The sequence below is a fragment of the Diceros bicornis genome, chromosome 7, assembly GCF_020826845.1.
Source record: "Diceros bicornis minor isolate mBicDic1 chromosome 7, mDicBic1.mat.cur, whole genome shotgun sequence".
Classification (NCBI taxonomy): Eukaryota; Metazoa; Chordata; class Mammalia; order Perissodactyla; family Rhinocerotidae; genus Diceros; species Diceros bicornis.
In genome coordinates, this window is record NC_080746.1 from 71,755,111 (window position 1) to 71,899,289 (window position 144,179).

Consider the following 144,179-nt stretch of genomic DNA (forward strand, 5'->3'; position numbering starts at 1 on the left):
AAGGAAATAATAAAGACTAGAGCAGAAATAAATGAAATAGATACTAAAAAGACAATAAAGAAGATCAGTGAAGCTAAAAGCTGGTTCTTTGAAAGGATAAACAAAATTAACAAACCTTTAGCTCAGCTCACCAAGAAAAAAAGAGAGAGGACTCAAATAAAATCAGAAATGAAACAGGAGATGTTACAACTGATACCACAAAAATATAGTGGATCATAAGAGACTACTATGAACAATTATACACCAACAAATTGGACAGCCTAGAAGAAATGGATAAATTCCTAGAAACATACAACCTACCAACACTGAATCATGATGAAATAGAAAATCTGAACAGATCAATTACTAGTAATGATATTGAATCAGTAATCAAAAACCTTCTAACAAACAAAAGTCCAGGACCAGGCAGTTTCACTGTGAATTCTACCAAACATTCAAAGAAGAATTAGTACCAATACTTCTCAAACACTTCCAAAAAATAGAAGAGGAGGGAACTCTTGCAAACTTATTTTATGAGACCAGAATTACCCTGATACCAAAATCAGACAAGGACACCACAAGAAAAGAAAATTACAGGCCAATATCCCTGATGAACATAGATGCAAAAGTCCTCAACAAAATGTTAGCAAACCAAATTCAACAATACAATAAAAGGATCATACACCTGATCAAATGGGATTTATTCCAGGGATGCAAGAATGGTTCAACATCTGCAAATTAGTCAACATGATACACCATATTAACAAAATGAAGGATAAAAATCATAGGATCTTTTCAATAGATGCAGAAAAAGCATTTGACAAAATTCAACATTCATTTAGCAGGTAAACATGGAATGTACCTCAACATAATAAAGGCCATATATGACAAGCTCACAGCTAACATTATACTCAACAGTGAAAAGCTGAAAGCTTTTCCTCTAAAATTAGGAACAAAACAAGAATGCTCACTCTCGCCACTTTTATTCAATATAGTATTGGAAGTCCTAGCCAGAGAAATTAGGCAAAACAAAACAAAACAAAACAAAAAGCCATCTGAATTGGAAAGAAGGAAATAAAACTCTCTATTTGCAGATGACATATTATATATAGAAAACCCTAAAGGCTTCATTAAAAAATTGTTAGACCTAATAAATGAATTCAGTAAAGTTGCAGGATACAAAATCAATACACAAAAATCGATTGTGTTTCTATACACTAATAATGGATTGTCAGAAAGAGAAATTAAAAAAACAATCTCTTTTACATCTCATCAAAAAGAATAAAATATCTAGGAATAAATTTAACCAAGGAGGTGAAAGATCTATATATTGAAAACTATAAGACATTAAGGAGGGCCAGCCCCATGGTGTAGTGGTTAAGTTTGGCATGCTCTGATTTGGCGTTCCGGGGTTTGTGGGTTCGGATTCCGGGTGCAGACCTACACCACTCGTCAGCCATGCTGTGGGGACAACCCACATACAAAACAGAGGAAGATTGGTATAGATGTCAGTTCAGGGCTACTCTTCCTCAAGCAAAAAGAGAGGAAGATTGGCAACAGATGTTAGCTCAGGGCAAATCTTCCTCACCAAAAAAAAAAACATTAATGAAAGAAATTGAAGACACAAACAAATGGAAAGGTATTCCATGCTCAAGGATTAGAAGAATCAATATTGTTAAAATGTACATACTACCCAAAGCAATCTACTGATTCAATGCAATCCTTATCAAAATTCCAATGGCATTTTTCACAGAAATAGAACAAATGATCCTAAAATTTGTATGGAACTTCAAAATCTCTGAATAGCCAAGCAATCTTGAGAAAGAAGAAAAAAGCTGGAGGTATCATGCTCCCTGATTTCAAACTATATTACAAAACTATAGTAATTAAAACAGTATGGTATTGGCATACAAAAAGACACATAGATTAAACTTATGCATATATGGTCAGTTAATTTATGACAAGAAGCCAAGAATATACAGTGGGGGAAAGGACAGTCTCTTCAATAAATAGTGTTGGGAAAACTGGACAGTCATATGCAAAAGAATGAAACTCAACCACTATCTTACACCACACACAAAAATTAACTCAAAATGGATTAAAGACTTGAATTTAAGACCTGAAACCATAAAACTCCTAGAAGAAAACATAGGCAGCAAGCTCCTGGATATAGATCTTTGCAATAATTTTTTTAGCCTGACACCAAAAGCAAAAGCAACAAAAGCAAAAATAAACTAGTGGACTACATCAAACTAAAAAGCTTCTGCACAGCAAAGGAAACCATCTACAAAATCAAAGGGCGACCCACCGAATGGGAGAAAATATTTGCAAATCATGTACCTGATAAGGGGCTACTATGCAAAATATATAAAGAATTCATACCATTCAATAGGCAAAAAACCAAATAATCTGATTAAAGATGGGCAGAAGATCTGAATAGACATTTTTCCAAAGAAGATGTACAGATGGCCAAGAAGTATATGAAAAGATGCTCAACATGATTAATAATCAGGGAAATACAAATCAAAACCTCAACGAGATATCACCTCACACCTGCTAGAATGGCTATTATCAAAAAGACAAGAGAGAAGTTTTGGCAAAGAAGTGGAGAAAAGGGAACCATTGTGCACTGTTGGTGGGAATGTAAATTAGTGCAGCCGCTGTAGAAAACAGTATGGAGGTTCCTCAAAAAACAGTATGGTAGTTAAAAATAGAACTACCATATGACCCAGCAATTCCACTTCTGGATATTTATCTGAAGGAAACGGAAATACTAACCCAAAAAGACACATGCACCCCTGTGTTCACTGCAACATTATTTACAATAGGCAAGATATGGAAACAACCAAAGTGTTCATTAATGGATGAATGGATAAAAAAAATTCTGGTATACACACACACACACACACACACACACACACACACACACACACACAATGGAATATTATTCAGCCATAAAATAGAGTGAAATCTTGCCATGTGCAACAACATGGATGGACCTCAAGGTTCATCCACTGACTTAGGACATTGTGCTAAGTGAAATAAGTCAGACAGAGCAAGACAAATACTGTATGATCTCTCTTATATGCGGAACCTAAAAAAAGCAAGCTCATAGATAGTGGAGAATAGAGAATGGATTGGTGGTTGCCAGAGGCAGGTGGGAGAAACAGGTGAAGGGGATCAAAAAGTAAAAAGAAAAGAAAAAAAGAATAAAGCTGCACTTAGTCTCTGGTCAGTCTGTCCCTTCTTTTGGCAGCTCTTCTTCTCCCTGAGGATTTTACATGATTGAGTTGATCTCGTTCACTCCTTTCTAATTCTTTTGAACTCTTTTGATCTTGTTAGTACTTTTCCTTTTACAACACCTTTCTCAACAACCCAGTAAGGTAAGCAAGGTACGTATTCTTATTCTCATTTTATAAGCCTGTTAAGTGGTTTGCCTAAGGTCACACTAGAGAGAGGCAGAGTCAAAATTAGCCAAGGTTATTGTCTCCAGATTCTGCACTCTCTACATTCCATTACAACTGGCATTCTAAAAGATCACCTCCCTCCTTTTTTTGCTATTTCTCTTTTTGCTTTTTAATTTGTCTTTTTCTTTTTCCCCCAAGTCTATTTATTGTACTGAATAATTACATGCAACAACAAGAGGCTTTCCTTAGTATCCATGCGTATCTTATCAAGAGATCTTGATAACCCAATTCAAGTGTTTCTTTAAATATTATTTGGAAATATAGTTCCTGACTGGTGAATTCTCAGGTTTTAGATGTTTGAAAAAGCTTTTCTAATGAATTCTTTGTATGACTAAATAATTGATTCAAGTCATTTAAAAAATATTACCTGAGATTCACCTGGCTTTCATTTTGGCAGGGTAAAATCAGAAATTAGTCTAATATGTTTTCCCTGCCCCCTTCTATGCCTCCACCCTTAGGAAGACAAGAATATAAATCAAAGCTTTCTTTGAACCAAGCCATATTGACCAGTTCAGAATATATTTATTCAGAGTTAAAATATATTCACCATTTAAATCTTAGACTTTGAATCTGATTTCTTCTTCTTTTTTTCTTTAAATCCAGAAGATATAACGTATGAATTTATTATTTATCATTATTATTAGCTTTTTGCAGGGAAAGATTCGCCCTGAGCTAACATCTGTTGCCAATCTTCCTCTTTTTTTCTTCTCCTCAAAGCCCCAGTGCATGGTTGTATATCCTAGTTGTAAGTCCTTCTAGTTCTTCTATGTGAGCCACTGCTGCAGCATGGCAACTGACAGATGAGTGGTGTGGTTCCGCAACCGGGAAACGAACCCAGGCTGCCGAAGTGGTGAGAGTACCAAACTTTTAACCACTAGGCAGTCAGGCCTGGCTCTGCTTTTTTTCCTTCTTTTATTATTAATATCATCTCTCTACGTAAAAAGTGTTTTAGATCAGGCTAAAATCCTCTTTTATTGCCTTCAACAATCTGGATCTGTCCCCTTCCACACAGGTAACTAGTGATATTACTGATTTTTAACTTTCCAAACTTTTTTCCTCTGCATTTATATACATATGTACATACATAGATATATACATACATACATTCCCATGGGAAACAAGGTCATTTTGTACAGTTGTCCCTCATTATTTGTGGTTTCACTTTCTGCAGTTTCAGTTACCCAACTAGCAAATTTCTAATGCTCTTCTTTTTTTTTTTTTTTCAGAATTTTATTTATTTATTTTTTCCCCCAAAGCCCCAGTAGATAGTTGTATGTCATAGTTGCACATCCTTCTAGTTGCTGTATGTGGGATGCGGCCTCAGCATGGCCGGAGAAGCCATGCCTTGGTGAGTACCCGGGATCCGAACTGAGGCCGCCAGCAGTGGAGCGCGCACACTTAACCGCTAAGCCACGGGGCCGGCCCTCTAATGCTCTTCTAAAAAGTGAAAATTTTTCAGGACAGGTCTGGTGGCATAATGATGAAGTTCGTGCGCTCTGCTTTGGTGGCCCAGGGTTTGCGGGTTCAGATTCCAGGCGTGGACGTACACGCTGCTTATCAAGCCATGCTGTGGCAGTGTCCCACATACAAAATGGAGGAAGATGGGCACAGATGTTAGCTCAGAGCCAATCTTCCTCAGCAAAAAGAGGAGGATTGGCAATGGATGTTCACTCACGGCCAATCTTCTTCACCAAAAAAAAAAAAAACCTCCACAAAACCAAAAGTCTTCCTGAAATGGACATGAAAGGAAACGAATTGCAAAATCTTTCCCATGCTCTGGCTCTTGTCCATTAACTTGTCCCCTGTTCAAGCTTAAAACAAATAAAATGCAAAATAATGTCCTCTTTAACATGGTTCTAAGCCAGAGATGTCCACATAGCAATTCATCCTGTTTACTTCTTTCCTCTTTGCCTGCGATAGGGAAACTCAAAGGAGCAAATAAAGCGCTACACTCCTAGTGCTGGAAAACCAAGTTGCCTCACTCCTATCAAATGACCAAACACCTCTAAAGCCCCCTCACTATTTAGTGAACCCCTTCTTTCACCAGCTCTGTTCTGGTCTTTGGACACTTGCTCTTCCTCCAGGGCAGCCTGTGGCAAATACACAGTAGTACTCAGTAGAAACAGAAACCCCAGTGAGGAACTTGAATTACTTCCTGCACCACTATTTATGGAGAGTCATGGAGGGGCCCTCCACCAACTCTTCGAACACTATGTTGTTCTCTGTGTCTGCTCCACCAAGCTCCTTGTTGTGGTTGTGACTTACTGGGAATGACAGAGAGAACCAGCAAGGTATGTGCCATGTCACCAGTCCCATCCTTGGCCCATGCTGACTGAGTAACCTTGTTTTGTATCACGTGACCACCTCACCACATATCCCATGGCCACAGCTAATTGAGTGAATTGAGTGAAGAACAACCAATACATAGGCTGGCCCACATACTGTACAGTGGGATGGCATGAAATGCTTTGCCTTAACTGAAGTAGGGGTTTGCTTACTAAAGACTGAACCTTACAAAAAATGTAGATGTATGAAAATTTTCAGTTTATATATTGTAAGCACTTTCTGTTATCCAGGATAGAAAAAACGGCTAGCTTTTGGGAGCAGACCCTCCCTGTGTTCTGGGAAGTATTATTTTTGCATGACTTTTTAGTTATATTGATATAAGTATCAACTTTTCTTGGGAAATTCAATGAAAATACCCAATACAGAGGATTTGTATTGAAAAACTGTGTCCTATTTAGAATAATAAATTGGTATAACTTTTAGCAGAACCATGTCCCTGAAAATCATATTAAAGAAATTTCCCCCTAGAGTGATGTCAGCATCATGGCAGAGTGAGCTTTCCCGTGAATTCTTCCCCCACAAGATACAACAAAAGCAACAGCCACAGACCAACAACGGAATCCCAGACAGTGAAAACCTAGAGTGGAGGGATCCACACTGCCGCACATCTGAGAGCGGAACGTGCTGGGCCCCCAGAGGAAGTGGGGAGAGGTAAGGAGAACTCCGCTCCCTCCCCATCAGATCAGCGATGCCGGTCCCCGCGGCTCCCAGAGAGGGGGGAGGGGCGGCCCTCGGCGGGAAACTGTAGCTCTTCGGGCTCTCTCAGCCAGTGGGAAACTCCCGCACAGAGGGCTCAGAGGAGCCACAGGGCTACCATCAACATCTGAGCACCCCAGAGAGCGGATAAAGAGGGGCAAACGAGAAGCCTCCCACGTCAGGGACCCAGAGGGCAAAAGAGAGAGCTCCCCCCTCCCCGCAACCCGGAGTCTGCAGCTTGACCAGACCTAGCGATCCGAGGCAGACCTGAACAAATTGGACTGGACCCGTGGATCGCAGTGGGGAAAAAACAAAACAAAACAAAACAAAACTGCGGATCGCAGCAGAAAAACTGGGGCAGAGCGCAGGGGGCTTAGACTACACAGCCCTTTACCACCAGACAGTGGCGGCAGGTGGAAATTGCAACCAGAGACTTCCAGGATGAGGAAAATCAAAACCAACACAGGAACCACAATGCAAAAATATATGAAATCACCAGACCAGAAACAAAATGACAAGCACCCAGAAATCAACCCCGAAGACACAGAAATCCATAAACTAAATGACAGAGATTTCAAAATAGCTACCATAAAAACACTCAACGAAATACGAGACAACACAGACAATTAAATGAGATTAGGAGTTTCTTCACAAAAGAGATTGAAATCATAAAGAAAAACCAATCAGTGCTGATGGAGATGAAGAACACAATGGAGGAGATAAAGGAGAATCTGGAATCTTTAAAGAACAGAGCTGACAATATGGAGGAAAGAATTAGTACTTTAGAGGATAGGAATACAGATATACTCCAGATGGAAGAAGAGAGAGAACTAAGACTAAAAAGAAATGAAGAAAGACTCCGAGAAATATCTGACTCTATTAGAAAATGTAACATAAGAATTATAGGTATTCCTGAGGGAGAGGAGAGGGAAAGAGGAACAGAGAGCCTATTCAAGGAAATAATTGCTGAAAATTTCCCAAATCTGGGGAAGGAGCAGGAAATACCAGTAAGCGAAGCCAACAGGACGCCTATATATATTAACAGACAAAGGCCTTCACCACGACACCTAGTGGTAAGGCTAGCCAGGGTCAACGACAAAGAAACAATATTAAGGGCAGCTAGACAAAAACAAAAAATAACGTACAAAGGAACTCCCATCAGGCTCTCAGCGGATTTCTCAACAGAAACTTTTCAGGCTAGAAAAGACTGGAATGATATATTCAAAATACTAAAAGACAAAAACTTTCAGCCAAGAATACTCTATCCAGCAAAAATATCCTTCAAATATGATGGAGAAATAGTAACTCTCCCAGATAAACAAAAGCTAAGGGAGTTCATGGCCACGAGACCCCCACTACAAGAAATACTCAAGAAGGCCCTCAGGCCTGAAAACAAGAAGAGAAAGGGAACACAAAGCTTGGAGTAAGGAGAAAAGTAGGTAGACAAAATCAGAGAAATAGTAGATCTTTACCGGAATAGGTTAGCAACCACTTAAATACTAAACTCAAAGATCAAAGGAAGAAATTCACCAAAAATAAATTTAACCTCATCACTGTAAACACACAGCCACAACACAAGATAGAATAAGGTATAACAAGAGCAACTTAGAAGGGGAAGAGGAAAGTGACTGAATTGACTTAGTATAAGGAAATAGGAGGCTATCAGATAATGGACTATCTCATACACAAGATTTTTTGCCCAAACCTCAAGGTAACCACTAAACAAATAATCAAATTAAAACCACATATGATAAACAAAGAGAAAACTAGAAGAATCATAAGAGAGAACAACCAAACTGAATTGGCAGTCCAAAACAAATGGGACAAGAAACAAAGGAAATGCAAAAGAACCAGAAAATAAGTGACAAAACAGCAACATTCAGCCCTCATATTTCAATAATTACCCTAAATGTAAATGGATTGAACTCTCCAATCAAAAGATACAGAGTGGCAGGATGGATTAAAAAGCAAGACCCAACAATATGCTGCCTTCAGGAAACACATCTTAGCACTAAAGACAAGCACAGACTCAGAGTGAAAGGATGGAAGACAATACTCCAAGCTAATGGCAAACAAAAGAAAGCAGGTGTTGCCATACTCATATCAGACAAAGTAGACTTCAAGATAAAACAGGTTAAGAAAGACAAAGAAGGGAAATATATAATGATAAAAGGGACACTCCATCAAGAAGACATATCACTTATAAATACATATGCACCCAACATAGGAGCACCAATGTACATAAAACAACTATTAACAAACCTAAAAGATTACAGCAATGGATAGATCATCCAGACAAAAAGTTAATAAAGAAATATTAGACTTAAATGAAAAACTGGACGAGATGGACCTAGTAGACATATACAGAGCACTCCACCCAAAAACAGCTGACTACACATTCTTCTCAAGCGCACATGGAACATTCTCTAGGATAGACCATATGTTGGGAAACAAAGCAAGCCTCAATAAATTTAAGAAGATTGAAATCATAACAAGCATCTTTTCAGACCATAAGGCTATGAAACTGGAAATGAACCAGGAAAAAAAAACTGGGAAAGTGACAAAAATGTGGAGATTAAACAACATGCTACTGAACAACCAATGGATCATTGATGAAATTAAAGGAGAAATCAAAAACTATCTGGAAACAAACGAAAATGATAACATGCCATATCAAACCATATGGGATGCAGCAAAAGCGGTCCTGAGAGGGAAACTCATAGCGATACAAGCCCACCTTAACAAACAAGAAAAAGCCCGAATAGGCAACCTTAAATTACACCTAACAGAACTAGAAAAAGAAGAAATTTCCCCCTAATCTGGAATTAGAATAGCCTATGCCTAAAAATCACTGTTTTGAAGAAATGGATGTGAGTTTGTCCAAGTAATTAAAAATAGGAAATTAGAGCTGGAGACAAACCACAATTACCCAAAACGAACTTGACTATTTGGTCGTAAGCCTATATGTAATATTGTTAAAAACAAAATGGTTCATATTTTGGAAAACGTACTACTCATTATTTTCAGAGGAATTTTCTGGTGAGAGCCTAAGGTAAGAAAGGGCAGCCCCAAGGGCAGGGGATAAAGAGAATGTGTGCTCCCACCTTCACCACCCTGGGAAAAGGTAAATTCTGGAACATAAAATGAGGACCCTGTGGGAAAGATAAAAGCAATTTTCCCTCCCTGAGCCTTGGAAATTTGATGAATGGACCTAAGGGAGGAGAAATTTGCTCAAGGGTACTCTAGCAGGAATTAGGCTGGCCCTCACATGGGGGTGAGATAAGGCAGTTTCCAAACACCGTGCTGAGGCAGACCAAGGCCAGCACTGGGATGAGGCGAGAGGGCACCCAGCGCGCAGCATTTGCAGGAGCTCCTCCCTCTCAGGGTGTACAAGGGCACAGCTGGCATCACAGACTGAGTACCTTCCGAAATTTTATGCCCTGGGCGCCTGGTTTGTCTTCACCCTAGTCTTGGCCCTGTGTGGCACTCTGAATTATCAGGGAATGAGCTGTGGCAAACAGAGTCTCATTCACAGGAGTTTAATTGCAGAATACTGAAAGATTCAGTAAGTTAAAGACGAGAGCAGAGGCTCAGAAGTCTGATCCCTGAGGGGATGTTGGATGCAGTATGCTGCTTTGGCATATTGATTACTTTGAGCTGAAGGCACTTGAGAAACAGCAGATGCAGGAAGGGCTCATTGACCTCCCCCTTTCTGCCTAAAAGCAGATCATAAAATTTCCCATGAGAAAGGTGCCCTATCTGTACCAGGAAGAGAAGTACATTCTTATCACCAGAGACTGGGAGTCAGTGCCAAAATGGATCTGTACAAACCAACCTACTAAAACAACCCTTATCTTCCATTAATTTCCCCCATGTATTTCTTGGTCAATTCCTCACAATTTACCACTCCTAGAAGTTTAAACTCTTTTCCTTTGTCTTGTCACTCCTCCACAAATTTATCATTCTTTGTTTTAAAAATAAGTATGTAAGCTCTCAGTTCTAAATGCTTCTTCAGGTCTTCAGTTTTCCTATGAAGGCTCCAAGTGTATGTAAAAATATTAAATATAATTTGTGTACTTTTCTTCTGTTAATCTGTCTTATGCCAGTTTAATTCTCAGCCCTGGTCACAGAATCTAACAGGGTAGAGGAAAAGTTTTTCCTCCCTAATGCAGACCATGAGTGTGTTGAAGAGAATAACTGGAAGTTTGAGTATACAGAAGCTGTGAGCTGGAGAAAAGATAAAGGGTAAGGAAGTCAATTGGTAGTAGGGAGAGAAACAGATGCAGAGAGTAGCAGATAGGCAGAAAGTAGTCGATCATGTCACACTAGAGAGAGAGTTCTTGAATTTCTCCTGCTGAGGACCCCAGAGCTGTTCTAGATTCTGCACGACCACCCAGTCCTAGGGGACCCAGCCCGGTTCTTGCCAATCATGAGTTCATTTTTTTGGAGCAAGCTGCAGAAAATGGCTCTGACTAACCTAAGCAGAAGAGAATTTACTCAAAAGGCATTAGGGATATAATCAAATTGACAGGAGGTGGGAAAGGCAGGCTTGAGAACTGGAGGGAACCAAGACAGCCCTGGAGACAATAGCAGTCTCTGTGGTAGGAATGGTCTGGTCAGGATGCTGTTATACAAGCAAAAGGGAAACTTGACCACCAATAGCTTCAATCTCTTTATCCCTGGGCTAGAGATTCAAATTCCGGGGAGGGAATATACAATGCCCTAGCTTGGGTCACAAGCCAAGTCCCAAATAATAGCTCTACTGAATTAATCAAAGTGAAAGAGGCAATGGGGGAAAAAAGGGAAATTGGGGTGCTAAGAAGGGGAAAAGATGAATATTGGGAAGCCAAACCAAGAACTGTCTGCTGCCCAACAACATGGCTTTTTGTCCTTTTTCTGAGTTCCCATAGGCCTTCCCACGTGCCTGAGATTCCTCTCTTTTTATTCCTGTGAGTAGCGTAACTGTTACTTCAACTGTTACTTTTCATCCCTTGCAATCAAAACAGCTGAGGCAGATTGCTGAGAAAAGGGTGCTGTTCTGCTTTCCTTGGTCTATCTCCTACAGAAATTATTAAAACCTCTCAAAAGGACTCCAACTTACCTCTTCAGGGAGTGTTTGGTTCTGTTGGATTTTCTTAACTTGTCTTTTCCATCAGCTTTCTCTTGGGACATTTTCAACACAGGAAGAGAAGAAGTCATAATGTTTAGTATTTCCTTTCTCAGTTAATGCTTTAACCTGGTGTGGCTCAGAAATCAGCTCACACAAGGGCAATACATGGGCCCTCACACTCCCTTGTTTTTTTTTTTAATTGTTGATATATAATTCACATGCCATAAAATTCACCCTTTTAAGGAATGCAATTCAGTGGTTGTTATATATTCACAAACTTGTGCAACTATCACCACTATATAATTCCAGAACATTTCATTAGTTACTGCCCATTCTCTCCTCCTCTCAACCCCTGACAACTACTAATATGTTTTCTGTCTCTATGAATTTGCTTATTCTGGACATTTCATATAATATGTAGCATTGTGTGTCGGGCTTCTTTCACTTAGTATAATGTTTTTCAGGTTCATCCATGCTGTAACAGGTATCACTACTTTATTTCTTTTTATGGCTGAATAATATGCCATTGTACGGATACATCACACTTTATCCATTCATAATTGATAGATATTTGGGTTGTTTCCACTTTTTGGCTTTTATAAATAATGCTGCTATGAACATCATGTGCAAGCTTTTATGTCAACAAGTGTTTTCAACTCTACTGGGTATATACCTAAGAGTGTAATTACTGGGTCTTATGGTAATTCTATGTATAACATTTTGAGAAGCTGACAAACTGTTTTCCAGAGTGGCTGCACCACCTGTAAGTATAAGGGCTCCACTCCACATCCTCAACACTTTTCATCATTTTTATTTTAATAGTGGGTGTGACATGGTATCTCATTGTGGTTTAGTTCTACATTTCCCTAACAGCTGATGATGTTGAGCATCTTTTCATGTGCTACTGGCCATTTGTGGAACTTCTTTGGAGAAATATCTATTCAAGTCCTTTGCTCATATTTCAGTTGGATTATCTTTTTATTGTTTGGTTGAAAGTGTCCTTATGTATTCTGGATACCAGTCTTTTATCCGATATATGATTTGCAAATATTTTCTCCCATTCTGTGGTTTGTTACTTCACTTTCCTGACATGAAGCACAAATGTTTTTAATTTTGGTGAAGTCCAATCTATTTTTTATTTGGTTGCTTGTGCTTTTTGTGGCATATCTAAGAAATCATTGGCTAATCCAAGCTAACAAAACCTTACCCTCATGCTTTCTTCTAAGAGTCTTATACTTTAAGCTCTTGTATTTAGGTCTTTGACTCATTTTTAGTTAATTTTTATATACGATGTGAGGTAGGGGGTCCAAATTCACTCTTTTGCATGTGGATATCTAGTTGTCCAAGCATCATTCGTTGAAAAGATTATTCTTTACCCCATCAAATTGTTTTGGGGCCCTTGTTGAAAATCAAATGACTGTAAATGAAAGGGTTTATTTCTGGACTCTCAATTTAATTCCATTAATCCATATTGCTATCTTTATGCCAGTCCCACACTGTCTTGATTACTGTAGCTTTGCAGTAAGTTTTGAAATCAAGAATTGTGTGTCTTCCGACTTTGGTCATTTTCAAGATTGTTTTTGCTATTCTGGGTACTTTGTCATTCTGTGTGAATTCTAGGATCAACTTGTCAATTTCTGCAGAAGAAAAGCTGCTGGGATTTTGATAAGGATTGCACTGAATCTGTAGATCAACTTGAAGAGTATTGCCATCTTAACAATATTAAGTTTTCCAATCTATGAACATGTCTTTGCATTTATTTAGGTCTTCTTTAACTTCTTTCAAAATTTTTAATAGTTAAAAAATTTTGTTTCTAAGCATTTTATTTCTTTGATGCTATTGAAAATGGAATTGTTCTCTTAATTTTATTTTCTGACTGCTCTTTGCTGGTGTACAGAAGTACAATTGATATTCGTAGATTGATCTCGTATTCTGCAACTTTGGTGAATTCATTCATTTCTTAGTTTTAATAGTTTTAATGGAGTCCTTAGGATTTTCTATACACAAGATTATGTCATATACAAGTAGAAGTAGTTTTACTTTTTCCTTTTCAATCAGGATGCCTTTTATTTCTACTTTTTTGCCTAATTGCCCTGACTATACTCTACAGCACAATGTTGAATAGAAGCGGCAAGAGCAAACAATGTTGAATAGAAGCGGCAAGAGCAAACATCCTTGTCTTGTGCCTGATCTTCAGGGAAAGCTTTAAATATTTCACCATTGAATATGATGTTAGTTGTGGTTTTTCACAGATGCCCTTTATCAGACTGAGGAAGTTTCTTTCTATTCTTAGTTTGTTGAATGTTTTTATCAGAAATATTGAGATGATCATATGGTTTTTTAACTTTATTCTATTAATGTGGTGTATTACATTGATTTTTTGTTAAATTTTTATTTATTTATTTATTTTTTCCCCCAAAGCCCCAGTAGATAGTTGTATGTCATAGCTGCACATCCTTCTAGTTGCTGCACGTGGGACGCGGCCTCAGCATGGCCGGAGAAGCGGTGCGTCAGTGCGCGCCTGGGATCCCAACCTGGGTGGCCAGTAGTGGAGCTCACGCACTTAACTGCTAAACCACGGGGCCGGCCCAACATTGATTTTTGTATGTCAAACCAACTTTGCATTCTTGGGATAAGTTCCACCTGGACATGGTGTAAAATTCTTTTCATTTGCTGCTGGTTTGCAAATGCACAAATATGCAGCTATTATTTTTCTGAGGATTTTTGTGACTATGTTCATGAAGGATGTCGGTCTGTAGTTTTGTTTTGTTTTTTTTTCTTGTGATGTCTTTGTCTGGTTTTGGTATTAGGGTAATACTAGCCTCATAGAATGAGTTGGGAAGTGGTCCCTCTTCTTCTATTTTTTTGAAGAGTTTGAGAAGGCCTTTAGTAATACAACTAAGGCCAAGAAAATAAAAGACTGCTTTGTGCTAATAACTCTATCCTTCTGGGCTATAAGAATACAAAATATTACGTACAAAGATAGACTCTTATGAACAAGGGACTAAATATTTAAAAGACAAAAATCAAGCCAAAAAGTTTTGTCCCAAATAAAGTTTAACCCTCCTAAAATGTCTAGGGATAATTTATTTAATCAATATTGCAAATTTATTTTTAGACTAATGATTATTGTGTTTGTGAAAATGGAAATATAGCATATTCTTTGAAAAGCATTAAAGCAACACAGCAACATATTAATAAGAAAGTAAAAAATAATCCAAATCCTATTACTCAGAAACAATCATCAGAAATATTTGGTGAGGGGCTGGCCCAGTGGCATAGTGGTTAAGCTCGCACGCTCCACTTTGGCAGCTCAGGATCCACAGGTTCGGGTCCCAGGTGCAGACCTATGCACCGCTTCTCAAGTCATGTTATGTATGGCAGGCATCCCACATATAAAGTAGAGGAAGATGGGGTTGGATGTTAGCCCAGGGTCGATCTTCCTCAGCAAAAAGAGGAGGAGTGGCAACAGATGTTAGCTCAGGAACTAATCTTTCTCACAAAAAAAAAAAAAGAAAAGAAATATTTGGTGAACACCATTTTGGACCATGTGCTCTATATCACAGCTATTTAAACGTACTCATTGTTTACCACCAAGCCTTTTACTTTACCTTCTCTATAATTAAATTTCATGGATATATGGGCGATATATACATTTGCATTGTAAGTAGTTTTGTTCTAGGACTCCTGGGTAATATGATTCAAGTTGCTTTATGCTTAGGAATGTAAATATGCCTCCTTATATGCAAACAAGTTGGGTGTGTAGTATTCTTGTCTTGCATTTTAACTTTCTAGATATTGCTTTGTTATCTTCTTGTTACTGGATACATACCCAGGTCCTTTACCCGCCACACAAGAGGGGCCAAATAAAACTAGAACGCCAGGCTTATGGCAAGGAAAGTGTTTTTATTTCGGGTGACGTCAGCCGGGAGATGAGAGCTCTCAAATTTGTCCTGTCTCTCCAAGAGATGGGAGGCAAGGGGTTTTAAAGGTTGTGAGGGAGAGCATGTGCTGGGGTTTTAGGTAAGGGAGGGGGAGCATGTGGACGTGCTGGCTGGCACCTTCCCACCAGCTTGCATTTGACCTTGAAGACTGAATTTCTTTCCCTTGACTGTCTGGACTTTTCTGGTTAGTTTTCATCTTCAGCCTGCATTTGGCCTTGTGAGGCTGAATCTTGATGTCTGGACCTTACTTCTTGGGAAGACAGCTCACTCATACACTAAGGAGGGACAGAAAGACCTGGTTAGTTTTAAACAACAGTTGATTATGCTGCATATGCACAGCTGCAGTTAGCAAAGCTTATCTCAAAATTTTTGCTCTCTTCTTCTAGCCCAGAAAAGATTTTTTAACCTCTTGCTTGGTTTCATTCTGGCATTGGATATTGCTGTGGAAGAGTCAGAAGATAATCTGATTTTCTTCTCTTATAGATGACCTTTTTTTCTGTGTGGATGCCTGAAGAACATTCTTTAGCCCTTGAAATTCAACTTAATTTGGTATGTTTCATCTCAGGTCAATTATTTCATATCACTTTCTTCTGGAACAAGATGGGCCCTTTAATTTGCAGAATTAGTTTCTTTTAATATTTTTTTTTCTGCTGCACTTTTTAAGCTTACTCTTTTACGGACAATAATTAATTTTATGTTGGATATTTGTCCTCTGCAGTGATTAACTTCTCTCTAATTGCTTTGACCTTTATTTTCTTCTCCTCTGCCACTGTAATGATTCAACAGGCTTTCTTTTGTGTTAGAAATCTCATTTCAGTTGTGTCCATTCTGTTTCTTGCCATTTCATAGTAATTTCTTAGATGGCAGTTGGCATTATTTAGGTCTTTGAATTGTTTTCTTAACTGCAATTTCGCTTTTCATTTCCTATTGGTGTTTTATCTCATGTTCAAGTTCTTGCTTTATTGAATTAATATTCTTATTAAATTTTCCTTAGGTGTGAAGTACACATGAATATTTTTATTCTGTTGCTTAGTACTGAATATGTGTAGTATTTAAATAGTTACAGATGTTTCTTCTTAAACATCCCACACTGCTCTAGACTTTCACCATTTGGGTATTTTGCAGGGAGGAGGAGAATGTGTAATGTGTGTCCCTATTTCTACCATGTTTTAATGCTATCAGGTAGGATGCTTCTGGCTGCAAATAACAGAATCTCTAACTAACAATGTTTTAAACAATAAAGACATTCTATTATCTCACATATCTAGTATCTAGAGGTAGTCAGTTCCAAGGTTGGTTTTGCAGTTTAACTATGCCATCAAGGATCTAGGCTATTCTCATCTTTCTGCTCTGCCATACCTCAAAATCACAAGATGGCTGCCACAGCTCCAAGATTCAAGTCCATACACACCAGCATCCCAGGCAGAAAGAAAGGGGAAGGGACTAAAAGGGCCTCATCATTTTTTAGCTCTTTTTTTCAGAAAGGAAAATCTTCCTCAGGACCTCTCTTCCTTCCACCCCCAACCGCTAAACAGATTTCTCCTTCCATCTTGCCAGAACTGGATCATATGCCTTCCTTAAATAAGTCATTGAGAAAGGAAAACTGGATTGTCATGATTGGTCTAAGACAGTGATTCTCAACTGAGGGTGATTTTCAGTGGACATTTGAGAATATCTGGAAACATTTTTAGTAGTCACAACTTCAAACCGAAATCAGGGTTCTATCTGGCAAGGACGAAGGGGAGAATACAGTTGAGTATAAGCACTCTCTATCTATACGCCATTGTCTAGTGGGAGGAAACCCATTTTCAGCTAGAACACTAATCAATAATTTATTTTTCTTATCAAAAGGATTGTTAAACTGTCCTTCCTTTGCCATACAAAGGACAAAACAGAACTCAGAGAGAATGTAGCAGTCTCAAATACATAGAGACAAATGCTTCAGAATCATGCAATCAGAGAAAGAGAAAAGCAATTGTGGTTTAACATGTGAAAAATACTTTTGCAGAGTATTAGAAGAATAAACCTACGAAAGATAATCAAAATAATCCTTAAAGTGAACTTTGTAAATAACTTTATGAATAAAAATAAAGGTTAAGTAAAACAGAGAATAAATTAGAAAAAAGGACATCTGTGGTAGACAGAATAATGAGTCCTCAAAGACACCCATGTTCTAATCCATGGAATCTGTGAATGTTACCTTACACACAAAAGAGTTTTTTAGATATGATTAAGTTAAATTGTCATGAGATGGGGAGATTATTCTTGGATTATCCTGGTAGGCCCAATGTAACCACAAAGTTTCTTATAAAAGGGAGGCAGAAGGGTCAGGGTCAGAATAAGAAATGTGACAATGGAAGCATAAGTTGAAGTGATGTGAAGAAGGGGCCATTAGCCAAGGAATGCAAGTGGCCTCTCAAAACCAGAAACAGCAAGGAAATGGATTCTCCCCTGGAGCCTCCAGAAGGAATATAGCCCTGCTGACACTCATTTTAGACTTGACCTCCAGAATAGTAGGATAATAAATTTGTGTTGTTTCAAGCCACTAGGTTTGTGGTAATTCGTTACAGCAGTAATAGAACATCCAAGTGCAGACTGACAGAGAATAAGAACAGCATGAGAGGGGCAGGCCCTGTGGCATAGTGGTTAAGTGTGCGCACTCTGCTGCTGGCAGCCCGGGTTCGGATCCTGGGTGCGCACTGATGCACTGCTTGTCAGGCCGTGCTGTGGCGGCATCCTATATAAAGTGGAGGAAGATGGGTATGGATGTTAGCCCAGGGCCAGTCTTCCTCAGCAAGAAGAGGAAGATTGGCAGGGATGTTAGCTCAGAGCTGATCTTTCTCACAAAAAAAAAAAAAAGAAGAAGAACAGCATGAGACACAGCAAACGACAATCTATAGGACTTGGACTATGCAAAGACAAGAGGAATCAAAACTGAATCAAGACAGAGGCTATACCTAGTTAAACACTAAGCAAGAGTTCTCATCATTTTTCGTTGTGAGGGGCGAACGGGGCATTTCTACAGGAATTCACTGTGTATTTGTTACGGTTTGATATATTTATTAGTCAAGGTTCCCCAGAAAAACAGAACCAATAGGAGATTTTATATACATGAGTGTGTGTACGTGTATTTTTTTTTTTAGCAATTGTCTCATGCAATGAGGCAGGCTGGTAAGTCTGAAATCTGTAGGGTAGGCTGGCAATTCAAATAAGAGTTGATATTGCAGTCTTAAGAATTCTGCAGGGCAGCAAGTTAGAAACTCAGGTAGGGTTTCTATCTTGCAGCCTTGAGGAGAATTCCTCCTTCTTCAGGAAACTTCAGTTTTTGCTCTTAATGCCTTGAACTGATTGAATGAGGCTCACACACATTATGGAGGGTAATCTGCTTTACTCACAGTCTACTGACTTAAATGTCAATCACATGTGAAAAATACTCTTACAGAACATATAGACTGGTGTTTGACCAAACAACTGGGCACCGTAGCCTAGCCAAGTTGACACATAAAATTAACCGTCACAATACACATATGTACATTTAAGTCTAATGTAGAATACATTCATTAATTACCAATTAGTAATTGATCTACTGTCTAGATCAAGATTCTTAACCTGGCATCCATGGACCTCTAGAGGGTCCCTCATCTTCAGGCTGGGGGAGAGAGTTCATGAAACTTTTCCAATTATATACAGCATTTTGAGTGGATGGATGTTCATGCATTTTTCTGGGGGAGAGTATCATAGCTTTCATCATATTCTCAGAAGAATCTAGAAGGGTCTGAGACTGGGCAAGAAAGTTCAGGAACCACTATAGAGAGACATCTAAACTGAGGGACTCATTTTTGACATTTGAAGGCCAGGTTCTGATGTCTGAACAAGCAGCGCATTTACAGACTGCTCTGGGAGTTACCCATTACACAAAAAGAAAGTCCTCACCAACTGTAAATAATAGATTAAATATACACCTTTGCTTTCCAACAAGGTTTTTCATATCTTACCCTGATATGATATTACAAGTGAGATGGAACAGTCCCATAGTTGAGTCCAAATGAGTTTTTCAGAAGCAAGATTTTGGTCATTATAATTTTATGGGCAAGCTGTTTAGTTAATACATGGCAGTGGAATGAGCAGCAGTGAGAAGCCTTCCAAAATCTTAGAAATGAGAAAGAACGCTGCCCTCTGAACCCTAAACTTATCAACTCTGCACATGAGAAGCCAGCAAAATGTCTCCTCAGCCCTCAGAACAGCTGTGTAGTGAAAGTCTATGAATCAATTAACAGAGGAAACTAGTATTTTAAAACAATTCAGACTATAAAGGGCTGTACAGGGGAATTTCTAGGGTGGTGGAAATATTCTGTATGATACTGTAGTTGTAGATAGATGGCTTGTGCATTTGTCAAACCCCATAGAATTATGCATCCCAAATAGTGAACTTTTCTGCATACAAATTTTAGAAATAGCAACCAGGATGTGCAGGGATCCCAGGATGGAATGCAGATGGTGACAACGAATCCAATTGTACTACAAATGTATGATATAACTTCACTGAAGGAAGCGGGGAAAACAGGAGCTGACCTAAGTAACTTTGGAAAACCAAGTTTTGACTGGATACTTGAAGGCTAAGGACAAAAAGAATCATATATAAGCACTCTAAATAAATTGGCATGAGTTAGCATTTCTGAAACTGCTTTACATGTATACTGGGGTAGAATAAATAATTAAATAAGTTATAGACAATAGGAACCAGATTTCTCACTGTCAGAGAATAAAGTTAAAAATTAATCAAGGAGAAAAGGCTAGAGTGAATCCTGTAGTACTGTAGTAGAGTTGGGGATAGCTGTATGAACTCAAGTTTATTTTAACATATATGCAGATAGATACAGAGATGAATATAAATATGTGTGTGTACATGGGTCAATAGCTATGTGCACACACACATAGACACGCAGAGATTTGCTAGCTCTGTTCACTGAGTGGGCCTAGAAGCAGTGGCACCTCAGTAGCAATGAGCACATCCAGCACCCAAACCTTGATTTCTAAATACAATTCTCCAATCAAAGGACACAGGCAGTAGCCTGAAAGAGCTCTCAAAGCTGGAAAAATGTGGCCAAAGCTGAAACAATTTGAGCAAGAAAATAATGATAGTATTCAATTATAACCCAAAGAATAAAGTAAATATCCATGAGCCCATACTGATATATATAAACAACTGAATAAATAAGTAAATAGATAAGAGTGGGAGAAAGAACAAATTTTCCTTACAGAATTCAAAACAATATTTGTGGCTCCTTCCCCCTCTGGGAGGTAGAGCTTAATTCCCCTCTCTTTGAGTGTGGGCTGGACTGTGATTTGCTTCCAAAGAACGGAGTATGGGAAAGAAAAATAGTAACTTTACAGTGGAGGATACTGGCAGGCACTACCTTAACCAAGTGGGTAAGGTTAACATCATCAGTGATAAATTGTGTTAATATTATATGCCCTCTGATAACATGTAAGGAAAAGGCACTTCACCTTTGTGGTAATTTTCCCAAAACTCATAACTCTGGTATAATCGTGAGAAAAGCCCAAAATGAAGGACATTCTACAAAATATCTGACCAGTACTCCTCAAAACTGTCAAAGTCATGAAAAACAAGGAGAGACTGAGAAACTGTCGAAGACCGGAGGGGATTAAGGAATTGTGACGACTAAATGCAATGTGGGATTCTGGGTTGAATCCTCGAATAGACAAAGGACGTTAGCGGAAAAACTGTTAAAATCTGAATAAAAAGTCCATGGTTAATGGTATTGTACCAATGTTAATATCTTAGTTTTGACAACTGTACTGTGATCATGTAAGATGTTAACATCAGGGGAAGCTGGGTGAAGGGTGTATAGGAACTCTTGATACTACCTGTGTAACTTTTTAGTAAATCTAAAATTATTCCAAACGTATAAGCAGGTTCAGAAAAGCAAATCTGACACAGTGTCTAGGATAATACAAGTGTTCTTCTGAGGGTCAGGAATACGTTCTCAGGCCTGAGCTAGCTGAAATATGCCTCAGGTCTGTCTCCTTTGGCTGGAATTCCCTGGGAATTCCAACAACTTTTGGATTGCTGATGTAGCCACAAGAGGCTGTGGTCCTGGGAAAAGGACTGCACTGAGGAGGACACACAACATACCACCACTAGAAAAATATATCCACTAATTATCAATCCAGCCACTGGCATTCAGGCCAACCTCAGAAAATTTAGTTATGAATCTCTCACTGAGAACCTGCTCATTCTAGGGTACAAAGTCTACTTTCTGGTCTAGCAAGTCTCAAATCCAGGCCCTACAATCCGATGGGCTCCCTCTCCAACTCCTGCACACTCCCAGCCCCACCCCTTTATTGAGGTTGTTGTTCCAGCCCATTAGGTCTCTTGGCAGCCAGCTCTCCCAGCAACACCTCCAGTAACACCATACTTGCTATTTCTGATACCTTGGCATCCCTTTTATTTTCTTGAATAATATGAATACTAGTTTCAAAAGTGAGCTTCCTGCAGCCTCCTTGATGCTTTTTGGGACGCCGCCACAGCATGGCTTGATGAGTGGTGTGTAGGTTTGTGCCCGGGATCTGAACCTGTGAACCCCAGGCAGCTGAAGCGGAGCGTGCAAACTTAACTGCTATGCCACCGGGCCGGCCCCCACCTTGATGTTTTTAAGTAAAAGTTGTGGCTGTATTTTGGAAAAATTAGGGCACAATACCAATGAAAAATGACTAGAATCCAGCCTTTACCAGGTTTTTACCATGTTGAAAGAAAATAACTTGATTTTCTCTCTCCTATATAACTAATTTTTCTGTAATCTCTGTGTACTTTCCTTGTGCTTTTCCTTATCATTCTATGGTTGAAGGCTTTTGTAACCTGAAATGCCACTTTTCTTTTCAGAGATGAAGAAAGAAATATTCATATCATTTGTATATCAAATATTAGGTCCTTCCCTTTTCTCACCTTTTATTGTTTCTAAAACTTTGCGTTGAAATTCAAGTTCTTCTGGCCAATATGACTCTAACTGGTAACCAATAATTTTTAGTTAACTACTGTACCTGAGAGTTTTTCTTTACCACTCAAAGTTCACCAAACCCTTGAAAACTACAATGAGTTAGTAAGGCAAGCAAAGGCATGCAGAGCATCTTCTTACGTATGCCAGAATGAAAACTAAGGTTGCTGAATATTTGTTTCCTCTTCATTTTTTCAAATTTTATTGCACATAATTTTTTTTTGATTACTGCAGTAAATAAACACTTGACTTTAAAGAAATAGATAGGGTAATTTTTGACTGACAGAATTTTTGTCTTGTTAACAGACAAGCCTGGACTTAGAAATGCCAGACTTCTGCATATTCCTCTCCCAGGATTGGGTAGAGAGTAGAAATTTCCTTCCCTTTACACTGTGGATGAGCAGTGAACCCCTCCTTTTTCTCCTCTGTGGGAGCTGACCCTTGTCAGGGTCTCAGGGCCTCACCTCAGTTTCCCCTTCCACTGTGGTCCCCATTTCTGTACTGTGCCCATGGTAGGAGAGGTGAGGGGGATAGCCAGCAAGAAAAAGAAGAAAAAGCCTAGCCTGCTGTTGCCATGGTATTTTTCCACACCATGTCCTTCTTCATCACCTCCTTCACCCCCTCCTAACTTTTACACTTCCATTTGGTTAAGAAAGGGTGACTGGACTGGGAATTTCCAAAGTGGAGATTTTATGAAGAGGAGTGAGAAAGGGCAAACTCATCCCAATTTATCTTCTGACTCTAATACTTGCACTGCTTGACAGACCACGTCTTCCTTTCTCATAGAACTTTCTTTCAGGTTCTTTGTTACTCTAATCTCTTGCCTCAGAGTTTACCCTCTGGCCAGTTCCTTAGCCCTAAAGTCTGTCCTTCTTGCTCCTCAACCATCTCACACCCTACTCTACTGCCATGCTGTTCTTGTACCAGTGCCAGTGTGCTGGGGAAAGCCCACTCTCACTGCCAGAGGGAAGAGAATGGCACCTCCAGGGAACAGTAGTGAGGGAAGATCTGCTTTTGGCACCTCAAGATGAAATTCTGTCGCTTACCTTGATAAACCTAAATAATATGCATATACTGCTATCTCTTGATTCATCTGTTTTGTTAATAAATTATCTATTAACTTCCTAGTCTTTCCACGTTTTCAATGCAATCATATATTTCCAAGTCAAGATGGCAAAGTTCTGGGGAGAAGATAAGCCTGGATGTTTAAATTTGGGAGTCGTCAGCATCCACGTGATATTTGATATACAGACTTGATGAAGGTGCCGGCTTCAATCCTTATATGAGATTTTAGTAAAGCTCAATTTCTTTTTCATTTCTGTATAAATATATATTTTAAAAAAATACATGTAATTATGGGGCCGGCCGGGTGGCGCAAGCGGTTAAGTGCATGCGCTCTGCTGTGGTGGCCCAGGGTTCGCAGGTTTGGATCCCAGGCGCACACCGATGCACTGCTTGTCAAGCCATGCTGTGGTGGCGTCCCATATAAAGTAGAGGAAGATGGGCACAGATGTTAGCTCAGGGCTGATCTTCCTCACAAAAAACAAAAAAAACCCCATGTAATTAGAAGCTCTCATGTTTTCTTCCCACACCTGCCTGGGGTGCTGAAGCCTTGCTCTGCAGAGCACTTTCAGGGATACAGAAATCCAATGGCTGAGTTCTATGAAATGCGCACTTTCAATATTTTACTATAAACTACCAAATTGCTTTTCAAAATGCAATGTACTATTTTACAAGCAGTTGATGAAGGAGTTCCTGTTTCTTCACATCCTTTCCTAAACTTCTCCTTATCAGACTTTATACCTGTCAGTCTGTGGGCTGACTTCTCCCCTCAGGGATCAGATTCCTGCTCTAAGTGGCTATCTCACTTGATGAGGAAGCCCTACTCTCACCTTAGCACTGACCTTTAAGGTCCCCGAGAATAAGATATAATTCCACAGAAGTAAAATAAAAGTTTCATGAGTGGGCCAATAATTAAATATGGATTTAATCATTTATTATTTTCTGATCCCTAGTAAATGTTGTAAACATAATTACACAATGTTAAGACATTGTCACCAGGAGTCCGTTAGATACTGTTACCTACCACCCAGCACATAAGTAGGCATTCAATAAATATTTGTTGAACAAACAGAAGGAAATGTCAGTACGTAATTATGTACAAATACAACTGGTGTCTCTCTTGATCCATCTCTTTTCTTTGCTTCCCAGACATGAGTTATCAAGTCTCGTCAGTTCTACTTCTAAGATATCTTTTCTGGCCCTGTCTTCCTCTGAATTCCCACTACCATTGGCCAAATTATGGCCATTAAATCTCCTATCTTCGTTTCCCATTCTCCCATCCCAAATCTTTTTCCTACCTTCCATCCAACCTCCCTATGGCGACTAGAGTTATCATTCTAAAGCTCAAATAAAATAACATCAGTCCTCTTTCATAAAAAATTTCAATAGTACATGTCATGCAAGGTTTTTCATAATATTTCTTCAATCTCTTTTTCCAACTTCATCTCTTACTACACCTCATCAAGCACTCCTGCCCTCTATCCCAAACTTGAGGAAAGTCAAGCTTTTTATCACATTTCAACTTGTTGGTTACTCTTCCCTGTTTATGTGACATTCTACATGCTCATCTTCTGGCTGGAAAATACTCATCTGACAATACCTTGCTCATTCTTCAGGATTTAAATATTAACTCCTCTGTGAAGTGTTTCTTGACTCCTGCAGGCAGTTGATCCTCTGTGCTCCCACAGAAGATTCTTTTGACTCATCTCATAGCACTTATATTTTATTGTGTTCATCTTTTTTGCCATCTTGACCAATGCTGTCCAGTAGAAATATAAACCACATGTAATGTTAACTTTTCTAGTAGCTATATTAAAACTAGTAAAAAGAAACAGATGAAAAGAGTTTTAATATTTTTATTTAACCCAAGATACCCCAAATATTGTCATTTCAACATGTAACTAATATAAAATTTATTAATTTTTAAATATTTTATTAAAATTTATTAATAAAAAATTTATTAATTTTTTTTGTACTAAGTCTTCAAAATCCTGTGTGTTTTTTATACTTACAGCACATTCCAATCTGGACTGGCCACATTTCAAGTGCTTAATAGCCACATGTGGTTAGTGGCTCCCATACTGGACAGCTAGTGTGAGCTTCAAAAGGAACCATATCTTGTTCACTTTTGTATTCCCAGGTGCCTGATTTGTAAGAATAAATGAATGTTAAATGAACAAATGAATAAACGAACAATGATAAAAATAGCTAGTGTTGATAGCTTAACATGTGCAAGGCACTGTGATAAGCCATATACATAACTGTTTATTCCTTTCCTTACCAGCAAATGGCTGGTTGGCATTCAATGGCTACTTAATAGTCATTAAGTAATTAGGTAGCTTGGGGAAGCCACTTAACTTTCTTATGATCTCATTTTACCTATTTGTGAAAGGAGAGAGGGGATGGGCAAAGTGACCCAAGACCAGTTCTAAAATAGCGTGGATATAAATAAATGTAGAGGAAGAACAGAAGTTTTAGGGAACAATGTTATGCAGCACAAGGGCACATGCTTTAGAATTAGACACACCCAGGTTAGAATTATCAACTCCACTACTCAGTTATATGCTCTTAGGCAATTTAACTAAGTTCTCCAATCTTCTACTTTCTCATCTGTAAAATGAAGACAGTAATACCTACCTTGTTGCAAGGTGTGGAAATAATATTCATAGTATTTGGCACATTAGTATATCTTTGAAAAATAGAAGATAGGCATTATTATTGGTTCTGGGAAGTCTTTCATTCTTTTTTTTTCCCCTTAAGATTTAATAATCTTAAAGGTAAGCTTTAGACAGAGCTTACCATGTGCCAGAAACTGTGTTAAGTGCTTTAAAATAATAACTCATTCAGTTTCATAGCACCCCTATGAGGTAGGTACTATTATTGTCATTTCCATTTTACCCCTGAGAAACTGAGGCACAACGGGTAAATAATTTGCCCAAAGTCACATAGAGAATAAGTGGTAGTGCTGGGATTCTACATCCAGGAGTTCTGTTCTAGAGTCAGGACTCTTAATCACTATTCTCAAGCCAACCATTGCCTAATTCATTAGAAAAAACCTGCAATTGGCTGCTCTAATCCAATCTTAATAGAGTGATTAAACAGCTTTGTTTATGGAGAAACTGTAATCTGTGCATGTTCTCTGCTCTGGAGAATAAGTGATTAGGGACTGAGTCAGAGTTTTATTTCCTTAAAGAGTCACACCTTAGTACATACTGACAATTTTTTTTACACATAGGCATGGTTTGCTGCCTGAGGTTTCCCAGTTAGGGGCCTTTGCAAATATTTCTGGGAGGAGGCCTTTCCCTAGAAGCTCAAGGATGTGCTGGTACTCATCTTAGAGACTTTAGTCACAGTTCTCAAAAAGCACCAACCAAAGAGCCAGAAATAGGAGAGTCAGAGTCTGTGGCTCACACCTTGGCCATGCTGTGATGTTAGAACACAGATGAGGCACAAGTGATTCTCATTCCTGGGCATCTGCAGCAGCTCCGTTCTGACTCATGTACACAAAAGGGTTAAATCCCTAAAAAAGCAAGAAAAAGAAAAAAAGGAAATTGGAAAAAGAAAAGAATAATCTCCAGGTCTCAGGGTTCTATTGATTATTACCACCCAGAAATGAGGTCCAAACAATGACAGTGCCACACACAAAAGAAGGGCAAAGTGATCATCTCATAGGATGTGGAAAGAAATTGGCCAGCAAGCATCATTTCACAATGATGCTTAAACAACAGACAACAGATGAGATTTACAGAAATGTTACAAATACTGTTCCTCTTCCTCCCAACACCTGTGAGCTAGGTAACACCAGGATACTTTTATCAATAAACAGGGTCTAGAGGAGAGAGTTGAGAATCTAGGGGAGGCAAAATTTTACCTCCACCCTCTCAGGGTTTTTCAGCTGGGCCTGAGAATTAAACTGATATAAGACAGATTAACAGGAGAAAAGTATACAAATTTGTGTTTTACATGATACAGGAGCTATCATAAGAAAAGACTCAGGGGCCAGCTCCATGGCTTAGCGGTTAAGTGCGCGTGCTCCACTACTGGCTGCCTGGGTTCGGATCCCGGGCGCACACCGACGCACTGCTTGTCCAGCCATGCTGAGGCAGCGTCCCACTTACAGCAACTAAAAGGATGTGCAACTATGACACACAACTATCTACTGGGGCTTTGGGGAGAAAAAGGGAAAAAAAGGAGGAGGATTGGCAATAGATGTTAGCTCAGGGCCGGTCTTCCTCAGCAAAAAGAGGAGGATTGGCATGGATGTCAGCTCAGGGCTGAGCTTCCTCACAAAAGAAAAAAAAAAAGAAAAGACTCAAAGAAATAGCAAAACCTACTGGCTTTTACATTAGGTTGAACAAAGAGAGGCAATTGTGGAAAAGTAACTAAACTATATGGGGAAGCTAAAGGAAGATAAGAATTATTTTAACAATTCTATTTATACAGGATTCTCTTGGCTTTGATTTCCCATGGAAGAATGTTTCTTTTCTCCTGGTATAGGGAGGGCATCTTTCACATGGGAGTTTTTACCTCCTGTTTTCAGGAAAAATAGAAGTTAGAATGCCCTCTTGCGTCTGCTGTTTTTTAAGTGCCTTTAGCTCAAAATAGTCCTTATGCCAAAGTGGTATATTTTGGGGTGGCGTATTTTGCCACCCTCCAAGAACCAGAAAGTCAACAGTCAGGACACAAGGAACGATTTAGAAGAACCAAGAACACAGCAGCTCCATCTTTGTTCCACTTAGATTAAAGCTGTTTAATAACCCAGGGTCAGACGACTCGCTTCCAGGTAAAAACTGAACTATTTCAGAGACCTCTGAAACACTCAGAGCAGATCCCGGGCATTAAGCTTTACTCTCCTTTCAGAGAGGAGGCAATAAAGCCACAGACACTGTGCGTCCATACTTGCTCAGACTGGCAACTGATGTACTAGTGGAAATGTCAGAAACTTGGCAGATTGTTTTGTTTTTTTAATAACAGGCTTTAAAAATACGTCTAAAGCAGACCACTTCTGGATGTCATAATTGAGTACAAAGCAAGGTAGAGATTACCAAATGAATTGCAGAGAATAATTGCCTTCACCAGAAATTTGGCTCTCTTGAGAAAAGTTATCTGAAACTCTACGCTATGAAAATGAGTATTTCTGTTGCATTCTATATAGCTGTGATGGGTTCTCCACCGCAACTTTTACAAAGAAAGTTGTGTTCCCTTTAGTTTTGTCAACACAAACATTTTTAATGTGAAATAGTTACTTTTAAATATTGACACTCTCGCTTGTTGTGAAATCTGTAAAGATAAAGCACAGTGAAAATAATGATTAATTTCATGAGTTTCATGAGGGACATATGTAAGATTCTGTGCTACTCACTGTGGGGAATACAAAGATGTACAGTCACGTGTCGCTTAATGATGGGCTTAGGTTCTGAGAAATGTGTCGTTAGGTGATTTCATCATTGTGCAAACATCACAGAGTGTACTGAAAGGGAACAAAATTTGCCAACCCCAAAAACTGTCTCTTTAACATGAGGATTATTTTAGTCTGATTATTATTATTACTATTTTTATTTATTTATTTATTTTTTGCTGAGGAAGATGCGCCCTGAGCTAACATCTTTTGCCAATCTTCCTTTTTTTTTTTTGCTTGAGGAAGATTAGCCCTGAGCTAACATGTGTGCCAATCTTTGTGGTTTTTTTTGCTTGAGGAAGAGTAGCCCTGAGCTAACATCTGTGCCAATCTTCCTCTATTTTGTATGTGGGTCGCTGCCACAGCATGGCTGACAAGTGGTGTAGGTCCACGCCCAGGATCTGAACCCTTGGACCCAGGCCACTGAAGCGGAGTGTGCTGAACTCAACCACTACGCCATGGGGCCAGCCCCCTAGGCTGATTATTTCTAAGAAACAAAAGACTTAGAAAATTTTTCTTTTTACCTCCCCCTTAACTGCCTAAAAGAATTCAGATAAAAAACCCATCTCAGGAAACAAGCTATCACCCTAGCATAATACAAACTATGTGGTAGGCAGGGAAGAATCTAAAAAAGCCTGTATGTTGGGCTTCCCTCTGTGGTCTTCTGTTTCTGTGTAGCTAAACACTTGTTTTCCAATGTTTGCTCCTTTTCACCTACCTGGGAATTACCTGCCTTTCTTTTTTTTTTTTTTTTTTTTTTTTTTTTTTTTTTTTTTTGTGAGGAGATCAGCCCTGAGCTAACATCCGCCAATTCTCCTCTTTTTTTTTTTTTTTTTTTTGCTGAGGAAGACGGCCCTGGGCTAACATCTGTGCCTATCTTCCTCCACTTTATATGGGACGCCGCCACAGCATGGCTTACCAAGCAGTGCGTCGGTGCGCGCCCGGGATCCGAACCAGCGAACCCCGGGCCGCCGCAGCGGAGCGCGCGCACTTAACCGCTTGCGCCACCGGGCCGGCCCCTACCTGCCTTTCTTTTGAAGTCCCTGACTATTCCCATGCCCAACATTTTCTTTTGTCGTTAGCTGAGGATGGTATTTAAGGTGATGGCTTCAGCTATTTTGGTGAGTTACTTGGTTTTCCTGGGTTTCTCTCATATATACACGTTATGAAGCTTTTGTTTGTTTTTCTCCTGTTAATCTGTCTCATGTCAATTTAATTCTTAGGCCAGCCAGAACTTAGAAGGGTAGAGGAAAATTTCTTCCTCCCCTACAGCACTTACACAAACCTAGATGGTATAGCATACTACACACCTAGGCTGTATGGTACTAATCTTATGGGACCACCATCGTATATGTGGTCTGTTGTTGACCAAAACATCATTATGAGTTACTTGACTGTATAAGAAAAGGCAAAATGACTTGATCTTGCTATAGAAGAGGTAAATGTGGCACAGTAGAAAGATTAGGGAGTTTGCCGTCAAATCGACCTAGATTTCAATCCCACTTCTGCCACCTAACAGCTATGTGACTTTGGGCAAGTTAGTTGTCTCATTAAGCCTCTCTTCTGTGAAATTCAGATGAATACTTGCATAAGACTGTTGTGAAGATAGTGAAGAACCTTATCAGAACTGTGTTCGGTAAGACATTGACAGAAAAATATATCACATGAGTTAGAAAATGATACATGCCATAAGAAAAGTATTTCCTTGGAACAGGAAGAGGTATTATTTGCATAAAAAAATTAATGCTTGACCTTATTTGTTTTCTGTTTTTAAAGAAGTTATGAAATTCTGAGGGATTCATAAATAGCTATAACTACATTATGTGCAGCATATGTGTTTTTGGTGTTCATTTCTATGTACTTTCTTAGTAATATACGGTATCTTCCTTTGGGCTGTAAACTATAATATTACATTTTGGCCTTGGTATAATTTACCTTCATTTACAGAACTGTGTTTCTACAGCAAGGATCAAAAGTACACACAGGTGTGTCATATTTGAATAAAATTACTATGCAGTTGATTCCAATATACAGTAGCCCAATTTTCAGGGCTATTGTTGAAGAAAGATGGGAAAAAGCATCTGAATGAATGATTACTTTTTTTGGTTTTACTACATTTTACACGTTAGATTCTGGGCAAAATCTTTCATTGCCTTTTATTAAGACTATTAATGACTCACTGTTTCTGGATGTATGAATTCTTTGAATTCACTTAAGAATGATGGTTCACTATGAGACATACAACAGGCCCTCCCTATCTTGGAGGGTACCATCTTGGAAACCGAACCGTTGTTTTAATTTTAAGCCCTCCTCCAGAAAGTACACTGTGGGGTCTCTGCTGGAATCACATGTTACATACACATTGACTTGAACCAAATGAGATGCCTTTATTCTCTTACTACTAAAGTTATTTTTGAAAATCATAATGTTCTCATTAAGTAATTACTTAACTTCATGTGTTTTCCTCAGAACTAAGTATTAATTTATGTTTTTGTATTTATATATAGCTATTTTAAAAAATCAAGATATTTGCACAAAAATTTTTAAAATTTGTAATGAAAGTATTCTCCAGAAATAATGCCTAATTGCATATGGTATGCTGATAAACCTCAGCAGTGGTTAACTTAGTTTTTGTCTTCTAAGATGTCCCTAAATCCCCTTGGTTGGGTTAGATCCTCTTTATATGTATACCCTCATCCTGCATTATACTGGCATTATCTGTTTATGTCTGTCTCCCTACTGCACCCTATGCTTTGTGGAAAATACTGTCTTATCTTTTTGTTCCTACTTCAGAGACAAGTACTGTAAACAAGGGCATTTATCTGAATTGAACAACTTAACAACTAAATGAGTAAATACGAATCTTGTAATCTTCAACGGTTTTGCCGCTGCCCTTTCACAGGCTTGAATTTGGCCCCGAGTTCCTGTTTGTTTTGGGGAGAATATTACTGACTCATTCCTAAGTGTTTCACCTAACCCTGGCTATTTCAGAATTCTGCCGCTGGATTGGGTTCTAGGCACACACAACTTGCCTAACCTAGCAGAATGCCTCATCCCTGAGGGTAAGCAGCTATGTTAACTGTGTTCTGTGCCCTCCTCCAGGAAGAACTACTTAGCGCTAGACTGTGAGCTCCTCCAGGGCAGAAGCCATGCTATTCAAATTAAAGTTTCCTGGGTTCAGAATTTAGGTTAGAAACAAAGTACGCAGCTCAGGAAACTTTGTCCTTTTCAACTGGTGCAGCACCATGGGTGTTTTTGGGCTACTAACAGGGCCAGGCATTGACACAAGCTCTAAATCCTCAAAGAAAAATCACTCTGAACCATCTTGGGTCATCTTTAAAGTATCAACCTGTGTGTGTTATTCACTGTGCCAGGAGCTTTCACTCAGTTTTAATCCTCACAATCCTTTTTTTTTTTCTTCCTATGGTTTGTAGTTTTTGAAAGATAGCTAAATCCTACTGAGATTGTTTTATACCATGGGAGTCACATGGAGCCTAAGATTATGGTAATGTTATTACAGTTATTCTCACAACCTTTTATTATTTTAAAAGTTGAGATATTATACAGTGTGTTGAGTGCACTAATATTAAGTGTACAGCTCGATTAATTTTTTACATATGTATACACTTCTGTAACTACCACCCGGATCAAGACACAGGGTTTCCACCTCCCGTTAGGTTCCCCTGTGTCCCTCCATCCCCCCCAGAGGTAACCATTATTCTAACTTCTGTCACCATTGGTAAGTTTTGCCCAGAGTCCTGCGGGGCTGGACCAGACGCTCGGCTCCCTCCCTAATGGGCATCTGGCGGAGGTTCCAGGGGTCCACGGAGCGACGACTCCATCCTCACTGACCTGAGCCAGCGCCACCATAAGGCGCTCCAGGGCCCACGCAGGCAGTACCGAGCACGCCACAATGGCTGCCCCGCGCTTTCCCAGCCGGCCTCGCCGCATCCTCCCCACCTTTCCAGCGGGCGCCCCTCCCGTGCGACAGGCAGCTGGGCGTGGCCCCGGGCGCACCCCGCCGGAACGCCAGCGGCCAGAGTGGGGGCGCTCCTGAACCCGGGATGTGGTGCGCGCCCCCATTGGCTGAACTTCCCTCCGCGGGCCGGCCGGCCGGCCGAGAGCCCACCTCCCGGGCCTCTCTCGGCGCCCCCATTGGCACTTCGCGTCCCACCCGCGCCTGCTCCCGCCCCCCTCCCGCCCGGATGGAAACGCGGTTGGGGGGTGGGAGGTCGAAGCCGGGAGGAGGGTGAGCGGTCCTCCTGGTGATGGGGGCACGAGACAGCCAATCAGGCCCCGACGTGGAAAAGAGGCGCCGCGCCAGCCAGTCACATCGCGAGGTCCAGGTCGGGGTCGGCTGACGCGAGCGCGGGCCGCAGCCAATGGGCGTGCCGCTGCTCGTCCGCTCTTCAGCGGCCGGTCGGGGGCGGTGGAAGAGCGAGTGGGGAGAGCGCGACGGCGGCGGAGCCATCGCTGGACGGCCCGGGGGAAAGCGAGGCCCCAGCCTCTGCGTCTAGGTGAGAGGCGGGGGGCGCGGGCCCCTCCTCGCCTGGCCCCGGGCGGCGGCTGCGGGAGCCGGGGCGGCGGGTCAGGCCGAGGAGTGGGGACACCCGCCGCCCCGCCCCAGCCCCACCCTCGGCCACCCAGAGCCGGGGGCGCCCTCTTCGGCCCGGACGGTGTCTGCGCGGCTCGGCCGGGCCGCCGCCCTCGGCAGGGCCGGGACCGCGAGTGGGGACGTCGAGAGGGGCCTGGTTTGCAGCCGCGGAGCCCGGGGGCGCCGCCTGGGGTGTGGAGGCCGCGTCGAGGTGGCGAAGGTGGGGCGAGGTGGTTAACGGCGGAGCGAGCTCGTGTGCCCGAGGGTGGCCGCCAGGGACGCCTGCGATGGCAGGATTCCGGGTCTGGGGAGGAAATAAGTGATGGGAAAAAGGCGATACTCAGATAAGGGTGCCCGGGGACAAAGTGCGGAGCCGGGGAGTGTGGTTGGCCTCTTGCAAGTAGGCATTGACGGGGGTGGGGGGAAATCAGCTGGGAGTGGAGGGACGAGAGGCTTGGGGTTTGAAGGTTAAGATCTCTGGACAAATGGGGACACGTGGAGCTGGAGTGAGAGGCACCTACTGAAAACGGCGGTGACCGAGAGGAGAAGGTTTCAGGTGAGGTGTGGATGGAGGCTGTTTGACTAGAAGGCGTTAGGTGGCCAGTTAGGAGCAAGTCTACGAAGAGCGAACGAGGTAGTTTTGTCTGTGATAGCCGAAGGGTGTGGACCTTTTATGAGTAAGTGGGCAAGAACAACTGTTCGTTTTGGCTGACACAGGAGAGCCGAATGTCCCAGGTAGGAGTCTGGCAGGTTCATAGGTTCATTCACTCGTGGTCCAGGGCCGAACAGATTTGTTAACTGACTACTGAGGCTGATCGTCGTCCCTCCCCACCCCTCCTACCACCCTCGGGATAGTTCATCTAATTGTTTTGCCTCAGCAGCAGACAGACGCACCCTCTCAGAAGTAATGACACAAGTATTGTTTGCTTTTGATTGGATGGCAGTGAGGAATCAGTTAATACTTTATATTAAAAAAAAAGTAGAATGTGTTGGCTGAAAGACAACATCGGAAGATACAGAAAATCGGCCCTGCAGGGGAGTTTCTCAACTTCCCTTGTTGGGCATGTGTAATGTAGCTTAAAAATGATGCAAGATTTCTGAGAGTAACACAAGTGAGAATTAACATATAAATACAATCCTGTTTTCTAGGCTCAACTATTTTGATGTAGTAGAGTTTATGTGTCGTGTTTGTTGGGAAATTTTTCAGCCTCGAGAAGAGTTTTGTAGCTAAATAGTTTCCAAGTTCTTTTCACTTAGAGGAAAGAAACACATAGTATGTGTGTTTCATTGCTACTGCCTTCTTGGAAGTTTTATTTATGGGGTGTGGGTAGAGGTTGGGCCAGAGAAGAAGGAATAGGAAAAAAAAGTGACCACCTGCCAAATTTCCAGTGGATTTAAATGGGAGGAGATATAGGCACAGAGGTATAATTTCTGCCTGAGGGTAGGATGAAAGGGTTGTGAAGAGTTAAGCACTTCTTGAGAAACATAAGATAGTATAGTGTCAAGGACAGAAACCAAAGAGGGCATTTGTTGTGTAGGATGTTTGCTTATTGACTAGATCAGCAAAGCATTATAGCGAATGGATCATTCTTTAGGATGTAGAAATAATTTTGTGGAAGTAATTTCTTGGCAATGCTATTTTCACTGATCACATTTTACCCTTAGTATAACAGAATACCTCAGTGCTGAGATGCTGAGGCTACTGGGAGCAGAGAAGTAATTCAAGTGGTCTGGAGTTAATCAGGGAAGGTTTCCTGGAAGAGGTGAGTTTTGAGTCATTTTTTGAGCGAGGAGTTGGGATATGGGTTATTGGAAGACGTGAGGATGAGGACATGCTATTAGCAACTGTGGACAAGAGTGACAAATTAAAAATTTGGAGAAATTGAAGATTTAAGAGTGTGGAAATCAACTAAGTCTGTTATTGTAGCTTAGTTAATAAATGATGGTTCTGCATGGTGGCTAGGAGAGAAGAATTATAATAGTTGGTGATGGATAGGAGATAGGTAGAAAGGAAAGAACACAGAAGTATTTTTTGATAGTTATGATAAGCGAATATGGTGAAAGTAAGTTGGGTTATTAAGAGGTAGATTTAGTCTTCAACCATATATAATAATCAGTGACATTTTCGAGTCCTGTACTAGATTATGTTGATGATAATAGCAAAATTTATTGGGTGCTACTTAGTGCAAGACAGTTTTGAGCTTTCCAAACATCATCTTCCTTTTTCATTATCCCTATTTTATAGGTGAGGGAACTGAGATTCAGAAAGATTTAATTTTCCCAGGGTCACCCGTCTAGTAAGTGGCAGGTCAGGACTGACACAGTCAATCAGTAAATGTTAAGAGAGCATCTGCTGCATAAGTGGCTCTGTGTGAAGTGCTGGAGATTCAAAGTTAACAAGCTAATCCAAAGATGAGGCCTGAGCCTTTTTTTTTTTTTTTTTAATTTCTGGTGCACATTTTTAATTTTCAAGAGTTCTTTTTTGTTATTTGAATGTTCCTATTCTATTGTATCCTGCTCTTGTTTTATTTTTATTTATTTATTTATTTTTATTTTTTTGATTGAAGTATTGAGCCATTTTTTTAGATTGTCAGGAGTTAACAGAAGAGAGCCAGTGAAGAAAAAGAAAAAGATTAGTTGGAGAGACTTTTGTAGACACTGAGGCATAAACTGTTAAGGGAAACTTCAAATAGAGTTTTAGGAAAGAGGAAGTGGTCAGCAGCAAAATAGGTAGCTGAGAGAACCAAGATTGAGAAGAACTCCTGAGTTAAGTAAGGAAAAAAGTAACATGAATTTACTCTCAAGAAAGTTAATCATGTTTAGTGGCAAGTGCTCTATACAAATTTAAAATTTGATATGATCACAGTTATGGTCAAATTCATAGGAAAGAGGTTGCTATGTCCCCTTGTAATAGTTTAGTCTTTGTCTTATGAGATCATGAGTGGTTTAAAAATGCTTGTACTTGTTGTGTTTTTCCAAGTTTTAAAAAACGAACATTGTTATTTTCATAATTACTGGAGAAAAATCCTTCAACTGAAGTGAGCTTATAGTGAGGGAATATGTGGGTGGGCTAGTCTGTACTATGTTTGGGGTAGGAGAAAAGATGGTCTTATTTCAGTACCTAATGTACATCAGCCACTTTGGTAGGCATGTACCCATCTTGGAAATGGCTGGATTTTTACTGGTGGAAACATCCTGAAACTGTCCTTCCTGAAAAATGGTATTTGCTTAATCTGAGGGATCAGGTTACTAAAGTACCCTGAATCGTGGAGATATGGTTTTGGCTCTCCTGAACATTGTTTTCTTAGAGTATAATAAATGAATTTAAGGTTACAAAAAACAAACCACTCATACAATTGAGTCGTTTTAATTATGTCTTTTAGCCTTACACCCTTCCCTCTTCCCACACATTGGTTCTATAGTTCCTCTCTTCAGTGGGTTTGTAATGGGCTAAGACAATATGAAAGTGCTGAATTTACATATACCTTATTTAACTTAAACACTTACGATTCGTCATTGTTTTCTGTTCCCAATTAAGAAGAAAAGAGACAAATTTCAAGAAAATAAGCTTTTCTTATCAAATAATTATTTCAAAGCAAACTAGTAGGATTTGCACTGGGATCATTTTAGATATATTCTAATCTCTAAAATGGAGATAGAGGAATCTTGTAAGTCAAGAATAGGACTTAGTTTTTAGTTTAATTTCATTTGGCCCAGAGGGATTGTGAGAGGAAACTTAATATTTCATCTAGGCACTATGCTATGTTCCTTAAATAAATTATCACATTTAATTCTCACACAGTTCTCTAGGTGGAGATCCCATTTTACAGATGAAGAGATTGAGGCTCAGAGAAGTTAGTAACTTTCCAGAGGTCAGAGAGCTAAGTGGCAGAGCTGAGATTCAAACCTTGCTTTGTCTAACTCCTCAACTCATGCATATGAGACAAATGGCACGAAGGACTTGTTTATATTAATACCTACAATTGAAAAAAATGCCACATAGCCTTAGGTATTTAGTGTTTGTTACCTTAGAAGATAGGACTCCTGCTTTGTGTGTTTGTGCCTTGTGACTTGGGCTCTTAAATGAGAGGACTTTAGTGCATTGTGGGTCCTGTGTAGGCTAGGTCTTATAGGGTGCATTATATTACATTTAGAGGTGTATGTTTTCTGTTTTAGTAATTTTTGAAATGAGGATGTATTTTACAGTGTCTGTATTTATTTCAAAGGGTTTATGAAATGGATACTATGTCTTACAGTCACATGTGTCTCAGAATTGAGAAAGTGTGGTACATGCGTGTAGTCTTTTTGTGTAACTGAGAAGTCGTGTGCATTTTCTTACATCTCCCCCTTTTACTTAGCCTATTACTTTCTTTTTTAGTATGGTATAATATAGAATTGAAGTATATATTAATAAGAAAATAGTTATTCTAACTTTAGCTAGTGAATATTATGGTATAGAAGAATATTTTGATGTAGAAAATTCACATGGCACTGTGAATCAGCAGATCTGAGTTTTGATTTTGGTTTTGCTGGCAACTTGATGTGTAACTTGAGGCAAGTCACTTCCCTCTCTGAGCCTTAGTTTCCTCATCTGTAAAGTGGAGTGGGGAGGGGAACTTTTAGGCCTGTCTAGCTTGAACTGTATTTCCTCTTTCTAATTAAAAACATGGATGTCCTATGGGGCCGGCCCGGTGGCGCAAGCGGTTAAGTGCGTGCGCTCCGCTGCGGCGGCCTGGGATTCGCTGGTTCGGATCCCGGGCGCGCACCGACGCACTGCTTGGCAAGCCGTGCTGTGGCGGCGTCCCATATAAAGTGGAGGAAGATGGGCACAGATGTTAGCCCAGGGCCGTCTTCCTCAGCAAAAAAAAGAGGAGGATTGGCGGATGTTAGCACAGGGCTGATCTCCTCACAAAAAACAAAAAACAAAAAAATGGATGTCCTAGATTCCTTTGTTAAAAATTATATTTATTGCTTTTTACTATTTTTTCTTTCTTTTGTCTCTCTGTCTTCCCTCCCTACCCCTTTTTTCCATGAATCCTTGAGGATACTGTCAGATTCTTAGTTTATTAGAGAAGGTGAATTATTTTTGATATCCTACATTTACCAAGACAGAATATCTGAGAAAGTAGGTACCTAATAAATAGTTAACGAATGAATAAATATTTTATCTGAGTTAATAAAAGAATCATTTAGATAAAATACCATCAAAAAGCTGTCGAAGTTTCCTTGAAAGGTAGTTCTGTGTAAAGAATGAAATGTGTTTAGTAAATTTATCTGCTCTCTACTGGGAAGATGTACAAAGAAGTAAACTACTGGATCTGTCCTTACGAAGTTCTCTGTTCTAGTAGGAGAGGCAAAGTTCTTTAAACTGTATTATGGAAAATTGCCAACATAAAAAATACAGTGATACACATATCACCAACTTTTTTAAGTTATCAACTTGTGCTCAATCTTGTTTGATCTGTACGTCTACCCACTTCCCGCCGTTTTTTATTTTGAAGCAAATCCTTAGACATTTTTACCAATTATTACCATTGTGAAAGAGAAAGCCACAGGCCCAAAATGGCGTCACTTGTGCTAAAGCCTATGATACTAAACCTAGATTTCATACCTATCCTAATTGCAGTTACCCAGAAATGTAATCTTACTCAGCCAATCTGGAATTTTCTAGTCAGTACCAATGAGGTAATCTGTCATGTGGGCCCTATGGGCCCTCTCTGTCCTCCTCAGAGGAAGACGAGGCAATCTGCGTGATAAAACCCTTTCTGGTCCATTCTCCCTAAAGAGAAGATCTCCTGGCTCAAAATAATCTTTTCTTTTGCTAATAACTTCCTTGCCCCACCCTCCTTCCTATAAAAACCTACCATTTTGTATAACTCCTCTGGGAGTATCTTTGCTTGCTAGATGAAATGCTGCCTAATTCATGAATAGTTGAATAAAGTCAATTAGATCTTCGAATTCACTTGGTGGAATTTTGTTTTTAACACCATGCAGCATGATAAGTGTCACAATAGACATGCTAATCTAAGTGAAGTGGAAATTTGTTCATATGAGTATTATTTTGATATTTGTATATTATACTGTCCTGGGCAAGAGAAATTAGATATAATAATCTATAGGGCAGGGATAATGTAATTGATGAGACTGAACATACATATATAAAACAAAGTAGCAACACGAGATCCTGTGCCAGAATTGGCCACAGAGATTCTAAGCAGGAAATGACATTTCTGAATGAAATGATTTAGGAGGTGAGATGAGGATGATCACATGGAGAAAGCATGCAGTTAGAAAAATCTAACTTCAGCTTCATAGGATAAATTATATCTAAATCTATATCTCTCTATCTTTTAGACCCCTTCCAGATGTAATTGACGTACTGTAGATCTTATATCAATACTTGAAAAAAGCCAGTTGCTGTATTACAAATTAGGACACACTACTTTGTGAATAGGACACGTTGTGTCCGTGGTGAATAATTTGACACATTCCATTAAAAAGGCTTATAAATATGTTAGTTCCACGTATATTAATGTGTCCATTTTGTCTAGAACGTTTGTGTGTGCCATAAGCTTTTAAGTATAAGTCATTTTGAGATTTTAAATGGTGGTATATGTGTGTTTGTTTATGTGTGTGTGTTTAACTGTTAAGCACTTGACAATTTTAAGATTACTTTGAAATATCTAGTTTACATCATTCTTGTCTTTGGAATTCTTGCCAAAAATATTGGCATAACATTCACATGAGAAATCCTTCTTGAATTTAAGGAATTCTTACCGTTATGTCTTATTATTTTGGAATATTGATTTAAATACTTTGAAGTATTAACTGAGAAATAAATCTTAAAATATATCCCATAATGCAGAGATTCTTAGTCAAAGGTCATGAACTTCTTTGAGCATCTCCTCAGAGCTTTGTGCCATCTCCTCAGAAAAATACACATACACACTTAGATTTTCATGTAATTTCAGGGGGTTAATGAGGCTCTCAGAACCCATTCATATATCCTTGGAGTTCTATGGATTCTAGTTTAATAACCCATTCTTTAATGTATAGGCAGAAAGCATACTGCTAAAATTCAACTCAAATTTATTTGTGTGTACTCCTCACCTTTTATAAACAAATGTTTTTCATTATTGAGTGACAAAATTATAAAACTTATTATGCAGATGCCTAATTAAAAAAATAGACCAATTCTTAATTAGATTCTTGGGGAAAAACAAACTGTAGCCAGTTTAATAAATATGTAGGAATGATTTTACCAAAGATTTTGGAATAAGTGTATGATACTTCATATAATGGCTGCTATCCATCCTGAATTAACAGAAAGTAGAATATATGACTTAAGAATGAATAAATGGGGCCGGCCCCGTGGCTTAGCGGTTAAGTGCGCGCGCTCCGCTGCTGGTGGCCCGGGTTCGGATCCTGGGCGCGCACTGACGCACTGCTTCTCTGGCCATGCTGAGGCCACGTCCCACATACAGCAACTAGAAGGATGTGCAGCTATGACATACAACTATCTACTGGGGCTTTGGGGGAAAAAAAAAAAAGAATGCATAAATGCCACTTTTTCAGAGGTAAAGGAAAAAACTTCTTTGACCTATCTTGCCCTGATATAGTTAAGATCTGTGGAGGGTTAACCTAAAAATAAAGAGCCAAAATGAGAGGCAGAGAGGCGTTTTTTGGGGATCAAAGGTTTGGCAATTTGGAGAGCACAGATTCAGGTAGAAACCCAAATAGTGTCCCAGTTACAGGAGGAGGGGCTCAGGGTTTTTGTGGGCAAAAGGGAGGAAGATGAGATAAGTTGCATTAAAGAAGAGTTCATTGGTGCCAGATGAGGTAAGGCTAAATTTGTACTTCAGTGGTTGGTTAGTAACTCGATCATCAGCAAAGTTCAGTTTCATCAGTTCTTACAAACAGTATCTTCTTGTCTTTACTGACTTCATAGAATATTGGCGGTTTGGTCCAGTTTGGAAGATAAAGAAAACAAGATGTGCAAGGCAATTCCTCAGAAATGGCTGCTCTCGCTCTATTTTAATATGGCTCCACTCATGTCATCTTTCACAAGAGGAAAAGATCTGTTAAAGTATTTTGAGGTTCACATTTGTGTTAAAATAACTCCTAGATGTGGGACAGGGGCTTACAAAAGTATATTGGGCTCATAAAGGATTGATTCTCAGTGGAGCCCTGTGATCATAAGTATTTATCATCCATCTAGTTTGAAGGATGGTCTTAATAAGTTTCTTAGAAATATGTGGTTTTAAAAACCTGTGAATTGCACCTAAAATGTAGTCATAATAATGATTGTTATCATAAGCAGAGCCCTCAGGAGATAGGAACAGGTGAATTAGCTGCTAATGGGACATTTGACTCTGCAGAGCAGTGCATAGGCTGTTAGAATATCAGTGAATATTAGGTGTATTGCTTTAAAGTGATAACCTGTGTGACCTGGTGGAGTTAATAATTTTCTGAGTATCTAATGTACCGCTAGGAAACAACTTATTCTACTGCACAGTAATAGACATACAGACTTTGAGAGCTAGAAGAGGATTTAACCATCAGTGATTTGGCCTCCCCTTCAATGAATTTTACAAATGATCAGAGTAGTTAATTGACTTGCCCATGGTCAGGTGTTGAGTGGCAGTCCCAACAGTGTAATTATTCATTACCTGATTTTTGATAAGTCTGTTGTGCTTATTTATTTTGGCTGTCTATTCTTTCTGGATCTCAGTTTCTGGAGAAGGAAGTATCTTAACGATAGAATTTTTAGCATTGTGACTTTGATTCTCAGTTGATAAATTGACTAAGAATTCCCTGAATTTTTATACTCTGATGTTTTTACTTTGCTATACGTGTTCTTACCCCATCTTTAGCACAATAACCCATGATTACAAAGCTCATTGGAGTAGGCTTCTTTGGAGCTTAAGTTCGTTTCACAGCTGGAAGCAGATACTAAGAATTCAAAAAGTCATCAAACACTTCTCTCATGTTTTCTGTACCTTTCTGGGCTGATCCCTGCCTGTCAGCATTTAGTTGCAAGCTGTGTCTATGAACCTTGCGAAGTTTTAAAGATAAACCAGGAAAAGGTTTTTTTAGAGGAGGTATTGTTATGGGATTTAGTGGATTTAAGACATTCCTGAAAGCTTCCCACTCAAAACTAGAGACTGGAGGGATCATTGACATCCAAGTTCAGATAAGTTATTATTACTTCCATGAGGGCCCTTATTCCAAATCCTTATGCCGCGTTTGGTTGGTGTCGACCTGGGGGCCAGGGAGAAGACCTGCCTCTATATTAGTGACCCCATAACCAGAGTAAGGACTGTTAGAACAGTGACCGTCAAGGTATTTTAACCATGGCCCTTTAGCTGGGTCATTCTTTAGTTCAGTAATTTCCACCTTCCAGTGGAATAATAACTTAATTGTTAAGGTACAAGCATTTTTTAGGGAGAGGGATTTTCTACAGCAATTGTTACAGAACCAGCTTCGTTTTGCCCACTGCACGAAATGCCAGTCACCAAGACAGACAAGTTTGCAGCAGAGAAAGGGTTTATTTACAAGGCAGTCAAGTGAGCAGACCAGAGAACAAATCTCAAATCCATCTCCCCGAAAATGGGGATTAGGGATATTTATGGGACAAATGGGGCAGGGTGGTCTGAAGTGTTGGGATAGATGATTAAGAAGTAGGAAAAGTGAAGTAATTGATGATCTGTGCAAGCGAAGTCAAGCTTCATGGCTCTTCATAGGACACATCTTCACAAAATGGTGGCATTAGCATAATCTGAGGGTGGAGTTTTCAGCCCCCTGATGTCAAAGGGTTACCCTTCTGTCATCTGCGCAGGCCAGTTGATGAGTCAGTGGTGAACTGGCCTGAACTGGAGAAGGAGTTGACTCTCAGTTCCTGAAAAACTTAAGTGCCTGTTACCATGGTGGCCCAAGTGCCAGAGATGTTTTCTATAGGGTGGGCTTTAGTAATGGTTATCTAACTACTTTTGCAAACAGACAACTAATTGAGTATAGTTAAAGCAAGTTGGAACCTGGTTTCCCAGTTAGGAATATGGATGGTTCCTAATTGAATCACAAAAAATATACTTAAAGTCTAGTCTAGTTAGAAAACTGTAGGCCTCAAATCCTGGTGATGCAATTGTGTAATACATTCTGCAGGTTCAGTAAAACAACTAAAACTAAAATGATAATAATGAAACTCATCTGATGGTAATTTTTAATTAAGAAGTAAGAATAATGATAATTGAAAACAATGACCAGCTAAAGACAACACAAATTCACTGACGCCGAGTGTCCCTCTCAAAAATTACAGAATTCCAGCTTTTGAGTGTGCACATATGGTAGGAGCTTTGCAGCATTGTGAGTTGCAGCCACCAGAGTTTCCAATTGTATACAGATTGAAGTCTTTGGTACATTCTACTAACATGCTCATTTTTGCAATCTTCATAACTGGCTTAGTAGTTTATTCATAAGCAGCCTTATGCACCAAGGGAAGGTCATGCTTTCTAAATCATTTGTATTTGTAGTCCATGGGAGGTTTGGCCCATTTTTGGACAATTACCTTAGAAAGTAGTGAGCTTTTCAGGAGCATTGTTTCCCTAGCAGTGTTGGGAAATTTCTGAAGGGCTGGGCTTAAGTAGAATTCAATGGGTTTCTTTACCTTAGGACATTTTGTAGTTTTTGATATGCTAATGTACTTTGTGGATGCTGGTTGGGGATAAAGTATAGTTTCCCAGACCCATTTACCATGATTTGGAAAATGCTGCCTTGGAGGACGGGAGCCTGTTTTTAGGTTCTGCCTTGAGAACAGGTTCAGAAGGTGCATAAGAAAGTGACTAGAGAAACAGAGAGGAAATAAAACAGGAACTTCAAAGCACTTTTCTGCTAAGTGTTGCAAGTCATTTGCTGTAATAATCAGATGAGTCTAAACTGCTTCTAAACGGAGTCTAAATTGCTTCTATGACCAGTGGAATACCTGATTCTACCAACTTGTTTTGAAAGATACTAATCTTCATGAATAGGCTTTGGTGGTTTTAAATTGGACTGCACAAGATACATAATTAGTAATCTGCCTGAGTCAATTTTTGGGTAAACTTGTATGTAGTCTACATGTAGTGTTCAGGGTAAACATGGTACATTTTCCTGTTAACATCAGTTTTACTGAGTAATTTGAAATATTTTTATATTAATCTTTAGATATATTATCATGTAAAATGCACAACTTAGATAAATTTTTAAGCAAAACAGGATACTTCAATTTCTTCGGTTGTGTTGGAAATGTTCAAGAAGCCCTGTCTTTGGTAGTATACTTAAAATATTATTTTACTTTTGTCTTTTGGAATATTATATTTCACTTTTCTGAGTCTGAAAGTATTAGGATAAAAATTTCATGTCTTAACATGAAAACATTTTTATTAAGGTAAAGAGATACTATAGCACAATAGTTTAATCTAAAAAAGAATCATGTGTGACTTATGGAAATTACTTTTTTTAATTGTTTTCTCCCAGAATGGAATTAAATACATGTTTTGGCAACAGTGGAATGGTTTGCTACCAAACGATTTGTTAACAGGACACAGCCCTTCTTCTGTAGGCTTTACAGTAGAGAAGTTACCCCACTGGTACAGACCTTGAGGACAGAAACAGAAACAAAGGAGAGGGATATTGCTGAAAAATTTTAAGTTTTCTTGCCAGCAGATAATTTTAATGCTGTAGAATTATTTCCTCTCTGATGGAGTAGAACTTGACTTTTTAAGATATTTTTGTGTTTGATTTTTACATATGAGGTTGATTTTTCTTAGTATCTAATACTTTGCAGGATGGTGAGGCCTTAAAGACATTTTAGCTCTTGCCAAAGTGCCATGCTTACGGAGCAACATCAGTGTACGGAATAGTTGTGTAGTGCCCTCAGAACTGATGAACCTGTTGAGATTCCTTACCACCAAGAAGTACCTTAGACATTGAGGAAAATAGGATACAGAGGGTTAAATATTGGTATATCAGTGTCTGTGTGGGCAAACAGAGTGGCCATTATGTCTCCTTCAATGAGTGCTTACAACAGGGTTGGACACTGGCATCTTTTATTGAAAAAAGAAATGTTAACCAAGATGCTACAGACATTCTTTTGTTTGTGGAAAAATGCCTTATAAGCCTTACTTTTTGAGAAAGGAATAAGGAACCCACTATTCTTACCAGCCTGACTACAGTGAATAGTTTGTACATTTTGAGCTTGCATTTTGGCCCTTTAGTTAGTTGTTGCTTACAGCTTACTTTCAGAGGAGGTTTTCTTTTATGTCGAGTCTTCGTCAAAACACTAAATAAATTCCAGAGTTACTCAAATATAGTAGAAAAGACACTACACCAGTGGTTCCCAGTATGCCTCCAGATGGCAGTCTATCAAAAATCCTAAAAGAAAGTATATACTTACCTACAAGGTGAGAGGCCTCTTCGTAGTCTAACTAAAATTAGTTGGCTTGCTTTTGGCTAGAAGTGTGTCAACTCCAAGTGGTAACTTATTAGTTACAAGTTCACAGTTAAATGAACATGGGAAAATGAAATTTTTTATTCAGTAAATGAGGTTATTTGGTGGGCAAAATATTTCAAAGTATGAGGCTCATGGGGCCATATTTTTTTAATTTTTGGGTGGCAGAAAAAAATGTAGTAAGGCACAACTCTTTGTTCTTCCCTAGCCACATGAAATAGGTCCCACATGGATTAAATGGTTGACAGTCTCAGGAATAATAAACGGTTACTTCATCATGCTCTTTGTGGCAGATTGTGTTTTCTAAAGATGATTGTACCAATATCTCCCATTGCACATATTCTTTCAGTGTGACCTTGACTCGGATCTCATCCCGAGGTGGGGTTTATGTTCTCTCTCCTTGAATTTGGGTGGCCTTGTGAATCACTTGTAACCAGTAGAATGTGACAGAAGTTATGCTGTGTGTGACTTTCACGGCAAGGTCAGAAAAGGTGAAAGAGCTTCTACCTAGCTCACTAGGATACTGGTCTTGAAGCCTTTAGCAGCTTTGTAAGCAGTCTAGCCTGAGATTGTCATGGTACAAGGAAGCTCAAACTACCTCACGTGGAGAGACCCTGGGAAGAGGATCTAAGATCAGGAGCTATAACTGTTCAGCTAAAGTTGTTTAGTTGAGCCCTTCCCAAATTCCTAATTTACAGATATTGTGAGAGAGAATAAAATGATTATTGTTGTTTTAAGACACTAAGTTTTAGAGTTATTTTGTTCTATAGCAATAGATAATCAGAACACTACTTTGCCTGAGTCGGCTATGATATACTGAGATTTGACAATGCAGGTGTACCATCGGGAATACACCCCAATGATTTATTCTGGGATCTGAACATTAGCCTTACTTTGATCTTTTACCTTTGGTTTATAAAACTTCTTTCTACCATCCCTTCCTGTTTCCCTTTGAAAAAGCCATTCCATCCTTAAATATTTAGTAACCTAAGTATTTTGGTAACTGAAACTGTCGTTTGTGTTGGAAAGTGTCCATGATATGTTTATTGTGGCATGAGAGCATATGCATCATCTTTAGAAGGCCTTTTGCTCTGTACCTGAGTTTTAGTTACTGTGATATTTGTCCTTCTGTTAGCTTCCTAGGGCTACGGTAACAAAGTACCACAAACTAGATGGCTTAAAACAACAGAAATTTATTGTCTCACAGTTTGGGAAGCTAGAGGTCTGAAATTCATGCTCCCTGTGAAACCTGTAAGGGAATCCTTACTTGCCTCTTCCTGGCTTTTTTGTTGGTAATTTTGGTGTTTCTTGGCTTGTAGCTGCGTAACTCCAGTCTCTGCTTTTGTTGTCACATGGAGTTCTCCCTGTGTATCTGTATCTTCACATGGCCCTCTTCTTATAAGGACGCCAGTGATAATTGGATTAGAGACCCACTTTGCTACAGTGTGACATCATTTGCCTTAACTAATTACATCTTCAGTGGTCCTATTTCCAAATAAGGTCACATGCTGAGGTTCTGAGGCTTAGGATTTCAACATATCTTTTTAGTGGGAACGTGCTCAGTTCATTTATAACAGGCCTCAAGGGAGATTGGTATAATTATGTTTTAACCATTGACATATTTTTACTTCAGATTAAATGTGAATGGGTTTTCTAATCAGTGCCCATGAAGTTCTGTTCTGTTCTATTCTGTTCCCCCTTCCCTCCAGCATACACACATAATATACATAAAATTTCATGTAATTTTATAAATTTTATAAAATTTCTTGAAATTTTAACTGTTTAGGTTCATTGACCCCCTTTGAGAATCTGATAAAGCAGTGTATTCTTCCCGTAGAAAAAATGTGCAGATGTATGCATGGGAGTACACACTTGCCACACACATGTACAAACACATTCACAACAATATTTTGTATGAAACTTTAACATGTTCTTGTACTCCCTCCCCTGCCCCGAAGCGTGTTCATGAACTTTTGTATTAGACGGTTATTAATTCCCATTGGTTAGGGATACCTAATCTCCATTTCTCTTTTAGGGGAAAAATAAACAAAAAGGAAAAAAGGAGGAAGCAGAGGTGTATATGTAGGATTCCCTGATGGTCATTGCAGCTCCCTGCAGCTTTCTGGAGAATTTTCATATTTATGTGATATTTACCATGTACTTAGTCTCTTTTCCCACCCCCATCTGCCACATATAACCTTTGGCTAAGTAAAATTGTAAATAACATTATACTTCTCTGTAGAGAAAATAATCTAGTTTCTTTTAGATCTATACACAGTATATAAACAGACCTTTATATCTTTTTTTTTAATATTTTGTTTATTACAGTAACATTGGTTTATAACATAGTATAAATTTCAGGTGTACATCATTATACTTCTGTTTCTGCATAGATTACATCATGTCCACCACCCAAATACTAATTACAACCCATCACCACACACATGTGCCGAATTATCCCTTTCACCCTCCTCCCTCCCCCCTTCCCCTCTGGTAACCACCAATCCAATCTCTGTCTCTATGTGTTTGTTTATTGTTGTTATTATCTACTACTTAATGAAGGAAATCATACGGTATTTGACATTCTCCCTCTGACTTATTTCACTTTGCGTAATACCCTCAGTGTCCATCCATGTTGTCACAAATGGCTGGATTTCATCGTTTCTTATGGCTGAGTAGTATTCCATTGTGTATATATACCATATCTTTATCCATTCGTCCCTTGATGGGCACTTAGGTTGCTTCCAAGTCTTGGCTATTGTGAATAACGCTGCAGTGAACACAAGGGTGCATTTATCTTTATGCGTTGATGTTTTCAAGTTCTTTGGATAAATACCCAGCAGTGGAATAGCTGGATCATATGGTAGTTCTATCCTTGATTTTTTGAGGAATCGCCATACTGTTTTCCATAGTGGCTGCACCAGTTTGCATTCCCACCAGCAGTGTATGAGAGCTCCCTTCTCTCCACATCCTCTCCAACACATGTTGTTTCCTGTCTTGTTAATTATAGCCATTCTGACGGACGTGAGGTGATATCTCATTGTAGTTTTGATTTGCATTTCCCTGATAGTTAATGATTTTGAACATCTTTTCATGTGTCTGTTGGCCATCTGTACATCTTCTTTGGAGAAATGACAGACCTTTATATCTTGCCACAGCATTGGGTTGGCTCTTCACCTTTTTAAATTCTGTTACTTTTTTATTATTGTATCAAGATTTTTTTGAACAGGATAGTGGGTCTAGGGTTTCTGAGGCTGTGACAGGATTATAGTCTGTGCTTTTCTTCAATTGTAGTGTTTTCTCTAAAATAATATTATCCAAGCCTCACCCCTGAACATCTTAATGGGCTTTCCTTTTAAAAATACAGATTTTTTTACACACCTTGAAAAAGGCTGTAGATATGTCTTCACTTTGCATTTGGCCTCTGGCATATCTATATTTCTGAAGGCTGGCATTGATTTGTTTGTTTGTTTGTTTTGTGAGGAAGATCAGCCCTGAGCTGACATCCATGCCAGTTCTCTTTTGCTGAGGAAGTCGGGCCCTGAGCTAACATCCGTGCCCATCTTCCTCCACTTTATATGGGACACTGCCACAGCATGGCCTGACAAGCAGTGCCTCGGTGCACGCGATCATGGGCCACCCGCAGCAGAGCACGTGCACCTAACCAATATGCCACAGGGCCGGCCCCCCATTTGTTTGTTTTTGAAGATAGTATATCAAACAACTATTTACTGTCCATTTTATAGTGATATGCACAGTAACTCTAGTAGTGGTGAAGTCATAGGCAATGAACTTTCAGACCATACTGCTTTGCTATTGATACCTTTCTCATTTGTAGTTCATTTTCTGAATGTGGAATATTATTTAGAACAGGAGTTGGCAAACTATGGCCTGCAAAAACTGTCTTCCTGTTTTTGTGAATCAAGTTTTATTAGAACACAGCCAAGCCTATTTGTTTACTTATTGTCCATGGCTGATTTTGTGCCCAAAATGGCAGAATTGAGTAGTTGCTGCTAAGATTGTATGGCCCACAAAGCTGAAAATATTTACTACCTTACCCTTTACAGAAACGTTTGCCAACTCTTGGTTTAGATTATTTTGGAATTAATTTTCCCCTTTTAGAGATATTTGAAGTTCTTTTTTTTCTTAGTTTTTCAGTCATGGAATCTAGGGGATGTTAACAGACCATTTAGCTCAACTTTCTCTCTGCTGCTTGAATTTCCTTCAGTATTCCTGCCCAGTGGTGCTCCAACTTAGAGGTGTAGGACAGTGAGGCAAAACAGCATTGGATTTGGCTGTGTTAAACAGAAGAATTGCCCCAATCAGTGACTCCCAATGAAAAGATAGATGACCTATCTTATTCCTTGTTCATTTGCTCTCCTCACTGTCTCCATTGCTAAGTTTTGACTTTGAGTTTGTTTATATGCTGAAGGCACGCAGGAACCAGTTTTTAATAGGAAGACAGCTAAATGCCCTACTCTAAGGTGTAGTTGTAGGTGGTGGAAATTTACGGAAAGCTGGATTGAATGGTTATACCTTAACTTGAGACTTTCATATTCAGTGCTTAGTTTCCCTAAATAAATTTGTAGCAGCTAAAACATGGAACTAAGAGTCCTTACAAATACTACCCTTTGTCAGTTTTTACTGTTTGTGTTCGATACATACTGGTGCAGAAAGAAACATACAGGTAGAGCGAGTCTAGACTTCCCTGCAAGACTGTATTTGGTAGTTCTATGTAGTTGACTGCTTGGTGAACGTGGTGAATGTAGAGGATCTCTCAGGAGATGGAGGAGAGGAGCATCTGATCCCAAGAGCAACAGTATCCTGAGGGGGGGACAAATTTCTCACATTCCATCAGGAAATCCAGCCTGTTAGAGTCCTGTTCATCAACAGTTTCGTAATTAAGTAATCATCTGGTTTTCAATCTAATAGATTTTCCGTCTATTAAAGAAACAGAATGAAAATTTAAGTAATAAGGATTAGCTGAAGAAAGATAATATCCTTTTTTCTTTTCACAATGCTAGTCTTTTATTTTCTCTTTAAGAAAGATTTGTCAAACTGCTTTTCTAATAACAGATGAAAATGAGTTTGTAAATTGTTAGAAGACAAAAGATAGTGGCGACTGGCTAATTAAGGGGAAAATTTGTGCTTTCAAATTTTTTTTGGTACCTTCTGATTTTTTCTATTTTACAAAAACAGTGGTTTTTAAAAGTATATAATACATATACATAGTATATAATTTAAAATTGTACAGAAGGATTTATAGTGAAAAGTAAATGCTCCTCATCTCTCTTCCCCAGTTATCCAGTTCTCCCTCCCAGAGGCAACCATCATTACCAATTTTTTGGCTTTTTAGTCAGAAATAATCTATATATTTATAAACATATGCGTACTTTTTTCCATTTCTTTTCCATAAAAGGTGGTATATCATCCACTATATTACATCTTGGCTTTCAGAATTTATCAGGAATGCTATTCCGTATCAATGTATGTTGAACCACTCTTCCTTCCTCCCTCCCTCCCTCCCTCCTTCCCTCCCCCCCTTCCCTCCCCTCCCCCCTGCTTCCCTCCCTTTCCTGAGCTAACATCTCTTGCCAATCTTCCTCTTTTTGCTTGAGGAAAATTGTCTCTGAGCTAACATCTGTGCCAAGTCTTCCTCAATTTTTATATATGGGATGCCGCCACAGCATCGCTTGATGAGCGGTGCGTAGGTCCACACCCAGGATCTGAACCAGCGAACCCCGGGCTGCTGAAGTAGAGCGCCCGAACTTAACGACTTCGCCCCTGGGCCAGCCCTGACTCATTCTTTTTTTAGATGCAAAGTATACCATTATAGGAGTATACCAAACTGGTATACTAGGGGTATACCCAGACCCAGGGGTCTGCTCAGTCCCCCTGTTGGTGGACATTTAGGCTTTTGGTCTTTTGCTCTCAGTGTTGCAGTGAGTACATCATTTTGCACACATGCAGCAATGTTGCAGGGTAAATTTTTAGAAATAGAATTGCAGGGTTAAAGGTAATAGGCATTTAAGATTTGATAGATATTCCCAGATTCCCCCCGCATAGAGGTTATACTAATTTATAGCCATACCAGCAATATAAGAGTCTCTGTTCCCTGTGTGTACTTTAATTATCAGTTTTTTTGGTCTTTGTAAGTCTCATAAGTGAAAAAATGAATCTTGTAGTTTTAATTTGCATTTTTCTGAATGAGTAAGGTTGAGCATCTTTACAGATGGTTTGCATCTTGACTTTCCATTTATATCTTTTGCCCATCTAATTAATTGTTGGTTTTTTTTTTTATTAGATTGCAGATGCTCTTTCTGTGTTAACAGGAATGGTCCCTTTCTCTTTGATATGATATACTTCCATTTCTGGCCAATGGTAGCATTTTGGAACATTGCAGGTTATGTTCGAGATCATCAGTATGTAATGTAAAGGTGTGTGTATGTGCATATGAAAGTGGGGGAATATTCTTGATATTTTCTTTGTTCCTTTTTATTTGTCTTAAGTAAAACGTATTATTAAATAGTCTTGGCACTCAGGAATGCAGAGCCTCTGTGGTGAGCTAGCAGTGGGACTGCGTCTAGCAGAGTCTTACTATTCAGAGTGTGGTTCCCAGCATCCCTTAGGAGCTTTTAGAAATGAAGACTCTCAGGCCCATGCCAGAGCTATTGAATCAGAATCTGTGTTTTAACTATGTCTGCAGGTCGCTTGTGTGCATATTAAAGTTAGGGAAGCACTGGTAGAGGGATTCATCTGGCCTAAAAGGTGGTAGCCTCCCAAAGAGGGTATACAGATTACCGTTTCTGGGGGGGTGGGGTCTCATGAACTTGCTTCTAAATTGGACTGGTAAAAATATTTGGGATGTGGGATTTTGTGCCTGGAGGAGCTGGAGCAGGGGTCTTTGGATATGGCTTTATTTGACACTATAACATTTCAATTCCATAGAGTTCCAGAGGGTCCAGAATTTATTAGGTTTGAAATAGAATTTCCAAGCAGAGGCTTTAGGTTTAGGGACAGGTTCTGGGGAGAGGGAACTGGTGAGAGCTAGGCAGACTGTGAGCAGTTCAGCCAAGAGGAATAGGGTTCAAGTCAGAGTTTAAGGCTCAGTGGGAAAACAGAGTGCAACTCAGAAACTGGGACAGAAACTCAGGATCTTGGTCTGGGCCGGGGATCCACGAGCTTTTTCTGTAAAGAGCCAGACAGAAAATATTTTAGACTGTGTGTGCCATAAAGTCTCTGTTTTGACTACTCAGTCCTGCTGTTGTAGTATAAAAGCAAGTATGGACAATTCTCAAGGCTGTGTGGCGGTATTCCAATAAAATTTTATTTATTAGGACAGGGAATAGGAGAGATTCAGCTGTGGGGCGATGGTTTGCTACCTTCTGGTCTAGACTTGTACTGTGAGAATAGGGAATAAAACTCTAGCTTTTTGAGCAGGTGGATGCTTCAGAAGCTTATCTACAGCATTTAGTAAGCAGATTTAAGGCAGCAGACTATTCTATACATTCAACATTACTGGTGAAATCAGGCCTCGTGAAGCTCTGCCAGGTCTTTTCTCAGTGCAGTGAGTGGATGGGGCCTTCAGGTTGAAGTTCTTCATTACCTGACCTGGACAGGTACTAGGTTCTAAAGGTTAGGTCTAAAGACTGTTTTTAACCCTGTTATGTTATTTCCTCCGTTTTACCTTGAAAATGGGCTGGGCATTGTTTCTCAAAGTTTGGTTGTCAGGCAACTTGCCTTAAATCAACTATGATTCTTAAATTTGGAGAGGGCTCCTGTAGAACTATTTAAAACTAATGATGATGAGGAGAAAAGTAACAGGTTTACTTTTAGCAAGTTTATTTTTAACAAGTAAAATAAAGAAAAAGTATATAAATATACCCTTTGCCCCACCCAGTAAAAAACTAAAAACTAAAACCGTAAAACTGATGGTGAGGTCTTGGAAGGGCATTAAAAAACAAAACAAAACAACTTTTAATGATGTAGGAAAGAGCACCTTAAAAATAAACTTTTTTGAAGTCTAATACTGAGAAGTTCATAAGTGCAGCTTAATCAGTGAATAATCATAAAGTGAACTCATCATGTAATCACACTTGAGTCAAGAAACAGAAAATATTAGAGCCCCAGAAGACCCACTGGGCCCCTTCCCTCCTCCCCAGCAGTAACCACTATCTTGACTTCAGATACCTAGATTAGTTTGCTTTTATTTGAATTTTATACAAATGGAATCACACTAGATTCCATTTGTATAAAATTCTGGGTTCTTTGGCTAAGATTTAAGAACTCTTTCAGCTTCATTGCTGTATAGAATTTTTCTGTTAGAATATGCCATTATTTATCCATTTTACTGTTGATGGGTATTTGAGTTTTTTCCGCTTAAGATGTTGCAAATAAAACTTGTTTGAATCTCCTTGTTCTTCGAGTCATTTAGTGTTCCTTAGTAAATATTGCCAAATTGTGTTCTAAGTAATTGTACCTATTTCCGCTGTACTAGTAGTGCTAAGAGAGCACCAGTTGTTCTACACCATCATCTACAAGTTTGAGAACCCCCAGGGTAGAGGGAGTCTGTGGGTATATTTCTCCTGATAAAGTGGCCCTGAGACTGTCGCCTGATTTCCTACCCTAGGAAGCATTTGAAGGCTTGTTAATCCTTTCAGCCAGTAAATAGGTATGGCTTGTCAGTTGTTTTGTCAAGCCTTCAAAGGTTTGTCTGCTTCTGCTAAAATCATTAATTTCTTTCTCAAAATTAAAAAATGAGTATATGTGCGTGTGAATATAGCAACATATAGTGCAGAAATAAAATAGCTATTAGTCTTAACTTTGGGTAATAAATTTTTTTTCCTTGTCTAAAAATTACACTCATAAGTAAATAATTCTTTCCAGAAAAAAGGACCATTAAAATTTTTTAGACTGAAATATTACAGATTGGATTTACTGCTAAGGGATCGTACCAAGAATCACTGCCAAAGAAGTTAGGGGAAAGTGAATAAGGAAATGTAATTATGTGCCCAGCCTTTTGTGTATTATTGCATTTAATCTTCACACAAAGGCTGTAAAGTGAAGGGAGGGGGTGGGTATGCTATCTGTATTTTAGAGGTGAGGAATCTACAGAACCGAATAGGTAAGTAAGCTCACCCCCAAGATAGATGGATGAGCCTGGATTCCAACCCAGCTCTGCTAGACTCAGAGCCCAAGGGTTCCCACTACATCATGGCATCAGGTTATCCAAAAGGCTTTTTTCTACACAGGGCTGACCTTATTTAGCAGGAGGCAGTTTATAGCAGGGCCTGATTTCATACAGTACTGAAAATGGCTTCACTAGAGATTTAGTTTCCTAATAACTCATGTAGGGGAGGAAAAACTTTTCTTTTACCCTCTTAGGTTCAGTGGCTGGTGCCTGCTAATTAAACTGACAAAAGACAAATTAACAGGAGAAAAGACATGCATATATATATTTTTTTCTTTTTTTCTTTTTTTTGTGAGGAAGATCAGCCCTGAGCTAACATCCATGCCAATCTTCCTCTTTTTTTGCTGAGGAAGACTGGCCCTGGGCTAAGATCCGTGCCCATCTTCCTCTACTTTATGTGGGACGCCGCCACAGCATGGCCTGACAAGTGGTGCATCGGTGCGCACCGGGAATCTGAACCTGGGCTGCCAGCAGTGGAGTGCGCGCACTTAACCGCTGCACCACGGGGCCAGCCCCTATATTTTCTTCTTAATGTGCAGGAGGTCTTCACAGAAAAGAAGTGAAAACCCAGAAAGGTAGTTAGACTTGAAAGCTTATATACCATATTAACAAAAGGGTGATAACTATGGAGAAATGACTAGACAAAGGGAAAGGTGTTTGAGCTTCTAGGGGCAGTAAATTGTGGGAAAGTAAAATATATGGGAAAACTAGTAGTAGATAAGGGTTATTTTGGTAAGGTTTGTTTGTGCAGACTCTTCTCACTGCCAACTTTCCATCTTCTTCATGGCCATAAAACTCCCCCTGAGAGTCCTCTTTATGGCAGCCCTCATTTCTCAGAAGTTTCTGCTTTGAATCAGATAATGGAAGCTACGAGAAGACTTCTTTCTGCATCTGTTGAATCTCAGTTACCTTCAGCTTAAAGTAACCCATTTGCCAAAGTGACATATTTTGGGGGTGCATATTCTGATCCCCTATACTCCCTCACACAAAACTCACTGTTTTTCAAAGGCAGTAAAGTCCAATACATATTTTCAAAGTTCAGTGATCCATAGGATTATCTTGGTATAGACATTTGTAGAAACATGTTTGAGTTTTGTTACTAATCTTAAGCAAGACCCCAGAGCTGCTTGTCTTCTATTTGTCTTGCCACTTCTGCTGCCCTGGCTTTTTTGTTTCTAATATTCCAATAAATGATTCTACGTAGCTAGGTAAGGTCTGTTAGTGGGTGGGGTAGAGTGGAGTTGGAAAGAAATCCACTAACCTTTGATAAGTGCTTATTTCTTAACCTGAGAATGATGTCTTTTTATTCAAACTGATTGCGGCAATAATTAAGTCCACCTTAGATGGTCTTGTGAGTCAAATTCTAAGTTTGACAGTAGACCTCTTGCATTCTTTCTCTTTGTTGGCTGCCTGTGGAAATGGCCCTCAGGGAAATGCTGGAGAGTCTAATTGCCTTTGAATTTTAATCGTTGAAGAATCTACCTGAGCCAGTTAATAGTCACATTTCTATAATGCTTTGCTATTTTGGCTGATCAACTTTTATTATGGAATGATGTGGAATTTTAAGGCTTCTTCAGCTAGAATTTGCCTGTTTTATATGTTAAAATTTTTTGTGGCGCACATTCTTGTCTGTTTCAGATATGCCAAGAATGCCCTGTAGTGAAGAGTGCTGTTCATTTCCTCCTTAGTGAATCATACCACTTTAGAAATGGTGAGGACCTTTGAGATCATCTGTTGGAACCTCTTCACTTTCTCTGAACTTTCTTCCAGTGCTGTGCACTCAGTCCTTATCCATGTGTTTTGGTGCCTTTACCTCACTGTAGGACAAGTAGAAACTTTTTATACCCTCTATAAATGTGGGATTTAGTTTGAAGATACTGGTTCAAATTTGGGTCTGCCCATATATGTGTACTGAGTGATCTTAGGGAAGAAAAATTTTTAAGGAGACCTGTGGGAAATTGTACCTAAAGTCATGAGAGAGTTTTTTGTGCTTAATAAATTTTTCCTTTTCCTTTCTTCCCTTTACTGCTTATTTTTCTCATCACTGGTGAGTCTTAAAACTTTGCTTCAAGCCCATGGAATTGCCTCTCCTTCCTTCCTCCCACCATACCCTCCTCGCCATATACTTGTTCAACATTTGTCTTTCTGCTTAGCAAGTGTCTGAAACAACTAGTTGACAGTACATTAAATTTTTTAATTAATTTGAGTTGTTTTTAGCTGTAATACAGGCAAAGGAATTCCCATTTCTTGGCACTGAAGAGCTGCCTTTTTTTTTTGTTTTGGTAGATTTTTGTAGTTTTCTGGTTATTATAATACCCCAGTCTCTAATTTTAATTGCTTTGTTTATTTAAAGAACTCTTAAAAAAAAAAGTTGAAAATGAGAGAGAGGATCTTGTGTAATCATTTATCTTTTTTTTTTAATTGTGGTAACATTGCTTTATAACAAATTTCAGGTGTACACCATTATACTTCTATATAATAATGTAATCATTTATCTTAACTAAGTTTCTAAAACTAATGAGACAAGATTATCTTTCTATTAATATTAGAACATTTATTATGAGAGTACACTTTATGTTACAAGGGTTCAGTTTATGTTGATTGGGTGAGTACTGTCCTAGAAGTTCTCTGTGGTTTCTCCATTTGTAGCCATTTCAGGCTCTTTTTGCCCCTGAGACCTGCATGTTCTCCTTTTACAGATAAGGAAACAGGTTCAGAGTAGATCTTAGGATCTCATGGCTTCAAAGTGGCAGAGTCTGGACTTGAAATCCTAGTAAGTGAATGTAACTTAATTTAAGTAGCTTTGTAATATGTTCTCTTAATGTAAATATAAGTGCATAGTTAAAACCCACTGGGGAAACCCACTCTAGCAAGAAAGCCTTAAAAGTAATTGTGGTATTTGGTACCCAGCATTTTGCTGGTCTTCGAAAAGATTTCTGCCTCTTTAACTTTCGAACCATACGATAAGGTATTTTTTGAAGAAAATACCCAGCTGCCGCTGGTGGGTGATATTTCCTAAGGCTGCTCAAGAACAGTGAAAATAAGTAGGACTCACGTGTCACAGCCCCTCCACCCAGCACAGGGGAATGATAAGGCTGCTGCTTTTCTCAGTATTGCAGTGCTGCGGCTGCTTTTCAGCAGATGAGAGGAGCTTTACCTGTCTTGCTGTGTAGTCGAATCACACAGTAGGAATCTAAACAGCATGCTCTGGAAAGATTGGCAGCATTCTTTTCCTAGCTTCTGCTTTTCCAGTAGCTTCTGGGCACACTGGCACGACTGTATGGAAGATGTGACAAGTCTGGACTTCCTTTAAAAGAATTCTCATTTGTACTGGCTTTGCCAGTAAGTTAGTAGGGTGAAGCGTATTGGTGGATGGGGGAATCAAGAATACCTAGAGATGGAGTTTAAAATACTTAGTGCTTGTAAAGTTGGTGGCGTTGTGATGAGGTGGGGGAGTTGTGGGAATTCTGTACTTTCTTCATGAAGAAAACCATGTAAGTCGTTATAGTAGGATAAAATCACATATAAATAGCTTTGAGCTAGTTACTGAAACTGATAAGCGGTTTTTCTGCAACTCTCTTAGAAAACAATCTTTATACTGTTAAGCTTGAGGAGAGAGAATTAAGTTTGGTAAAAAATTTCTACTATTTGGTGTTAACAGATTTGCTATTAAGGCTTTATAGGGAAGATGTCCTGGTAGATGAGGGAAGAAAGTATGTAGTTGTGCTTTTTTAGGATTGAGCCAGTCACATATTCAGGCTATATATAAATCCTCAATTATTAGAGGGAAAACTGTTTAATATCTTTTTGTCTTAAATGCATATGTGTACACCCATGGAAAACTTTCTGGTGCCTGGTATCTAGTAGATGCTTGATAAATATTTGTTGAAGAAATTTTTACATATAAGAAAGTGAAGCTCAGAGAATTAGATAACTTGTTCTAGGTCATGTTCTCAGGACACTGTTTAACATATATTTAGTATGTAGTTTTCGTAAATTCCTGTAAGATTTGTTAGGTGTATTGATACAGAATTATTCTTCATTTCTCCCCTATGAGGTTATTAACATTTTAACTTTAATGTTCTATAGTTTTAATTAGGTTTCTTGTTCACTGAAATCTTGAAATAGCCTTATTAGATCTGAAGCAGGTTATAATTGGAGTTAACCATATAATTTATTGTGCAAACTGGAACACTTTTGAGAAAGGGGGCCCTACTCAAAATTAAGCTGGGATAGCATGTATAAACCAGGCTTGTTTCAGGCAAACTACAATATACGATCACCTTCTGTTTTTTAAAGTAAACTTTTTATTGACATATACATTCAGAAAGTTCATAAATCCTAAGTGTACAGCTTGATGAATTTTTTAAAAATGAGCCATCCAGATCAAGAAATAGAACACTACCAGTATCCCAAAAGCCTCCTTCACACGCCCTACTGGTCACTACCTCTTCCTCCTCTGCAAGATAACCATTGTTCTGATTTTCTTTTTTTTTTTTGGTAAGAAAGGTTGGCCCTGAGCTACCGTCTGTTGCCGATCTTCCTCTTTTTGCTTGAGGAAGAATGTCCCTGAGCTAACATCTGTGCCAGTCTTCCTCTATTTTGTGTGTGGGATGCTGCCACAGCATGACTTGATGAGTTGTGAGTAGGTCCGTTCCGGGGATCCAAACCTGCGAACCCCAGGCTGCCGAAGCACAGCGTGCGAACTTAACCACTATGCCACTGGTCTGGCCCCCCACTGTTCTGACTTTTAACCATAGATGAGTTTTGCCTGTTTTTGAACTTTATATAAATGACGTCATATAGTATACGCTTTTTATATCTGGCCTCTTTGGCTCAATGTTCTTTTAGTGAGCCCCATCCTTGTTGTGTGTAGCAATGTTTCCTTCATTTTCATTGTTTTTTAATATTCCATTGTATGAATATACTACAATTTATATAAGATACGGTTGACAAACATTTGGGTTTTCTTAATTTTGGGCCAATAGGGATAGTACTGCTGTAAACATACTTGTTTATGAGTCTTTTGGTGAATATATGTACTCATTTCTGTTGGGTATATAATTAGGAGTGGAACTGCTAAGTCGTACGATATCTGTATGTTGAACTTCAGTAGGTAATACCACTTTTGCTAAGTGTTATACCAGTCTACTTCCTCCAGCAGTAGGTGAGAGTTCCAGTACTCTGTATCCTTACCAGTACTATGTATTGTCTGTCTTTCATTTTAGCCATTCTGGGGACAGTGTAGTGGGATCACATTGTGGTTTTAACTTGATAACTAATGTGTTGAGCCCGTTTTCACGTGATAATTGGCCGTTTGGATCTTCTTTTGTAATGCCATTTGGATATTCTTCTTTAGGCATCCTTATGTCATTCAAGCCTTTCCCATTTTTCTATTGGTTTATCTCTTCTTACTGATTTGTAGTTCTTTATATATTCTGGATAGTAATCAGTTGTCATTATACATACTACAAATATCTTTTACTCTGGTTTCCCTTTTGTCTATTGAACCTAAGGATGGTGAGTTGACATTTTATAAAGGTGTCTTCCAATCCAGGAATGTGGTAAATATCTCTCCATTTATTTAGATATTGTTTAATTTCTTTAAATGTTTTATAATTTTCATAATAGAGGTCTTATATGTCTTTTAAATTTATTTCTAATTTCTGGTGGTTTTCAGAAAAGTAATTTATTGAGGTGAAATTCACATAATATAAAATTAACCATTTTGAAGTGAAAAATTCAGTAGCATTTACTACATTCACAATGTTGTGCAACCATTGCCTGTATCTAGTTCTAAAACATTTCTATCTCTCCAAAGCAAAAATCCTCGTGCAGTTTCTCTTCACTGCCCACTCTCCCACTCCTCAGCTCCTGGCAACCACCAGTTTGCGTTCTGTCTCTAGGATTTATCTATTCTGGATAGTTCATATAAATGAGGTCATATAGTATGTGATCTTTTGTATCTGACTTCTTTCACTTAATGTGTTTTTGAGGTTCGTCCTCCACTGTAGTATGTGTCAGTACTTCATTCCTTTTTGTGGCTGAATAGTATTCCGTTGTATGTATATACCATAATTTGTTTATTCATTCATCTGTTGATGGACATTTAGGCTGTTTGTACTTAGGGCTGTTGTGAACAATGCTGCCATAAACATGTGTGTACATGTACTTGTTTTGAGTACCTGTTTGCAGTTCTTTTGGGGTATATACCTAGGAGTGGAATTGCAGGGTCCTATGATAATTCTGTGTTTAACTTGTTGAGGAACTGCCAAACTTGCCCACAACAGCTGAGCCATTTTATATTCCCACCAGCAATGTACACAGGTTCCAATTTCTCTACATTCTGATCAATATTTGCTATTTTTCATAATGTTTTGGTATTTTGGATGGTATTATTATAAGTAGTATAGTGGTTTTTTTTACTTCATTTTCTGTGTGTTGCTGGTGTACTGAAATGCATTTTTTCCCCCATATAAACCTTGTATCCAGTGACCTTCTTAAATTCACTTGGTAATTCTAATATTTGTGTATTTATTGGATTTTCTGTGTACATCTGAATTTCTGATTTCCAAATGCTTTCTTATTCTTTGGGTTTTTTTTTTTTCATAGTAGTTTGTCATTTTATGGATGCAGTATTCTTGCGAATGGCTTGGGAAGGTATTTGTTAGAATTTAAATTCTCTGTAAATTTTTCATTAGCTTAGTTTCCTTTGTGATTGTTTCTCTTGATTTTCATTTTGGTCCTTCTTGAAAATTTTGTAGGTACTCCTCAAATATCTGGTGATCCTTGGTTATCTATTCATATTTATGAAGAACTAGGAGGTTGGTTTTGGTAGCTGATATTGGCTTCCTCTCAGTTACTTGAGGTCTGTTTTTCCATAAGAGCTTTTCTCCAAATGGGTTTACTGATTGAGAACTCTGCATGAGTTTAAGGGCCAGCAGGAGCCAGATAGGCTGACGACCTAAAATTTATTCTGGGGCTCGAGTGCTATGAAGACTTTTTTCTTTTGGTTGTTTTGTTTCCTCTCTCCTGATCCCCTGCCTCCCCCACCTCCATTTGTGGATGTTTGGAGCAACCTCAGGCCCAGCCCTAGTTCTCTTTTGTCGCTAGCACCCATGCTGTATGCTCTTCTCAGCAGATCTGGATACTAAGCCTAGGAACCAAAGTTTATACAGGAAGTAAGACTGTCATGAGTGGCTCTGCTGTTCTGTGAGCAGTCCTTTCACAACCTTGATTTCCCTACGCTTTGATTCAGCTTCTTGATCGTGAGCTTGGTGTTTTCTATTTAGGGGGTTGGGACAGCTCTTGCCTCCTTATAGTCCTTTCCTATGCTTGTTGCTGGGGTTGTTATTTCTTCTGCTGTGGCTTCTCTATCAATTTAGTCTCATCTGGTTCTTCTAGAAATTCCTCCCTTCCTTCAGTTTTGCTTGTTAGTAGGTCTATTTCTTATTTTCAGATTATTATGAATTTTTTTTAATTATGAAAAATTTGGACATAAAACACATGTATCTACTCCCCAGCTTAAATAAAACATAATTGAAGCTCCTCAGTCTCTGATTGTATTGCGCTCCCTCTCATGCATCTATTAATATTATTATGTATATGCATTTCTAAACAATAAAGAGCATTGTTGTGAATGTGTTTGAGCTTTGAATAGTGACATACTACACGAATCCTTCTGTATCTTGCTTTTTTCCATTCATCATGGTTCTTTTGTTCCTTCTCTTAGTATATTATCTTTTCTGCTATTTCAGTGATATTTGGGTAGGGAGGATAAGTCAGCGGGTAGGGAGGATAAGTCAGCCCATGTATTTTTTATTATGTTTGTTTTTTTTTAAAGTGAGATTTAATTTAAGCAGTTTTGGGATATATTGTCACTACAGGCATGTGGGAGAAAGGACTTAGTGTTACCTGTTCTTGTTTCAGCTGGCGATGATAGGTGAATATGACACCTCACCATGTTATACAAGCTAGGCAATTGAGTCTTGCTGCTAACCTCTATTTGGTGTTATAAATCTTTTTGGAGACAGAGAAACACCATTCATTCGTGTTTAGGTTAACTGAGGTTTAAATGAAGATTTGGGTTCTTATTGCAGGAAGGAATTTTTAGAGGTCATTTAGTACAAACTGTACTAAAGAAACCCAGGCCCAGAGAAGGTGAGTGTCCTGTCTGAGGTGATCCGGGGGAAAACACAGGGATTAGAAGCCATTGCTTCAGTTCGTTGTTCTGTCCACGTTTCTACAGTGAACCAGATGTTAAAGTCCTCTTTCGTTAACATTCAGCTTTGATTTTTGCCTGTCCTTTATTTGAATACCAAAGAGATTTTTAGTATGTAAGAATGAATGTAGATCTTTGAACTGATGCTTATTTGCTGTGTTTTCCTTAGGATCAGAATGGTTTCAATCCCAGAATACTATGAAGGCAAGAATGTCCTCCTCACTGGAGCTACTGGTTTCTTAGGGAAGGTACTTTTGGAAAAGTTGCTGAGGTCTTGTCCTAAGGTGAATTCGGTGTACGTTTTGGTGAGGCAGAAAGCTGGACAGACACCCCAAGAGCGAGTAGAAGAAATCATTAGTGGCAAGGTAAGTGTGGAAAGTGATCATTTGGAGGAGAGAAAAAAGTGTGTGTTTGTGTGTATAATTATTGTAATCATCAACAGCTTAGTGTATTTCCTCAGTATCCAGAAAAGAATTAGTAAAACAAAAATCCTACAGGATGGCAATAAACTGGATATGACTTGTGATCAGTAGGAGAAAAAAAAGCTTTCCTCTATGATAGGCAAAATTGTATAACAAGTTCTAAATTGCCTTTAATATTTAGAATATTTGAGACAGGTAATTATTAGATATTTTAAATAGTCTTCAGAATAATAAGAGATAATTTCTAACTACCTACTATGCTGTAAGACGCTGCTTTGATAGCACTTAAAAGTTTGTAAGCACTGATTGCTCCCCACAGATGTATTAGGAGGTTGCAAAGTTACATATTCCCATTTTACAAATAAGACCATGATGACAGAGGGGTCATAGAATATAAGAATATGTCATACATTTTGAACGTTTAGAAAAATATTGCTAAGAAAAAATAGAAATGAACTGGAGTAAAATTATTTCACTATCATAAGCTTTTGAATTCTCTCAATGAATGAATTTCTTCAATGTTAATTGGTAGTAAGTTTAGTATAGTAGCTACGTAATTTTTTATTTATTAGGTAGGTATCTGGTATCTTTTAACCTTCTAGAGCAGCTATGACTTACATTTTTAAAAAAAACCAGAAACCTCTGAGTCACTGAGCAGTCAAATTGCTGAAAAGTGTCAAAAGGTATGATGATTGGGCCAGCCCGGTGGCACAGCAGTTAAGTGCACGTGCTCCACTTTGGCGGCCCAGGGTTCGCAGGTTTGGATCCCAGGTGCGGACCTACACACGGCTTGTCAAGCCATGCTGTGGCAGCGTCCCATATAAAGTAGAGGAAGATGGGCACGGATGTTAGCCCAGGGCCAATCTTCCTCGGCAAAAAGAGGAGGATTGGCATCGGATGTTAGCTCAGGGCTGATATTCCTCACACACACACACAAAAAGATATGATGATTATAGATTAATAGCCCTCTAGAATTAATAAATAGTTTTTTAGACATGATTTGTGTTCCAGTCTGTTTGATCTTTCAGTAGAAATCCATAAAGTAGTTAATAGTAACTAACATTTATTGAGTACTTACCTTGAGCCAGGCACTGTGTGCAAAGCACCTTATATGTATGTAATTATCACAACAGCTCTTTAAGGTAAGTACTGGTGTTATTCCCATTTTACAAGGTCATATAGTTAATGAGTGTTAGAGCCAATGTCTTTGAACTCTGGCAGTTGAACCCGGAGCTCATGCTCTGGCATGGGCAGATGCTGATAGATCTCATTTTACAAATATGGACAGTGAGTTGCAGAGGTTGTAATTTTATCTGAGGTTATGTAGCTGATAGATGTTGGAGATAACACAGATGACTTGATAACAAATCCCTGTTATCTTTCTACTTTGTAACATTACTTCCCCAATAGATAAGAAAGTAGGGAAAAGATGATGGAAGGCTTTGTGGTACAATGGGAAAAGTCATCTTTAGAGTGGGGTAGCTTACTAGTTGTAAGAGTTGTAGCTGGTACACGCTGAGTAAAAGTAGCTTAATTTCCCAAAGCTGATGGAAGTTGGTGCCCAAGTTGACAAAACTTAGAAGATGACAGAGAGCAGAAAAGAAAAGGGTGAAGGGCAGAGAATAAGAATAACAGAGGTAACACACAGCAGGAAGAGACAGATTATGGGTTAGGGCAATAATGGGAAGTATATCTCCCAGGAGTGAAAAATGTTATAACAGAACAATTATGAGAAAAAAGGGAAAAGATACACAATAAGACCTGTATAGAAGTTTGGGGGTGTTGAAATATAACTTTTTAATTGTCTTAACATCACAGTATTCTAATAAAATAAAATAACCAATATTCACTCTGTTGACTTATGATGAGTTAAGAAAAGGTTAAACTGTTTGCAGAATGTTTTCTTTACTTAGGTATCATGTTGTTTGAGAATGATTTCCATTCAAGTATAATTTTGGTTCAGAAAGATAAGCTTCACTTTTGTATGAAGCAGCCATGTTTTCCCTCTATAAGGAGGTAAATTTTAGACCCATAGAGTTTTAGCAGTGAAGTGTAAATTAATATTTTTCCTTTTAAAAATAGATTATTTGATACTAGTAATAGGGAGTTAAAGAATAAAAATAATAATTACCTTTGTCTCCACTGTTTACTTTATTAATTCAGTTTGTCCTCACATGAAAACTTTAAATAATTCTTACTTCAACTAGAAAAACTTCTTTTCTCTGAATTACTTTAAAAAAAAATCTTCTTTGAGAGCTACTCAGTGACAGTATAACTCACATAGCTACTTATACCTTAGTAACCTCCTTCCCACTGCCCCAAACTCGCATGCGCTTGTGTTTCTCTCTCCCGCCCTCCCTTCCACAAAGATAAATTGAGTCCTGCTATATACTGGGGGCTGTTCAAGTGACTAAAGATACAATAGTGAACAAAACCAAGTCCCAGCATTTGAGGAATTTACATTCTAGTTAGGGAGATAAGTTAACAAATACATAAGGTGTTAAATAGTGGTACGTGCTGTGAAGAAAAGTAAAGCAGACAAAGGGGATTGAAAGTGATGGAGATGCTCCTTTAGATACAGTGTTCAGAAAAGTTCTCTCTGAGGTGACATTTGGGCAGAGACCCGAATGAAGTGAGGAAGAATCCATGCTGGTATGTGAAGGAAGAGTGTAGAGTGTTCAAGGCAGAGGAAACAGCAGGGGCAGAGACCCTGAGGTGGGTACTGCTTGATAGGCTGAAAGAACATCAGGGCAAGCTGTGGTTTTTGTTTTACTGGGAGCTGTGTAAGGCGTGTAAAGTAAGTGTTAATTGCTAGGGTGTTCCCTACCAACACTCTCCCTCTCCCCAATGAGTTTTCTGCCTCCTGAAATACAATTAAAATTAGAAAAGTGTAGCTGGTAGTAATTTTAAACTCTTAGGTTAAAGAATTACCACAGGAACTTTCTACGTATTTATTTTTAACAGTAAGATATGAGTTAATAATTCAATATTTACCAACATAAAAAGTAGCTACATATTACCTGCACTTGAAGAATTTGAAAGTGTGGTAGGTACAGAGTTCATTTTCAGTTTTTTCCGAGAACTGAGGAGGTGGACTAAGCTATGTTCCATATCATTTTAAAATGAAAACTATTTGGTAGACTAGTATAAGGACATTTTTTAAAAATATGATATAATTTACAGCTTTTTTCCAAGTGACTTTTAATTATAACTCTTAAGCAAATTATTTGTTTTTGTTTTTTTAATTTAATTTTTTTTATTTATTTTGTGAGGAAGATCGGCCCTGAGCTAACATCTGCCAGTCCTCCTCTTTTTGCTGAGGAAGACTGGCCCTGGGCTGACATCTGTGCCCATCTTCCTCCACTTTATATGGGATGCCGCCACAGCATGGCTTGACAAGCGGTGCATCCGAACTGGCGAACCCTCGGCCACTGCAGTGGAGTGCACGCACTTAACCACTTGTGCCACCGGGCCGGCCCCGAGCAAATTATTTGAAATGGTAGATTGACTGCAGTGTATTGCAGAGTGATATCATTACCTTATGCTATACTTTTTCATGTCCGCCAAATAGGTTGAAAGATTGTTTATTTAAGGCAGTGATTCTCAAACTTTTCGTCTCTGAACCCCTTTACACTCTTAAAAATTACTGAGGACTTCAAAGAGGTTTTGTTTTTGTGAGGTTTTGTTTCAAATATCTTATTGATATTTGTCATAGTAGAAATTAAAACTGAGAAATTTTTAAAGTAAAAGAATATACAAGCACAGATTCCATTAGCCATCAGAGCAATGGTGTCATCACACACGTAACCTTTGGAAAACTCCTCTCTACACTTGTAAGAGAATGAAAGTAAAAAACGCAAATAATGTCTTAGTTTTAGTATGAAATAGTTTTGACCTCGTCAACTACCTAAAATAGTCTCAGGGACTCGTAGGATCCTTCAACCATACTTTGAGAACTGCTGCTATTTAAGAATGTGCAGTGTTGCTTAGATAGCCTTCTGGCACATTCTTATGGATGTACTTAATAGAGGCAAATGTTCATGCTTTAAGGAAAGAGTTGACTTTCACAGACATTCATAATTAATTTGAATCCAAGCTTGGCAGTAAAGATTCAGAGAATGAAGTTGGAGTCAGAAACAAAAGTGATTAGAAAGCTATGAGCTCAATTTTAGTACACATAAGGAATCTGACTCTCTAGGCATATCCCGAAAAGGAATTTCAATTATAACATTTAGTTTGGAATGAGAATGATGCTCATTTGAATATCTAAATTCTTATAGGTCTGTTGAAAAAAACCCAAATAGTAGCACACCCCTCTACACAGCAACCAATCAGACTTTTTACTTTGAATGAACTTCATATACAGTTATGCGTTGCTTAAGGATGGGGATACATTCTGAGAAATGTGTCGTTAGGTGATTTTGTCGTCGTGCAAACATCACAGAATGTACTTACACAAACCTAGATGGTATAGCCTACTGCCCACCTAGGCTATATGGTACTGACTTATGGGCCCACCGTTGTATATTCGGTCCATCATTGACCGAAACATAGTTATGTGGCGCATGACTGTACCTTTGTGATAGTTCTTCGGATTGAAACTAATTGTCGTATCACATTAGCTTTTCTTTGACATCGTGCAACAGATACTCTTCATCATGTTGCTTTTATTTTTAACTGTGGGATGTAGGATTCTTTTTCAGAAATTTAGAAATTATCCCTATACTTCTTGAGAAAGGGAGACATCGAGGGGGCTATAAGACTACAAGGCTTATTTTAAGTGAAAATGCGTGCATGTGTGTTTTGTTGCCATCTCTGCCCTTTGTTTACTCATGTTGGCATTTTATCATGAACCACTTGTAATTGGTATTCGTTAATCCCTCTCCCAACACCCTCTCTTCCCCTAGTGAGAGATTATTTATTCTTATTAAGTTTTTATTTTTCAGAAAACATTTATTGTGCCTACTCAGTGCTGGGAACTTGACTTGATGGAGGGTGTTGAATTTGGGGATAAATAAGATAGAGTCCCTGCCTTAATGGAGCCTGCAGTCTAGGGAGTTTTTAAGAGGGAGGAGGAAAGGAAGAGAGAGTGTAGAGGTGTGAAGAGAGATTGGATAGGAGCAGTTATTGAAGTTGATGTCTTGGTTGGAATTGAGGTCCTGAGTAAAATGTAAAAGATTTGGGCATCCCTTCTGGGGTCTCCAGGGCAGTGCTTCTAAAATTTTTCCTCTACACTAAGTCTAATTTGTAAAGAAAATGAATATCTTCTACTGAAAGCCTGAAATTTTGTTAAACTTTTGTTGTTTAGCTTAAAGGTATTTTTATATTTTTAAATATAAAAATACTTTGTTCCCAAATACTTGTCTAAATAAATATTTGACTAAAATACTCCATAAAATTTTGTCATTTTATCTTACACCTTTAATTCCCTCCTAGCACATCCTGCCGCTTAATCCTAGGGCCACCCATTCCCCATTATATATAGCATTGCTGGTGAATCAGTAAAGTGAGTCCTTTTTATGTCAAGTAGCGGTGAAAGTACACTTTAAATGAGTAAGAAACTTATAGGTAAAGCCTACTGTGGTTTTGAAACAGGAGTAAAGAGCATAGGCAAAGAGCATATACTATAGTGGAACATTGTCTTAAAGCAGGGTTTCTCAGCCTCAGCACTGTTCACATTTTGGGCAGAATAACTCTTTGTTATGGGGAGCTGTCCTGTGCATTGTAGGGATCACCAGCATTCCTGGCCTCTACCCACTAGATGCCAGCATCCTTCCCCTTCCCCTCCCAGTTGTGACAACCGCAAGTGTCTCCAGACATCACCAAATATTCCCTGGGGTCCAACTACTGGTTTACAGGAATGTCTCTGGGAAAAGAAAACTCCATTGGATGGTGAGGATTGAATTAAAGTAGCTGACCATGAAATAAATTCTGGAAAGAGAATAAAACATATTAAAGAGGGCATTAGTGAACTTATTAAAGTAGGAACTAATTGGGGTACCAGTGGGTTAAAAGCACTGGAAAAGATGGTGCTGAATAAAGAGATGGCACTAGAGAAGGGAAGAGTATCAAGTTTGAGATATAACTTGTGAAGCAGCATGATCATGTCTTGGTAGTAATGGTGGAGATGTCTGATATGAAGGGAAAGGTCATTGGCAATCTGAGAAAACAAAAAACGTGTGAATTCAAAGTATTAAAAGTTATTTTCTGGTCATCACTCAGGTTCCTTTTTCTCTGCTTGCCTCTTAAGTATTGATATTCTTCAGACTTCTGTCCTAGGCCTTGATCTTTTCTTACTAGGTCTAGTTAGGTGATTACTCAGCACCCTCTGTTTTATGTGAGATGAATGGTTGTATTTTAAATTAGATTTGGAAAAACCTTCATATGATCTGGACCTTGGCTGTTCATCAGTGCTGCTACCTGGGTGATCTACTCCCAGGGCTACCTGTGTGTGGTTAGTAAAATCTGTCAGTAGTCTGGCTCTCCCCTGAACTCCAGACCCACAGAGCCAGTTAACCTCTACTAGACCTGTCTTCTGGGGTGTCACATAGGCCCTTTATACTCAGCATTCACAGAACTGAACTCATATCTCCATAACTGTACTTCTTTCTCTTCCAGTGTTTTCCACTAATGAATTTATTTACTTAACAAATGTTTATCATGTCTGTACTGTGCCAGGCACTCTGCTGTCTAGGGCTTGTGTGCTGAGCAAAATAGATGTGGTCCCTGTCCTCATGGCGTGTACATTCCTTATCCCTCATATCTAGTCATTGGCCAAGTCTTACTGAATTATTTTTAATTTCCCAAACAAATTAATGCTCTCTCACTTCGGGTGGTTACACGTGCTACTTTCTCTGCCTGGAACACTATTCTACTTCATACTCTCAGGTCCTTCCTAAACTGGGTTAGTTGTTTATGCTATGCAGTCCCAAAGCACTGTAATATAAACCCTATTTTATTACTTATAACTCTGCGTTTTAATTGTCGGTTTACTTGTCTAGTTTTTCCTCTTAGACTCTAAATAGCTTGAGGCAAAGGTTGTTTCCTTGTTTTCTCAGTGTCTGGAAGGTGTCTGGCTCATCTGAAATGCTTAGTAAATATTTTATTAGTTAATATAAGAACATATTAATGTTGAAGTCACTAGCTAACAGTGGTGGAGGGAAAGACTGTTATATACTGAAAGTCATCTAGGAAGGTGAAGATTGAGAATCCTTGTTTAAACTGCAAATATAGACTTTTAATGAAGTGGAGAGTCAAATTGTAATAGAGCAGTGATCTAGAGGTAGCATCAATGTTTCTCTACAAAATCTGGGGTAAAAAATTTAAGTTGCAGTTGAATATAGCTTTACACTATAATCATCTTGGCATCTGATTCTCTAGTTAAATGTATTCCTTTGAGTATACTTAAGTATTAAATTTTCAAGTTAGAATCCTGTATATACACGTGTGATATTTCTCGTTTGTTCATATTCTAATCTGCATATTTGCTTACGAACTATTTTTTCCTTTAATGTGTTTACTTTTTTTTCCTCTTTTAAAAAATTTGTTCTAAGATTTTAGGTAGAATATGAATAATGGTATTTTATTCTAATCTACTGAAAGGGAATAAAACCAAAATAAAATGAAGTGATAAATTAAGGTCTGGATTTTAGAAATCTGAATGATCATTGTAAACATTGTCCTTATGTTTGTACTGCTTAACCGTATTCTGCTGGATAATATAATCTGATCAACAAAGCATGGACAATTCAAATTTAACTCTGCAAACTACCAGCTCTGTGTCCTCGGCAAGTTGCTTGAGGTCTCTGTGTCTTAGATTCCTTGTCTGTAAAATGGGGATAATAATGAAGGCCTCACAGGGTGTTTTCTATACAGAATGATAACAATTAAGAATAGCAACCTTAGGATTTGCATAGTTGAAGTTTTTAGAATAGTGATCCTTGGCAGGGAAAAGGGGATGATAATTGGTTTTAGAAAGTTGAAAAATACTGCCCTAAAATATTTTTTCCCCTTTGATAGCTCTTTGACAGATTGAGAGATGAAAATCCAGATTTTAGGGAGAAAATCGTAGCAATCAACAGTGAACTCACCCAGCCTAAACTGGCGCTTAGTGAAGAAGATAAAGAGATCATCATAGAGTCTACCAATATTATATTCCACTGTGCAGCTACAGTAAGGTTTAATGAAAATTTAAGGTAAGTAAAGCTATTTATATACTTGAACTTGAGCATAGTTAAAAAATCTAATTTGAATTCTATTTCATAGTCAAGTTGTTTTGAAAGTGATTTGAAACTGTTGTCCTATGTTAATTGTAGCTTTCCGTGTCCTACAAAATGTTAAAAGAATTTCCTTCCTCTTGGTATCAGTTTAAAAACATTGGATAGCTAGTGTATGTTTTTTTAAGAAGTTGCTGTGAATTTAAATATGGGACGGGGTAAGGCGAGAATTGGGAAGTGTGGAGAAGAAAGAGAAGCTGACCTTGGGAGGAGTGTTGTCTTAACAACTGATGGTGTTTGCGTCCTCTTCCCTGCACTCTTTCAGAGGCCTGGACCCCAGCAGCTTTATTTTTCTACTCCGTACATATCCATCTGAAAATTTTTAAAAATTAGCTCAGGTTTTATAGAATAAGGTAAAATGGCTTGTAAATTTGAGTCATAACTTTGTTTTTTGTAATTTTTATTTATTTATTTTTTTCCCCCAAAGCCCCAGTAGATAGTTGTATGTCATAGTTGCACATCCTTCTAGTTGCTGTATGTGGGACGTGGCCTCAGCATGGCCGGAGAAGCGGTGCGTCCGTGCGCGCCCGGGATCCGAACCCGGGCCGCCAGCAGTGGAGTGCGTGCACTTAGCCGCTAAGCCACGGGGCCAGCCCCCATAACTTTGTCTTTTGTTTTAAAACTTTGGTAGTAGTTTTAGGAGCAGGGTACATTGGACATAAGTTTAATTTAAAAAATCATTTGGACTGCCTTCAAGATGCCTGTTTCAAGAAAAAAAATAACCTTCTAGATGTTCACTATTTAAAAAAAAAATCTGACAAATATGCATTTCAAATAACTGCTTAATTCAGAGTATTCTTTTTGATTATATGTCCAAAATTACAGTTTTATAATGTTAATCTAATTGTATGGTTTTATGCCAATTAAAATTTCAGTTTCACAATTACTTGAAGTTCTTTTTCTTAAAATATTTTTAAATTAAATTCTGATTATAAAGAGTTTTAAAGATATTATCTTGGGCCGGCCCCGTGGCTTAGCGGTTAAGTGCACGCGCTCCACTGCTGGCGGCCCGGGTTTGGATCCCGGGCGCACACCGACGCACCGCTTCTCTGGCCATGCTGAGGCCGCGTCCCACATACAGCAACTAGAAGGATGTGCAACTATGACGTACAACTATCTACTGGGGCTTTGGGGGAAAAAAAATAAATAAAATTATTAGAAAAAAAAGATATTATCTTTAATATGAAGTATAAAGCTTAATCGACTTGGTACCATGTGACAGTTAAGTGCCAGTGCCTCACAATGTGTTTTGCCTATATCCCAGGTGAGGGCACTATAATAGTCCCTTACCTTTCTGTAATAGTGCTTTATAGTTTTCAGGGCATTTTCTCATTCATTATTTTTTATTCCATGGTAAACTTACCCACTGTAATATTATGGGCAAATCCATTTTTTACTTGGGGAAGCTGAGGCAGCACTGTGTAATGGAAAGGACATGAGCTTTGGAATTACATACCTTAGTTCTTATCTTGACTTTATCGTTTATTATCTAGTGGTAATAATTTATTTACTCTTTAGTTCTTTCTATGTAGCCATTATGTGTTCATGATTCAAAAGTAACAAAAGAATCTTACTGGAACTATGGTATAATCTCATTTTCATAAAATATGTGTATGCGTAGATGTGTATTTATATACATGTCTTTCATTATTTGCCAATCATTATCTTTGGATAGTGTGATTACGGGTAGGTTTTTAGTATGAAATAGTCTAACAGATTTTTTCCTCCATGGTTCTAGCTTTCATTATTTTTTTCATAACCAAAAGAGAGTTCACACAGCCTTGTGAAACTGTTTTCAAGGAAAAAAGTATATAGATACTGGATAATTTTGGTATAGTCCTCATTGGCTTAAAGGGGAAATTAGATCCTTTTAAAGGGAAAATTGATTTGTGAATAAGCAACATTAATTAGGGTGAAACTCATCAAAGTTACCTTTATGAGGAGGACCAAAGTACAGTACTTTCAGGGAACTTTCTCTTTCTGTTCCCCTTAGGGTAAGCAAGGCTACCATTAATGACAGGGAAATCTCTTCATTATTATCCTTTCTTCTTTTATTAGAGATACCATAGTGGAAGGGGTAGAGACGTGAACAAGAAAATTTATTGTTCTTTTCTTCCTTGTCAAGGCATGTATGTTTAATGATGTAATCCTAGTCATTACATTAAAATTATTGTTTTATATGAAGCAATTTTAAAAGATATTGATGTCTAAGTGGTGATATTGTAACATTAGATTTGGTCCAGATGTTCTAAAATACTGTAGCTTGGCTACAGTATAATAACTACTTACAAAACAATTACTCTTTATAATCACTTTTTAAATTAACCCACAAATAAAAAATGACACAAAGCCTTTACTGCCAGGGCAAAAAAATCCGTATTTTACTCCCGACATTATACCCAATATTTTAGGAGAAACCAAGATAATTGGCAAATAGATCCTATTTGCAAAGTCCATATAGTCTAATAGAGGAGATAGAATATGCTTAAATAACCGTAATGTAGGATGGAAAATAAGGAGTTACTGAAGAGCACACATTAAGTGCTGTGCGAGTTGAGAGGCGATAGAGCTCATTTATTTTCAGATATGGTGATTTATAAACCTTCAGGTGGGAAAAAAATGGATATCGAGATTAGGAGTTGTAAAGCAATACTGACGAAAGATAAGGGGAGAATGATTTTGAGGATAGTAAAGGGAGTTAGAGAGTTGATCCTGGCATCTGGTCTACCCTAGGTAGTAAAGAAAGTAAAGGTAGGACAGGGCTAATAGAGTGAGAGTAAAGAAGTGTCAAGAAACTAGAGACCATGATGAGGACAGAAAACAGGCTTAAGGGGAAGAGTGGAAGGATGGACAGATGGTGTGGTCTGGCGAAAATTCTTAGTGTGATATTTCAGAGATGGAGCAGTTTTGAGTATTACGGCCCAGGGTATGCATATGAGAGTAGGTGTTCAGAAAGGAGTGGAAGGGATAATACCCAGGAATCCTCACTTTTAGCAAGAGCCTTGGGGGTGATTTAAATTGCAGATGTTTGAGTCCTTTATTCTAAGATTGGTTAATTGGTCCCTAGACATCTGTGTCTGTATCTTCATTAAGTTAAGAAAAATTCAGTAATAGTGATGAGATCTCATCTAGGTAGTATTTTCTCAGCAGTGGGGAAGGAGGGAAAGAGTGATCAGAATGGCTTGGGGAATTTATTTAAAATGTAGTTTTCTAGGCCTCAATTCAGACATTAGAAAGTGTCTGAGGATAAGGTCCAGCAATCTACATTTTTAATAAGCTCCCAGCTATCTGTCATGCCAAGCGAGAGATCTCTGGTTTAAGGTTTTAGAAGTATTATCAACATAGACTGTGAACGCTCCAGGGTGTCTGCAGAAGACAAGTGAACGAGAAAATTTATTGGCAGTTCAAGTTGTTTGGCTTTTTTTTTTTAAGTGGTTTCTGTGTCTACATTAATGATGGACCATGATTTTAAAAATTTGTTCATTTTGCCCTTCCTCCCAAAAGCCAATGTTATCTAAGATGCATTTATGACTCTGTATAACCAAAACGTATTGAGAACATTATTTTTGTTTAGTACTAAATGCTTTCTGATCTAACTTGTCAGGGTCTCAACCTGAAGTTTAATGGAGTAGAGATTGGATGGTGGTAAAACAGAGTGAGGTTACTAGCCTGGCAGAGATACTAAGTTACTTACGTGCATACAAAATGCCTTCAGGTTTGGGCTCTTGGGTACAGATGGGCGGGTGGTGATGGAGGGATAGGAAAGACACAGGAGTATTTCCTCTCACAAGTTATTTCTTATTTTCGGTAACCCAGAAACTCTGTCACCATCCTCAGGAGCCTGTAACAGAATATCCTTTGTGTACTGCTCCCAAAACATTACTCTCCCTATCCCCATTGTTTTGCAAGTGCAAAAGAAAATAGCACATTGCCTTACAGTCTAGTGGACAGTATCCTCTCTGTGAAATGTCTTTTTTGCTGGATTTCCATTTGAACAGATTTTTTCCCTTTCACTTGAGATAAGGAAGAAAAAAGATACATTCATGATTGTAAGACCCCCCCCCACCCAATTATTTCATTAAAAAAAGTTCCTTCTACTGTGTTTTCATAGGCTCTCAGATACTATTAAATTAGAAGAAAAAAATAAGGCACAAGGGTTTTTCCTCTCATGAATTATTCTTGTTCCTGGTGACCCAGAACCAAGTGTCCCATCCTCAGGAACCTGTAATAGAATATTCTGTGTATACCTCTTCCAAAACAGTATCCCACTCCCATCCCCATTGTTTTACAAGTGTGATAGACTTCAAAGGACTGCTTTACAGTCCAGTGGCCCAGATTCTATCTGTGACATATCCTGGCCTTTTAAAAGAATAGTTGGGGGGCCGCCCCCGTGGCACAAGCGGTTAGGCGCACGCACTCCGCTGCGGCGGCCCGGGGTTCACCGGTTCAGATCCCGGGCGTGCACCAACGCACCGCTTGTTGGGCCATGCAGTGGCGGCGTCCCATATAAAGTAGATGAGCATGGACAGGGATGTTAGCCCAGGGCCAGTCTTCCTCAGCAAAAAAAAGAGGAGGATTGGCAGATGTTAGCTCAGGGCCCACCTTCCTCACAAAAAAAAAAAAAAAAAAGAATAGTTGGATTTTTTTATTTTTAAATACTGAAAATGTTAGAATTTTGGAAAGTACTCAAAACTATTTTTATTTTTTAAAAACATTTCCTTGTGGTCCATCTTTGAACATATATTGTTTTAAGTAAAATGTAAACATAGAATTTCTAATTTTATTTATAGAAACATCTATGTTTTTCATTATTTTTATAGTTATAATTTTCATGATGTGATGATATTTCATCATGTTGATATACCACAATTTATGTAATGTTCACTTAGTATAGCAAATTTAGGGAATTTTAATTTCTTTTTGTTTGAAAAATTAGTTTTTCCTCTGAGTTATAATTTCACTAGATTAACTAGATTAATAACTATCATTTCTATAATTCCTGGTACTTAGTCCTACTCTCTTTTGGATCAGTTGTAGCAGTTTATAGTGTCACCAACAGTGTATTACTTTGCCAGTTTTACCATAGTATTACTGGTTTGAGTATTTCAACTTTTTTTCCCCTCAAATAACGAGCTATAAACAAAAGTTGAATAGAAAGCAAAAAACTACCCATCATCTCATTATCTTAAATAATATTTATTGAATGCCTGTTTCGAGACTATGGTAGAAATAATGCTAAATACTTGCAAACTATTTATTTCATTTAATTTTATACAAATCCTAGTAGGTAGACTCCATTATTGTTCCCATTTACAGGAGAGGAACCTGAGGCCTGAGTGCTTGAGTGACTTTACAAGGTCACCTAATCCTAGCTGATAGGCCAAGTCAGGATTTGAACCCAGGTCTTAGTCTATCTTGTTCTTAATCTTGCTTCACTTCATAATATATGTATTTTTTAAATATTCTTACAGATTTTCCATGTTTTTATTGCTGTCATATAATTATTTTAATGGCTGTATTCTTGCATTGTGATAAAATGCCTCCTTTATTAAACCATCTTATTCACAGTGCATGTTTGGGCTCTCTCGACTTTTGCTATTACTAGATGATGCTTCACTGATTGTTTTTCTGCATATATACTTTTGCATTTGTGAAATTACTTCAAATAAATTTCAAGACGGGAATATATAAATCATCTTGGGGTCTTGCATGTGCCTCTTGTAACAAATGTACCAATTTTATTAGAATACCCCTTTGAATCTTGTAAGGTAATCTTATAAAGTTGTTTGAATTAATTGCTACAAAGAGGGAAAAAGCATTCTTACTTGATTATATGTTAATATAATTTAATGCTTCTGAGTTTTCTTTGACTGTTTTACTGTTAATGGTGACTCTGCCTTAGCACTTTAAAATTGTTTAACCCTTCTAGTTTCTTTTTTATGTTTTTGAGGGCACGACAACCAAGTTTATTAGCATGATCTTGCTTTCACTGCGTGTTTCTTTTTTTTGTGAGGAAGATCAGCCCTGAGCTAACATCCATGCTAATCCTCCTCTTTTTGCTGAGGAAGACCGGCTCTGAGCTAACATCTATTGCCAATCCTCCTCCTTTCTTTTTTTTCCCCCCCAAAGCCCCAGTAGATAGTTGTATGTCATAGTTGCACATCCTTCTAGTTGCTGTATGTGGGACGCGGCCTCAGCATGGCCAGAGAAGCGGTGCGTCGGTGCGCACCCGGGATCCGAACCCCGGGCCGCCAGTAGTGGAGCGCGCGCACTCAACCGCCAAGCCACAGGGCCGGCCCTCACTGCATGTTTCTAATTAAACATGTTATGAAGAAAAGCAACCCAATTCATATGAAGACAAAATATTCAGTTCAGTTCATTTTCAAATCATATTGTTAATAAGTTCTTTTTTATAATAATTACTTTATTTCTATAAGTAGTTGCGTTTCTGTATTCACAGAAAGGGGGGACAGGAAGGAAAGATTGTTATGACTGTTTTTCCAGAAGACCTGGGGAAGCCAGATTCCCATCAAGGTCATTGCCCCTGGTAAGCTTAGATAAAATATTCAGATAACCATCTTAATTTCTTCTTGGGGTACATCCATATCATGAAACTGTATACTTTTAAAAATCAAGATGCAAGAGAAGGCTAACATGACTTCAAAATGTATACATAAAAGCCAAAGACTGAAATTATTTGTGTTTATTTCTGGATAATATAAAATTTTTAATTTATACTTTTATTTTTTAAATTCTAATAAGTTTATTTTCTAATGAGAAAATCTTTCTTTTTAAACACAACTGGTAGAATGGGTGTACTTCATATTGAAATAAAATACACCAAATCACAGCTAAAGGATCAGTTGTAAAGAAACAAAAATCTCTCTCTCTCTGTCTGTCTGTCTCTCTAATGGAAATAAGATTTTTTTTTAGCAGGTGAAATGAATGACATAGCTTCTAAATTTCTCATTGTCGCTTTTTCTTTTACAGAGATGCTGTTCAGTTAAATGTGATTGCTACACGACAGCTTATTCTCCTTGCACAACAAATGAAGAATCTGGAAGTGTTCATGCATGTATCAACAGCATATGCCTACTGCAATCGAAAGCATATTGATGAAGTAGTCTATCCACCGCCTGTGGATCCCAAGAAGCTTATTGATTCTTTAGAGTATGTTTGTTGGAAATTTATATACATTTGCTTTGATCCCAAAACTTTGGATCCAAGTTTATCTATTTATATATATATATCTCTTGGTCTATTTCAGTTTCTCTCTCTCTGTCCACCTCTTTCCACCCACACATATATGTACATTTATCTCTTCCTTTTTTAACAAACCATTAGGTTACTATATTATGTTGTTTTTATTGTATAGATTTATATCTAAGTGACCGTTGGTGAGGTCAGTGTGGAACTTTCACTTTTGTCCAGGTGTGATGGTTGGATGAAGGCCTCTGAACAATTTATGCGTGATATTAGGACGTCTGTTTTCCAGGAAATCAATCCTAGCGACCAAGTAGCACCTGATACCTATGGAGACTAATGACTGCCTTCATTAGCAAAGTTCTAATTTATTAAATATTGTCCTTTTTATTTTGCCCAATGGAGTATATCTATGGAGGGGCCTTTAATTATAGAGAATCTGAGGAGTCATGGTCCTTTAACTGATACTCCTAGTGTTACTGCTTATCATCTTTCTGAGGACTAGGATCCTATTAGCAATTATTGCATGAGAAATGTTTGTGAGTATTTAATGGATAGGGAGTAAGTGAAGTATGCTTATCCCATGGCCAAGATTTCATTTGCCTCAGCCTGTCCTTTCCATTAAGTGAAACAAACAGAATCAGAGCAAAAACAAAAAAAGGGGTCTTTTTTTTTTACTTTTATAGACTATAATTGTAGAACCAGTATTTATCATATCATCACATGTGTGTTAACCTTCATATAATGTCCCTGTGAGCTTTTTCCTCCTTTATTTTCCATTTCCCCTCAGGTCTCCTTTCTTCCCAGAGATCCTATCCACTTGCAGCTCCTTCGTTACCATCCCATGCTTTCTCAGTTGAATTCTTTTCTTCCCAAGGGTGCTACAGAGTGTTTGTAGCTGTTCATAGCCCCTTCTCCAAGTTTTCTCCTAAAATAAGCACATAAGTCCTTTTTTTTAAGGCTTTTTTGCTAATCACTATGAGGAAGCAGATAGACTGTAAGAAAATTAGTAAATATGGGAGCTTATCAAAACATGGTAATTCCCTGGTTTCTGTTTTCTGACTCCATTTCTTAGCTGGTCCCAAATATCTACCTCATTTTCCTCACAGGTCAGTAGGCAGAAGTGTTTAACATCTCTGGGAAAAGTTGAGTATGGAAGTTAATGAAGCTTTTTACTTTTTCTGTTATTAGCAGTTGGTATATCTCAACATCTAAGTTGCTGAGAAAGAGGCTGTAACTTTCTAATTCTTTATCTCCTTTCTTTGCTTACAAAGAAATTTAGCTAACAGATAATTTAGCTAACAGATAGATTGGCTCTGTAAGCTCACTCCAGTGATAAGGCTTACTGGCTAAAGTCTGTCCTCGGTTTAGCTGGTTTTTTTTTTAATGTAGTAACTATCTCTTCCACTTTTCAAAACTCTTCTCCACTGTGGAATTTTTCCTTAGTTGAGTAGCAGCCTCCCTTCAATTTCGTTAATATTCTTTTCCTTTCCACACACAAAAGCTTCCACATACATAAGAAAATTTATCTTGGTAATCTTCATTTTATGCTTCCTCATCAGTTAGTATGGGTATCATTAAAGTGTGACAGTATAGTGAGTATGCAAGTATGCATACCATTATAGACAATAAGGAAGAGTATCTGAAAACAAGTACATAACATACTGGAATCAGAAATTTAGACTGAGAAAGACCATAGATATCACCTAGTGTATCACCCTCTGTTTACAGATTATCAGAGTAGACCCTTTCTTCAGAGACACTGAGAAAATTAGAGGAATTTTGTGACTTCATAGTAGGTTGCTAATTGAATTTTTATAGCACGGTTCAATTTATTTTTATTGTTTATCCTAGTATTTGTTAATCTCCCTAGTGAGAGCATATAATTTTCATTGCTTCATTGTAAATATTTAGATTACTAGACCTTTTATATTAATTGTAAATGGATGTTCATTGCAAATGTATATAATTAACATGTTGTGCTGTTAGGTGGTCCTATATAGATCTGTAATTCCTAATCTGAAACCCTTGGGGCAAGATATATTTTAGAATTTATTTGGACTTTAGAAAGGAATATAATCTATGTTCTGTGTAATAGAAATAACTTCACCTAGATCTGAGGTAGTGCCGCTGATCAAACATGTGAAGTATATGAATATTTACACTAAGCAGTATTTAAAAAAAGGCCATAAATCAGTTCAGATTAGCTTTTGCTATCTCCCATATGATTTATGAAAGAACTCTAGGTTTTCAGACTTTTTTGGATATAGAAATTGGATAAAAGAGATGTGGACTTGTAGTTGATATTTAATGAAAATAAGACTAACTTCCATATTTTTAGTAAAAGTTGTCAGATCATTTGAGTCAGAGGAACAGATATGTTTGAATGTGCAAAGTTAAGTGGTTTTTCATTTTATAGTAAAACATCTGAAAATCTTTTTCCATGCAATTTCTTTATTTACCAGGTGGATGGATGATGGCCTAGTAAATGATATCACACCAAAATTGATAGGAGACAGACCTAATACATACATTTACACAAAAGCATTGGCAGAATATGTTGTACAACAAGAAGGGGCAAAGCTGAATGTGGCGATTGTAAGACCATCGATTGTTGGTGCCAGTTGGAAAGAACCTTTTCCAGTAAGTTGTTAGAAATCTTTTTAAATAATTGAAATTGAAAATTTTAAGTCATAACTCTGTATAAAAAGAGTTGGCAGTTGTTTAAGAACTGTGGTACTATGGCAAAGCTGTTTTTCATTCATAGAAAGGACACTTTTATTTCTAGTGTAATGCTGCATGTATAGAAGAAATGCAAATCAACATTTAAAAAATCTTAATTGAAAATTAAAGCAAAGGCTCTGATGTTGTCTCAAGTCAAAGGAGACCATGCCTTATGAGTTTTCTTTTTGGTTGACAAGAGACCAGACTCTGACACATCAACATTTTTGGTTTTTAAAATTGTTTGCTGGTTAGCTTCCCTTGGCAGAGGTGAAGGGAATAGAGATGAGAATATTCAGGATCTTATTTCATTTGCTTTTTAGTACCAAAAAGAGGCAGGCCTTCCAAGAGATAGAATCCACCCTGTATAGATCACAGCTAAGAAAGATATCCGAGATTTCTATAATTTGCTGTAGAAAACCTGGGCATTATGGTATTTGTGAATCTCTGGAATAAGACAAAACATCGATATAAACTGACAGATAAATTGATTTAGGAAAAACTTAGGTCTCTATAATGGTAGTAAGTGATAGCATCTCTTTAGTTGCTTTGACAAGTATTCTATTTTCCTCTATTTTATTCAGTAATTTTGAGGAGGATTTATCATTTCCCCCTAATCTCAGGATATTGCATCAGTAAATAGCACAAGATCAAACTTGAACAGGCTTAATTTAGCAAAAATATGTGACAGGTATAAACTCCTTTTTATAAACTTCTCCTTGCAGAGAGTTAGTGGAAGAGTAGGTAACATCTTGAAAATGATTTTACTTAGCCATGTGCGATCCCAGTTCCTGGAAGACTGTTTCCACTTGGGACGAGCAGAAATATTCTGGCCTGAATCTAGTCTATTTTTTAGTTTTTAGAAGAAAACTGCCATGTATATATGTGGAGTTGTAGATTTCAAATGATAAATCTCTAGTTTCATAATATTTCTAAGCTCCCTTTTTTTAAATTTTTGGTATTAGGGATGGATTGATAACTTTAATGGACCAAGTGGTCTCTTTATTGCGGTAAGTAAACTTTTTGATTTATTTAATATTCTGTATATTTTTTCTGTTTTTTGAATATCTTTATATGTATGTATGTACTTTGGCTTATGTATCTTAAGGTGTTGTTTTTAATTTCAACAAAGGCAGGGAAAGGAATTCTTCGGACAATGCGTGCCTCCAACAATGCCCTTGCAGATCTTGTTCCTGTAGATGTAGTTGTCAACACAAGTCTTGCGGCAGCCTGGTATTCCGGAGTTAATAGGTATATGAGGTGACAATGTCGCTTGTTAAATATGTAGTAACTGAGAAGAAGAAACAGAGCTACTGACTGATGTTCATTAATCCCTCAGCCCTGATTTTCCCACACCAATGTATATGGGCATTATCACTTCCAACTGCAAGAGTTTTTTTTATCACATATGCTGTAGCACGTGGTTTCATCAGCAATAATTAAGCATTAATGTTAATTCTCATGTACTATATCTATACTTATAGGATGGGCAAGTTCATTAAGGGTTAAAAATGAAAAAAATAACACCTGCCCTCCCCCTGGATTTTTTTTTTAATCCAAACTAAAACAAGATATAAACTTGGCATACGTAAAGAGCTGAAATTCTCAGAGAATGACTTACATATATCAAACATGGCACACTAGAACAGCTTTAATCAACTCATAGGCCTCCTTTTAAAAGGGAGTAGTAGCATTTACAGGGAACACCTAAACTTTAAGCTTCTCAATTTTTTTTTCCTAATTTATAAACCGCCCTTATTTTGAAGTCAGTATTTATTATATCCTAAAAAAGGGAGGGATATGATTATAATGAATATATTGTTTCTGGTAAAAGAGAACTCGGTCCATAATTTTTTTCAATCAGAGCCTCTGAAAATGGGAAGGAGATTGGAAGAACTGAGATTGTTGTTGTTCTCCTTACATTTAAAAATAGACAGTCCTGCTAATACAAGGAGGAAAAATAGGAAAAGAAAAAAAAAAAATCTGTATTTTTTAATAAGTAATTTTTCTGGTAGGGGAGGGAAAACGGGTGGTTGTAAATAGTCATTCAGACACAAAAATTCATCTTTTAAGGATAATTTTTAAAATAATCAGTGTAGAAAAGGTACCCATCATCCTCATTTCTTTCTACTTGAATGTCATATATGATGTAGATTGGATAAGTTGGGCCTCTTTTTATGTTTCATTGCTTTGATCTTTGTTTTTGCAGACCAAGGAACATCATGGTGTATAATTGCACAACAGGCAGCACTAATCCTTTCCACTGGGGTGAAGTTGGTATGATTTTACCTGTGTTTTTGAATCTTAGAATATATCTTAAAAAACTTAAAACATTCACTGAGTTTTTTTGTTAGAGTAACCCATGAGGCATTAAGGCCACTGAGTTGCCAATTTAGTCTTATTTTAATTGCCATCTTAATATCTGCCAGTACTGCCTTGTGGTCCTTAATAATGTTTCACAAATTTAAAAATACCTGCTGTGTATTTCCTCCCCGTCCCACCCTTGTCTGACCCTTACTGTTTTTCTGCTGCCATCTGCGGCAACCCTCGTAGATACCATGGCCTGGAAACAGTGCTTTTTTCCCTCCCTCATGGCCCTCAGTCCTGCTATTGCCTATCCGGAGGCAATATCTCTTCAAACTTCAAGAGTTGGTTTATCGCAGGAGATAGCTAGTGGTCCCAAGAGTAATAAATGAAGGAGTTAGCAAGTAGGATACATGTTGCCAGAATATTTTGTGTTACATTTATTAATCTTTTTAAATTCACAAATTCATAGTAGGTAGTGTATATGCTATGTTACTTGTTCTAGAATAGGAATAATATAACTTAAAGCCTACTGAAATTGAATCATTTTTAAATTGTGGATTTATGTTTTCAAATTTAAAGTAAAATATATTTATGACATTGATTTAGTAATAGGTCTTATTTTAATTCTGATTGAACAATTTTTGTTACCCTTGCGAGCAATTTTGATTTTAAAGTAAATCTTTTGTTATTTGTCTTAGAAAAAGTGGCATTTTTTATTTCAGTTTAAAGATTGATTCTTAGAGCATATAAGAAAAAAAACTAGTATTTTAATTTTGTGTTAATTATTTAAATAGTATTCTTTTAGGAATTTTAAAACACTTTAAATAAGTTAGGTTTTTTGTAATCTTTCATTATGTTGTAAAGTTTAGTAAAAATCAAGTCAAGCATTATTTTTTAGTGAATATCTCAATATATGTTTCCATTAGAATATTAACATAAAAGATAATAGATTTGATTGTGTTGACATTTTATAACCTAAATCAATTACAGCAGCAGTTAATTTTGGGTTGTTTTAAGTTTGTTAATATATGTTCATTTGAGCAACTTAATTATTCATAAGCAAAGGATGATGATTTTCCTTTTCTTTTTTAAGTAAGTACAGTAATAAGAATCTGGAAAGAGGAACAGAAAGAAAGAAGCTATCGAGAGAGGTGAAATATAGAAAGTGACATTGTAAACTGACATAGGTAAAACATTAAAAGGATTTTTAGCAAAAATTCATTCATCTAATTAAAATTTGTAAATAGTGGCAGTTGTAAAACCACTTGAGTTCTAATACCCATATTCTCTTAGCTGCTATAGAGAGTAGAAAAGTTTGTTTTTTAAATGAGCGAACTTGGACATCTTTGGTAAAGTATTTTGCTTTGTGAAAACATGATTTTTTTTTTTCAAAACTTCATTACATGGTTATTATCAAAGCTGTTACACAACTTTTCTTCCTCAGAATACCATGTAATTTCCACTTTCAAGAGGAATCCTCTCGAACAGGCCTTCAGACGGCCCAATGTAAATCTAACCTCCAATCACCTTTTATATCATTACTGGATTGCTGTAAGCCATAAGGCCCCAGCATTCCTGTATGATATCTACCTCAGGATGACTGGAAGAAGCCCAAGGTAATGGTGACTAGCTCTGTCTTATCTGTTCCTCTGACTGTTGAACAACCCATGCTTACGCTAAAATGCATATTAACTCTGTATTTGTTTATGCTTGTGATAAGGCTTAATGGCCTTTTGTGAATGAGAAGACTCTTGAATTTAAGACTTTGTCAGAAAAACAAAGGTAGTGTTATAATTCACTCTAATTTATTCTAAAGTTTGGTGGATAAATTATTGTCATGTGCTGAATTCTAGGTCTAACTTTAGGTATTTTTTCTGAATAACAAATAACATTCAAAATGCTTTGACGCTTATTTTTCCTACAGGATATTATCTAAATCATTCCTTCAAGATGAATCCTTTAAACCAAGTACTCAGGCGCCCCAATCTTAAGTTGTATTCCAACAACTTATTGCTTCATTATTGGAAGGGTGTCACACATACAGTACCTGCATTATTGCTCGATCTTGCACTCAGGTTGACAGGTCAGAAACCGTGGTAAGAGGAATAGCAGTAAATACACTATGTATTGGTAAGGTGGTGGAAGCTTGCTGGAAAGACGGAACAGTCACTAGCATGAGCTTTACCTTTAGCATTTTACTAACCTGATTAATCACAATCACAATCAAGATGCTAGGACATTTCTTAGAAATTAGCATATTTGGGGAGGCTAGTGTGTGAATCTTACAGGGCCATTGATCCTCCCAAATCCCATAATATAGGAAATGTCCAGCATCAAGATTGTCATTGTTATTATAAGCTGAAATTGAGCCCTTCTCCTCTCCCCCTTAAAAATTTAGGGGTAGTTTTATAGGGGATTAAGGGTAAAAAATGTTTTTTTGCTTTAAGTAGGTTGTCCAGTTGTATATGAAAAAACATAAGATGCTTCTAGAAAATTAATTGCTTGAAATAGCTGCCCATTCAGCTTATAATATGGTAATTACAATTTTTGACTAATTTTCCAGGTTGAAAATGTCATAGTTTTATAAAAAGGTTAATAATAAATGCAAAACTTTGTATTTTCTTATAGTTGTTATAATAGCCTTTCTTTCTTCTTTCTTTTCTTTTTTATTGAAACCCCACATACTTAAGTAAAATCCTCCTACTGTCTTTACCACAATTATAGTGAAATGTACTATAAAAATATTTTTTTTTTAACTACATTGGCATTACAGTGGAGCCTTTGATTGGAGAGTTCAGGATTTGAGTATTTATGTATAAAGAAGATGCTGATTCCAGAACTTCCATCAACTGCTCAAAAAATAAAAGTGAGGTATCTGCCAGTTATAGTGTATCAGGATCTGAGTTACTTGTAGGGATTTTCTGTGGATTCAGTTGTCCATTATGTTTCAAACTCTATATGTTAAATATTGAAATATATGAGAAGTGTTGAATTGACCAACTTCAGAATGGATAAAGAAATACTCAATGGAAAAAGATCCAAAATATATCAAAATTATTTTCAGGTGTTTCTGAAATGATCTGCAAAGTGCAGTATTTGTCATTGGCAGCATTCTTTTGTGGCTAAAAAGTAAATGTAAATTTATGAGTGATGGCAAATGCATGCTTTCTTGATATTAATAAAGTTAGAGCAGAAAAGTCAAAACTAGGTCAAAGAAGTAAAACAGGTTAAATATGTCACAGTGCCTTAACACAGCGAAGGGGGCTTACTAAACTTAAAAAATGAGTGAATAGCCAAAATTTATTAAATAATTTATATTAGATGTTGCTACATAACAAGTCCTCTCAAACTTAGTGGCTTAAAACAGCAGCAGTCATTTTATTGTTTCTCTCAGGATCAGGAATTTGGGAAGGAATCAGCTGGGCAGTTTTGGCTTGGGGATCTTTTATTTGGTTGTGGTCAGATGGAGCTGAGGGGGGTGGGGCATGCAGTGGAACAGCTAGTATCACTGTCTCTTCATACAGTGTTAGGATCTCTTCATATAGTCTCTTTACGAGGACTAGTGGTAGCCTTAGGAGAATTGATTGCTCACATGATGATGGAAGGCTTCAAGAAGTATTTCAGCAGGCAGGGTGGAAGCTGCTACATGCATTTTCTGACCTACCTGTGGAAATCATGCAGTACTTATTTCTACCTCATTCTTTTAGTCACAAGCGAGTCATAAGTCCTCCGAGATTTAAGGAAAGGGGATGTAGAGAATGGTCAAAATCATGTTATAAATGAGCAAGTGAGATGAAAGGTATTGTTGTAGCCATTTTGGGAAAGTGCAGTCTGCTACAGTCAGCCTTCTGGCCACAACAATTCGTATTCTTCCCACATGGAAAATACACTTGCTTCTTCCTCCTAAGACCCCTCTGGCATCAGCTTGAAGCCAGTGTTTGGTCAGCTAAATCTCGTGCAATTGTGGATGAGGCTCTTTAAGAGTGGTTTTACGAGTGTAGTTCCTCAAGTGTTGGTCTGAAAACCTGTAAACTAAAGCAACAAGTTACCAACTTGCCATACGCCTAATACGTAATGGTGAGACAAAATTGTCTAAAATGACTTTAGAGAATCTTGTTCAAAAAGAGAGAAAATTGGAGGCACACAGCAATCACTGGTCCATAACAACTATATTCCAGCTGGGTATGTGTTGATGGTTTCTTAATTAGGGCTCAGTCTTACTCTCTGGGAATTCTCCATGGCTCTTAGCTCTGCTCTCTGAGTCATTTTCTTTTTCCAGAAAAAAAAACGGCCTGTGTTTGCAACTGAATAGCCTTCTTATCCTACTTCCTGCCCATAAAAGGTTGGGAGTCCCCAAGGCAGGGATTAGTAAACTTTTTCTGTAAAGGGCCATGTAATAAATATCTTAGGCTTTGCAGGCCATATGGTTTCTGTTGCACCTACTCAACTCTGCTGTTAAATATAGCTTTCACCTTGCAACTACTCAATTCTGCAGCGATAGACAATATGTAAATGAATAAGCATGATTGTGTTCCAATTAACCTTTATTTACAAAAACAGGTAGATTTGGCCCCTAGGCTCAGATTTGCTGACCCTTGATCCAGAAGCCTCTTCATTTTGTACTGTCTCTGTCCCTTTAAGTATAAACTGATAGGGTTCCTTTTAAAAGTGTGTGGGTTTCCTGTTTATCTTTTTAAAACAATCCACTTCATTAGACCAAAGCCATACCCACAGATCTCTTTGAGACATGCCCTTCTCTATCTTGGGTTCCTTATGAGGTTGCTATGGGACAGTATCCTTAGATCTTAGATCCTTGCTTCTTAAACAATAGGTTTCTATGAGACATTTCTTTTTTCTTTTCTTTTTTTTTTTTTTTGTGAAGAAGATCAGCCCTGAGCTAACATCCATGCCAATCCTCCTCTTTTTTTTTTGCTGAGGAAGACTGGCCCTGAGCTAACATCTATTGCCAGTCCTTCTCCTTTTTTTCCCTTTTTCTCCCTAAGGCCCCGGTAGACAGTTGTATGTCATAGTTGCACATCCTTCTGGTTGCTGTATGTGGGATGCCACCGAAATGCATTTATTTTTCTTTTTTGTAAGGAAGATCAGCCCTGAGCTAACATCCATGGTAATCCTCCTGTTTTTTTGCTAAGGAAGACTGGCCCTGGGCTAACATCTGTGCCCATCTTCCTCCACTTTATATGGGACGCCGCCACAGCATGGCTTGACAAACAGTGCCTTGGTGCGTGCCTGGGATCCAAACCCAGGCCGCCAGCAGCAGAGCACACGCACTTAACCGCTACACCATGGGGCCAGCCCCTCTATGAGACATTTCTTTAAGATCTGGAGCCTTTGTTGGAAAGAATCTGTGAGGTAGTACCTTCAATCTTTCTGAGGTCTTAACAAAGAATCTTACATCCGCATTCTGGATTTGATCTACGCTCAGAAGTCATTTCATAAAGAATTCCTGGCTGGCATTTTACATTTTCTCCAAATTCTACTCAGATAGTTCACTTTTTAAGATCATCTTTGTCCTCTTTGAGGAAATCTTCTTGGCTAGGTCATTGAGTTTATTAGGCATAGTTTCTGTTTTCCATGTTAACACAGATGACACTTGTTCTTCCAACTTCCAACAATATTTTCCTCACTTTCCTTTAAGTCCTCACCAATAGATTCCTTAAAGTCCTTTAAGGCTTCCACTAACATTCTTTTCTTGGTCCTTCCAGGTTTGACCAATGGTCCCCTCAAGGGCCTTCCAGATTCTGTCTACCACCTGATCCTAAAGCTAATACTACATGTCTTAGGTTTTTATTATAGCAGCCCCTCACTCCTAATACTAAGATCTGTTCCCCTTATCTGTGCTGCGTGGCGAATCACCTCAAACTTAGTATCTTAAAACAACAATCATTTTCTTTATCTCTCATGACTTCTGTGCATCAGGGATTCTAGAAGACTCTGGCTGGGTGGTTCTGATTCTGGGTCTTTCAAGTGGTTGCAGTCAGATAGGGACTGGAGCATGTACACTGTGGAAGGAGTGTTAAAGGAAAGGAAGGGTGCAGAGCAGCTGGGGTGGCTGCGCATCTTTTGCTGTTCATGTAGTCTCAGAGCCTCTCCATGTGGTCCCTCCACATGGCCTAGTTTGGGCTTCTTCTCAGCATGGCAGCCTCAGGGGTGTTGGACAGCATACATGGCGACTGAAGGCTTCAAGGGTGAGTATTCCACTGAGCAAGGCAGAGAGCTCCATCACCTTTTCTTGCCTACCCTTGGAAGTCACACAGTGTCATTTCCACCTCATTCTATTGTTTATAAATGACCTTCAGCTCTTGATGGGAAGATAGTCAAGATGATATTGTAGGTGAGCATGTAGGATGGGAGATTATTGCAGCCACTTTTGGAAATTGAAATCTGCTCCAAATAGGAAACATCAAATAAAGAATCTTATTACCTGAGGTTTGTCCTGTGCGAGGCTTCCTAAGTATCAAAGCAGAAGTGATCCTTGAACTCTGGGAGCTTCTAGGCTAAAGGCAGCAAGAGACATAAAGATTTTTTATTTAGGTAATTTTACAAATGTTAAATACAAAGTCATAATTTATATTATTTAATTTGTTCAGCTATTTATTGAGCAAGGGACTGGGCTTTATACCTTATATTGGGGCCTTAATATAGTGCCTACTTCTACATTAAATTAATGTTAATCATGTCATTCATGGTGTCCGTTTTACTATTTACATTATTCTGAGTGTCAGCAGATAAAAATCTGACTTGCTGTATGTCTTGACATAATTATAAAAAGTACAACTCAGATATGCATCATATGGATGCCTCGTTAATAGTCATTGGGGACAAGGATGCATGATATTATTGCATGTAGAAGCAATATAAATTATTCGCTCTAGCTCTTGAAATACAGTAGATTTTTCATCACTGTTAAAAATGGCGTTTAAAAAAATGGTTCAATAGTCTTGTATTTTGGTTATTTAGCTTAACTCTCTCTAGCTTAATTTCTCGGAACCTGATTTTTTTTTTTCTGGGTGGTTCTTAGCAGAGGACAATTTTGCCCCCCTTGTGAGACATTTGATGGTATTTGGAGACGTTTTTAGTTATCACAGCTGGGGGAGGAGTGCTACTGGCATCTAGTGGGTAGGGGCCAGGGATGCTGCCAAGCATCTTTCAGTGTACAAGACAGCCCCCACCACAAATAATTATCTGGCCCAAAATATCTATAGTGCTGAGGTTGAGAAACCCTGAGAGGACCATTAAGATCTTGCCCTACTCTAAAGGATTGTGATTGATTACTTTTTGTGGGTTGCCATAATAAATAAATACTCAGAACATACATGGCAGTGTAGCCCCAGGCATGTGCTCTTATGACATATTTAACCAAAGAGTGGTGGTGCAAAGTTTTAAGTTTCTTTTTAGCCTCCATAGTATTCAATCCAGTACTTTTATTGCTTGATAGATATTCTGTGAACTTCACTCATATTTGGCCTTTTAAATTTCTTTCACTGCCTCCGATTTTTTATTGCAATTATTTTGGAAGGCTGAATCAGTGATTGGTTTTAGGGTAATTCCATCACTTGAATGAATCTGAAGATAAAACTAGGTGAAAATTGTCAGTGAAAAAGGAGTTAGGAAGAAAAACTTTTTAATATGTATGTTGGAAAACCATGTTAACCAACTGTATGTATGTGTGATTCAAGTATGCTGGCTGTGACAGTAGATATTGATTTTCTTACAAATCTATTATATCTTGTTGATTTTTAGAAAAAACTGTCTATTCTCCTTTCTTATAGCAGCATGTCTTGGTTTTTTCCCCCCAAGTGTTTCCTATCTATATAAACTATTTCTGTCGAAATATAGCCTCTGATGCACGAAAATCTTTCTTGTGTTTAATGGAGGTTTTATGTTGAACTACAGTTTTTCTTTTCATAGTCCATATTGCCTCATTTTCTCTCAATATTTTGGATTCATGGTTTCTTTCTAAAAGTATTTGTATCATCAGAATTGCTTAGTTAATGTTACTGTTTTGATTCCCCGCCCCCGCCCCCCCCCATTTCTGATGTTCTGATTTTCTACTATTTCCCCCATTTCTAAAGCCCTTAATTTTGGGACTCTGTAAACTACATTTAATTTCTAATCCTTATTGTGGGAATATAAATAGAATTCTTTTTTAAGTATTTCTCCACAAATTATTTTTCTGTTTATCGGAGGTTAGGAAGTTTTGGTGTGTGTTTTGTTTCAAAAAGTTCTTTCTTCCTTTTTCCTGCTTATCCTAGGTAATTATTATTGTATAGATGTTACTGCTCGGATTGGTGTTATGATATCAATGACTTACAGTGAGCCATGCTATATAAAATGACAGATTTAAAGATTAAGGCCCTGCACCCTTTTAAAAAGAAACAAAAAAATATTGAACTCCCTTATTTCTATAAGGATGGAAATTGGTGATTTGGGGAGATAAGTGAATATCTTGAATATTTGTTTCACAAAGTTCAACGTGAGTCATTGATACCATGGCACATCCAGACAATCAAAAGTGATACCTATCAGTGTTAAAGAGAAAGTTATTTAAAATATATGGAGAGAGGGAGAGTAGACTAAATGGCAAACGAATATTTCTGTATACTTTGCTTCTCTGATGCTGAAGAGTTGAGATAATATAACAAAAGATGTTATGAGTTCACAGGAAATCTTAGTAAATGTAGCTGAACTAAAATGTGGTTTAAGGAACAAAAGGCAAGGGAATTCTGATTGAATCTATTTATTTGGCTAGTATTATATGTAGAAAATTTGATCCTAAACTGTTATATTTCCTTTGAAAATTAATTTCATATATCAGCAGAACTCTATTTAGGCAGTATTAAATTTATTTGCTACTGCTTAAAAATATATTTTTTTCCATTTTGGATTTATGAAATATTCTTTCAAGATGCAGAAATATTCTTATTGCCTGCTATTTTGGTACACTTGTTGAATTATGTATTACAATTTTACCGTTAATGTCTCAATATAGAAATTGATACCCTGGGTGGTGGTGAGATTTTTCCTAATCTATGCAATATATGAATTTGTCAATTTTTCTTATAATACAGGATGATGAAAACAATAACTCGTCTTCACAAAGCTATGGTGTTTCTTGAATATTTCACAAGTAATTCTTGGGTTTGGAATACTGACAATGTCAATATGTTAATGAATCAACTAAACCCCGAAGATAAAAAGGCAAGTGTTTTCTGTTTTATATTAGAAAATAAGTAGCATGCTAATTAGAGAACCATTAGCAACCTGAGAAATAATTGGTTATTTTCCACAACTGTTATGCAACAAGAAAGTCATTGATCTGTTTATAGTCTCTCATTAAAGCCTCAATCATAATTGTTGGTGGTGAAATAAAATTGCCTTACCTTAGAATTTATAATGTATTTGAGAGTGGCAGAGAGATTTTCAAAGTGTGGTTGAAATGTTCTCTTTTTCCTTTTAATGTCAGGTTCATAGCGAACTTAGACTTCTTTATGCATTTTTCCCTTGAACACTTCGGTTTTTTTGAGTTTTGAGGAAAATCTTCTCTCAGAAATAGTTTTTCATATACTCTTTTACTTTTTATCATTTGACATTCTGCCTTCTGTTAGATTGAAACTTAAAATTCGTGTGTGTTCTTTTTGAGGTTACCTTAGATATTTTAACGTGTATACCTAACAAAGTCTAAATTAAGCAATTTTGATAGCCTCTTCCTCAGTGATAGTTAGGACTTCAAAGTATTGTAGTTGTGAGTACCATCCCCGCTAACTTATATAGTTATACATGGCTTTAGTTCTCTATTTAAGCCTTATAAGTAGAAATGTTTATTTTATTCAGTTTTACTTAGATTTAACTATATATTTACCGTGTCTTTGCTATCAGATTTTCTCTTTAAGATCATTTTCTTTCTCCGTGAAATATATCCAGATAGCAGAATATGATTTAGTAGGGGGTCTGTTAGTTTTTGATTATCTAACATGTCTTTATTTCACCCTTGTTTCTGTAACATGATTTCAGCACATTAAAGATAACTCATTTTATATTCTGTCTTATGTTGTTGCTGTTGAAAAGTCAGTCTAATTTGCTGCTGCTTTACAGGTGATCTGTTATTCCTGGCTCCTTTTCAGAGTTTTCTTTATGTTTGGTGTTCTGTGGTTTTACTATGAATGTAGTTGTAATTTTTAAAAATTTATTGTTTTGGGCTTTCTGGATCTGAAGTTTGATGTCTTTTAGCAATTCAAGAAAATATTGCCTCTTCACCATTCTCTTATCTTCTTGGGAAATTTTAGTATATGTTATATCATTCTCTCCTCCAAGTCTTTCTTTTTTTTTTCCCTTTTTCTCCCCAAAGCCCCAGTAGATAGTTGTATGTCATAGTTGCACATCCTTCTGGTTGCTGTATGTGGGATGCCACCGCAGCGTGGCCGGACAAGTGGTGTGCCGGTGTTTTCCCGGGATCCGAACCCCGGGCTGCTAGTAGCAGAGCGTGCGCACTCAACCGCTAAGCCACGGGGCCGGTCTAGCTCCAGGTCTTTTAACTTTAATTTCATGTTTTGTATCTCTCTCTTTCTGGTCTGAAATCTAGATAATTTATTAAAGTTCTATGGCAGTATATCAGCTGTGTCTAAACCACCCAATTGAATTTTGGGTTTCAGTTATTATATTTTTATTTTTAGAAGTTCAGTTTATTTTTCAAATCTTACAGACATTTCTTTTAAACAATCTTTAGAATTTTTTTCTTCAAACATGTTAAATATAATTGTTTTAAATTCCATTTCTGCTAATTCAAACTACTAAAGGCTTTGCTACATCTGATTTACTATCTGTTGTTGAAGCTGGGTGTCACTTATGACACCTTGTTTCTTTGTTTTTTATTGTTGTTTGTTTCACTGTAAATTCACGTTCCTTGAAGATTTCTGTGGGAATTTTTTGAAGCCTAGATTGAAATTGCAGTTTTCCAGTGAAAATTTGCCTTTGTTTTTCACCAATAGCCTAGTAACTATTAGCATTAACCATCTAGGTGGCATTAACAAGCCAGGACCACTTGAAAATATCTGATTAGGTTTTTAGCATAACTCAGGTGAATACAGGCCTTAAATAGACTGTAGGGCTGGTTCATGATTATAATTTCCCAAAGGAGTTTTTTTTTTTCATCTTCCCAGGACCAGCTTCCTTTCCCTTCCTACTTTTTTTTTTTGGTGAGGAAGATCAGGCCTGAGCTAACATCTGTGCCAATCCTCCTCTTTTTGTTAAGGAAGACTGGCCCTGGGCTAACATCCCTGCCTATCTTCCTCCACTTTATGTGGGACGCCGCCACAGCATGGCTTGACAAGCGGTGAGTCAGTGCGCACCTGGGATCCAAACCCGGGCCGCCAGCAGCAGAGCACGTGCGCTTAACTGCTACGCCACGGGGCCGGCCCCTCTTCCTACTTCTTTAAAAAAGTTTTTTAATGATTTGTTTTATTTAACCCAATATATCCAAAATAATATATAACTTGAACAAAATTTTAAAAATAATTTAACATTTTAGAAGTATTTAAAGGATATTTTACTTTGTATTTTTCATACTGACCCTTTGAAACCCAGTGTGCATTTTGCACTCCACAGCATATCTCAGTTTAAACTAGCTACCTTTCAGGTGCCCAAGAGCTGCTTGTGGCTTGTGGCTACCATATTGGACAGTGCAGATCTAGTCCATTCTACTAGTTCTTCGTGACAAAAGTCCTCAAGTGTGCTGTTTCTCTGCCCACTTCTGTGTATGGTGGGTTTACTTCTTTTTCACCCTTGCTCTGAGGATACAAGTTTTTGGGTTCTTATCCTTTTGCAGGAGTATTCTATAATACTCCTTAACTTATGGGGCCATGGACTTTATATAACCAGTCTTATTCCCTGCCTGCAGCCTTCAAAGCAGAAGGTCTAAGTTACCAGGGTCCTGCAGATAATCTCAGGTTGAAAGATTTATGGCTTCTGCTAATTCCTTGCTTTCTCCTTCCCCCACACTCACCCCTGTATCCCAGTGTGCAACACAAACTGCTCAATGGATTATTAGAAAGTGAGCACCCAGGTGAAGAAATAGAACATTATTACCCGCAGAAGATCCCCTCATGGCCCCTCCCAATCACTACCTCCTCTCTCCTCCCAAAAGTAACTTGTCTTGAACTCTAACACTACATGTTAGTTTTACCCATTTTTGGCTTTACACAAATGGTATTATACAGTATTTTTTGTTCTTTTGTTGATAGACATTTGAGTTATTTCCAGTTTTGGGTTGTTGAGAACAATTCTTCTGTGAACCATGTGTACACATGCGTGTAGGATATATATCTAGAAATAGAATAGCTGAGTCAAAGAGTATTCATATGTTTAATATAGTAAATAATGCCAAACATTTTCTTAAGTGGTTATATCAATTTACATACCCAGTGGCAGTATATGAGAGTTCCTGTTAATCCACATCCTCCCCATTATTTGGCATTTTCATTTTTTTATTTTAGCCACATTAGTGGGTGTGTAATGGTGTCTCAATGTGATTTTAGTTGCATTTTGTACTACGTAAAAAGCTTCTGTAGAAACGGCAGAAAGTGTCAATAATCCTATTGAAAAATGGGCTAGAGAGATGAACAGTTTATAGAAAAATAAATGCAAATGATTCTTAACCATTTGAAAAGGTACTCAACCCCACTCATAAAAATGGAAATGCAAATTAAAACTAGACTGAGATATTTACTACTTATCAGATTTGTGAACGTGTAAACTTTGCCAACATACTCTGGTAAAGCCTTAGGCAAGTGGACCTTCTCATACATTGCTAGCAGAAATGTATATCTTTCTCCATCCTTTTATTTTCAACTTTTCTGTATTCTTACTTTCAGATATTTCTCTTATAAGTAGCACATCGAAAATTTTTTTTTCAGTCTGATGGTTTTTGACCCTTGATTGGAAGATTTAATCTATAATGTAATTCCTGATAATTTTGGATTTAAATCTGAATCTTAGTGCTTTCTATTTATCCCGTTTTAAGTTCTTTTTTCTTTTCTTTATTGCTTTCTTTGAGGTTATCTTTTACAATTTCGTATTTTCCCATCTGTATTAGGTACGTAGAAATATATTCTTTTTTAGTTGTTTTGGTAGGTTACTTTAGAGGTTACAGCATCCTTTTTTAATTTATCGTCTAATATAATATTGATACTTCTACCTTTTCCCAGACAATGCAAGGATTAACATCTGTCTGCTCTTGTTGTTAACGTATTTTGTGTGTGTGTGTGTGTGTGAGAGGAAGACTGGCCCTGAGCTAACATCTGTGCCCATCTTCCTCCACTTTATGTGGGATGCCGCCACAGCATGGCCTGACAAGTGGTGCCTCGGTGCGTGCCCGGGATCCGAACCCGGGCTGCCAGCAGCAGAGCTCCTGCACTTAACCGCTACGCCACGGAGCTGGCCCCTGTTGTCACATATTTTAATTCTGCGTATGTGTTATGTGCCGCACAACCATTACTCTTATTGCAGTCTATGCAGTAAGTATTCATATACATTTACCAGCATAATTGTCCTTTTATTATAAAGCTGTTCATTTCTTCCTCCATCTCCAGACTTCGATCTGGAATCATTTTCCTTCTACCTACAGAATACCCTTTAGTGTACTTCCTCTAGGGTGGATCTTCTGCTGGTATCAGATTTTCTCAGTTTTTTTCTTCTGGAAACATCTTTATTTTTCAAAGATATTTATACTGTTATAGAATTCTATATTAGCAGTTTTCTTTGAGCACTTGGAAGACAGATATCTTCTCATAGTCTTTTGGCTTCCCATTGCCTCTTGAGAATTCACCTGTCAGTCTAATAGTCATTCCTTTGGAGGTAATCTATATGGCCTTTTTCTGACATCTTTAAAATTTTTCTGTTTAACGTTCAACAGTTTTTCTATGATATCCCCAAATATGTGTGTCTGCATATGGTGTATGTGTGTTTTGAATCTGTGGCTTGATGTCTTATCATTTTTGGAAAATTTCTAGCCATTCTCTTCTCAGATGTTGCTTCTGTTCCATTCTTTTTCACTCTTCCTGTTGGAACCCAATTACAATTATGTAAGACCTTCTCATATCTTCTATCTTAAGTCGTCTCCATTTTATTTCAGTTACTTTAATGTTTTATTTATGGTAGCTTCTTTTTTGTCTAGAACTTGTTTTTTTCAGATAATTAATGGTATATAGTGAATAATCTATTTATCACAACAACAACAAAAACTCAGTGTATGGAGGAGCACAAAATAAGCCCTTTTATTTTGTCATGAAATAGCATTTTTGTAAGGCTTTCTTTTCTAGATTTATCTACCCTTTTCATCAAATGTCTTAGTTACTGTTATCTAAACTCCTAAGCAAGCTTTCATGATGTATTATTTCTCTTGATGTCAATACTATTCTCTAGGAAAATTAATCTGTGTGGTTTGCAGGATGTTTAAGAAGAGAGATACTGTAGACAGAAAGAAATTGGAAATAAATGTATCAATACATGTATAAATGAGGAATACATAGATCCATTTGGACAATGAGATTTTGCCTTTTTTCTTTTTAATGATGCAGGCTTCTTTCTCCTTACACTTTGTATACTCCTCTTTAAATGCTGACATGAGTTTTCAGATTTTCTCACATGTTTCTGTGTTTAACAGAAGGTAAGGAATAGAAATAAAAGAGCCTTTTTTGTGAATAGCAGTAAGACTTTAAAAGTTAATACTGTAAACATTTTATAATCGTGGCATTTGGAATTAGCCTTTAGAAAAAGTATGAATTTTTGACTAGTTGTGAAAAAAATTACTCAAGAAAGTAACCAATAACTATTTTGTTTTTGTAGACCTTTAATATTGATGTACGGCAGTTACATTGGGCAGAATATATAGAGAACTACTGCATGGGAACTAAGAAATATGTGTTGAATGAAGAAATGTCTGGCCTCCCTGCAGCTAGAAAACATCTCAACAAGTAAGTTTTACATGGGTTTGGTTTCATCTTGTCTTTTGGAATATTACACAGTTTTTTTTTGGTAAGCTGGTATACTAAGTGAAAGATCCTATGCTAATAATCTATTGTATCTAGGAAAAGTGCTTACCTTTGGACTGGAACTGTGGTAGATTGATTTAGCCTAAGATTGCTGAAACTTACTGTCGCCATCAGTTTCTGCTGTTCCTTAGCACTGTGTTCAGGTGGAATTTAGTTTTAAAAATCACTATCTTCCCTTATATTGCTACTGAAGAAGTAAAGATTAGAAGAAAATAAAAATGTATTTTAAACTTGAGGTAACTTATTTATTTAAAGTTTTTTTTACTTGAATACATCTTTGGAAGAGGGAAAGAGATATAATAATACATCATTCATCATGGAATTTTTTCTTTGTTTATAAAATAAAGTTATAATTATTCCCTTAGTCTCTTTATAAAAGTAATACATACTGATTGTTAAAAAAAAAAAAAACAACTCAGAAAATAGAGGAGGAAAAATCACTGTTAATCCATCATTCAGAGATGCGGTTAATTTTAATAGTAATCTCTTTTATTTGTAGTTTTTTTAATACAATTTTTATAACAGTTTTCAAGACTTGCACAATATTCTTCTCGTGCCTCCAAGTTTATGAGGCTTTGCCAGGCAGCTAGTTGTACAGCTGAGGAACTGAGGCTCTGGGAAGTTGTGTGTGCCTAGGTCGTGTTGTATTAAGTGCACAGCACACTGGAACACTGATCTTTGGACTCCTAATTCAAAGCTCTTTTGTCTACATCCATTGTTCATGGATATTGAAGTTAATGGAATTTATGTAATATTATTGCATATCTAAAGGTCTGTATTTGTTTCTAACACCATTAAACAATACCAAAAATGTTTTGAAACATGAGCAAGATAACGTGCATGTTACTCTTTGAGAGTGGGAGGGTCCTCCTGTTTAGAGCTAGTGCCATGTTTGATTCATGAGTGAGGACTTGTCCAGTTGACCTTTCATCATGTGGTTGTCAGCTATAACTGAAGGAGTAAGTTCACTTGGCTGACAACTTGAAAGCAGCTAAAGATGTCAAAAAAATGTTTATTTTGTCTGTAGGATGATGTATATAATGAATAAACCTTTTTAGATTATATAGGAAGCTTCGGAAGTGCAAAAGACATGTCTCTTACCTACAATATACTTGCTGCCTAGCATAGTCTGGGGTATGCAGGATGCTCAGTAATACTTGTTGAATGAATAAACTTGCATCCCTCATGTACTGTTATAAAAAAGCTTTGTGTTATTCATTGTTATTAGAGGTAAGTGATACATTGTTTGATGGACTGCTGTCTGGAGTATGCATAGTCAGGTTTGACTTTTGCTAATTTCTAACTTAAGGTAATATATATTTGAACTTTGATTAGATTCAAAACTGAGCATTAATTATCTGCTATCCAACAATATTTTATTCTAGAAAATATTGTCTAACACATCTCTTGATTTGCTTTCCAGGTTGAGGAACATACGTTACGGTTTCAATACTATCCTTGTGATCCTGATCTGGCGCATTTTTATTGCAAGATCACAAATGGCAAGAAACATCTGGTACTTTGTAGTTAGTCTGTGTTACAAGTTTCTGTCGTATTTCCGAGCATCCAGCACTATGAGATACTGAAGACAAGAATTTAGCATTAGAACATCTATGCATATGGTGGTCTAAATGCACAAAATGTAAAATGTACTTAAGTCATCTCACCTTTTGTCAAGACATTAAACCATCTTAGATTGGAGTGTGGAGTAATTATGGTACATTTTATGTAACGTTTTCATGTTTATGCTCATAAAAACCTAGTGAACACACTGTGGTATGCCAGCTCAAATCTGCAATAGCCGCCAAAACCTTGACTTAACATTTTGATCCCTTGGGAAGAGGAGTAGGGTGAGGGTAGGAGTGGGGAAATAGGAAAACTGACCAGTATAACTGTGCACTTCTGGAACATATTCATTAAAATATGCCTTAACATATAGTGAATTTCTAATTCTAATATTTAGTGCAATGGAAAGCATTTATTTGGACAGAAATACTAGCTAAGTTGGTAGATATTTGATTCTTCAGTGTTTGATTTTTTTCCATCAGTCGAAGTGGGTTTTAGTTTTGTAAAAATTACAGCCAAACTATTTTCACATCATCCTGTAAGTTATTGAGTGGTCTCACACATGAAAGACAATGTTCTCATTTTTCTTTCTCTACTTAGAGGTCTCATGCATATAATTTTTCTATAAACTATCAGTTGCTTTCATAATCAGAAGACTATATATTATTCTAAAGACCCTACTGAATCTAAATGAGTTTAAGAATCCATATCAACATATGCTGTGTGTTTTTTGAAGGAAAATTAAAGCAAATTCAGTAAGACTATTAGTATCAAAAAGAATAAGAATACATTTTTCTTGTCCACATTATGACCAAATAAAAATCAGTCCTATGAGATTTTGTTCATGTTTTGAAGCTGGAGGATTTCTTGAGACTTTGGCAAGTGGTGGGGGCGAGGGGGTGACGGGGAGAGAGTCACCATGCTTGTGCTCTCCTCCCTTTAGAAATTAGATAATAGGACTTTTAAAAGGCTTATACTGTCTTTCCAATGAAAACTGAAATTGCATTATTATGGAAGAATGTAATTGGAGGTAGTCATAACATTAAGAAAATGTTCTCATGTGTGTAAACACATTAATTTTTGACATTAAGAGCTGAGTTCCTTCAAGAAAAATAAAACAATGCATACAATAATGTGTATAAAATTAAATAAAGGACTTTATTTACATACCACATAAAGTAGCAAACTGTTGAATGAGTTTGAAGATATCATTTATTTTTTCTGCATGTGGTTTTAGCTTTAGAAAGAAATGCATTATAGAAACAAGTAATAGCAAGAAAATTAATGTATATTTTAATGATACATTATAATTCCCTTTAAACCTTAATAGTGATTAACTCTCCTTACTGTTTTAACATACATTTGGTTTAACGGATTGATCAACATCACATGTTGTAGTTTAGCTGATCCAAGTTGGTACTATATTTAAATCATCAACAATGTGTCTTGAATATGTTTAATGAGGTCAGTCACAATACAAAAAGTTTCATAGAACTTTACATCTTAATTTCCTTTGTCAATTTAAATGCAATGTATAGGAAGTTTATTTTATTATTGTGAAAAAACTAAATGTAGAGGAAATCACCTTCCTTGCAGGTGTGTAATTTTGAAAAGGAAAAATGCTTCCATGTTGAAGCCAGATTTTCTGTAGTAAAACTTTTAAACATTTTAAAAGAAATATGTATATAAATATATATATATATTCTTTGGAAGATACTGTGGTCTAGGACCATACCTTGTATAAGGTGTGAGAGACTATGACAGTGTCTAAAAATGGAATAAATGATTGATGCCTTTGATTTAAAGTGGCCCACGTAATTAACTATACATGCTCTATACATTGAGTGCTCCATCTCTCCAAATACATTTCCGTTCTGTGTTGAAAACATGCTAACGTTTGTATGATTTTTACACATCTGCCAAATATACTTAGAATCAGATGAATTGTCTTTGTATCTTACAGAAGAATCAGGTACAACATCAACAGGCATGTGAAGTACATGGGGTTATTTGTCTTCTGAACTATGTCATTGTTCTTATAATCTAACTTAAAGAAATGCTAACTACGAAGGCCCTGAGGCCACTGCATTAATTTGTGTGTGTTTAGAATTCTGTTGTCAGAAGAAAGCTAATGAATAAATTAATATGTCATTGTGGAATTTAGAGTTCTAAAATTGGTGTAAAGAGTATATAGATTGTTAATTCCCACCAACTAGACTTTAAGCTTAACTCAAACTTAAAAGATTTTGGAAACCATTTCTGTTTATGTCTTTTGATAGACATGGTTTTTAGTTCTGTTTCACTATGTTTTCTACACAAACTTAATTTTTAACAGGGTAGCCTATTAAACGTAAATTTAATATTTCATTTAACTCATTTGATAAAGCTATATTGTAAAACATTTGGTTTTTTCCCCCATTCACTCCTGATTCTTATAATTCCAGCATATGTATTTGTCAATTGTGACGTCACTGTGACTGTATTTAAATTTGACGTGGCAACATTATTGCTGTGTCCTAACACTCAACACAGAGAAGCATGGCAATACATTCTTTGACTTAAGGATGGTATAAAACAAACACTCTTTGAATCTGTGTAATAAAGCTTTGAAGCAGGGAGGAAAAAATCTTATTTCTCCCCTTTTTTGTGTGTTTGTCTGTAGGAACTGGTTCAGGGTTGTTTGCTTTTTGTTTTAAATGTAAATTGATAATCTTTTATAAGAAGTAAATAGAAGCATTATTGGGTGCCTTTTTTGTAAAACAAAAAGTAATAAATGAATCCCTATATTTCCATTATAGTATTTATTGTATTTTTACAATAATTATACTGAAAATCACCAATGAGATAATGTGGTTAGGATTACGGAAGCAGTCCTCACTTATACTTCTTACCTTTTTTAAGGTGTACTCATTACTTCTTGTATCCTAATGTTATTCTGAATTTCTTACACAGTATCGTAGGGGAAGCATATAGGCAGGATGAACACTTTTTGTTGGAAGTATTATTTTTATTTATTAGCTGGAATGAGGTGGTTTTTCTGTTTTCTAAAAACAGTACCAGGAGACTGCCAGGGTGTCATTAGGCTCCAGCTACTCTCTTCCACATTAAATGATATCATATTAATTTATAGATACATTTCTAGTCATTTATCTGTTGAGTAAGCGTAGGAATCATGCATTAGTGATAGAGATTAACTATAAAAAATGAGGGAATATCAGGCTGCAGTACAGGTGAGTGTAAGCGGCCTTCCCAGCCTGCTCTTCTAGGCTGCCTCCAAGCCCTGACTTGAAACCATTGGCACTCACTTGCTCTATTTTGAGAAAAACTCTCTAAGCTTTTGCATGAGAAACTAGAGAAAAGAATGTATGCTGCATAACTTGATATAGAAATGAGTTAACAGTCTCGGTGATAAATATGAAATATTTTCTTATTAAATTCATATTTTTATCTTAAAGCATTTTCTAGTCATAGAATAAATTTGCCTTTTTTTGGTGGTACCCTCTTAGCATACATCTCTGCTACCAGATTCCTAAACAAGTCATCCTTGCCACTTGAGCATAGTTGTGCAAAATTGTTAAAGAATTCCTTTGATTTTTCTTTATTAAAGAAAAATTTGAGTAACATTGTTTGATGTGCTCATTTGCAAGTTGATTGCTCTAAAATACATTTACATAGAAAAACGTAAAGTGATAAGTATGAGTTTATATCTTTACTGTTAGGCCTGAACTCAGAGGAATAAGGCTATAATTGTTTTTTTTTTTTTTTTGTCCAGATCACAGATAATACCTGTAATTTTATACAAGAAAAAGAGAGGCGGTGGAGATTTTTCTGAATTCATGAAAATATACCAACATTCCTAGTTATTCTCTTGAAAATATTTACCTTCAGATTCTCTTCTAGATGTTTTAGTTTTCATGTCACAGCCTTAGGGGGTTGAATTAGATGTTCTCCTGAGATGCTTTGGAGGCAGAATTCCTTTATTTTCTGCTGTTGTACAGAAAACCTAATTCTCTCTCTTGCTTGAATCTGTGGAGAACTTCCCTTCAGTTTTTGTGAACAAGGTATAACTAGAAAGTGTTAGGTTTGAACCATATAAAAATCCTAATATTTGATAGTCTTTGACCTACAAAGATAATTTCAGGGGCCAGCCTAGTAGTGTAGTGGTTAAGTTTGCACGCTCTGCTTCCGTGGCCCTGGGTTCACAGGGTCGGATCCCAGGCGCAGATCTATGCACCGCGCTTATCAAGCCGTGCTGTGGCAGCGTCCCATATAAAGTAGAGGAAGATGAGCACAGATGTTACCCCAGGGCCAATCTTCCTCAAGAAAAAAGAGGAGGATTGGCAACAGATAGTAGCTCAGCGTTAATCTTACTCAAAAAAATAAAATTAAAAAAAATGATAATTTCAAATGACTCAACCCAGTATTAGAGCTGCTTTTTTGGTTTTATTTTTTAACAAAGACCTGAACCTACACACACAGATGAATGTAGTTTTATTTAAAATAGTTGTCCTGGGGGATTGTGTATTTATTTCATCAGTATTTAATTGTTTGACGTTTAATACCTAATTTTATGCTTTATATTATATCCTTCACGGGTTCCTGTTATTTCTCCCAACTTGGCTGTTGGTTTCTTGAGAGGAAAACCCACCTTGTCCCTTTTACATTGTAGAAAAAGCATAGCAAACATTTCTTGAGCACTTACCATGTGCCAGACACTACCCTAAGCATTTTAGGGTGTATTAACCCATTTATGCCTGACAGCAGCCCTTTGAGGGGGGCACTTCTGTCACCCCTGTTTTATAGGTTGGTGACTGCAGCGTGTGACATTGATAACTTACCCCAGGATACACTGCTAGTGGCAGAGCCAAGGTTTGAACTCAAGTAGTCAAGCTCCAAAGCCCACTACACTTGTCCACCACACTGTACTGTCTTTCACGCTGGGAACACAAATGTTTCTGAACTATTCAGAGACATTCTCTGACATGCTGTGGTACTAAAATGTCTTTATTGGCTCCTTTATTTCTAAAACCCAGCATTCATCCATTCAACATATATTGAGTACCTATTATGCGTTAGGTGCTGTTTTATATTGCAATGATCTGTTTGTCTGAATCAGTCACCACACTTGAAGCTTTTCAGTGGTTCAGACTTGAATATGACGCACTGCCTACCACCTTTAGGATTTTATAACTTAATATAGGTAAGTAAACATAATTTTAATAGAACATATAAAAAAAGTACTAAGAACAGTGAGGAGTGATTTACTGCTTAGTGTTTCAGGGACAAGCTCATACCACATGACATTTGAGTTGTGATTTTAAGTCTGATTGGAAGAAGTACTGGGATAGGGAGGCATTCCAGGCATAGAGAAGAGCTTGTGTAAAGGCTGGGAAGTGTAGGGAGCAGTGGAAATTGTTTTGATGCTAAGATGACTAAGGAAACATGAGGCTGGGGAGGCAATTGGGGGCCCACTGAGGGCCTTTGCCTGCTCAGAATGCACTGTAGGCTGCAGAATGACTGGTCAAAAACTCAAGCACTCAAGGTTTTCCTAGCCAAAGCACACCCAATTCTTATTAAATATGAATAGATTTTGGACGTTAAAACTGACCTATTCCATTTCTTTTCCAAATGGAATTAAGAGAAAAAAGTCTACTGGTATTTTCACTAAGTCTTTGAGAAGACAAACCACACCAGTGTTTAAACAACTGGTTTCTTTTGCTTTTCAGTTTTCTATAATTCTCAAATTGTGATTCCTTAGACCAACAGCATCAGCAACTGCATCACCTGAGAACTCAATAGAAATGCAACTTTCAATCCCATCCCGCACGTGCTGAATCAGAAACGGAGGTGAGGCCCAGCCGTGTGTTTGAACAAGCCCTGCAGGAGACAGTCATGCACACTGCAGTTGGAGAACCGCTTGTCTCTGTAGTCAGTCTTCATGAGATACCAACAAGGTCCAAGTAGAGTGCATTCCTAGGATCTGGGACAAGGTCTGGAAAGTCCCTCTTGAAACTAAACAATATATAAAACATGATACAAAACGCAATATATAGAAAAAGATCTGGCCTGGCAGGAGTAATGCCAAAAATGTTCAAGAAGTTAGCCTTATGTGGTGGAGTTGTAAGTGATCGAGCCTTTTGTCCCTTATTCTTTAATATTTTCTGCAGTGAGCCTCAGCTTTTTTTAAACCAAAGCAAAGTTTTTGTTTGGTTTTTGATGCACAGATGAGGGTGCATGAGATCTGGAAAAATAGCATAGAAATGTGTCTTCTATAACGAGTCAAGGTCCATTCATTCTGGATTTTTAACTCTAGATCTTGAAATGGCATTTTTATCTCCTGCTTAGGGAACAACAAATTACTAGGCTGAGATAGCCCTGGAAATTGTCTAGGTCTTTGTTATGTTTTTGGTGTACTTGGTAAATACATTTATTTCTATGCTTACTAGTTTCTTACTCAGTCTTTCTCTGGTGGCCTTGCCAACTACAAGTGTTTATCTTGTCTGTGCAGCCAAGTAATCACGGTCCTCCCGCTAGTGTAGTTTCCCAATGTATTTTCCATTATAATGCTCATTTTCTGTGAGTTGATGGAGAATCAGCTCCCACAGAGTCTGCTCAACTCTTGGTAGTCTGAAAAGGTATTTCTGTCCTTAAAGCTGAGTTCTAGAGCCCGTGCTATGGGAACCTCTCCTGACTACCATAGCATGGTACAGGCAGATTTTAGAGGACATCTGAAATGATCAGGCTTCTTTTGCCTTAACCTCTACGAAAACAGAACCTACCCCATTAGAGTGAAAATACCTGTTTATTTTGTTTCCTCCATTCAATTGTGAGCTCTCCCATGGGGGAGGGCCTGTTTTTTTAAGGTACCTCACACATGGGAATTACTCAATAAATGTTTCCACTTAACTGATAACATGAAATTTGTCCTTCCTTCTGTCAGTCACAGGATTGTTAAGCTTCCTGCTCATATACAAGATTTTGCAATCAAGAGGACTTGGCCGAAAGGGATGGAAAAGTTGTTTACACAAATAACCCTTTTTTCCTCCTCACCTAGAGATGCTAACAAAACAGACCATGCAGATGCCCCAAATTAGAAACTCCACGTTTTACCAAGTCTTTTATTCAGCAAGCACTGATTAGCTGTTTGTTATCCCTAGTGTAAAATCATGCCAAATGCTATATCCTAAATTCTTAGCAGATCATAGTCCAAGTGCTAACTTTGATGCCTGTACTACCTCCAGAGTTTTTCTTTATGAAGACATTTATTTATCCAAGAAATGTAGTTGTCTAGATTGAAACTTGATTCCTGGTGTGTGGTGATTCTTAGTAGTGTGTGCTTTAGATTAGAAAAACTCTGGGTAAGCTTTATGAATCTGCTTAGCTGAGTCATGCTAAAGTGGGTGGGAGAGGGTGGGCTGTACGTGTAACATCTGACAGCACAGTAGAATGGCCTAATGGAACACGTTGACCTGGCTACATCCTCTGTCTTCTCCCTCGGTATTCCAGAGTGCATCTTGTAGACCTGGGTCAATTTTTGAGCTTTTTTTCCTGTGATATAAGAGGCAGCACTCAGTGCATTATAAGAACTGCCCATCTTGCTCTCACATCCACTTCAACTCTCGATTCCCTCACTGTATAATTTCAGTATTGTTTTAAGTCATAGCATGTTATAAGCACTCTCCTACCTCGCTTGTATTGTCAGATGCACTTTACCTGCAAGTACATTGCACTCTGTTAGCATAACACACCATCAAATTCTAGGTCATCACACAGCAAATGGACAGTTTCTTGAAGAAATGTCAGTATGGGGGTCCTGGAATGTCCAGAGATCTTCCTTGGCACTAGGCAGACATATTAGCATAATCTTAAAAAGATACACAAAACTGTCCCCTAGGAGGAAAATGGAGGAGCCCCTTGTGTCCAAAAGGAAATCTTTTATTTTTCCCTCTTAATGCAGAAAAACAAATGCAAGGGGGAAATGTTGACTTCGAGTCATTTTGAAACTCCAGCTCTGGAACTTTTTCACAAAGCCCAGGTATGTGGTATAAACTTAGCCTCATCTGTTTGAGAGTCACTACTGCTTGTTTGCCTACCCTGGTCCCTTTGCTAGTCGGCCTTTTGTCACATAGTTCCTTGATTGATCCTCTGTCTGCTCTTGCCTTCCCCAGCTCCCATTTGAAAGCTCCCTTTCCAGCTGCAATAGCCCTTCCAGGGTCATCTGACCCTCTTCTGGGGAATTGGACTGATTTTTCTTCTGGGATACTGGATTCCTATAAGATCCACACACACGAAGGATCTGCTGCTTTTGGAAATAACTAAGCAGTTAAAGATTAGACAGTGTCAAAAGGGGTTCTTACAGGCATTGACTATCCATTGCTAACTTGCTAACTGACTCCAATTTTATCACTGAGCCTTGTGTATGTACAGACTCTTTTTCCTTTTATTTGCCAGTTAATTCAGCAAATAAAAGTTGTTAGCAGAGAAAGAATATGGGAAAGAAGCTTCCCCTGAAATATAAATAATATTTAAAAAGTAGTCAGGAAGGATTTGTCAAGCATTATGCTTATTTAATTCTTACTTAAGTTGCGTGATTTCTTGTATAAGCTCACAATTCTTTGCAGTGTTTTCTAGAGTTTTTGAAGAATCAGGTCATAGTTAATAAAGCCCAAACTGAAAATCCCATCTCTCCCTGGATGATGCAGATCCCTTTGCAACCTACAAACCACTACAAGCCCCAGAGTTCATTTCACCTAACCCCCAAACCGGGGCCTCCCATACCAGGCCAGTGATCACAATTACAAGGGTAACTTAAACATAGAGGTTCCCAGGATACCCACCCCACCCCTGCTCAGAGTTTTTGATTAGTTAGGTTTAGGAAGAAGCCTAGGGATCTGAATTTTTAAAATTCTCTCCCAACTGATTCTAATGATCCAGGTTTGCTTTGCCCTTCTTCCCCTAGACCAGTGGTGTGCAGCAGGATTGTCTGAGGAGCTCCATAAGCAGAGAAATGCCTGGGCCCCACCCAGGGGCCTTTTAATCACAGACACCTGGGATGGAGACCTGGCATATGTATTTATAACAAGCCTTGTGGGTGATTGACATACTCAAGCACAGCCCAAACCTTTTCAAGAAGTTTCTTGCCACTTTTGGAAAAAGATTCCAGAATTTTTTCCAAATAAGACAAAAGCAGATGACAGAAACATGCAAAATTGCAATTCTTTAGCACTTCAGTAAATTCCACTGCCATTTCAGTACAAATGTTCTGATCGTTTTTGTAAATGAATACTCCATATCTGCATCTCTAACATACTATTCTGTGGTAACTGTAGAGCTCAAGTACCCGGTCACTTCTAAAATTTAAAAAAATACTATAACAAAACTCTTCCATAAGGACAGAGCAGAGAGGCAGAATTGTATAGTGGAAAGAGCATTAGTTTTGCTGTGAGACTAGGTATGAATCGACTGCCACTTAGCAGCTGTGTGACCGTGAGTGAGTCATTTAACCTCTCGACCTCAGTTTCCACACCTGTAAAATACCTACCTGGGAGGGTGGTTGTAAGGATTAAATGATATAATGAATATAAAGTGTGTGGTATATAGTAAATGTGCAGTAACTCTTCCCTCAAAATAAGCAAAATCCCAAACCATGGAATGAATTATGTTAGAATTACATTAATGTGACCTAATTTATATTCTCCAATTTTACACTATGATTTTCCCATTTCTGATATTTCTATCACATTTTCTTTTTTTTGTCATTAAGGAATACAAATTCTGAACATTGTGAATAAAAATATAAAAAGTCAGTTCTCTTTTCCCCTTGCAATGTTGTTATTATCACTTTAATGGAGCACTCTCTCCACTGTGGCTTTTCTGCAATGAACAGTTCTTCCCCACTGGGATAGAATGAGGATTCTTCAGAATGTCCCCACCCAAGAGCAAAATTCCCACTTATTTATTTCACTCGCGGGCAGAAGAATTCTTTTAAAATGGCCAGTTCCCGCATCATCCATCTCCACAGATTTTTTGTTAGCCACACCTTGAGTCAACTCATCTTCATTGTCTACGCCAGTGATCTGTAGTCAGCTAGTGGTCAAGCAAACAAGATTTTGTCTTCTCTGTGGAGCTGAGAGATTTATAGCATGTGACCTGGGCCCCATTTGTGTTCCAAGAACATTTCAGGAGTTCCCATCCTCTTGCTTGTATTTAAAAGAGAGAAACCTGAAATGCAAAACTGTCAGTTTTTGTAATTGTTTATATAACTTGGCTCCTAGAGCATTTCACATTCCATTAGCCCTGTAACCCTCAATACTGAAAAAAATTAAAGGGACAAGATAATCAGTGGCCTGTAATTAGGAAGAGCCTTAAACTGTCCAGAAACAAACTCCCATTTAACTGAAACAGAAGGGAAATCATCCCACCCTCACAAAGATATGTTTAAAATCTTCCTATTTGAGCAAGGCTCCTTCCTCAGAATCAGAAATCTTCAGAAGAATCTCACTTACAACTAGAAATTGCAGAGTACACGTGTTTGGAAATTGTTAAATCACAGGTTCTTAACTCTAGATTTGGGTCTTTGCTGCTCCAGGCATTCCATACAGCTTTCTTACCCTTTCTCGTTTTCAATGGAAAATGTACAGTGTTTCCAAATTGAGTTGCCAGGTTTTTTTTGCTAGGCTTAAATTATTATTTTTTTCCATTGCTGTTTAAGCCAACACATTCACAAAATAAATCTAGTTACCTTTTACATTTTTCCTTGGGTAGAACTTTCTAGTTGTTTCACTTGAGTTGAATTTCTAATTCTGATTCACAGTCCTCACTTTGGAGGTTCCCCCTTCCCCCTAAGAGAAGGATTCCTGTGTTGAATGCTCTTCCTTTGCCCCTGCAGACCAACTCTCTTCTGCACATTGCTCTTTGCCACAGCAAGCTGACCTTTGTGGGTGACACATTGGGTTCCCTTGCCCTCTGGCTTCCAGTTGGACTTAGCCAATAAGAGGCACTGGCGGGGAGTAGAGGACAGGAGGAAAGGACGGAGGTATTTATTTCTCAGTCACTCCTTCTGGGCTCTGGTTTGGCAGTGGTTGTGTTCCTCTACTAAATGCCACTACTTCTCTAGGTAGCCTCCCTTTCACACCTCCACATTTCTGAGTTCCAATAGTCGCCTCTTCTCCTTGCCTGCTGCTCTCCACTATTGCTGGTGCCTGTGCTTCACCATCCCTTGTTGGCTGCCTTAACCCTGCTCATGTTTCTGTAGATAATTCCTTCCTTAAACTCGATGACTTTTCTCAGTGTGCAATCTCTTTCCTGTCTGGACTTGGATACAGGTCCTTGTCTGCTGGTACCTTCCGCTGGTAGGGTTCAGGACCTCAAATGTGAAATAAAGCCTACTGACTGGTCCGGGAAAAAATGGTCACTGCGTTTCTCTCTTTCAAGTTGGCTGCTACTCTCCTTGTCAGTGCCTGACGTGGGCACACCATCATTACATGGAATCATCCCTGCTGTTCCACATATATCCCTATAGAGCAGATGCTAGGTTCACAGATTTGGTCAACCCACCAAATGCAGAAGGCAAGTTCTTTGCCTGAAAAAACTCTTTCCACTCTTTCTACCCAGTCTACCCAGTCTCTTTATCTTTACATCTCACCCCCCAATACAGACTCACACACACACACACACACGGTTCTGTTGTGTGTCAGACAGTAAAGTTGTACCTTAATATGGTGCCCTTCATCCATTCCCTAAGATCAACTCAGCTCTGGAAGAGAATGTTCAAGGCTGTTCAAAATGGAAATTATTTCTTATACCTGCACCCCTTTTTCTCATTCCCCCCCAAATTCTCTTGCTATATCCCATCAGTAAAGACCCCGTCATCCACCTAGGTAAGCTAGAAACGGGAATCATTCTTGACTCTTACCTCTCCGTATACCAAATATTGCATCAGTCACCAAATCTTTTCCATTCTATTCCCTTAACATTGGGAATATGTTAACTTCCTTCCATCTTCATTGCTACCACTGTGGTCCAGAGACCAACATTTCTCTTGCCTGGATTATGATGACATCTTTCTAACTGATTTCTGTGCTTCTAGTCTGGTTCATCTCCAATGCATGCTCTTTCAGCAGCCAGAATGATCTTTCTAAATCACAAATCTGATTATGTTAGCCCCCATACTTGAAACCCAATTTGTGCATTGCCCCCAGGATCAAGTCCGTATGTACTAACACAACTTCTAAGGCTCATTATGATCTGGACAGCAGCTTCTCATCTCACATTTTCCTTACTCCTCATGCCTCAACCACTTGCTGTTCTACCACATTTCTTACCTCTCTCTTGCCATGATCACGATGTCCCTCTACCTGCAAAATTCTGTCAGCCCTCACCCATCTTTCACATTTCAGTTTAGACCTCAAGCCTGTATCAGGAAAATCCACAAACTTTCAACTGACAATATCCACAAACCCAGGTTGCAGCTAATTTTTCTTATGGAAGAAGTCTGGAGAGGCTCTCTGGGCATGACAAGCATGAGTTCCCCTCTGATGATCCCAAATCTATACCTTCAGCTCAGACACCTCTGCTGAGCTTCAGATCCATGTTTCCAGAGTCTACCTGTCACCCTCTAGGATTCACAGACCCGTTCCTGAGCTCCTTCCGGTTAGAAATTCTAGAGCCCACTGGACTCATCTTTTGAAATAGCAGGAAGTTGTGAGGTCTAGACTTGTCATGGAGCCTCACTGGGGTAAAGAGGGGACGGGTCGCCTGGAAGACTCCAGCAGGCAGGAAGGGCATTGATCCCATATATCTGTCCATCTGACCATCTCCCCATGTGTTTACCCACAAATGTTCCCTGTGCCAGGCTTTTGGTCAGGTGCTGGGAAGATAACTGTGGCTCTATCACATCTGTCCTCAAGGAACTCAGAGCCAGTGAGGGTGACATCATGGAGAGCACAGCAGCCCTCAGTGTGGCTCAGGCAGATAATTGAACCCACAGCAAAAGGATCTCAGTCAGTTATTCCCACTGCTTTGAGCCCAAAAGCCAGTGTCAGAGGCATTGAGAAGTCAGCCATGGGGGAAAGTACCAGCCATGAAGCCATGAGCAGGGCTGGGATGGTAATAGCTGTCAAAGGATGAGTCCAGGCCTGGGCCCAGATGTGTGGGGTGGACACAGGAGAGCTAAGCCATGGGCTCTATGGGAGTCTTGGTCCAAACCACTGGGCACAGGATGCAGCCGAGCTTTGAGGGACTGGGGAAGGTGCAGTGAATCGAGAAATGAGGGGTAAGGAAGCAGAGACTGGACTGATGTAGGAGTGGAATGTGATGAGGGACACCAATTCTGTGACAGGTGAGAGGGGCACAGATTCAGACTGTGGAAGGAGAAGGTCAACTTCCTCCTGGGGTGGGAGGGTACTGTTTCTAAATGTTCTTCCTCAGATGGGCTTCCGTATTGATTCTTTACTCTCTCCCTTGTGCCCCTGTTGCCTTCTCCTTGACCCAGGGCTGACTTAGGAGGAGGCTAAATTAAGCAGTTGATGGGGGGGCTTGCCCAACAGGACCTTCAAAGAAAGAAAGTCTCAGTGAGTGAGAAAGAGGAATATCAGCCCTGAAATGGGCACCTGCCTTAGAGGTTCTCATTTGGCTGACGGTGACCCTCAGCTGAGGGCTCTGGCCAACAGGGGAGGCTAACAAAGCAATGACTGGGCCTGCCAATGAAGGGAGTTGCCTCAGACCTGCCAGGGGCTGCAGCCATTGTTTCTCAGGACTCAGCTGTTTGGGGGTAGCTTGGCAAGGCCCAAACTCTTCTATAGTACTCTTCAACGGAAATATTTTCTCTGGGTGCTACAGAGACACAGCTCCCATATCTGAAACATACCTACTTATGCAACCTTCTCACCTGGGCAGATCCCGTCAGGTTGTGAGGAAAGAGGCCTTCGGAATCTCTGATGCCCTCCAGGAAATATGGCAAAATGTGTTACCTGACAGTGGCCTAAGAAGGCAGACCAGAAGAAGGCCTGAGGAGGCCTTTTGGAAACTTCAACAGTAATAATATTCCTGGGCAATTGTAGGCCTTTCATCAAAGCCCTGGCACTTGCTGAATATATGGCATGAAAAAGGCAGCTTAAGGTTTCACAACATACTTTTTGGAGAAAAGTGAAAGGAAAAACAGAGGATTAACGTGGCTGCTCAGGCTGTTGTTTTTCTGCTGGAGCTAGTTCTCTTGCACCTAGGTTGCAGGGAAAAATAAAACCAAAACAAAACACAACTCTTCTGAGCCTCCCTGGTGGGCCGCTTTGCCCACTCCCTATTGTGGTCATTTAGTGGCTTCTCCACTCTCCACAAGTTCCTACATCAGTCCAGATTGCTTCCCTCAAATAACAGAGACCCTCGGGCACGAACTCTTCTACTTACAGACTCACCTCTCAGTGCTGCCACCCTTCCCTCTGTCTCAGGAGCTGCATCCCCCACCCATTCAAGGCCAGCCCCCACCCCCCACCATCCTCGGATACCCTTTTCCCCTTGACTGTTCCAGATGCCTGTGTATCAATGATTCTTTCTAACCTCTTGCTCTCCCTGCTTCCTTCGCTTTTCCCTAGCCCCTTCTCAAATGTACCCCATCGAGAGACAGGCACTCCCTCCACTGGCTCCTCCTCACACTAATGCCTTCTTATTTCTCTCCTGTCACCTCCAATCTTGAAAGAGTAGTCTACTTTGCTATGTCAACTCCTTCGCTTGCCAACCACGCTTCAGCACATTGCACTCTGGCTGGTCACATCCAATGGATAATTGTCAGGAAGTCTTTATCTCGTTTGACCTCTCTGTACCAGCTGGCAGTGTTAACCACTCCATTCTTCCTGACTCTCTCCCCTCCCTTGGCTTTCCCTAACACAATCGTGTCCTAGGTTTTCCCAGTCTCATTTATTGACGTTGCTTGTTTTTTGCCTTCTCTTTACATAAGCTCTGTCCTCAGCATTCTTCTCTCCTTCAGAGGCTCTCTGGCAGTGACCCATCTACAAGCGTGAGTTCCCCTCTGATGATCCCTAATCTGTCTCCTCAGCTCAGACACCTCTGCTGAGCTTCAGATCCATATTTCCAGAGTCTGCCTGTCACCCCTCTACGATATACATAGACACTTTCAAAAAACAACTGGTCATCTTCCCAACTTCCAATTCTCCCTTCCCTTGTGTTATCTGTCTTAATCAATGGCTTCAATACCAGAAACCTGGTATTGTCAATGTCAATGTCAATTGTCAAACCTAGTATTAGTCAGTGGCCAGAAACCTGAGAGTTGTCCTTGCCCCTATACTTGTGAACTTGTCTCCGTCCTTCCCTCTCTTCTCCCCCCACCCCTCACCTCCTTCTCCTTTACCACTACTTAACTCTGGTCCTCATTACCTCTTACCCCAGTCACTCCAACATCCTCCCCAGTGGATCCGCTTCCTCTTCTCTGGCACTCCTCAAATTCATTCTATGTAACCAGAATAATTTTTCCAAAGCACACAGCTGATCATCTCTCTCCTGTGCTAGACACCTTCAGTGGCTCCCCACTGCCTTAAGATAAAGCACAGTCTCCTCAATATGGTCTATAAAACCATCCTTGATCTGGCTCCTGTTGACGCCTCTGCAACTTTGCTCATGCTGTTCTTTCTGTCTGGAATGTCGTCCCTGTACTTTAAGTTTCCCTGCTCATTAAGTCTCCATTCAGATGTTGCTTCTCCAAGACACACTTGTCTGATATACATGCCCCTTCTCTATTTTTGCAACTATGATAGCTTTTGTCTGCCCAAAAGAGTGTTCTAGCTGAGCCTAGAATGGGAGTCAGAATTGGTGGACTGGGCACCCTCTTGGATTCTTTTTGCATGGGCTGATATGCATGAGGGTAGTTTTGAGGAAAGCGTTGAGTGTGGGGTTGGAAGACTGAGTGAAAAAGATGGGCGATAGGAGGATATTGGGGCTGTTCATAGGAGGCGTTTATTCTCTGCCAAACCCCTTGAAATGTTTGTGAGTCCTGGTGGAGAGGTGAGTCACGAGACTCTGGGCTCAAGTAATACTACTTCAGGGTCCCCAGATGACAAAGTCCAATGCAAATATGAGGAGAGGCCATTTTCTCTTCCTTGGCATGGAAGCTGGCACCCGGTATCACTCTGGCACCCTGAGGCCTAGGGGTTTGGGGGGCATCCTTGGCAGCCAGCCCTACCATGTACAGCTGCACATGGGCACCTGGACAAAGGGTTGGGAGTGGGGCTCAAGTCTACCCAAAGCGAGGAAGAACTTTCTCTACTTTGCACTGAGGCTTGATGGTTTTGTGGCAGCACTATTGGAATAGCCATGGCTTTTTCAGAAAGGGCGCTATCATTTCTGGCTGTCTAGAGGCTCCTTCATGCAGCTGTGAGAACAGAGGACATCGACAAGGGAGAACCAGAGCAAGCTGTAGGGTGGCAGTCAAATGTTGGTTAAATCGATGGATTGGTTCATGATTATATGTCAAATACTCCTTGGGAACTTCAAGAAATAGTAGAGGGGCACTTTGCAGGGAATTAAAGCCTCAGAGTAAGTTGTTTGAATTAATGGGCTCCCATTTGTATCACAAGCTGCTGAGGACAGGGGACATTGAATTTATATTTTCAGTCTCCCCATAAGTAGACCCCAAAATCTGAGGATTGGGACTATTCTTACTCCGTTTTTGCTCCCTGGGACTAAGCACAGTGTCTGGACATAACAGATGATAAATAGATGGGTGAACGGATGGGTGGATGAAAGAAAAGACTATTCTGTTGATTCCTTGCTCCAAGTCCAAGGGATTTGGGGAGGCCACAGCAGCCCTGCACAGGACAATCCCAGCAGCAATTAATCTCTCTTGTTTCTTCATGCAGGATAATAGCCCTCTGACAGTGAGAGACTTGGCCCTCACCCAGGAAGATGCAAAGAAAAACAACCAGAGGTGGATCTGGCTTGTACAATGGCTCTGGTGGCTGTGAATTTTGGGCCTTTATGCTGCCCTGAGGAGAGAGAAGTGACTCTATGAGGTGCTGCTGCCAAAGGCACAGGCTTCTCTTCCGCCACAAAAAGGCCACTAAATCAATATACTCTTGGGTAGCCAAGGTGCCAGCCCAAAGCAAGGAATTGGCAGAGGCAGCTTTGGGCAGCCCTGGAAGATAATACCCTGCCCAAACTCTAGCCCCCTTCCTGCTTCCATTCCACAGGTCTCCTGGACCCCTTTCTGAATTAGTGAGGGCCTGGAGGGTAGTGGGCTTGGAGCCCTCGCATCGTCCCATGCGTGCAGGGAACCCACTGCAGCCTCCTGCAGACCTCATCCTGCCAGGTTGCTGAAAGAGGATGCCTGTCTTCATCGCCTGGGGGTTACCTGACCTTGGGTCCCTTTCAAGAAACCACCACTTCCTTATGACTGAGAGGAACAGGCTGGTGTAGGGGAGAGAGCAAAGGCCTTTAGAGTAGCCAGATCTAGGTTCAAGGCCTGGCTCTGCTACTTGGCACCTTAGGCAACTCACTTACTGTCTCTGAGCCTTAGTTTCTCACCTGTAAAATGAGTCACTGTGAATATGAAATGTGATCACGTAACATACCAGGACAGTGCCTGATTCAAAGGAGCTTGCTTAAAAAATGCTAGCTCTTATAATCATTAACAGGCAAGCCTGGCAGAGCAAGTTCTTTAGTCCCCTTCTGGGATGAAGACCATCATACAGTCTCAGAGCAAACATTCCGACAATCCAGTGGTGCCACCTTTACTTAATCTTAACATACAAGAGCAACGTGGAACAAGGGTTTGCTTTCACTGAGCTGGAGTACCACGTCTTGGAAGTGAATTTGATTTGGCAAATGTTTTTTAAGTGCCTGTTTATGTCCACACCTAGTCTGGAGTTTCAAAGGGAGGATGGCATCATTCTGGGGCCAGGGACAGGACAACTGGGACTCTGAACAAGAGCCCTGAGGGGAGGGGTGGGGAGCACAGCTGTGCACTGTGTGAGCGCAGCCACCACAGCTTCTCCCTCCAGAGCCCTGCAGGGACACCAGCTGGGTTTTAGAAACAGTGGGAGCCATTTCTCTGCAGATGGGAACGAATTTGGTGACTCTGGGTCGTCTGCAAGAGGGCCCAAGGCCCATAGTCCAGCCATGAGGCCCTTCTCACCTTGGCCCTACTTTATCTTTCCACTGACACCTCACACCCACACTGCCCCTTCCCCACCCAGACTACCAGCCGTTCCAGGCAGGACAATTCTTTGTTATAGACGACTGTCCTGCACATTTCTGGACATTCAACTTCACTGGCCTCCACTCACCAAATGCCTACAGCACGCGCCCTGTTACCACTCATTTCCAAATTCCCCTCCACCTTTTGCAAATGCACCCGGCGCTCTTTGCGCTTGCTTGTTCGTTTTCTGGGAATGTCCTTCCCAACCCCCACTTCTGCAGCGAGTGAAGTCCTCCTTCATGAAAACCCAGCTCAAAGGTCACTTCTCCGGAAGCTCCTCCTAATTCCCCGCAGGCCAAGTCACAGACGCTGCCGCTCCCTCTGACCGGATAGGCATCTCCACTCTTGGACGGGATGTTTTGGGGTCGATTTCCTTCCTTACACCGGCCCTCCTGAAGGGCTGGACCGTGTCTTAAAGCTTTTTTGAATTCCTCACGGTCCTAGCATCAAGCTTGAGATGCAAAATATGCTTTGCCCAGGGGGTGCTCAGGGAAGCGACCAGTCTTCCTGGGCAGGGCAGCGCTGTGCTTCAGGGGACCTGGCGGGACCGCAGCTTGGCTTCCACTGCCACCTGGCGGCAACCCAGTGCTCGGCTTTGAGGCAATGGAAAGAGAGGCTGGGCCCGAGGCCAGCATGCCTGAGCCCTGGGCTCCTGAGACCTGGTTATGGCGGCCGGCGCTCCCGGCACGCGCCAGGGTATTACAGCAGCCATCATGGGTATCATCACCTTGACAACCACTGTTTATGCAGCTATTTACAGTTTAAAGAGCTTTTATTTCATACTCACTATTTCACCCAAACCACATTGCATGCAATCTTGTGAAGTCTGCAGAGCAACAATGATTATTTTTATTTTATAGGTGAGGAAAGGGAGATGATAATATCAGCAACCCAACGACCTGGCATCAGCTATTACTACAAAAATAACACCACCTCTTCTTCCACCTCCGGTCTCTCCCTTTCCTAATTGTTGAGTGCTTAATATGTGCCTAAGGGATTTACATATGTCACATAACAGACTCTCACCCAAAATGTCAACAATATTATTTGAATACCTAATGAATATAAAAATTATTAATGAGATATTGTACATTCTTTTATTCATACTAAGTCTTTGAAAGCTGGTGTGTCGGTTACACTTACAGCACATCTCAGTTTGGACCAGCCGTACTTCAAGTGCTCAACAGCCATGTGTGGCTAGTGGCTGCCATATTGGATGGTGTGGTTCTAAAGAAAGGAATTTGGGCATTGAAGAAGGCCATGCTAACTGGAAGTCTCCAACCAGCTTGTTAGCCTTAGCCCACCATCAATGTCTAGACCATTTGTAAGAGGAAGCCGGGGATTGGAGGCAGAGAACTGGGGAGTGGGGCTTTCTTTGGAAAGAGTTGTTGGAGTGCTGTATGATTTCCTTCCCCTGCCCATGGAGGAGAGGAGGGTAGTCCCTTTCCCCCAATTTGAGCCAAGTAAGGGAAGCTTCTGTACAGTGCGGAAGCTGATGCCTGACTAGTGCGTGGAGAAGCCAAGGAGCGAGCCTGGCTGAAGTTGACTCTGATGTCAGAGAGAGGTTTGCAGAGTGAATAAGGTGGGTTGTGCTTATGGCAGGGCGAGGGGCATGTTCTCCATGGGACATTAGCCACCTTGAAGGAGCCAGCCCAGAGGACCTCATGCCTGTGCAGAGAGGCACATTCCATCCATGGAATGCCCCAAAGGAGCAGGGGCTGAAGGACCAGTTGTGAGCAACTAGCCAGAGTTTACTTCACTCACAGCACAGGATGGTGAAATGGGAGAGCCACAGTGAAGGGATTTTTTGAGAAACCCATAAAAGTACTCGATAAAAGAAAGAGCCAGTACTTTGGCACTTGCCCCGCAGAGGGTCCTGAAGCTGTATTACAACATTATCTATGAAGGGCCTTGCCGTTCTCCTCAAATCTCCTGCTCCTTCCTGCATGTGACCTGGGAGAGGGCCCAAAATGGCACCTTGAACTAGTTGAAGGCAATGGAACAAGGAAGAGGGAGGAAACTGACCATGACCTTCTTTTCCTTCTGTGGCTTCTCTAGTAATGGCAGACGTTATATAGGGGCTAGGGCAGGCAAGACCTGAATTCTTAGAGAAGGACACAGGACTAGCAGCCTTAGCTGGGCCCTGCCCTGCCTTTTCACAAGGCTTTCATTTGGTGACAATCTGTTATCCCATGAATGTTTGCTGAACACTCAACAATGTTGCTATTATCACTATACTAGCCTTTATTTTTGGATTAACATTTATTATAATGAATAACTGTTGATAACACTATCAGCTATGATTAACTATGAGGTTAATGTTGGGAGCTTTATAACACAGGTAGATTAATCAGAGATCTCTGTAGTAAGCACAATAAATCCAGATCAAACTAGCAAAAGTGAAAAAAAGTAATGAAGTGGATCATGTAAGTGAGAAATTTGGACGTGATTGACCTCAGAAACAGATTAATCCAGAAACTGAGACAATATTATTAGGTCTTTCTTCATCTTTTAGATTTCTTTTTTTTTCTGCTTCTCTTTGTATAAGGACTACAGACTCTCTTACTATAAATGGCTTCTTCTGCTGAGCAAGGGAAGATGGCTGTCCATTGCTCCAAACTTGCATCTTTCCAACATTGTGACCCAAAGGCAAGATAGCACCTTTCTCACTGGTTTCTGCAGGAATGTTCCTAGGACTCTGGTCTGACCAAATCCGGTGCCCACCCTTGGGGTTGAGGATTAGGGGAAGACAAGGTATGACAATTGACCATATCCAAAACACAAGGATGGGGGGCAGGTTCTTTTGAGAATATGAGGATGCTCTTGTCGGAAGTGAGATGGAGAAGCATGATGAGAAGATAAAACTACGTTTACCAGTGTCCACTCTAGGGCATAAGTGCAAAGTGCTGTGAGAGCATAGAAGAGGGTGTGACCAACATTTCTTCCGTAAGGAATTCTCAACAATCTTTGTTAAACACCTCACTCAAGTCCAGATACATTATGTATATTTAATTTACCTAATAATCCTCAGTTGGGTGTCTTCTATTTGCCCCTCCAGATCTGCTCTCCACCCTTCTCCATCCTGCCCTGTGCCCAGGAGGCTGACTCATATGGACTACATCAACGACCTCTTTGCCCTGCAGTTGGATTTCCAGTTGAGGTTGGTGAATGGACACAAGACAAGAGAAGGATGAGTTGGGATATTTATTCTCCAAGTTCCCTTAATGCAAGATTACTCAGGCTGGCCAGGTCCCTCCACTAGAGGTGATGTGGCTCTGCACACAGTCGCCTAGTCTCCAGGTTTGCACTCTCACCCCCCTCCCTTCAGGCTCAGGGTGGGTAAAATCCCCACTGGACTAGCCCAGGGCACTGTACTATTCCTTGTGGTTTTCCTACACCCTGCTCATCTTTGTATATAGTCCCTTTATTAAACTTTCTTTTAAAGTCGTCTTAATTTGAGTACACTGTTTGTTACCTGCCAAGACCCTGACTGACGTAAAACCAGTCTGCGAAGCAAATGAAAATTAGTTGGCTGTGATTGTCATTGAATGGCGTTGACTCCTTGTGGTCTCTTCTTTCTTTTCTAAGTGGTCACAGACCATTCTCTTTACTTGTTCCTTCTAGACTCTTGTAGAGAGTTATTGTCAAGCTTGGCAGCCTCTAGTTTTTGGAACACCCTTTTAAAAAACATCACCACATTTGCTGGTCTCAGTTCTTTAATATCCTCCACTATCCTCTGAAGTGCTCTAGAGGTTTGGCCATTTCATCCTTTCAGTATTTCAGTCAGAATAACCCAGTTATGGGTAACAAACAATCTCCAACACTCAATGGCTTAAGATAAAAACAGGTTTATCTCACATTCCTGCTACATCTCCATCATGGGTTGGCAGAGGGCTCTGCTCATGGCCAACACACAGGGACCCAAAATGATGGAGCTTCCACAACTCAAATGGTGCCGGTCATTGTGCCAAAGGGAAAGAGAGTTCTGCAGAGTCTTGTGTGGACAATTAAATGTTTGGCCTGAAAGTGACACCACACTTGTCACAAGGCTCCATCCCTCCACAAGGGGGCCTGGAAGGTAGTCTACTGAGTGCCTGGGAGGTGCCTCTTATCTTTCTAACTAGGGTATAAGCTCTCTTGGGACAGAGTCATTTTTGTACCTCTTCTTTCTAGAATATGTCTGGACCCAGATCATGCTCAGTAATTACCCACTTGAGGGGCGGCTTGTCTTACCACGATTTTAAGAGTGAGTGACATTTGACAGCGGGAAGGTGTGCTGGGTGTTATGTTTAGCCAGCAGTTGCTAAGGTTTTGGTGTGTGTGTCTATGTGTGTGTTTTAATGTCAGTGGTAAATACTAGTTCTTCCAATAGTAAAATCTCATACAAAAGGTAAAAAGCATAATATAGAAGGGAAAATGTATCTTCTAAATGTATCAGTTCTACTATTAGGTTTATTTTGAAGTAAATATACAATTTGGTTTGGAACCAGCACAATGCCTGGCCCATGTTAGGCTAAATATTTCTTGAATGAATGAGTGAGTATCGTCCTGCTTATTCACTTAGCCTCATATATCGGCTTTCTCTCATGTTGCCAGCAACAGAGAACATATGCTCACTTATGCATAGTGTAACACGGAGGAACTGAGCTACATGCAAGATAATGCCCATAAAGTGAAATAATGAGGGTTGTTATTGAAACACAAGAACACTAGAATCTAGGCTAGAGGGACTTTTATTGTAAAAGAGGGAAAGGAGTGGGTGGGGGACCACATAGGCGGTACCTACTGCTTGCTGGCCACTGCTGACCTCACCTATGAAACCTCAAATCTCCCTGGCTTCACCAGCCTGAGAGTGTAAAATACAATTGAATTAACATTGAATTTCACATTTTGATTGCTGTGAGTCCCATCTGCTCATGAAGGCATTCCAAGTGGTCTCAAAGTCACCCCCAGGTATTTCTGCTTACCTGTGCTCAGGCCGAGTCCACTGCTTTTCCACTCCTTGATGCAGGTTGGTGCCCGCAAACCCTCCTGTCCCTGCTAATAGTGCCCTTGGTTTAATATACGGCTCTGTCAGGTGCAGTTATCTGTCCTCTCTTGGTGGTCCCCTAAGTGCTCAGTGGGGTCAGGTGTGGTTATGAACGCCCCCCTCCACAACTTGGAGTTATGTTGGGTCACCTGGCTCCTGAAGCAGTATACAGGCCTTCCAGGACAGAGTGTCCTCAGCTTCTGACTCTGTTCTCCCCCACTCCTCACCCTCACCCCATTCCTCACCCCCAAGCCAACTCATTCCCCCCTTCCCTACCCCCTACCACATCTTACCCTCCATCTCCCACCCCTAGTTGGGGATGGCTCAAAACTGGCCCCTCAAACTGAGCCAGGGATCTGTCAGCCTTTTCTTCTTCCACCTTGGTCCCCCTCTCTCCCTTTGTCTGGCCAGGGGCCTCTGTACCCCACCCACTCTCTCATCCTCTCAGGATTGTCCACTCCAGCAGATGATGCTTGGGTAGTGTTAGCTAATTTCACTTGCTAAGTACCAGCCGTGGACCCTCCCAAGAAATCCTGTTCACTTTCAATATTCCGTTTAACCCCGCAAATTAAGGGGTCGTTATACCAAGAGATCACTAACTTTGCCCAAGGTCACACAAGCAGTGAATGGTAGAGGCACGATTTAAGTCCTTGCCTGCCTTTGCGCTCTTTCCCCTAACAGCACACACTGCCATCCTGTTAAGATGAAAATCAAATGCAGAAATTAGCTGTTTCAAGTCAAAATTCTTTAGCTCCCTTTCTCACCCCAAATTTGTTCTTCTCTGTGCATTCCTTATCTCAGTAAATGGCGCCACCACCCACTCAGCATGCTCACACTGGAAATCAGGAGATCATTCTCACTCCCGCTCAGCAGGTCCTGTCAGCGCTGCTTAACAATGTGTCTCAGATCCATCCAGCCACCACATTGCCGCTGCCCTCACATTGGTCCAAACGACTGTTACCTCTCTCCTGGTCTACCGCTAAGGGCCTCCTAACTGCTCTCCTGGCTTCCAGGCTTAGCCCACCTAATTCTCTGTAAGCAAATCCCCCGTTATTGGGGCTCCTACGTCATGCTGGCCTCTCTTGTGTTTGTTGACCCCATTTCAAAATACGTGAGTGTTTCTCCCCGAGCCACCCTGCGCTCACTGACTTCTTCTACTGGACCCTGAGGACCTCTTCCTTTCTGGATCTGAACAGCCGGACCCAAGTTCCCCACTGTGGAACTGGGGACAGAAGCCTGAAGATATTCAGCTGTAGGCAAAGAAGGAAACGTCGCTGGTCTAAGCACAAGGCTGAATATTCCAGTGCAAACTTCCAGAGTGAGTGATTTTTTTCCTTCTTTTCAAGAGATTAATTTAAAAGAGGTCAAGTCCTGCTCTGGGGAGAAGACGAGGGGCAGGGACAGGTGGAACACTGTGGGAAAATCCCCTGTGGACGTGCCCCTTTCTATGGCTCAACACGCTCAGTAGCTCCCAGAATGTAAGATAGGGGATCTTGGTGCCCTGAGGGGTGCAGGGGTTGAGAAGGAGAACCTTTGGCCTGTCCAAGGCAGGGCTGGATGGAACCAACTTGTAATTGTCACTGAGCTGGGGCAGCTGTGAAATGCATTTGTGAGGTTGTTTGATTAATGTCTTTCTCCCTAACTAGGCTCTCTGAGGACAAGACAGCTCTGGTTTTTGCTGTTTGACTCAGCAGTGGCAGACACATGGTAGGTGCTCAACCCATACCTGTTGAAAGAATGAAGGAACAAATTATATATATATGTGTATGTGGGTGTGTATATTTACCAACATACATGCAACATGTATATACACACACACACACATATATATGCATATATAGATACGCACAAGATTGAGGCTTCAGTTGGTCAATGTCCACACTTGTTATTCAAATGTAACATTAGCTGGAGGAATTTTGCTGAAGTACAGAAAGGGCTTTAAAAGGTGATAAAAGCTCTGTGTGCTATGATAAGAAGTCTTTGCTTCTTTTATCCTGGCTGGGAGATGCTTCAAAGCCCTCATTTTCCAAGGGGCTGGGCATGTGCTCCAACCCACTGGTTCAGAATCTTTTTTGGGGAGTGTATGTGATCTAAATGTATCATCACTTTGATTTAGTTTTTTGTCAAAATATTTGGTTTAAAATTTCAAACTACCTTAGAATAAGCCGGTATGGTATTTTTGTGTTTAACAAAAGAGGAGAGAGGTTAAAAATGGTAGAAAAATACTGTTCTAAAGTGAGAAAACCAGCAGGTACCACCATGAAGAGCTTGTCATATATATTTTTATCATCATTTAAAAAATCTCTGATTGGAGATAGATAGTGTTGGTTAGGGGGCCAATTCTTTCTAAGATAAATAAAGAGGATTTTGAAGGGATGTAACTGTCTCCTTCAACTGTGGAGATTAGGATTAGATTGTAGATTAGCCAGGACTGCGTGAAGTACACAGCCTTACTGCCAGCAGAACCAAGACAGGTGAGGCCGGTGAAATGTGGCACCCAGTGATAAAGGAGCCCTGGAGAGAGCTGATTTAGAGCAGAGGAGAGTGGAGGAAAGAAATAAGAGTAGAGTGGAGTAGAATACACTTGTAGTCCTGTAGTTTCCCATAGAAACTGCAGGAAAGAGACAGTAGATCAGAGACAAAAGGTTTATATGATGAAAATAAATCTACTGTGGTTGTTTGGGTGTTAGAAACATCACACTCCAAAACAAATAGATCTGGCTTAGTCCTTTATCTGCCAGAATTAATGAGAAAAGCAAAGTCTATCATTGCATGTGCCTGTTTGTGTGCAAGTGTGTGCACATATGTGGGCCTACATGCACACTTTTTCTGCCTTCCCCAGGCAAGAGCCTGGGGCTTATGGGTATCCCCAAAAGAAGGCTCTTTGCGGGTGGGTGCAGCTCTTGGTGCTCCTTGCCCATGTCCTGTTGGATCCATTCAGAAGCAGTGGACCCCATGCATGTTATAACAAGCTCAGACACACAGATCTTTGCTAAGATTCCTAAGCCCTGGTTCCTGGTGCCCAGTGTCCTTAGCCATCTGGTTGAAGTCTCTAGTCATCTAGAAATCTCCAGCCCCCTCTTCTTCTAGTTATAGTACCCAATTCTCTCAGTTTCAGGGAAGAAGCATGTTACTGGCCAATTAGAGTACTATGCCTCATGGCGCAGTAATTGACAAGTATTCTGTGGGAAAGCCAATGAGACTTTTTTTTTTTTTTTTGAGACAGCCGCTGGGGGAACATTACATGGATCCGACAGTGAAGTCAACAGAGAGAGAGAAATGCAATGTTGAGGAATGGATAGAAATAGTCCTCATGATATATTTTAGATTACTGGATCAAGCCATACCTGAAGTTAGTTACCCATGCACTTTTTAATAACAAACCAGTAAATTACCCAACTTCCTTCATCTTTTTTTCCCCCACTTAAGCCTGTTTGGCTGTGTTTTCTGTCGTTTGCAACAGAAGGAATCCTAACAGATACTGAGTCCTGCTCCTCCTGGGGGACTTTAAGCGAGGCAAAGGTCATGGCCATTTAGGAATCTAGCATCTTCCCTCTATCCTCCAAGTCTCGAAGAATGTAATTCTTCTCTGGTTTGGGTGTTTTCCCTCTTTCTGGCCCTTGGAATACTTTCCACTCCGGAATAATCCAGCTCTCCCTTCTATATGACTAGGCCCTTGAAAACAAAAGCCTATTAATTCTACCACGAGGAAAAAGCTACTTAGATCGCTTGGACACAAATGCTTGGCTGTTTTTACAGAAATGGGGGAGGGAAAATTTACCTTTTCATTTGCCTACAGCTAGGGGAATAAGCTAGAGTAAATATCTCAATAAATTACCTGCTAGTGAACTTTAAAGGTGTAATGCTAAATTCTGGTAATAGAGCACCTGACCACCGACTCACTTTCAGGCATGTTCGAAACACCATAAGGACAAGAGGGCAGAACAAGACAGAAGGCACCTGACCCGGCCCTTCCTGACCAGAGAACTCTTGCCAACTGCCATTGGAGAGGCTGGGAAGCCAGGGCAGACTGCAAATTCAAATGCCTCCAGGGGCCAGCTGGGTAACAAAAGGAGTGAACTGGGGGAGGATGGAGGAGCACAGGGAGTAGTGGGCACTACTGTGAGCAGGAGAGGATGGTTCGATAAAGGGGCAGTGGCTACTTGGCTCAGACTATTGTTGACATGTGGGAAAAGGGGCACAGTGTGGCTCCCACTTAATAGAAGCCCTAAATTTTGCAAGTTCTAAATATTGACAGTCAATTAAAAGAACAAAAAATAGTCCCGTTGAGCCAAACAAAACACACAAGCAGGCCAGAACCATCTTTCTCCATTCCTTTGTTTAAGTCCAAGATAAACAGTCCCTCTCATACATCGTGTTCATCAGAAACCAGATTCCCAAACCTCACAAGCTACTAGACCAGTGCCTGGCTTGGACCACCATGGGTGATGGGTGTCTGGGTTGATCTGTTCCCCCTTTCCAGGCACTGGACCTGGCTCTCCTTTGGGGACTTCTCTCTCTCTATGGACATGTGGTTTGGCTAGGGCTGACTCAGCCTCTGAATCCAAGCCTCAGCCCACAGCCCTGGCCTGGTGGGAGACTTCATCCTCCAACCACAGTGGATGGCAAGGTAAGGGAGTATGTGCATCAAGCCATGCCAATGACACTTTTCTTGGATTTTTTTTTTTGCAAAAATTATTGGGAAAGAGAAGCTCTCTTTCGTCTGGGGTTGCTAGCTACAAGGATTATGAATCTGGAGGGTTCGGGTGCCATCAATGGGAGAAGGCCTGGAAAAAAACTACACTATCACCAAGGAAAGCAGGAAATGGTGAGGGTGAGGTAGGAAAGAGAGATAGACAGGGACCAAATTTGAGCCCCTGATTCCAGCTAAGCCTGAAGCCATGTCTACATCTGAACTTTTGATTAGGTTAGCAAATTTTCTCCTTTTCCTAAGGCAGTTTTAGTTTGGATTCTCTCACTAGTAACCAATATAAGCTTGTCAAATATATACTGTGTTACTAACTACCTGATAGCACCTCCGACGTAATTGAAGCCTGGGAGCCCAGAGCCTTGATTGGGCTGGGAGGTGGGGACAACTGCGAATCTGATATTGAGGCCGTAGGGAGACAGGCCAGAGGAAGAAACAGAGCTGGCAGATCCATCCTTCTAGCAGGGGTTGGTGTCAAATGTGTGCTGGGGAAGCATCCCACGTTCAGTCTGTTTTGCTGTAACACGTGTGTGTTTGTGAGTGATTTTAACATAAATTAGCTCAAATGTGGTTGATAAATGGTGGAACGAAGTCAGGGCCACGTGGAAGTTGCATTGGTTCATATGGGATGCTCCCAGGCTGTCAGAAGATGAAGGCACAGCACAGGAACACAGCTGACTACAGCAAGCTGAGGAGGGGGCAGTGTGGTCCATAGTTCTCACTTACCTTGTGTCTCCCTGTCACCTTAGCTGAGCCATGATCCCCGTCTTAGGAATGCTTCCTCCTCAGTGCTCCCTGAGCCTGTGCATCGTTTCCTCATCTCCGTGACTCACAAGACTATAGCTTCTCTTACATTGCCTTCCATTAAATTACTTTTATTTTCTTTTTCAGTCAATGTCCTTTGTTTTCTGCAGAATTTTTTATTTCTTGGGAGCTAAGCATTCTTTTTAAACTCTGCTGGCATTTTTAAGATCGTTATTGCTTTTGTTAGTGCTCTAGTTGCAGAGTTGCATAAGTTTTGACTGTCTGCCTCAATCCTATTTTCGCCATAAGTCTTATTATTTTTAGTTTGCAATTTTGCAGAAAGTGTGCTTTTCTCCTCTCCCCCAGGAACACATGTATCTCGTTATTGCAGAAACACCTGCAGTTTTTTTAAAAAAGCAGAATGATAGATAGCCACATATGTACTGGCCCTGGACGTTGCTTCAGTTCTCATTCATTTCCTTGCTTTTATACTGTATCATCAAAGTTCAACTTGTCTTCTTATCATTTTTTAATTTAGTATTGAAATATAAAAAGACTTGTACTGATTCTTGGGTCTAATAGGCTGAACCCAAAGCTTTTCTGGATCCCTGAGTCCGATTTTCAAACCTGGGAGACCTAGCTCTGCCCCTCAGCATTCAGGAGAGGCCTTTAAGAAAACCATGTACACCAACAACGCAGCATAAGCAGACGCTACACATTGTAAAGGACGAAGGATGCAGGCAGCTGGAAAATTGTGCTACAAAAATAAACCCCTGGTTTCTACAAACTGGGCAACTCTCATTAGCCCTGGGAAGCTCGTTTTCATGGTTAAGTAGTTAAGCTGCTGATTAAAGGCACAAGACCGTTTAAACACCTGCTTATCCTTTCATTTTCTTTTTATTTTAAACTTGGGCCAGGAGATGGCGCTCTTGAATATAAATTGGCAGAGGATCCCTCAGAGTCAGAGCAAGAACGAATTCAGCACCTGCAAAGACTTCCGTCTTAAACTGAGAAAATGACTTGGACTTTCCGAGGGAGAGAGGAATGCAATTTTAAAACCAGCTAGAGGCTGAGTGGCTGAGAACATAATAACACCACCTGTCTTTTTTTCATTTGGAGTTCAAAATCCAATTGATGCTGATTAGCCGTAGTGGCAGGTACAGCCCCAATGCTGTGATGTTAAACCAGGAAGTAATAATATTTTGAAGTAAAAAAAGAAGGCATTTGAGGAGGAACGAGTTTTAGAGCTTACTATATTAGAATAAAGACAGCTTGGTACACGGGAGTGTGGTAGACCTGGATTTAAATCTTGTACACAAATGCCACATACAATGGCTTACACCTGTTCCAGACATGCCTTTGCACGTTATCAGAGGCCTTCAAAGCCATTATACCTAGGACTAAATAACCCAGGAGACTTGGGAGCTAAAGAATTTATGTATCTTCAAATACTGCTTTTTAGGCAGCTTCCACCTGTATCTGAAGAGTTAGTTCTAGAATGTGTCGGTTTGAGGCCTGAATTACATTGAGATGTGGGTCCAAGAGAGTGATATCCTAAAGTAGAACCATCGCAACACCACTGATGGCTTGCCGTGTGCCAAGGGTCTTGTGCCAGGTGCTCTGAATGTGATATCTGTTTCAGTTCTTACTATGACATCAAAAGATAGTACTCCTATTATTCTCATTTTACAGGTGAGGAAACAGAGGCTTAACAAGGCTAAATAACTTACCCAAGTTTAAACAGGTACCAATATTACAGCTAGCAAATTATTCAGCTGGTTCCAGAATCCACACTAATTACTATGCTGTTAACATCTCCCCAGAGTTGCTACTGTCTCTTTTCTACTTAAAATCTTCTGAGGGCTTTCACCGCCCACAGGACAGAAGCCACATCCCTCTGCCTGACCCTCAAGATCTTTCACAAATCAGTTTCAAGCAAGAACAGATTAGAGAAACAGCAGTGATATTACCTAAGGCCATGTGTAAGGCAGCGACCACCGACTCCTATCACTGAATTGTTTTCAAGCATGCACCCACAAACGTGAGTATTTATTCATAAATTATTTACAGGTTTTCTTGTCAATTCATGCATTAAATATTATTAAACCTTAATTTATTTCTAATTTTAAAGAAATTCTAGATAATGTCTAATATTTCCTTCCTGTACTCCAGGGGAAGGTCTTGTCCAACCTTGCTGTGCATACCCCGTGCACACTTTGGAAACCACTGGCTGAGGTGAGGTTGGCTGGGCCTGGCCCTCTGCTCTGAGACAGAAGTTCTCTCTTGTCAATGTTGAGGAGAGCTTGGGCCGTGAGAGCCATTGGGGCTGGCATGCTTGTGCTGAACCATCAGCCTAAACTTTCCCTGAAATTTTATAGCCTTGACTCTCCCTGACGGGACTCTGAGCTCCTGGGAGGGGGCGGGGGGAAAGGAGGATGGGGAATGATCACCCTTTATTAAATTTGTATCCTTATTAAGGATACTTATCCTTAAGCTAGAATGCTTGTCCTCGTTCTAGCAAAGTGGTTAAGGACATGGGCTCTCCAATCAGGTGCCTGGGTTAGAAACCTTCCTCTGCCACTGTCACTGTGACCTTGAGGAAATGGCTCAGACTCACCAAGCTTCAGGGGCCTCATCTGTACAATGGGGAAAATGGTCACCAGTCAGCATTGTCCTGAGGATTAATTGGGTGCCGCGTGTAAGGCAGTTGGTTGGCACACGGCCTTGCCCTTAATAAACAGGTTAGCTGGGCTGTTGTTATCCCAGTTCCTGGCCCAGAGCAGACGTTCAACAAGTGCTGGTTGAATCAATAACTGACAGAACTATCATTAAGGATAGCAAACCATCTCTCTACAGAGTCGCAATCCTGGCGCCCAGAAGGGGCCAACAGAAACATCTACTCTCTTAGAGACAGGGGTCTAAACTGGTCCATGCCTACTGGGAGTGAGGTTCCCTTTGACATAAGCTCCAGACTTTCCTTGACCCCAGCATTTCTTCCATCTTGGAAGTTTTGTTTATACGGCTTTTCCTTTGATGGTCCTGGGGGCAGCATCTTCTGCTGCTCTTGCTTAATTGCCTCCTAAAAATCCAAAGAAAGCAGATAATTGTTCCGGGAGAAAATACTACTGGGCTTTGATTCCTACAGCCGGCATTACAGCAGGGTCAGCATTTCTTACCAAGTCCCCAAAACACGCATTGCACAAGCACTCTATTCCTTGGGTCATTATTTTGAAATGTTTGTTAAGAAATATTCTTTCTGGGCCGGCCCTGTGGCTTAGCAGTTAAGTGTGCGCGCTCCGCTACTGGCGGCCTGGGTTTGGATCCCAGGCGCGCACCGACGCACCGCTTGTCCGGCCATGCTGAGGCCGCATCCCACATACAGCAACTAGAAGGACGTGCAACTATGAAATACAACTATCTACTGGGGCTTTGGGGGAAAAAAAGGAGGAGGATTGGCAATAGATGTTAGCACAGAGCCGGTCTTCCTCAGCAAAAAAAAAAGAGGAGGATTAGCATGGATGTTAGCTCAGGGCTGATCTTCCTCACAAAAAAAAAAAAAAGAAAAGAAATGTGCTTTCTTTTTCACAGTCAGAAGCTTCACCCCCCAAGTGTGTGTCTCTCCTTGGTTTGCTTCGGTCTGTCTTAGTGGGACTAAGTCTGGGTTCACTGATGTTGAGCTCAGGTCAATTTTTAACTAAGCGCTGCTCCTGAGTGGAGGCAGATTCTGGTTGTGGAGATGCTGACAGTGGGAAAAGCACAAGGCATTTGAAAATCTGAGATGAATTAAAGGATCATCACAACAAAGAACAAATATAGGTGAACTTAGTTATTTTACCGAAAATGTAGATTAAGGTTACTTTAAATTCAGTTTTTCTTATTCTTTGGGAAGTTCAAAAGTTATTGTCCATCATTCCCAAAATGAGAAAAAGAGAATGGCTGCTTTCTTGGAGTTGCACTTATTGGGCCCTCGTTTTCTGTAACAGATTCAAGTACTACCTTCCCCCCTGAGCTGTCTCCTCAGTAATCTGAAGGTGCTGGGGTGTTAGCTTACACAGAAAATCTGGGGTTGGGGTTCTGGGGCTCATCTACATGAAGCAGATGGTGTGTTTCAAGGGCAAGAAAGAAATAGAGGCTTAGAGATTAAGGTCCTCGAAATGGAAGGAGACTGGTCAAAGCAGCAAAGATGAGCCTGTACGTATTGACTGATACTGTCCAGGAGCCCAGTTGGGGTGGGGAGAAGGCATTGACAACAGCAGCATAAAAGGGTACAATTTCCAAATTAAGAAACAAAAAAGTAACATTAGAAAACAGTATGATGGTTCCTCAAAAGAATAAACAGAATCGCCATTTGATCCAGCAATTCTGTTTCTGGGTTTATGCCCCAAAGAATTGAAAGCAGGAATTTGAACACACATTTGTGCGCCAGTGCTGACAGCAGCATTATTCACAATAGCCAAAAGGAGGAAGCAACCCAAACATCCACTGATGGATAACTGGGTAAACAAAACGTGGTCTATACATGCAACAGAATACTAGTCAGGCTTTAAAAGGAAGGAAATTCTGACACGTACTACAACATGGATGAGGATATTATCCTTGAGGATAATAAGTGAAATCAGCCAGTCACAAAAGAACAAATACCGTATGAATGGTTCCACTTATATAAGGTACTTGGAATAGTCAAATTCATAGAGACAGAAAGTAGGTAGTGGTTGCCAGGGGCTGGGAGCAGAAGGGAATGGGGAGTTATCGTTTAATGGGTGTAAAGTTTCAATTTTACAAGATGAAAAGAGTTCTGGAGATGGATGGTGGTGATGGTTGCACAACAATGTTAACGTACTTAATGCCTCTGCATTACACACTTAAAAATGGCTAAAATAATAAATTTCATGTTTTATATATTTTACCACAATTTATTTATTTAATTTATTTAATTTATTATTTTTTTTGGGGGGGGGAAGATCAGCCCTGAGCTAACATCCATGCTAATCCTCCTCTTTTTGCTGAGGAAGACCAGCTCTGAGCTAACATCTATTGCCAATCCTCCTCCCCTTCTTTTTTTCTCCCCAAAGCCCCAGTAGACAGCTTTACGTCACAGTTGCACATCCCTCTAGTTGCTGTATGTGGGACGCGGCCCCAGCATGGCGGGAGAAGCGGTGCATCGGTGCGCACCCGGGATCCGAACCTGGGCCGCACTTAACCGCTAAGCCTCGGGGCTGGCCCCTTACCGCAATTGAAAAAAGAAGTATCATCCACCTAAGGGTAGATCCCAGGGTAAGTGCCTTGCTCAAGACGTGTGTCCTAAGGTGGGAAAGGCTATTCGGATGCACCTCATGGGTTTTCTACAGACAACAAGGTGGTCTGAGAGTCAGAACTTCTTGGAAGGTTGTGGGACAGTGGGCAGGCTGAGCTCTCAGCTTGGGAGCCTGGGCGGTGTGTGGGGTTGCTGCCACCTCTGGGGGGATGCTGGCTTCCCCTGTGCCCCCGAGATGATGGCTCAGCCGCATATTCTTCCTCTTTAGTTCTCTCCGCCTCAGAGGAGGACGGTGTTGACTCTTCAGGGCTGAAGAGGAGGACTCGGGGGAAGCCGAGCCCTCCTGAACTGCAGCAGAAGAGAAATCGGCTGCTCGCGTGAGTTTACTCAGAGACCGGGAAGTGACGGGATCAGTGTTAGTGTGGGGAAAGTCACACTTGGGCAGAGGAGGGAGACTGAGGCCTTCTTCAGCTGCAGGCTGAGGTGAGTGGGCCAGTCGGAGAAGGCCAGGCGGTGTTCACAGAGTCAGTGTACTAGTTTTGATGTTATTTAATCACACTGCTGTGTGCCAAGCTATCCAATTTCACATATAAACCTCATGCCCTCCTCATAATAACTACAAGTAGTCAGTACTATTAATATCCCATAGTAAGTAAGTAGCAGAGTCAGGATCCGGGCCCAAATCTGCCTGTTCTCCTCCATTCCATGTCTTCTCAGCAGCCCACCCGAAGCCCACAGAGAAGGTTGACGTTCCCAGAGGCATATGGCTGAGCTAGGCTGCCTGACAACCTGGGGTGGGGACACCTTGCTCTGAGAGCCAGCCTGTGAGAAATCCTCTCTGGTCCACATTTCACAAACGCAGTGGCTCTTTTCAGAGTTGCTGAGAGAGACGCCTTGGACCCTGCCCTGAGGCCTCACTGTGGCCCTCCACTACCATGGAAAGAGTGGCAATCCCGCTGCCCAGGGCTGGGCTGGCTTTTCCCTGGGCATCTCTTCTGTGTTGCTTAACTATGGTAAAAGAGATAAGTGGGAGGATCTTTGATCTACTTTAGAGAACCCCCTGTTTCCAAGGACACCCCTGACATACATGAGGTCTTTGTTCATCACAAACCTGATCTTTTCTTTGAAGCAGGACCCTTAAGACTTGTGCTAGGAAACGGGTTCAGGTTTATTGTAGTTGACTGCTGATGTTTGCTCAAAGGTGTATTTTTATTTTGACGTTACCTGGAATTGTGTATTTGTGTGTGTGTGTTGGACTGGGATTGGGAAGCATGAGAATGCAGGTGAGCAGAGGTGGGAGGAGGCCTCAGGCCCCTCACCCATGGAGGAGACGGCAGCCCTGCAGGTGTGTGGAAGGAACTCCCTACTACCCCCTCCTCACTCACTAACACCAATCCTGTGAGCAGAAAACATCTCTGTTCTCCCTTCAAGGGCCTTCCTAAACAAGGTAGACTCAACCATTCCTCAACCCTCAAGTCTGCTGCAGTATCCGAGCCAGACAATGTGATACGACAGAAGAACAATGAACTGGGGTTTGAATCCAGCTTTGCTGCGGAGTGATCTTGGGGATGTTGCTCAATCTCTCTAAGCCTCAGTGCTCTGAACTGAATCCTGAAAGGGCACAGTGTCTGGACTATAACAGGCGCTTAATGAGTGTTTGAGAAATCAAATACAGCGTATACAGCCTGTTTATCATAAGGCACTGCTAACATTCACAGAAATGTCTATGCAGCATTCGTCTGCATGTCATCCTGGTCTGAAAGAAGAGAAAAGAGAAACTTTTTGGTTGGTCTGGAAGACTTCTAGTTAGTAGAAAATCCAGTGACTTAGGCTTTATGAGGCTTCAGAGAGACGCCAAAAGTTGGCTTAGCAAGGTGGGGACGCTGGCGTCAGGTCATGCATCCATGTATCACTTCTTGGTCTAGGCTTTGTGTCGGGCCCCTGGAAGGGTGGAAGTGGATGAGGAAGGCTCTCTCCCTCAAGGGTCTCACAGTCTGGGGTGGAAGAGGGGAGAAAGAGAGAGAATTAACCTAGTGTGATTAGGGCTGTAACAGGGGGATAGTAGAGAGTTGCAAAGAGCTTCGCTGATTTTTCTGGAATCTTCTTAGAGGAGATGACATTTGAGTTGAGGCTTAAAGGGTGGCTAGGTGTTTTCCAGACAGATAAGTGTAATTAAAAAACATTTCAGGCAAAGTAAACATGTACAAAGGCACGGAGGCATATTTGAGAGCTTTTCCTCAATTTTATGTGGCTGGAATGTTGAGTGGAATGATCGTGGTCAGGGGCTGAAAACTGCTAACATTTATAGAGCACTTACCTTGTGCTAGGCATTGTGCCGAGGGCACATCACGTGCATTATCTAATTGAATCCCCTCGGGACTATTATCATCCTCATTTTACAGAGGAGAAAACTGAAACCTAGAAAAGTTAAGTACTGTGCTTGCGATCACACAGCTAGAAGATGGAAGAAACAGGAGTCAAACCTGGATCTAACTGACTCCCACTCCAGAGCTCACAAGATGGGCTCAGCCTCGCTCACGAAGAGCCCTGACTGATGTGCTCCGAGGTTTGGATCCTCTTGGGCAGGGGTATCAACCTCCATTGTAGTATGGGTGTGACCCATGGCTCCCAGGCCATGCAGCTGAGGGAGTTGAGATTGGCTTGAGGACAAGAGGTACCAGTCACACTTGCGCCCTGCAGGAGCCACCGGAGCCCTCTCACCAGTTGCGCATATGCAGTCCTCGCACTGCTGCTGTGGGTGCCTTGCTTATCGGGATGTCATGGGAACAATGAGTGGGAGGGCATGGATGAGATCTCAGCTTTTACTTTGCTTATATTGTAGCACAGTCGCCTTAGGATTCAGCATGAGTCCTTTGGGACGAAGACAATCTACGGAACAGACCCCGTGCTGTGCTCAGACCTCTGCTCACCTCTCCCACTGGCTCACTGTCTCTGAACCAAACTTGTGCTCTTCCCCTCGAGGGTGGATTCCTCCCCAGAAGCTCCTGGGCTCCTCAAGCACATAGGTTCTTAGTAGACAGTCCCCTCTAGGTCTCATCATATCTAGCTCGCAGAGTAACCACAGCTTGGCTGCAAGCCAGGCCTCTCCAGACATGTTTTTCTTTATGTCCAGGTATGCCCTCTGAGAAGTGGGTTCATTTCTCACATTGATGCATTTTCATCAGCTTTATTGTGAAGACCAATTACATGCTTTATTGTATAAATCATCTTAAGGCCACACATTCTCAACAGGGGCAATATCACTGCAAGGGGGTGAAAATTGGTTCTTGGTTATGTGTTTTATGAATAAAGCACAGACATACCTATAAACAAATAGACAGTATATGTGTGGTAATAAAATTTCATGGACAGAATTAGGGGAAAAAAGGTCTAAAAGGCTGCTTAGGGGGCAATAATGACAAAAGATTGAGAAATACTCTTAAGACCCTAAGATAAAAGGAATATTTATATCGGTTACAAATATACTTTCTATGTGATTATCTTTCTGTCCATGTTTATTTATAGAAGATTTCCATGTAACAGGAGTATTAGTAAAATGAAATGAATGTTGAATAGTCCTTTTTCAGAATGTGTCTGTAGATGTTAAACATTTCAAGGAAGTCTCTTATATAGGCTGTATTTGAGGTACTTCGTATAATTGGAACTCTGTGTTCTTTTTCATGAAAACATAGAAATTCCCCATATGGTTTTGTTGGCACTGGTTACCATCATTGAATTTGAATGGAAAGCGCTTTAGACATCTGTGATCAATTAGCTTTTGAGTATTGGCTAATTATATGCATTTAAAGTATATCCAAGAGGCAGATATTTACAGTTAAGTATAATAATTAAACTAATATTATGATTGCAAATATTTTAATTTTTCATCAGTCCAGGACACTCATGGAAGGAATATGCATTATTTTATTTTATGTGCACAATTTACAAAGAGCTTTCAAATAAGCTCTGTTTGCTGTGTCGCTCATTTGACCCACACAAGAGCCCTGTGGGGTAGTGATTATTATATTTTACTGTTTTCATTTTAGAGATAAGGAAACTGAGGCTCAGTCAGTTTAAATGGTTTGTTCAAGAGATTTAGCTGCAAATGATGTGTATTAGCTCAGGCTGCCAGAACAAAATACCATAGCCTTGATGGTGTAGGGGAGGTAAAATTCTTTTTCCTCCCACTCTCTTAGGTTCTCTGCCTGGGGACTGTAAATTGGGCTGACAAGAGACAGATTAGCAAGAGAAAAGCAGAAGTTTTTTAGCATGTGCATTGCACTTACACATGGGAGCATCAGAGATGAGTAACTCAAAGGGTTGGTTAGAATTTGGGCTTATACAGCATCTTAGCAAAGGAACCATATATTTTTAGAGAAATGACACAATAAAGGAAAAGGACCTTGAGTCTCTAGTGGCAGCAAACTATGGTAGATAAAAGGCTAGTTAGTAAAATTTGTTATGTAGATTCCTCTGGTGCTGTCTCCAGGCTGAGAAGTGTCTAAAGTTATCTCCGGGGATTAACATTCGTCCTTCCTGGTAGAGAAGGGAGGAAGTTTCTGTCCTATTTTTAGGCAAATAGGGGAAGCACAGAGATCTTTTCTTATATCTGCTTCTTCTCAATTTCCTTCAGCTCAAAATACTTATGCCAAGGTGGCATATTTTGGGGTGACATATTCTGGCGCCCCACGCTGGCTTAAACAACAGAAATTTGTTTTCTCAGCGTTCTGAAGGCTAGAAGTCCAAGAGCATGGTGCCATCAGGATTGGTGTCTGGTGAAGAGTCACTTCCTAGCAACAGATGGCTGCCTTCTCGCTGCACCCTCACATGCCCTTTCTTTTATGCATGTGTGGGGAGGAAAAAAGATCTCTGGTGTCTCTTCCTTTTCTTAAAGTTCACCAATCCTATGGGATCAGGTCCCCACCTTTATGACCTCGTTTCACCTTAATCACCTCCCTAAAGGTCCTATCTCCAAATAGAGTCACATTGGGGGTTAGGGCTTCATCATATGAATTCTGGGGGACACAATTCAGTCCATAACACGGTGGCACTGGGATTTGAGTTCCTCTCCTCTGACTCCCAAATCTGTCTCTATTGGTCCCATCACATGACCCTTCCACCTGCCAGCATTCATCCTGAGCCAGGGTCAGACCACTGGCAGCAAGCGTAGGCCAGGCAGGCAGCCATCTGACCCTGGGGTGACTGCTAGGGTTGGGAGGCAGGTATGAATCATCTGCATCAGAGGGAGGAGGGGTGAGGGAAGGCAAAGTCTCCCTGGCCATGGCCATTGCCTTAATTCAGGTGCTCATTACCTCTTGCCTTGGCCATTGGGAAAGTTCCCTGCTTACTTTCTCTGCCTCTAGCTTTGTGCCACTCTGTTCTATCCTCCAAACAGACAAGTGTCTTTTTTCTAAAATGCAGTTCTAATCACCTCTTTATTGTGCTTAAAACTATTCAGTGTTTCTCAACATCCAGATAAAGTCTAATTCCTTAACTCGGTATTTAAGAGCCTTCATGACCTTGGCCAGGACCATGTCTTTGACATTGTCTCCTGCTCTTCTCTTCTCATATTGAACATTCCAGCTGCACAAAAATCCCTTTTGTTCTCTGCAATATACTGTTTGAGAAAATGTCTATTCTTATTTCACAACTCAGCTCAGATGTCATCTCTTCTAGGAATCTTCCCTAGAAAGCCCTCCTAAAGAAAAATTAGCCATTCTTTTCTTTCTGAAGCCATAGTAATTTGATTATAAAAAGCAATTACCCTCTATTGGAATTGTCTCAGTTTTTATCTCCCCTAATGGAATGTGGGCCTCGTGTAGAATAGGGGTTCAGCAAATACCTGCTGAGCAAATGAGTGTTTTTGGTGGCTGGTCCCTCACTCAGGTGGGTCTCTTCATCTTCATTCTTCAACAACCAAGGAAACCATCATATTCTTATGGGGACCTCCAGCCTAGTTATTCTCCATCTCTAAAGGCTGATGGATAATCTAGATGAACAAATTGACCCTCATAGATTTTCTACAGTAGTAGCAAATATGACTATTTGAAAACTGGATTTCTCTCTATACTTTGTAACCATCACTTCATTCCTTTCTTTATTTGGAATAACTCTTTCTATGCCATAAATGGCAGCTCAACTCCATATAGCTTTTAGAACTCTGAGGGGTCTCACCGGAAGTCAGTCCTCCAAGCTTTCCTACACAGCAGCCAAGGCCCTTGGAAGGTCCAGGTTTGACCTAGAAGGTCAAACACTAAGCCCTGACAAAATCTCTTTGGTCAGAGGCCAGACTTGGCTCTTAACTTAACCACCTGCAGCCAACCGTCTCTTGAACTAATTGGTTGGCCAACTGGTATGGCTTTTTTTCACTGACCAGCTGTTTGACTCAGTGGTCTATCGCTTCCTTCCCTACTTGAGATACACTGAATCTTCCACAGATGACTTCTCTGTCTGGTTCAGAGTCTACTCTTTATTCTCTCTCCTTCCTCCTTCTCCTGGAGCAAAACCACCTTCAGTGCTGACTCAAGGAGAGAAAGAACTTGGGGTAACTTTAAAACTCTGCTGCTTTATTGTGGAAGGGAGGAATTGCAGTCTGTAACAAAATTGTCTCATCTTTAGTCAAACACATACAATCCTGAAGATTATTAAAATGATTCTTCATTTTAGGATCAACAGATCTATTCCACCCTATACAGAATCCACAGGGTGGTGAAGGTTCATGCGTGGCTTCTCTATCATGTCTAACTTGCCCCAACCATCTTTTGTTGGCATGATGCCTTGGTGTAAGACTCTCAGAGTGTCCATATGCTCATCCCTGGCATAGCAAACAGTAACATTACTGAACTTTCTTTCATGTACTCTTTTCTATTGTCTCTCTACATTTTATAGCCTGAGTTTATTCCATTTACTATCATACCACAAAAGTCTTCCACTTTTTTTCACGATTTTCACAATTGTTATGACAATATTTTATCAAGCGAATATAAATACATTTTTAATTATTCTCATTTATTTACTAATTATGTGATGTTATTTTTCACTCTTCCGTATAATACTTCAATGAGTATCTTCACAAATACAGATTTTTAAAAATTCTTTTGACTTACTTCCTTAGGATTAATTTTCAGTAACGTAATGACTGGGTCAAAGGAGATGAGTATCGCTATGACTCTTTCAAGCTATCATTATCTTGCTTTATATACACTGCACCAACTGTGTGTAGGTGCCTATTTGAGGGCAAGATCACTCACATTGAGAGCTACGACTTTCAATTTATTTTTACTAATTAAATAAATATAAAATACTATTTTCAGTTCCATTTCAATTTCTATTTAAGTCGTGACCAGCATCATCAAAGTACAATTTCTCATTAAGTTCTGGTCAACTCAGACTTTGAAGCACCACTAACTAAACTGCTATTTCCAAGTTCTTTTAAATCCCGTTCATTTCAACTTTGGTTCAAGAAATCTTTGACGTCTGGAAACCTGACCTCCTGCACCGGTTCATGGGGGCCCTTTCCTGGCTTCCCTCTCCTCTCTCCCATCCTTGCCTGCATTGGTGTCTACACAGGTAGCATCTCTCTAGATTGTGCATCAGCCCTGCCAACGAGTTATGTCTAACTCTGCATTTCTTTCCCTAGAAACATGTTTTGACTCTTTGTTCCAAATGCTCAGGATAACTGTTCTATTCCAACAATGCTGTAAGAGCCCAAAATAGTTTGGAAAATTTTCTTTGGAAATTATATTCAAAGGCATTGGTAGGTTCTTTTGAATCTCCTTATTGGTGGCAAAACTTGGTATTTAGAAGGTAGATTTTATTTTGTTTTTTTTGGAAGGAAACTAGTATCTTTACATACTTTCCATATCAGACAGGATCCTGTCAGAAGCCAGAAACCATGCCGTTATTTCAGTGGAGAGAATTTAATATAAAGAGAGCTGCTTCCCAGATAGAAGAGAACTGAACAGACAAAAAGGGGATACTGAGGTATGACAAAGGTAGTAGCTGCAGGAAGCAGCTGCCTCCCCTGGAGATGGGGGAACAGAGGGCAGAGGTCAGGATCTTAGAAGCTTGCAGAAGGGGCCTGCAGAACTGGGACTCAGCCCTCTAGGGAGGAGGCTTAAATGGTCCTCTGACTTTGGAGCCTGGAGAAGAGGCTCCTTGGAGTTGGGATTCTGACCCCTGAGGAGGAGGTGCTGGTGGCTGGTGCTGTATTGCTGAGAGGGCACCATGAGGTTGGTTCTAAGAGTATGGAAGGACAGCAAAGTAGAACCACCTGTGCTTCTGGAACCAGCGGCTGCTGCCAGGGTGAGCAATGTTGCTGGGGCAACACTCATAGGAACAGGAAGCAAACAAAGGAGAAAGTCTCTTTCCCTCATCCAACCCTCAAGCTCCCTGTGGCAACCCTGATAGGCAGAGCCTAACAAGGAGGCAGCTGGCAAAGGAAAAATGTCGTTTGCAGAGGATCAGCCCCAGCATCAGAAAGGAGAGCAGGGAGGAGGGGAAAATTGTAGCCAAGAAACAACGGCTTAGTAACCAGCAACCCACCAAGTGCCAGGTGCTCCGTAGGTATTTTCAAATATGAGATCTCCTTTAGTCCTCGCGCTACTCCTGCGATTGAGGGATTCTTGCCCTAGTTCGTGGAGGAGGAAGTGGAGGCCCAGAGAGAGTATGTAATAATAGTGGCACTGGAATGAGAACACACTTTTCTCTTCATGTTTGCTGCTTCTTCCGCTACATCTGCTGAAGTTGAGCTTTCTTCTGGATGGCAAGGGGAGGAGTTTTCTTATTTCTGAGAGGGGCTGTGATGAGGGGAGATAAGAGGGAAAAGGGAAAGAGCCAGAGAGATGGCATAAGGCTACCCCATACGTAATATGATTCTTCCTTGTAACCCATGCCCAAATCTTTAGGAAATTCTACCCAACTCACAAAACATCTGGAGTAAGTGGCTTTCTTGTGGAAACTGTTCAAGAGACTTGGAGAAGAACAAGGACAGCATCTGGAGATGCAGCACAAGAGTAAGAGAGGGTAAACCGTTTGGTAGCCATCTTGGGTAGAAATCTTGGGAAGTTTTATGACTTCTCTAGCCTGTATAATTGGTCTATCTCTTAAGACTTGGAAGACTCTAACTGAAATTTAAATCATACTCATTTTACAGACAGAGAATTTGAGGCTGAGA

The 144,179-nt window shown here is 39.6% G+C and overlaps 1 protein-coding gene across 4 annotated transcripts; it reads left to right on the forward strand.

Annotated features, from left to right (window-relative positions):
• The first annotated feature begins 33,429 nt into the window (after positions 1 to 33,429).
• Positions 33,430 to 103,859, forward strand: FAR1 (fatty acyl-CoA reductase 1). 4 transcript variants are annotated; one of them, XM_058546022.1, is made up of 12 exons: positions 33,430 to 33,535; positions 63,677 to 63,872; positions 71,949 to 72,124; positions 79,196 to 79,375; positions 81,874 to 82,051; positions 83,095 to 83,139; positions 83,262 to 83,380; positions 84,339 to 84,406; positions 85,881 to 86,052; positions 93,526 to 93,655; positions 99,296 to 99,423; positions 100,925 to 103,859. In XM_058546022.1, exons 2-12 carry the CDS (start codon positions 63,684 to 63,686, stop codon positions 101,085 to 101,087), a joined length of 1,548 nt encoding a protein of 515 aa, XP_058402005.1. In that variant the 5' UTR covers positions 33,430 to 33,535; positions 63,677 to 63,683; the 3' UTR covers positions 101,088 to 103,859. The 4 variants fall into 4 exon arrangements, with proteins under 4 accessions (XP_058402005.1, XP_058402006.1, XP_058402008.1 ...); XM_058546023.1 differs by lacking the exon at positions 85,881 to 86,052 and adding an exon at positions 86,361 to 86,532; XM_058546025.1 differs by lacking the exon at positions 33,430 to 33,535 and adding an exon at positions 33,770 to 33,832.
• Positions 103,860 to 144,179: the final 40,320 nt, after the last annotated feature.

Excerpts from the sequence above, each read along its gene's own strand:
- FAR1 (XM_058546022.1), top strand. The coding sequence starts at position 63,684 with ATGGTTTCAATCCCAGAATACTATGAAGGCAAGAATGTCCTCCTCACT. Across the intron at positions 83,140-83,261 it reads CAAGTGGTCTCTTTATTGCG|GCAGGGAAAGGAATTCTTCG; the intron begins GTAAGTAAACTT and ends ATTTCAACAAAG. Across the intron at positions 84,407-85,880 it reads TTTCCACTGGGGTGAAGTTG|AATACCATGTAATTTCCACT; the intron begins GTATGATTTTAC and ends TTTCTTCCTCAG.